Below are 144,179 nucleotides of genomic sequence, written 5' to 3'. Positions count from 1 at the left end.
TAGGTGGAAATTCGTATGTGATCACTAAGCAATGGCAACCATGTTCCTTTCATCTTAACACTAGTCATGTAATAACCTCTCGGATTGCTTCACTGTAACATATTCAGTGGCTATGCAAAGCCGAAAAGTGAAAGTGTTTATGGTAATGTTCACACTAAACAGTCTTTGTAAGCTCGACGATTGTGATAAACAAAAATTACAAACTGAGGAGCAACTTTAGTGTAAGTATTATCTGCTATTGTATTGCAGAAGTAGTCTAGGTACTCAGTATATAATTGATGATTGTTCAGATATTTAAATTGTTCACTACCATTATTTTCTAAAACGGGTTCAGTCAGCACTTTGCCTTTCTGACTCCAATCATTCCACGTCCCTTTTGATGAGCTGAGGTGATTTGATCAAGTGTGAAACGCTTTATCTAGAAACAATTGATCCGTGATTGCGATACGTATTTGGAAACCTTTAACACTCAACTTAATTATCATCCCAATTATTATTATTATTTTTTACAAATGCAAAAGATGCACTTACTGCATGGTGTACCGGACACCCCCGCAGCCCCTGGAAGGTGGGGGCCACGAGCTTTTGGGGGCCCTTACGCCTGTCATCGATATCAATTTTAAAAAATGTAATAAATACTTTTTATTATATTTCCGTATGTACTAGGATACTAAGTGTTTGTTTCTTGGGCTTCAGGAATGTGACTGAAAATGTGCCCCAGGTCTTGAAAAATAACTGTATGTACACTGTATGTACAAACTGTAGCATCCAGGACAAGCATTAGGGGGTATCAGCAAACAAATGCCATGGTCAAGCCTACGACAGCACCAGTGCAATGAGTGGAGCTTACTCAGGTGTCCAAAAAAGCTCATGTCAGGCGAGAGCCTAATGGTTCTTAGGTAGTTCTTTATGAGTTTTAGGTTTAGAAAATGATCTCTCCGCAGAAGCGACAGTTACAAGGATGGTAAAAACAGCTTGATTGCTGTGGAAACATCAGGGAAACTGGACAGAAAGGAATGGTGCTTTCTGGTCACATTTCATTTGTCACATGCGCCGATACAACCGGTGTAGACCTTACAGTGAAACGCTTTACTCACAAGCCCTTAAACAACAATGTGGTTTTAAGAAAATACTAACAACAAAAAAGTAAGAGATAAGCATAACAAAACAATTGGAAGAGCAGCAGTAAATAACAGTAGCAGGGCTATATACAGGGGGTACTGGTACAGAGTCAATGTGTTAATGTGCGGGGGCACCGGTTTCGAGGTAATTGAGGTAATTATGTACATGTAGGTAGAGTTATTAAAGTGGCTATGCATAGATAATAACAGAGAGTAGCAGCAGCGTGGGGGGGGGGGCAATGCAAATAGTCTAGGTAGCCATTTGATTAGCTGTTCGGGTGTCTTATGGCTTGGGGGTAGAACCTGTTTAGAAGCCTATTGGACCTAGACTTGGCGCTCCGGTACCGCTTGTCGTGCGGTAACAGAAAGAACAGTCTATGACTAGGGTGGCTGGAGTCTTTGACAATTTTCCGGGCCTTCTTCTGACACTGCCTGGTATAGAGGTCCTGGATGGCAGGAAGATGTACTTGGCCGTACGCACTACCCTCTGTAGTGCCTTGTGGTTGGAGGCCGAGCAGTTGCCATACCAGGCAGTGATGCAACCCGTCAGGATGCTCTCGATGGTGCAGCTGTAAAACATTTTGACGATCTGAGGACCCATGACAAATCTTTTCAGTCTCCCGAGGGGGAATAGGTTTTGTCGTGCCCTCTTCACGACTATCTTGGTGTGCTTGTACCATGTTAGTTTGTTGGTGATGTGGACTCCAATGAACTTGAAGCTCTCAACCCGCTCCACCTCAGCCCCGTTGATAAGAATGGGGACGTGCTCGGTCCTCCTTTTCCTGTAGTCCACAATCATCTCATTTGTCTTGATCATGTTGAGGGAGAGGTTGTTTTCCTTGCACCACACGGTTAGGTCTCTGACCTCCACCGTATAGGCTGTCTCATCATTGTCGGTGATCAGGCCTACCACTGTTGTCATAAGCAAACTTAATGATGGTGTTGGAGTTGTGCCTGGCCGTGCAGTCATGAGTGAACAGGAGGCGACTGAGCATGCACCCCTGAGGGGCCCCTGTGTTGAGGATCAGCGTTGATTATGTGTTGTTACCTACCCTTACCACCTGGGGGGCGGCCCGTTAGGAAGTCCAGGATCCAGTCGCAGAGGGAGGTGTTTAGTCCCAGGGTCCTTAGCTTAGTGATGAGCTTTGAGGGCACTATGGTGTTGAGCGGTAGTCAATGAATAGCATTCTGACATACAGTAGGTGTTCCTTTTGTCCAGGTGGGAAAGGGCAGTGTGGAGTGCAATAGAGATTGCATCATCTGTGGATCTGTTGGTGCGGTATGCAGATTGGAGTTGGTCTAAGGTTTCTGGGATAATGGTGTTGATGTGAAACATGATCAGCCTTTCAAAGCACGTCATGGCTACAGACGTGAGTGCTATGGGTCAGTAGTCATTTAGGCAGGTCACCTTAGTGTTCTTGAGCACAAATGCAGCAGTTCTGCAACATCTTTAATTGAGCCTCTCATTCTCCTTCATTCCCGGCCTCATATACAGATGAACTGTATAGGAAGCTCTGGGACAGGTCGTCTGGACACAGGACAGCCAATAAATTAGAAGAGGCAGGGCTCAAGGGCCTTGAACAACAACAAAAAACAATGTTTTGTTCATCATGGTGAACCGTTTGAGTTGCGTGGTTGCAATATCAACAGTCCCTTATCTCTGGTATATCTTGGCATGCGTCATTCAAGACTAGGTTTAAATTGTGTGCAGCACAATGGGCGTACACTGGGTGCACGAACACCTGCTCTTTCCTTGACATCGACTGACCAGGTGAATCGAGGTGAAAGCTATGATCACTTATTGATGTCACTTGTCAAATCCACTTCAATCAGTGTAGATGAAGGGAAGGAGAAAGGCTGGTTAAAGAAGGATTTTTAAGCCTCGAGACAATTGGGACATGGTTCGTGTATGTGTGCCATTCAGAGGGTGAATGGGCAAGACTAAAGATTTACTGTAAGTGCCTTTGAATGGGGTATGGCAGTAGGTGGCAGGCGCACCTGTTCATGTCCAGAACTGCAACACTGCTGGGTCTTTTCACACACTCCCGTGTGTATCAAGAATAGTCCACCACTCAAAGGACATCCAACCAACTTGACACAACTGTGGGAAGCTTTGGAGTCAACATGGGCCAGCATCCCTGTGGAATGCTTTTGACACCTTGTAGAGTCCATGCCCCAACGAATTGAGGCTGTTCTGAGGGCAAACGGTGTGTGTGTGGGGTGGGGGGGGGGGGGGGGGGGGTGCGCAACTCAATATTAGGAAGGGGTTCGTAATGTTTTGTACACTCAGTGTATATTGCACTATGTCTCAGGAAAGACTATTTGGGGTGGCAGTACTCAGTATAGAAAACTGTCGGGCCGTAACCTGGACCTACAGGCCGTGGTGAAAGCATGTGCACACAGAAAAGGGGAACTTCAGGAGACCAGGTGAGTCTCTCAAGTTGGATTTCATTTACTTTGAATATTTCAGCCCATTTATGTAGGCTATTAGCCAGATAGTGGCTAAATTTATCCTCTAACCGACTACTTTTTTCCTCATTGCAGCTATAGATAGTACACTGCGTAATGGAACAATTCCTAGTAAGTGAGTGTTTTGAGGGTAAACAATGTACTATTTGGCATTAATAGACCACAACTGGAAGAGAGCAGGATGACGGCTCAGTTTATGCAGGTTCAGGTACCCTAGAAAGGACAGCTGTATATTTAAAATAATCTATTGGTAGCTGATTAGTATTCTGTTGTATCTAAAAATGTATTTGACAAATCTGCAATGTTTGAATTTCCAACTTTAATTACTGAAAGAGTAACATTGTTTCCACTGGCCAGCAGTCTAAAATGGCAGCATTGCGACACCGTGTATATCTTTGTGAAATGTTAGGCTTAACCTTGAGAAAATGATGACCAAAATAGGCCTACCATTAAACATTTATCCATTAGCTAAAGCAAAGGTGTGCCCTGGCTCCATAGAAAGCCTATCATCGATTCGACAAGCATGCAGCCGCGTAGACATGTTGCAATTTCAGCACCGTGGACAGCGATCGGTAGTCTACTTTGTGGCTGTCTGGCTGACACATTTGATTATTATAACGCAAACCTTACAGGGGGGCCCAGAGAAACTGCGTTACATCAGTGACTTACTGTTAGCGGTTTTATCATGTATTTCTACAGAGTTTTTTTTGTGTAACACAGCTTCGAGACAACATTCTTTTTGTGTAACACAGCTTCGAGACAACATTTTTTTTGTGTAACACAGCTTCGAGACAACATTTTTTTTGTGTAACACAGCTTCGAGACAACATTGTTTTTGTGTAACACAGCTTCGAGACAACATTTTTTTTGTGTAACACAGCTTCGAGACAACATTTTTTTTGTGTAACACAGCTTCGAGACAACATTGTTTTTGTGTAACACAGCTTCGAGACAACATTTTTTTTGTGTAACACAGCTTCTAGACAACATTTATTTTGTGTAACACAGCTTCGAGACAACATTTTTTTTGTGTTCCCTCCTGGGTGTCCATTAGCTCCGGAAGTGTCGTTGTTCAGGTACTGTAAATGTGCATCGCAAAATACCTCTGTGTAAGTTGTAAATTGTTTTGGGATGATAATTAAGTGGAGTGTTAAAGATTTCCAAAACCACATCACAAGGGTCAGGGCTCTTAACATATTTCCCCCGCACGACAGATAGGTTTGTGAATGGACTGTAAGGCACTAGCATTGCTGTACATAAATGGGAAAAGTTTTGATTAGAAGGGAGAGTATACCTCAAAATGTTATGGCTAGTAAAGAATTGTGTATATTCACTAATGAATCAGCTAGCACACAGGGTCAGACCACAAACCAAAATCCAAATAACCAAGCCTTCCGAACGTTACAGAAGCAATAGTCCACAGAGGAAAAATGTATTGGAAATCAATACAATATCCCCTAAACAAGTCTTTGTGAATGTTCTCACTTATATGGAGTTGAGAAAACTCGTCTTTTAAACTACAAAGAGTTTCTTGGTTACGAACATTTCTGACCACAACATTACAGTCAAGATGGCTTCCTTCTGACACACCCATTCAAACCAGGAAGTGACTATGGGTGTGGCCAGGTAGTGACCGGGCGGAGCCCACAGCCTATACACATCTCAAGGAACCATGGAACCTTGCAGGTTACAATGTTACTGTAGTTGTTTTGTTCCCCTGAATTCCTGGCTTGGTTATTTCTTGAGATAAATCCACATCTCAGGGCCACCTGTTTTTGTGGATCCAGCTATATGCCACAATCGAAAATGAATGGAAAAGATAAGCACCATATAATATCCAGATTTGCTCTGCTTATCTTTTAATATATAATAATAATATATGCCATTTAGCAGACGCTTTTATCCAAAGCGACTTACAGTCATGTGTGCATACATTCTACGTATTTCATTTGGGGTTGAGTAATATAGCTGGATCTAAACAGCCAATGGCATGTGGACTCGTCGTCACATTAGACTACCTTTCAGGTCAGAAAACAACTGCCAAACTTTGAATTCAAACTCTAATACCTTTAAGTGCCCTTCCTTTACCTCTGCAAGTTATTCATTTATCTTCTTCAACGACTTCCTTGATGTAATACAATACCATCATTTCAAATAATGCTCGGTCAGTAGATTTTATGTCTTTAACGATTAACTTAGTGTACCTTATCAAGCATATTTACTTCCACTCTGCAAGAGGCCTGCTCCTCGACTTGTTTTCTGTAATTCCCTTTAACCTTACCAGCACTGACCTCGTCATGACTGCCCACCACTGCTGTTACGTTTGAACTACTTTACCACCGAGATCTCCACACCATCTCCCAGTAGCATCTGATGTACAGGAATCCTCTAGTGCTTATTGATACTGCAGCAATTAACATTTCCCAAGACTGACCCGCTCGTCCTAATCCTCTGCTGGGGATACTGAGGCTCATTACTGTTGCTGCGGCTTGGTCCTTTGATCTGGAACCTCCCGGTCCTCTATTAGTCTCTTAGTTTCTGATTACATCCCGCGTTCTGGCACCTCCCCTGTACGATGCCGCATGAACGTCTTCAGGGAAGAGGAGGGTGGTACAGTATAGCCTGGTTAACCCAGACTGAACACTGGACTCACTCATTGTGAACTGAAACAATGGTAGAGTGCTCTTCACAGAACCTGATATTCCCACAATGTTGAATATGGGGAAGCTTTTTTTTGTTTCTCCCCATCAACATGAGTTGCTGTCTCTACCACTTGGCAACATTTTCCATTTTCCCTGCCACGTGCAACGTCTTGTTGATTTCCTTTATCAACAGCCTCAAGACATCCTTCTTCTGTCACTCACCGTTTCCTGTAATAGCCTACTTTAGATGCACCCACATGCCAACTCGAGAGGCGGCGAATGAGAATGAGTCTGCCTGATTGTTTGACACATTCCCGTTCAAACCAGTTTCTGTACCTTTTGCCCCATTTCAGTACATGAATCAAATCTGTCCTTCTGTTAAAAAATGGTTGTGGCTTCTTAAAGTGAATATGTCATTTAAAAGACATGTGCTGCCATCTACCAGTGGAAGATGATGGTGCAATGAACTAGGTCTTATTTGGATCCCTTCCCTGGATGCTTCAGACTTCACACAGTTGCTTATGACGTGACCATAGCTGAAAATGTTGTATTCCATGCTTGCTCAACCAGGACTCAGGGGAAGACGTAACATTGTAAACGTAAATCTGTCTCCCTCCATTTAGTATGATACAGTGGGGCAAAAAAGTATTTAGTCAGCAACCAATTGTGCAAGTTCTCCCACTTAAAAAGATGAGAGAGGCCTGTAATTTTCATCATAGGTACACTTCAACTATGACAGACAAAATTAGAAAAACAAATCCAGAAAATGACATTGTAGGATTTTTAATGAATTTATTTGCAAATTATGGTGGAAAATAAGTATTAGGCGTTAGGCTTAAGGTTTAAAGTTAGGGCTACTGTTAGGAGTTAGGTTAAAGGGTTTGGGGAAAGGTTAGTTAACATGCTAAGTTGTTGCAAAGTAGCTAAAAAGTAGTAAGTAGTTGCAAAGTTGCTATTTGCAAAGTTGAGTTTTCAACAAGCAACCTTTGGATTTCTAGACATTTGCGTTCTATGCCAATCCTTCCACCCCTCCCTCCTTTCGTTTTTGCCTTAAGTAACTTTCTGTCTTATGTAACCATACCAAACGTAACATATCATACCAAAAGTTACCACGATGTTACGTATAGTTTATGAGACCAAGCTGTGCTGCTAGAACCAAACACAATCATCTAACTGCATGCATGTGCTCTAAAATATCTAGGAAGTCACCTGGCCCAAGTTTGATATTTCGGTCTAATATAATTTTCCATGACACGGACCACATGTATTCATTGGCCTTATCATCACTGGTGGTGTGAACGGTCCCCACCCAAGGTGTCCCTCTAAGGAGGATCTCAGCACTTTCTCAACTTTCTGTTTCCCCGCCATCAGATTATGCTGTCTCATGATGTGCACTCACTTTCCTTTTTATGCAAAATGCTTTATACTACCGTGTGTCAGCACAAACTCACTGCCCCCTTGCATCAGTCTCAGCTATCCTAGCACATTCAAATGTTAAAGATGGGATCAGTTCGAAGCCCTTCATAGATTACCTCAAGTGTGCCTTGACAATGTATTATACACTGAGTATACCAAACACCTTCCTTTTACCCTGAGAACAGCCTCAATTCATTGGGGCATGGACTCTACAATGTGTCATGCGTTCTACAGGGATGCTGGCCAAAGTTGACAATGCTTCCCACAGTTGTTTCAAGTTGGCTGGATGTCCTTTGGGTGGTGGACTATTGTTGATACACTCAGGAAACTGTTGAGCGTTTAAAAAAAAAAAAACAGCAGCGTTGCAGTTCTTGACACAAACTGGTTCGCCTGACACCTACTACCATACCCCGTTCAAAGGCACTTAAATCTTTTTGTCTTGCCCATTCACCATTTGAAAGGCACTCACACACAATCCATGTCTCAAGGCTTAAAAAATCCTTCTTTAACCCGTCTCCTCCCCTTCATCTACACTGATTTGAAGTGGATTTTAACAAGTGACATCAACAAGGGATCATTCGCTTTCACTTGGATTCACCTGGCCGGTCAATGTCAAGGAAATAGTGTACTGCTGTGTCTACTCAATGTCAATAGACTCTATGATAAGGCAAACCAATGTTATCATAAATCATTACTTGCATGTCAATATATGAGAGGAACTGTGTGAACCTTTATTTATTATTTGAAACAAGCTGACTACTACTGTATGTATTATGAAGACAAAAGTGGCAGACAAATCAGATTCTGTGAGTTTTATGCATAGTGTGCTATAATGCCTAACATGATGTGGCGTCTTGTCCAGGCTATCCAACGCCCAGGGAATCAGTATCCAGATCGTAGGGACCACAACTGTCCTGATGATCTCCAACGTAACAGAGGAGGACTATGGAAACTACACATGTGTTGCAACCAACAAACTCGGGATCCAAAATGCTAGTCTCTTCCTCTATAGTAAGTGACTTTGGAATAGTATGCAGTCCCCCAAAATCTCTTAGTTAAATGTCTCTGAAATTAGACACTTTAGACAATGTTACAAATTCTAGGCCCTATTCCGTTAAGGTGTGGGCCAAGAAAATGATGTGTTACATGGTCTGACCACCAGATGTCACTCACGGCACACAAATGAATTCCTGTAGTGTCATAGCAACAGTACCGATACTCAGACAGGGACCTGTTAGGCATAACAGTTTATACATTTACACATTATTACATCACATAGAACTGACATATATTAAATTAAACATCAACAAAACTAATATGTTGATCTTTAACCTCTCTTTTTCTCCCTCCCTCCCTCCCTCCCCAGGACCTGGTACGGGCCGAGACATCAACGGCTCCGCCTGCCTTTCCCAGTCACTGTGGCTCCTCCTGGCCTCCATCACCTGCCTTCTCTTCAAGTGTTAATCACACCACCAACCTACCATTGTTATTACCTACCCAGTTATTACATTGAGACTGTTTGCGTAATGTAACACAAATCCTGATGTGCTCCGATGCACCAAACTAGATAATAAGAAGATAGAATGGGCTTATCAATAAGTTTTAGTAACAAAAAAAATATGAAATGGAGACAATGGAACAAACACTGCTTTTTCTAAGAAACATTTATTGCCATTTTAACATGCTGAAGTCTTGCTTTTCCGCTGTCATTACTCTTGTTTCAGTTGGGGTGGGGTTCATTGTATTTCGTCCAAATGAATACGTAAGTCTAAACCTCCAAGTGGCAGGGATTTCAGGTCAAGTACAACAATCATGGATATCTGCGAGAAGCACTGAGACATTCAAGTTACTGTTCCTTTCCTAATGGCATTTTACTGTATTGTTAAACGAAAAGGTCATTGTAACCAGTGCATTATCAGACATTATGAACTGGGTGATTCGAGCCCTGAATCCTGATTGGCCCGGCAGCCGTGGTATAACAGACCATATACCACAAAACATGTATTTTTACTTCTCTAATTACATTGGTAACCAGTTTATAATAGCAATAAGGCACCTCGGGGGTTTGTGGTATATGGCCTCCGCTTTGCGTCATACATAAGAACAGCCCTTAGCCGTGGTATATTGGCCATATACCACACCCCCTCGTGCCTTGTTGCTTAAATAATATGCCAATATCTGTCCAAAAATCGAAATTAAATAAATATAAAACAAAACAATCGATTTTAAACAGTTTATAATACACATTGTGTCAAAGCCAACACACTCCAGTCAACATTACAGAATAACAGTAGAACATCCAATGTTATACTTGGTATACTTCATTTCAATAGTGAAGTGATCATAACCGGGAGCAAATTGCCTCAGTTAGATACATGGCTTGCTGCCTCTAAATGAACTGCCTCATTTTTGGATGCATCAAAGGATGAGGATGCTCAATAACTGTGGACTAGCATGAGGTATGCTTTGGTGAACTACTCTTTGCAAAACCCTCATAGAAACGCTTAAAATGTGTGTTCATTCTTTATGTCGAAAAAGAAGACCTACTTTCAGGACCTTCTTCAAACAAAACATAGGTAATATTGATGCGTTACTGTAAATAATAAAAAATCAATTTAAAAAAAGTATTTCTGTATATGATAAAAAAATTAACTTGTTCCACCACTGTAACAAGACAAATAGTCATTATTGTTGCAGTGTATGTTGTTTGTATGATTACAAGCCACCTATATGCTGTTCAGTTTCTCTATGGCAAACTGTATTTAGCTTCAGAAATGGCCTGCCATATTAGCTTTTAGCCATCGTTCTCCATTTCATTTTGAGCTACAACAGTTATACTGCTGGAATTTGGACACAAATGACGTGCTTTTCTTTTCTGTGTGTGTGTGTGTGTGTGTCTTTTCATAATGACACGGAAATTCATAATTTATGGATTTATTTTCAGTCATTTCCGTTAATGGTGTATATACTTGAATCCAATGTCCTTATATATAAAGACAAATTGAATATGTCCATGTTTCTAAATAGGTCTGTAATTTGTTGATAATTAACTTGTAGTGTTCCAATGGAAGCAGCCCTTTGCACCATGCAAGTAAAGTCCACTAGAGATCAATGTTTTTAAAAGGGTTTAATCAGGTCAAGTTAGTACATTTATTGTACCTTTCCAACTAAATTGTCATTTTTTTGTTGTCTTTGATTGAGTAGGGCACGTAGATGTATTTGGTTTCTAGAATGAAAGCTCATTGGAGAGTGACCGCGAGCGGAATGACAAAATTACAACAAAGGCCAACAAAACAGCTAGGTCTCTTGATGACAGTGTCTACTGCTATTTGTCAAGTCAGTGTGTTCACAAAAACCAACCTGTAATGTAAGCAATGCTCTCTGAAATCTCATCATCGTTAAAAAAAACTCCACTGAATTCATACTGCTTTGGAACCGTGACTGTAAAGTAGTTGTCCATCTAAGCAGTCAGAGTTCTTTGCTCGAAAACAGACTCGCTGTATGTTAGCCTTAGTGCTATCCTGAGAATCTAACTGTGTGTCATCTCTGTAGTATCAATTACCCATAAAACAATGGACGCTAGGCCTACTGTACATCCTGCCTCTGGACGATAGTTTATTAACAAAATAATCTGATTAAGAAATGAATAATCTGTCTGTTCACTTCAATAAAGGGGTATGTATTATAATTTGATGGGAAGAGTTTTTACATGTCTGAATGGAAAGGCTTGTGGACTAGAATACGGTGCTGTACCTGTCTGCCTGGCAAAGCTAAAGCACTGGGGAAAGCAGTGGGCCGGTCTTGCACTGATTGACAGTCTCCCCAGCCAGTGAGCCATCAGACGTTCAGCTGAAGTCTTTCCCAAGAGGAGGGGTCTCACCTGACTGCACTGTACCCTGCCTGTATATACAGTCCCTGATCCCTTATGACTAAGACCTTGGGACTGATGTGTCTATCTAGATTCTTACTAATAATGAACATTGCATCCCATCGCTGTATAAAATTGGCTTGTGTGTGTGTGTGTGTGTGTGTGTGTGTGTGTGTGTGTGTGTGTGTGTGTGTGTGTGTGTGTGTGTGTGTGTGTGTGTGTGTGTGTGTGTGTGTGTGTGTGTGTGTGTGTGTGTGTGTGTGTGTGCACGCCCTGTTGAGTTACTTTGGCTTGTTTTAAGCCATTGAAAGAGATTCATGCGCCATGGATCACCAGTCATGTACGTTGGCCACACGTCTATCCATCCCACCAAGCTATGGTTACATGTGTAACCCACCATCTTATGATTTACCTCACCTGTATATAAACTGTTTTTAGAATATATTTAAGCTGAGTCTATCCCTAAATTCACTTTGTTGATAATTACCCACTGTAGGACACAGAGGAATGTCACATTTGTACTTCCCTTTGTCATAAGAATGGAATTCCTAGACAATTATACAATCATTACACAGCAATGTCCTGTTTTTCTATTTCCTTTGATTTATGGTAACGTTTGTTTGCGATTGGTTTCTAAAAATGGTATGTAAAAGGTATACGAGAAAAAATTTCAACACAAAATACATTTGTTTGAATTCAGTGTTCTGTATTTGAATGTGGATTGAGATGTCGACGAGTAAATCTTTTTGGAGAACGCTTGAGACACAGTATCTTCCTGGTACAATTGTGTTTATCACCATGTAACATGCAAATAAAATAATATACGTATTGTTAATTCTCATTGGGAGATTTGTGTCCAATACTATACATTTCTGGAGTGCTTGAAAAACTATAAATCTGTTTTGGAAAAGGAGAGTGGTTTCTATGACGCTTTCTAGCCAGTTAACTCTGGACATAGGAAATGACACTAACAAAGCGATCTGAACAGTGAGATCCCAGTCATTTGCATTGTCTCACGGAAATTATAGCCTTTATAGAAGGAAAGGGGACGTTATATGTGGACACTGATGAATGGATGGAGTCAATTCATTTTCTATTAACCTTTTGCGTTTTTATCTAACTTTTAAACCTCGAGGCCCCATTTGAGGGAAAGACTCGAGGGAAAGACGACTCAGGAGGAGAGGGTGGGGGCGTTACATTGACCCAAAGTTGCAAAGTAGCTTTTAAAGTGTAGTGATAGGATTGTAGCCAAATTTGAAATTCAATTCTTGAATTCACTCATGAAGTCGAGAATTAGCATTGAATTAAATTCGTATTGTAAAAACATTTAATCTTTGGAATTGAACTGGAATCGTATATTTACCAGTTAATGGTATGTTTTAAGATTTATTTTTAATAATTCCAACCTGTATTCCAGTATAGCTAGGCTGTCTGAACAGTGATATAATCAGCCTGAGGGAATAGAAGCTATAACTCTAAAACTCTGCAATAAGGATATAATCGAGACCCAAAAGTATAGCATTTGTTACTAATAAGCTAATTGCTGGGTAATGTTTCATACCAGGGATTCGATTCAATATATAGTACTGAAGAGCTGCTATACAACGTAATAGAAATGTAAAGCCCGAGTTAGTGGACTGCTTTCACAGTAAACACTGCATTGGTAAACACGATAGTGCTGTACTTCAGCAATACGGATTGAATCGAGACCCAAGCCCTAAGCTGCAGGAGCTATTACACTCCACTAGATGTCTCTAGATCTCATGAATAATAATACTATTATACTCTAATTTCATGGTTTATGTGAAAGTGGCTAATCATTAGCCTTCATTAGCAAATGTTTTGTTTGGCAGGTGAAATATATTCCACAACTTATGATGGTAATTGGCACATTGCTTTATTTTGAAAACAGACATTGAAACCATTTTTTTTAATTTTTTCACAAGTTAACTCCTCAGATTCAAACTGGACATTGCACTCACTGGGACATAGGAAAAGTGTTTTAGTTTTGTTTGTTTGATTTTCTTTTTAACATCAGTGCAAGAGTAATTCCAATTTATATCAAACTGTCATAACAACACCAAGGACATCAAAAAGAAGCCACATTTTATTTTGTATTGTGACTGTGAAAAGTTCCTCTCAGTGGAAGAGTTCCCATGCAACTTGTTAGATGGTTCATGCCAATCATGTACTTTGGAAGGGGGATTTTAGTTGTGGGGCCAACAACATTCATTTCATAGTATTCATCATTTTCTGTAAAGTCCTCAAAATCCCCTCAGACCTGTTAGTTGTATAAGTGAGGAAGGGGAAGTACCGACTACTCAAAGAACGTAAACCAAGCTTGATCAACTCAAGCAGAATATGAAAATGTCCTGTCCAGCTTTGTAGGGTTTTGAAACTCAGTTCAAAACATGGATACGTCCAACCATCGATTCAATCATGTAAGATACGGAACATACCCAAATCATAGCACGTATAGCTTGAACCAAAAAAGGCATGTTGGAAACTCCCCCAACGTAAGGAAAATCATCGCCACACAAAAACATGACAAACAAATAAAAACGGACTGTCTTCACATTCAGAAGGAGAAGAGTTACCCTTTAAATTCATTTGTAATCATAGTAATTATTTTCTCTATGTTAAACTTTCTCTTGGCCCTCCTTGGACTCCTGGTCTGCCTCTGCTGGGGCCTCAGCTGGTTGGGATTCTTCGGCAGCATCTGAAAGAAAGGAGAGAGAGCGAGAGAGAGAGAAAAAAAAAATCGTGTGAGAAAATATTATTGATCAGTAAGCGGTGAGGTGGAGACCTGTTTATTCTCAGTGGACTGTGTGAAATACAGTGATCAAGAGGCTACAGAGACCCATCATAAAGAGCTCTGTATATGCTTATATTTCACTTAATACTTAACATACTTACAAAAATACTTGTTTTGATGTTCCTTCCTCTCAGAACCTGCTAGGTGGGATTCCCAAGTCCAAAACTAAATCTAAAGAAATCCACCCTGTTTTTAGTACAGCTGGCCAACATCGATGATTCCCTGTGAGACTTAAGCATAGATCTAAATCAGATTTTTTTTTTACCCTTCAGAAATACTTGTAATAGGCATCTGATTATGAAAATAATCTGTTTTTGGAATTTGAAGTTTGTAGAAATTTTGGGGGGTAAACATTGCAAAAGTGCAACATTGGGCTTCAATGGAAGCAAAAATGTGTTGTAAGAAAACTGGAATTATATTAAAATCACATCAAAACGGATCCAAAACATTTACATGTGATGGAAAATATTGTTTAATGGTATATTAAACAAAGTCCTATTTTGTTTGAAATAGGAAATTGATCGACTTGACCAGTTCAAATTATTGTATTTAACTATTTAAGCATTTAACTATGTACAGTATGGATAACATATTTGGTTGTCCTTTCTGGGTTGTTTTGGAGAGATTACTCATCTTTCTTCTTTATCATAAAATGAATGGTCATCAATGGCAGTGTTCTCTTAATATATATATTCTTTTGATGTGTAGAAGGGACATCAAAGTTACTCCTGAAGTATTTGGTTGTCCTTATTATTTGCAGATAGATCTTGGCAGGGAAACAGTATTTGTTCTGGCAACCCTTCAAGCCTAATGTTGCATTTTTGCAGCACTTACAAAATTACATCTAGCTCAGAATGTTTTTTTTCTACATAATCACTACATCTTAAAGAATACAGGAAATATATTAAGTCGTGTACTTGCATGGATGGCTACAACATACTGCTTGTGCAGGTGACCAGTGTGGTCTCAGACGAGTGGACAGTTTATAATGTTTCAGAGGCTACTGCCACAATAATCATACCAACACACAAAAAAATACTACTAAGAGATGCACTGTGTTGTGTTTGGCATAATTGTTTAGAACCTGTATAAGATGCAATTTAGGGAAAATATTTTTGGGCAAAATTGGGTCTCACAGGTTTAAGATTTATTTTCACTATGATTATCTTCACGATGAGTTGTATGACCTTTAGAAGTTGTTTTCAATCAAAGCTATTGTCCTCTTTTCATGGAGGTAGTGATGTCATCCCGACTGCATTGACTTTAATCATCAGCATGACATCATCTTCGCTGGTCATCCTCTGGGAATCAGAGATGGAGCTAGACTTGTGTATGTGACTCATGATAGATGACTCACACAGCACTTAGTATTCTCCGGCACTCAATGGGCAGGTTTCAGGTAAGGGAGTGGTAAACCATGCAATCACTGTGAAAATATATACATTTCAACCCATCCTAGAAGATGAGCTCATTTATTATTTATTCCAATTTCTCTCTCTGGGGATCAATAAAGTTGATACCGTCATTCATTAACTCTTCATTAAAGTCTCCATCAATAATATTTCTGCGAAAGGTCTTGTTTCATTGTGTATAGACCCTGAACATTCCAGACAGATAATATAAACACCTCCACTGCTACATATTGAATACTAAAATATTTTGTTTTTCTCATTATTGTTGAGCACCCCTCCTTTCCTTTGTTTTTGCTGAAGCACAAAGGACCATCTGGACTCCACTAAAATATTGAATTTCATTTGCACTATATCCTTTCATTGGTCTTTATGACCTACATGTGTCTAGTGCTTCATATGATGGTTAGCCATTCAGGTCTTGCTTGTCTTCACGGTCTGCTGGTTTCAGTCTTAATTGACCAGTCTAAGTCATTTATCATTCACCAGTTTAAGTAATTTATCATTCGGTAAGCCTAATAACCATGGCCAGATATTCCACGTCTACACCAGAACGTGTAACTATGACAACCTGCAGACAGTGTAGCCTCTATGACCTAGTTTCTCCCAGTCCTGTCTAAGATTGTGTCCCAAATGGCAGCATGTACCCTATAAAGTGCACTACTTTTGACCAGGGCCCATGGGGTTCCGGTCAAAAGCAGTGCACTACATAGGGAATAGGGTGCCATTCAGAACTCAAAACATTGATCCTCCTGTAGAGGATTCTGCACATATTCCATTAGGTAGGCTACATCATACAGTCTGGGAGTTCTTGGACTGGAACAAGATAACCTACTGAGCCTTTCCCCTTTTCTGTCATACTGTTTAGTCTAAACTAATATAACCAATCAAAGATCATGTAAAGAGATTATGAGTAACATCTTGACATGATGTCATTTTGTACATTTGGCTCCCGGACAATTGTATTATTAATAATAAATGTATTATTCAAGCTATTGTGTAAACTATTTGGTTTGTGTTGTATTTGTAGCCTATTTCTAAGCTCATCTACATGGATGGGCATCTCAGAGACTGGGTTACAATAAGGCCTACCTTTTTTGTCTTGTGTTTGGTGAGGCTCCTCCTTATCAGCCGTCTCACTGACAGGAGCAGCAGGCACGTCGGCTTGTTTGGACTCCTCCTGGACAGCACCACCCTCCACGCTCTTTTCAGCACAATCAGTGGAGGGGATTTGGGCAGAAACCGGAGCTTCACTGCTGTCCACCTCTTTGGGCTTCTCCTTGGTGTTGCTGGGCTCTGCCTTGGCTTCCTCTTTGGGAGGCTCTGAAGGCGCCGCCGCTGCAGTGGGAGAGGCTGCTGCTGCCACAGGCGAGGTGGCTGCGGCTACGGGAGAGGTGGCGACAGGGGCAGGAGAGTTTGCTGGCTTTTCTGAGATGGGGCTTTTGGCTTGGCTTGTCTCATCCTCTTTAACATCAGTGGGGGTTTTTTCCTCGGCAGCCTGCTCAGTCGCAGGGGGGATGTCTTCCTTCTTCTCCTCCTCTCCGTCTGCCGCCTCCTTCGCTGCCTCCTCTGGGACAGCTGGACTGGCCTCCTCATCCTCCTCTCCATCTTTCATTTTTTTCCGGAGTATGTGTCCACGAAAGCTGGCCTGGATTTTGGTGGCCGCCTTGTGGGCTTTGTCCTCTGGTTTCTTCTCATCCTGCTTGATTTCCTGGTCAGCCTCTTCATTCTTCTCAACCTTGGGAAAAGAGACAGGACGTCAAGAAGTGATGAGCATATCTAACTAACAAGAATGTCAATTGCCTCTTCAAAGAACCAAACAGGTACCCTTCCGGTGACCTACTGAATCCTTAGAAAGCTGTTGAATCCCATCCTCATGGCTGAATGCGAAAGGTCTCCAGTGAAGTGATATCAGAGGCCCATACTCAACGGGCCTGCCAAATAGTGAGTGACAGTAACTATTGTATAGCCCTTCTCTATCAACGTCCAACCAATAGCTCCTCTTATCGTGGCAGATGAACAGGTCGCATTCCACTGTGGCGAACGGCCATTGGATGTCGTTCACGTACAATCCCAATGCTTCTGAAGAAGAACACTTCCAAAAGGCATCTCCAACAACACATCCCACCAACATACCCACCAACATACCCACCAACATACCCACCAACATACCCACCAACATACCCACCAACATACCCACCAACATACCCACCAACATACCCACCCACAATAGACACTAGGTTATGTGTAGAATTAAGGGAATTGAAGGTCGAATAAAAGGAGGATTGTTCAAGGCAGAAGGAGGTACAGTCCGAGCAGGCGGTGAGAGTGGGATGTAGATCTGAGCGGGGTTGTTCAGGTTTGGGTTGTAAAGAAGTTGGTGGTTATGACTGGAGCAGAGTTTAGGATAAGATGAGGAATAGGAGTGGGATAGGTGTTGAAGCCTGTACAGAGCGCCAAGATGTTACCTTTTATACAGTATCTGGGTCCATAGCTGGAGTGGTCCATCAAATAGAGGGCTGTGTTATGATTCTTATAAATCTAATGAAAAAGAAATGAAGTGAAAATAAGGGAAATGAACAATGTTGAAATTGACAAAGGGGGAAAAATAATGATCATTACATTCAAAATGAATGAATAAATAAACAGATCGTATTGATTTGAATTACGCATTTGTCTCACAACAGACAAATTATGTTAATCTGAAAATAATAGCGGGAACTAATGTAAGGCGAACATAACAGGCAGTGTGGCCTGAACCAAATCAAAGAGACTGGGACTCTAAATCCATGATGTGGCATTACATGTCTTTCACGATGTTACCCAATGTGATGATTTCACGAGGGGTCCTTGCTTCCTGTTATACAAACACATTTGTGGGTCTCGTTGCGTAATAAAGCAAAAAGTGCTGCATGTGGATCAGTTATGTTTTGATGATTCATCTCATTTCCAATTAGCCTTTGTTTTGCTGTTTTTAGATACTGCCATCAGTTACTATCATTATGTTGAATGCCACTTGAAATATCATAGTCACAATAAACATTTTGTTATTATTAATATGATATTCCAAATGACGTACATCGTTGTTTAATTACTAGATTCCTGGAGGCTGTGTTGTGGATCCATCTTTGGTTGCTACCTCGTCAAGATGCACCGCCATCCTCCCGTGAACGATCAAACGTTACCTTGACAACCAGAGTGCTACGTGTAAGTCATCTGCTGTTTTTGGCCAGTGGTTCCAAACCAGGAGTACGAGGACCCGTGCGGGTACTTGGCCTGTCCACTGGGGGTACTTGAGAAGACTCATGAGACCATAGGCTTACTGGTAAAATGCACATGAGGGGTTATACAGTAACCCGAAAAAGGTTGAAAACTACTGGTTTAGGCTATGAAAGACTATATGTCACCATGATTGACATTGCACCTGACCCCTTGGGAAAGCAGCCAATAGGAAACCATAAATCAGGCAGGGGCTGGCGGTTCCACCGGTGTGTGTGTGTGTGTGTGTGTGTGTGTGTGTGTGTGTGTGTGTGTGTGTGTGTGTGTGTGTGTGTGTGTGTGTGTGTGTGTGTGTGTGTGTGTGTGTGTGTGTGTGTGTGTGTGTGTGTGTGTGTGTGTGTGTTGTTTAGGAGGAGAAGATGTTTTAAATCACCTGCTACCAATAAATATATAACGTTTTTAAAGCCATGAAACTATATTATTTTTTAATAATTGAGTGAACTGAAGAGCTTTTATAGCTAATGGAGTAGTGAGATGTGATAGACTGTTCGTGTCTGGCACACCCTCACAGCCGTAATGGTACATTTAATATGAATGATCTCATAGGTGCTCACAATTGCCAAATTTTGGCTTAAGCACTTACTCAAACAGAAGGACTTATGGAGATTAAGAAGGGCAGCAGGTAACCTAGCGGTTAAGAGCGTTGGGCCAGTAACCAAAAGGTAGCTGGTTTGAATCCCTGAGCTGACTAGGTGAACAATCTGCCAATGTGCCCCTGAGCAAGGCACTTTCTGGAAAAGAGCATATACGAAAAATGTTTAGGGTCCCATGTGGTTCAGTTGGCGCTTGCAACACCAGGGCTGTAGGTTCAATTCCCACAGGGGGCCAGTGTGAAAAATGTATGCACTCACACTACTGTAAGTCACTCTGGATAAGAGCATCTAATAAACTGTAATTGTAAACTGTTTTGGGAATATGAGAGATTACATCATTTTGATATTGATGGGAAGATACTGTATTTCATTGTCCATTTGGGGATTTTAAATGAGTTTTTGTTTGTTCAGTCGGGTAAATGTATTGAGATCACCTATACTTTTTTGAATAAGATCATAGAACTCATTATATTGATTTTACAACAATTTTACCACAATCAATTGTCGCCTATTGACAGTAATATTGTCCATTCAACCCACAAAACAGTAAAGTCTACCTGCCATGTTATTAAGGTGGCTCCCCAAACTCGTGATGCAGACAAGTAATATGAATGGTAGGATGTCCAAGGCGATATATTTGCATATTTATGTCTGTTGTTTACCAATGAACCGACAGAAATGTAGAACATTCTTTTGAGAGACATATCAAAATGATATAATCGGAGTTCAGGAAATGTCTTCCAACCAGATGTCTGGGGAGACAAGCCTATATCCCTTTTAAACCTCAATCACTGAAGACCTAAAAAGAACAGATGTTACAAAGCATTGACATGTCAATTGAAACCCAGACTCCTGAGACGACTTCAGACAACCGTATTTAAACAACAGTCTGATTCCATTATGTCACTCGGTGCGTGATCTTTCCATTCATAGAATGAGCATGTCTCAAAACGGTCTGGCAGGAACACGAGTTGCATTTGCCCTTTTTCGATAGCCGACTGCCTGTATATGATACACCACCAAGAAAAGTCAGGCTACAGCATCTGAAAGACAAATGTGTACATCTCGGCCCCCCAGCCACTGTCCTTGGGTCAGCAACCCCGTGTGAACCACACCCCACGGTGGGTTTATGGATGGATCTTTCAAACGGTAGCCAGCCACCCCCCCCCACGTCAGACCGTTGTCTCAGTTTGGAAACATTTGGAGACTTTGCCACAGGATGGGAATGAGACCGCTGCTCGCACAAATGCACACAGTCGGTAGGTGTCCTCTTTTTGTTCTTATTCACTCAAGCAGACGCTCCCTAGCTCCTCCACATCGATGAATGCAGAGTGCTGACGCAAGGACAGAAGTATGTTGACATGCAAATGGTGTAGGCTTACATTGCTCTTATCTCAGTAAACCAACACTAACATCTGTGTGTGTGTGTTTCAATTGAGCCAGTCGATGTATTAAAAAGATAGCTTGGCTCTTACACGCCAACACTGAAACCAGACAGGGAGAGGGTCAAAAGGAAAGTCGGCCAAGAAATATATTGTCTGTCGACAGTATGTCGAGTAAATGTATATCCTTCAGTAAATCCCAGCATGATAAATGTCTGGTTTTCTAGTGGATGGGGACGAGAAAGACTACAGAGGCAGGCAGGCAGGCAGGCAGGCAGGCAGGCAGACAGACAGGCAGGGTTGAAGTCTGCAGCTGAATCTCCCCCATTCTCCCTGAGCTGCTACTACCCACTCACACAGCACCACACCCTTTCAACCAGCTGTCTCCTCTCCTCTCTCTCCTCCTGCAGGAGGGGGGGGGTTCAGGTGGAGGAGAATACATTCACCTATCCGCACAGCCCCATGCCTCTCCGACGCACGCCTTATTCCCAGGACGGTGAATTGATGAGTGTTGTACATGTTTTCGATGGCCCCAAGAGTGATGTTTGCAACCAGATAATACTCAATCATAATAGCCACCCTCATTTAATTAAATTAGTCTGCTCTCTCTCCCTTGAACAAAGGCTCCACAATCACGGCTGCTCTGACAGTGAGGGCTGGTGGCGCCCGTTGAAAAAGCCGGGTTGAGAGCAATCTCTCGTTGCACCATTTATATGCTTTCTGTTCATCTGTCTAAATCCCGGAGACTTCATTCATTCATTATCTAGTCCTCAAAAGCAGAAAGCAGAGAAAGGGCTGGATGCTGCATGGGAGGCGGTTTTCCCTGTGGCGAGCGTAGCGTACGATTCAGATAGCAGCATTGTGTGGAGATTGGGCTTAATGCAGTATTAAAGCTGTGTGTGTGTGTGTGTGTGTGAGAGAGAGAGAGAGAGAGTACAGAGAGAGAGAGAGAGAGAGAGAGAGAGAGAGAGAGAGAGAGAGAGAGAGAGAGAGAGAGAGAGAGAGAGAGAGATAGAGAGAGAGATACAGAGAGAGAGAGAGAGAGAGAGAGATACACAGAGAGAGAGAGAGATACAGAGAGAGAGAGAGAGAGAGAGAGAGAGATACACAGAGAGAGAGAGAGAGAGAGAGAGAGAGAGAGAGAGAGAGAGAGAGAGAGAGAGAGAGAGAGAGAGAGAGAGAGAGAGAGAGAGAGAGAGAGAGAGAGAGAGAGAGAGAGAGAGAGAGAGAGAGGGTTGCCTCACCCACTTCAGTTTAATGTGCAGTCTGGCTGAGCTAAAATGACTCATACATGCTGACATTTAAGCAAGCAGCAATCAGGTGTTGATGGAATCCAGTGCTTTATTAAGAAGCCAATAAAATCCCGACTACTCTAGATAGCTTCTGTAGATAGATAGCTCTGTGCTAATGAAAAATACCTTCTGAGAGCTACTTACATCAAGGTACTATCTCATACTGTACACCTCCAAGACTCACCCGTAGATTCACAACACCTTCCTTTTCTGAGAAAGGAGCTCTCTGGTATGTATTCATCTGTTTTTTTCCCCCCTCACAACTATGCACCCATAAAAATGTGTAGACCTAATTGACACCATACACTTTTAACCCCAGAACTGTGCTAATCCCTTTAAGGTCCTCATTTATTCCCACGAGACACGGTAGCCAGAGGAGTTGAGTCTTAAGTCAGTGGATCCTTACCCCACCCTTTTTCCTCAAACATGCCTCTCTATCCTCCTGTTTCTTAGAGATAACAACGAAATAGGATATTTTTTATTTTTTTTGCGGCCAATTAGTGCATCAACTAAAAGCAGCCGTAAGGGAATAAGACAGTATTGTGCTCAATGGAGGTGGTATCCTCATTCTTCATGTATCCCCTGATTACAGTACAAAGCAGCCAAGGCAATCATAGAAGGCAGCAAACAGGTGCATCAAGTGTCTATCAATACGTCTTTCAGTGTTTAAAGTAGTGGAATCGATAATAGTATAAAAGAGCACAGCATCATGTTACAGGCTCATCTTACTGCTAGTACAGTGTGAGGTCTGGCAGCATCGTGGCTACACTCATTCAAACATAATCACATTAACAAGGCGTGTCCGTTTTGCATCCGAGACATCACTGAAGTCCCAGTGAGCCAAGAAGACAAAAAAAAATAGACAAGCATATCCTCAGATCAGTTACGGATGTAATTAGTCCAAAAGTGGAACATTTTAGCCACATTTTTGAAAATGACAGCTATGAATGAGAGAATCTGTAAAGAAAGCAGTTACCGGTTTTGTTCTTCTTATGCAGCACAGCATACTTGTAATATCCTTTCTCTTTTCCCTTCTTTCTTTCCTTTTTGCCTTACACTTCTCTCTCACTCCCTCGCGCTCTTGCACACGCTCACTGGCTGTACCAACAGCTGAGTCGCCTAATGCTTTTACTCATCACAATTTGCACACACACTCACTGTCTGCCTGCTCGCGCCTCTCTCTGACTTGCTGGCTAACAATGACTACAAGCCCACCCTTTAAAACCCCTCCTTCCCTTCCCCTCCCTCTGTTCACGCCGACACCCCCTCCTTCTCTCTCTGTGATGAACCTATCCCCCTCTTCTCCCTCCCCCTCTCTCCTCCACAGGCGACCGGCATGCAGCCTTGCACTGGCGAGAGCTACAACCCCACCCTATACATGTCTCCTAGTGTGAATGACTGAATACATCCAATCTGTCAACAGACCATTCCCATTCTTCTGCTTTTCTCTCTTTTTTGAATTCCCTCCATACACTGGGGCGGTGGCCCTGTTGAATAGCTTTTATATTAAAGAGGGTATTTCCTGCTTAAATCCCACTCAGTCAGTGCTGTTGGTAAAGATCAATAAATAAGCCAAGCTCCAGTCTAAATTACCTATGCCAATTCCCTGTTCTGGCAGAGACACCGGCATGTTGCTGCCAATGAGGATGTGTGAAACAGAGTGATACTGCTCACACACCTCAATTTCTCTTCAGTGCTCTGTTCACATGGAAACACTACAAGCTCTCACAGTGGCGTGGCTATGGAGGAGAGGAGGAAGGCCGGGTGTGGCAGCAGCCAGGCTCCATTCCCTCCTCTCTGCCCAAATTTGCGCAGAATCTTCTGTGATGACCAGGCACAAAGCATGCTGTGGTGAGAGCCCCCACCCCCTCTTTGACCAGAGAGAGGGGGAGAGAGGAGGTGGAGAGAGGGAGGGGGGCAGATTCCAGACACACGAAGACAGGATCCAAGGGGCTCTGCTCTGTCTTCACATGTGCTGCAGGATTATGCCACATCTCCTCCTCACAGAGAAATCATTACAATATTCTACTGAGACGTCCATCTGGCTGGCTGGCCTGCATGCCAGCCAGCCAGCCACTCAAATCTATTATTATGAACTGTGTCAATCAATCATTCAAACGTATTTATAAAGCTCTTTTTACATCAGCAGATGTCACAAAGTGCTCATACAGAAACCCAGCCTTAAACCCCAAACAGAAATCAATGCAAATGTAGAAGCACTGTGGCTTTGAAAAACTCCCTAAAAAGCCAGGAACCTAGGAAGAACCCTAGAGAGGAACCAGGCTCTGAGGGGTGGCCAGTCCTCTTTTGGCTGTGCCAGGTGGAGATTATAAGAGGACATAGCCATTAAGGCCAGACTGTTCTTCAAGATGTTCAAACTGTAATATGGTTACGCTCAATAGCATAAACCAGTGGTCCTTCTAGATTTATATGAATCACTGAATCGAACACAAATGTGTTGCCATGGTAGAAATAATTATTTCACCTAAATAATTTAGGATGAAACGACAAAAACCAATTGGACTGAGGAATGAATCTGACAAGCTATTTATTTTATAAAATTAAAATATTCTAAATTAGTCTCATGACTAATTTATTGGACTGCTCTAGGTTATTATGCTGAACAAAAATATAAATGCAACATGCAACCATGTCAATTGAAATAAATTCATCAAGCCCTAATCAATGGATTTCACATGACTGGGAATACAAATATGCATCTGTTGATCACAGATTCCTTAAAAGAAAATTGAGCTCACAATGGGCCTCAGGATCTCATCACGGTACTTTTGTGCATTCCGATCTCCCATCGATAAAATGCAATTGTGTTCGTTGACATCAGCAAACCACTCGCCCACACGAAGCCATTACAAGTGGTCTGCGGTTGTGAGGCCGGTTGGACGTACTGCCAAATCCTCTAAACGACATTGAAGGTCGTGGTAGATAAATTAACATGGCAACAGCGCTGGTGGACATTCCTGCAGTCAGCATGCCAATTGCACGCTCCCACAAAACTTGAGACATCTGTGGCATTGTATTGTGTGATAAAACTGCACATTTTAGAGTGGCCCTTTACTGTCCCCAGCACAAGATGCATCTGTGTAATGATCATGCTGATTAATCAGCTTCTTGGTAATCCATCCACCTGACAGGTGTGGCATATCTTGGCAAAGGAGTAATGTTCACTAACAGGGATATAAACATATTTGTGCACAAAAGTTGTGAGAAATAAGGTTTTTGTGCGTATGGAACATTTCTGGGACCGTTTATTTCAACTCCAACTCATTAAACATGGGACCAACATTTTACATGTTGCGTTTATATTTTACTTCAGTGTAGTTTACACCAGCAACATGGATGGGGATTTCAAACAGTGTGGGTGCCAGTCCGATAAGGTTTAAAGACCGACACTATTGAAAATGTACTGTAGTTCAACTTACATGGGAAATGGACAAACCATTTTACCAACGGACAAGAACATTTATGTATTTTATTAAGCATAATTTCCCAATCATTTGCACATACATACATTCAACAACATTCACTACACTGTACATCCAACATGTAAATCAAATCCTGTAACTTCATTCAACATCTAAATCAGAAGTCATAGTTGGTCCACTCCTGAATGTAGTTATACCAACGGGTTCAAATGTAACACAAACTCTGAAACATATGTTTCAAATAATATTAATTGGACTCAATGAAGCAGATGTAGCCACAGGTAAAGACTGTCTACAATTCTAGCAATAGATTCCATAAGGTCCAATAGTTCAACAAAAACTCTCACAATAGCTGTACAAAAACAATGATTCTACATTACAAAAGTGATAAAGCAGACAATAACTTAGTAATATACGCATCTCCTTCATAATAAGAAAATCTATCCAGAAATGTTTATAGTATAGTGCAAAACGTATGTGTGTGTCCATGTGTCAGGCAGTGTCTATCCCACCAGTAGAGTCAGCTGTTGACAAGCCATGAGAGAAGGGAGGAGTGTGAGTGGATACTGATGTGTGAGACAGAACTAAGTCCAGGAATCTTGGCATTTTAAACAAACAGTATAAGTGAGAATTCTGGCCAACCACTCCCATTGGCAAGGCATGGAGGGGGCCTCTGTCCTTACAGAGCACCGCCACCAGGGGTCTCTAGCACTGAGACACGGCCATGGTCTCTCCCTGAGCCAGAGGCCTCTCTTTGTGGATGTAGTAATCCTCATAGTCGGAATCCTAGGGACAGGAAGTGGGGTAACAGATAAATATTTCATGGACGTCTCATATTGTCAGACGTAGACTACATGTAAAATTTAAGAGTATGTCATTGATCGGGCGAGACATGTGCCCCTAAGTAATTCATGAGCAAAAAAAAAAAAAAAGCCATACCAGAAAATATAGGTCACAACATGTCATGTTTTTCTCCTTGCGGTTGATCTGCTTAAAGCCAGGCTCATCTCTGTCAAAAAGATGATAGAGTTCAAATTGGTCAAATCACAAAACGGTCAGCATTAGTAATTTTCTATATTGGCAAAAGTCAGTTTTTCAATGAATATGATGAATTTCCTTGATTCTCGCATCCTCTCTGCTCAGCTCCTTCTCAAATCGTATTGAAGGAGAAGGTCCACTGCCCCTCCCCTTGGACCCTCTTCTCCAACACATTTTGAGATGGAAGGAGAGAAGACACAAGGAATCAAGGAAAGATTCATTGAGAAAAAGCCATGTCCATTCAGCAAGTCAGGGTTGGGGTCTCCCTTCACCAGAAACCATATCACTTCTTTAAAACCATATGTCTAGGATGTCCTGAAGAACTGGTGCACTGATTGAGGAGTAAATCCACTCACTCGGGTGTGACCTCAATAGGGGAGTGGTAACCCTGGGTCTGGCTCTTGTCCCTCGGAGGGCAGCACATGCGTCCCAGCAGAGCCAGCGTGATGATGGCGGAAGGAAGCAGAATGAAGGCTAGAAGCACCGCCACGTCCGTGAAACGAACCGCGAGCACTGTGGAGAGGAGAGGGTTCATCATAACCACATTTACACTCAGTGTCAGCGCAAAGTGGAGACGCTAACGATTTTCTGATCTCTTTAGGTACGAGATCCGACTCATTACCTATGACCCCAGCACAGCCGTGCTAAAAAAAAGTTGTTTAGCACGCCCTCTCGTGTACAACTGCTTTAAGAAACCCCTAAACGCTTCTTAAAAGAGGGATTGTTTAAGCTTTGTGGAAAATATGACTCAATCTGTAGCACATACGTGCCTAAATCTACCGTAGAAGTCTTTGAAAAGGTGCCAATAAATATGCGCCCAACCATACCAGTATTGAACACGAGGTAGTAGGTTTTACTGCCCAATATATCTCCCCAGTGCCACAATTCCCATAGAGTCATGTTCTACACGTCATCATTCCTAAGGTCAATAGTGTGAACCCACAAATCACCTTTATTAACAAATCCTAAACTTCTGCCTCTCAATTAAGAGCCAAATCCTGACTCGAGATGCACATTTTCTCAGGCGTCCCATTGACATCCATGCATTTTCCCTAAACATACATTTTTCAAAGTAATTGCCTCACCTTTGTGCGTCACGGTGAGGACGGTCTGTGAGGTGGGGGATCCGTGTACGTCAGGGGGGTTCCTGACTGAGCAGGTGTAGGTGCCGTTGTCGCTGAGGGAGGCGTTGAGGAGCTGGATGGAGGCCTCGCCCCGGGCCGGGCTGCCCAGCCACTTCACGCGCCCGTGAAACTGGCCTTCCTGCGGAGGGAACGCCAGAGAGGAGAAGTGGAAGAACTGGGGAACAAAGAGAAGAGGAGAGATTGTCACAGCTCTGGGCAGGACAGTGTTACTCAGACCGTAGCAACTACAGAGCCACTTTACAAGACACAGACAACAGAAACACTGCGTCAATCACACTAACCATCACCGTGTTTTCAAAAAGTAGGGGGACAATAAGAAGTGTCAAAGAGACACATTGGAGAAAACAAACTACACATAGGGAATAAACATCACAGGAAAATATACACAAAGACGAACACACGGCAGGCAGGCCTGTTAACAATCAATGGTGCTCAACAGTTATATTGTTTTATAGCTCTGTATGGGCTGGGCTCTCCAGGAGGCACTTCAGTTCAGACGGCCATAGAGCCGAGAGGGCTGATACAGACAGCATACTAAATCTAATCACTGCACTCAGTCAACCCAGACAAACACTCAAGCCTACCTCAGACAGGTTACGCCTAGCCAAATGGAGATTATACACAGCCAAGTGCCTCTGAAACATTCAGAGCCGGACCCAGATTAAAGCTTGTCCTGGACTAAAACTCACTTTCAATGGAGATTCTCCACTGAGAATGATTTTCAAGCCTAGAATAATCTGGGTTCGGGAAACCGGCACTCAGGGTGCAATGTTAGGGCCTGTGGTTAAAAGCTTTGCTGTTACCGTAACGGTACCGACTCACTGAATAAAAACCTGATGGATCATGGGCAATTGAATTTAAATGAACATTGAATTGATTTGATCATGTCTTATACAAGACAATGATTGACTGGAGTTGTTCATTCAGTGTCATTCAGAGGAACTGAATCACAAGTCCTCCATCACTGTCTGTTGCTAGAGCTGCCTTTTCAGTCCTGGAAATGAATTCTCATCAAGATATTGATAATTATGCAGGGAGACTGAAGCACACCACCAATTCATAGTTCTCAAGCCTTGGCTGGTAAATTATATTTTTTTCAAATGCTTATTCACAGTGCCTTTTGATATACGATTGTGTCAATAAAAGTGTCTGAATCCACTAATGAAATTGGATGGAAACAAACGTGCCACGAGAGACAAATTCACTTTCTAGCTCCGTTGTGTTGGCTAGCTCTGTGGGGCTATGCGGCGAAATGTTCTACACATTTCACTATCTGTCTGTAGTTGCACAGAACAAACTTGTTCCAAGTAAATAAAGAAATGAAACCAAGGATGTTGTTGGATTCTGGTATACCCTGGTGTCCACCAACCCAGCTACGCTTATACAGGATTCGGGACAAGCAGACACACCCCTAGGATAAAGAGTTTGTGTCAGTGACGTGAGAACCCACTCTATCTGCAAACACTGACACAGCAGTAGGCCTGACTACTACATCTTAATGACTAAACCAACAGCTTCTATTACCCCATCGAGGGAGCCACAGCACATTAGCCATCACTTAACGCTCCTATAGGATATGATATCCCAACAACTACATAGCGTATACATTATCGGCCCCTCCAAATGGAATTAAAAACTTACGCGGTCAGCCGCTCAGAGTATCGACAAGGAAATTGGATCTAGGGGAGCTTTGGTGTCGGAGCCGTGACTCGCAACTTCCAGCTCGAGGCATACATTTAACACATCACCAAGATGTGGAAGAGTGATCCTGATTCCTGCCACTAACTGCCTGGGGTTTCTGAGTCATATTCCCAGGGGTTAAGGGTTTCAGAGAAATAGAATTACTAGAAAGGGCATCACAATTAAAGTCAACGTATCAGCAGCCATATTCAGTGTACCCATGCCAGGACATAAAAGCACAAGAGTTCTTCTTCAAATGTGTGCTTTATTAACAAGTCAACTCAATATACTGATTCACTTTCTATGGTGCGTACTTACTGCCTGCGGAGGGCCTCCGGTCTGGGGCCTGTAGGACCAGTCCACTGACATACGGCTGGTGGCTCGGCTGGTAGAGGTGAAGGTGCAAGGCAGGGTGACGGCATTGCCCCTCACAGAATGGACCTCTGCAGGGGAGCTCACTGTCATGGCTGACACAGGGCACAGCACTGAGAGAGGCAGCAGGGCAGGGAGGTGGTCAGATGAGGAAGATAGATTAAGGAGGAGGAAGGGCAGACGATTGCACAGAATTTTAAGTGAAATCCAGTTGGGAACAAAATATATTGTAGAAGTCCAAAGATGAATCATTTCAGAGCAAGGTAGTTCACATAAACAAAACGCAAATAAACAGAATAAAGCTAAAGTTCTCATTTGACAATTGTGTATAATCACAATGTCAAAGGTCAAAGGTAACCCCAAAGGCCCACATTGTTGACCCAGTATTAACCCAGTACCCAGATGGCAACATCAAACCTTCTGTACACTGCCTGGCATTAATTGGAAAAAACACAATCTAATGAACTTTCCATGGGAAACATTGTTTTCTTGGCATCATCTGACAACAAGACTACTAGTTGTAGCAGTAATAGTGTCATAGTTTTTTTCTCTCTCTCTGTCTACCCCCCATTGGACAATGAGAGCATACAGACATATTAACCACAAGTAATGAAACAAAATCTCAACCATTTATTAGCCGAGGTATTAAATCTACTTTCTCTATGCAATGCACGGTCTGCCTAGAATGTGCTTACAAAACTAATTCTGCACAGCCCATTGTATAATGTGTAGAAACTGAGGAGTAACTGATTTTCTAATAGTTTGCATAACAAGTTGTGTACGTGTTAAAGTGGCACACGGAAAATGATCCTGGATTGGCAGACGAACAACAACAGCTGTTGATCTTTCCATCAACGTTCAGCAAACATGGCAATAACGACACAGCCTACAGTAGAAGTTGTAATTCCTTGTGATGAGCGTTGCCAATGCAGACATTGTGCAATGCAAAAGAAATACTAAACATTTACATAATGTGTGTTATATTTCAAAACAGGCCCAAACCCATAGATTCAATGCTGTATTTTCCATGTGAACTCCAACCCACACAGGGAAATCAAATCAAATGTATTTATATAGCCCTTCGTACATCAGCTGATATCTCAAAGTGCTGTACAGAAACCCAGCCTAAAACCCCAAACAGCAAGCAATGCAGGTAAACGTATCATTTAACATACAGCATACTGTAGGCCTGCATGTGGTTCAGAGATTCAGATTTCAACAGTACATTACAATTATTCTACCTTGGACAAGTGAAGGACACATATTCAAAGGAATGTTTTTTTAAAAGAAGAAAACAAGAACTCTCTCTAAGGACAAAGAGACAGTCCGAGTACTGCGAACTACAAATATTTGAGTGATCTAAAATACATCGTACAGAGCAGAATCAGAGGGCTAATAGGGTATGCAGATATCCTGCACTATTTCAAAACACCTTAGAGTAAAGTGGACCGAGAATGAACAAGCTAATCTCATAACCAAGGAAGCAATCGTGTTGAACAAAGTATTTCAAGCAGTAGATGCTTGATAGCGGTTGACATTCTAATTGTTGATGAGAAAATTGGCAACCCTTTGAGCCCATTGCAAGTACTATACGTCTCAAAAATACAGGAAACGACTCCTCCTACTGTCCAACCAATAGTTATATAAATATGATCAATGTCAGTAGACCTCACCCAAAAGTCATATTCTCAGTTCTAGATAATGTCTGCTTGGAATTACTTTAAACTCAATAACAAAACGTGAGTGAAATTGAAAACAAGGGAAAAAGCCATGAGTCCTATGAATTTTACATGACATGATACTGCATTCCTGTTGTAAGGAACCTAGCCTCAGGCGCAATTTGGTTTGTTGTGAACATGCAGTATAATTATTTGGTAGTGGCTATACACAAATGGATACATAGTAGCCTATTCAAAATGTTGTAGGTTGTATAAATACATAGTAATATATTATGTTAACTATGAAGGTAAACACGTGGCTTATTATAATAATTCTAACAATAATTCATAAAGAATTTGTATGTAAGCTTCTTTTTTTTTGAAGTAGGCCTAGACAATTATACAAGGTACAAAATCAGGATTCTATAAAAACACCCACAATCCAAATGCTTGTGTAAAGGTAGTCTAGTCTCGCAAATTCGTTGATCTGTGACATTGAAAACGAGCTTGACAAATGAGAGGGTTGTACTCACCAAAACAAACCATTAAATACAGCAACACGACAATGTTCAGACATATAATCCTGTGTTGAAGCCAAACCATTTTAGTAAAATGATGTAGGGCTTTAGAAAAAGTTAGAATAAATTGTCAAGTCTTGTCAAATTTTGCGTTTCAGATACTCGTCGTCCATTTTTTTTGTGTGACTCAGTTTCTCCGCTGTGCCTACCCAGTGTGCACTACCTGACAAACAGGTGTTTCAGGAAGTATTGCTGACACTCCTCGCCCTGACCAAAGAGGGAAAAGGAAGCGAGTGACCCCACACGCAGTTTCTTCAGCCGTTTTTTTTTTCTGGTTAAGTGGAAGTCAATAAACTACGGAGACCAGGCAATACTGTCTATGGGAGACACACCAAGTTAAGTAGAACAGAACTGACCATTTTTTCAATGGTAAACGGCCTGAGTGAAGTATCTTTATTTATTAACCATCGTTGGCCTGGCATCACATATTCCTGGTGCGTATTTTACATTCAATAAAATAAAATAAAATATTATTAGTATCATGTGCCTAATACAGCAGGTGTAGACCTTACAGTGAAATGCTTACTTACGAACCCCTAACCAACAATGCAGTTAAAAAAATATGGATAAGAATAATAAATAATAGTAATTAAAGAGCAGCAGTAAAATAACAGTAGCGAGACCATATACAGGGGGGAACCGGTACAGAGTCCATGTGCGGGAGCACCGGTTAGTTGAGGGAATATGTACATGTAGGTAGCAGCAGTGGTGTAAAAGAGGGGGGCAAATAGTCTGGGTAGCCATTTGATTAGGTGTTCAGGAGTCTTATGGCTTGGGGGTAGAACTGTTTAGAAGCCTCTTGGACCTAGTGGGCCTTCCTCTGACACCGCCTGGTATAGTCCTGGGTGGCAGGAAGCTTGGCCCGAGTGATGTACTGGGCCGTTCGCACTACCCTCTGTAGTGCCTTGCGGTCGGAGGCTGAGCAGTTGCTATAACAAGTAGTGATGCAACATCAAGATGCTCTCGATGGTGCAGCTGTAGAACCTTTTGAGGATCTGAGGACCCATGCCAAATCTTTTCAGTCTCCTAAGGGGTAATAGGTTTTGTAGTGCCCTCTTCACAACTATCTTGGTGTGCTTGGACCATCTTAGTTTGTTTGTGATATGGACACCAAGGCACTTGACGCTCTCAACCTGCTCCAATGCAGCCCTGTCAATGAGAATGGGGGTTTGCTCGGTCCTCTTTTTCCTGTAGTCCACAATCATCTCCTTTGTCTTGATCACGTTGAGGGAGAGGTTGTTGTTCTGGCACCACACGGCCAGGTCTCTGACCTCCTCCCTATAAGCTGTCTCGTTGTTGTCGGTGATCAGGCCTACCATTGTTGTGTTATCGGCGAACTTAATGATGGTGTTGGAATTGTGCCTGGCCGTGCAGTCATGAGTGAACAGGAAGTAGACAGGGAGGGGACTGAGCACACACCCCTGAGGGGCCCCTGTGTTGAGGATCAGCGTGACGGATGTGTTGTTACCTACCCTTAACACCTGGGGGCGACCAGAAGTCCAGGATCCAGTTGCAGAGGGAGGTGTTTAGTCCCAGGGTCCTTAACTTATTGATGAGCTTCGAGGGCACTTTGGTGTTGAACGCTGTGCTGTAGTCAATGAATAGCATTCTCACATAGGTGTTCCTTTTGTCCAAGTGGGAAAGGGCAGTGTGGAGTGCAATAGGGATTGCAGCATCTGTGGATCTGTTGGGGTGCTATGCAAATTGGAGTGGGTCTAAGGTTTCTGGAATAATGGTGTTGATGTGAGCCATGACCAGCCTTTCAAAGCATTTCATGGCCACAGACGTGAGTGCTACGGACCAGTAGTCATTTAGGCAGGTTACCTTAGTGTTCTAGGGCACAGGCATTATGGTGGTCTGATTCATCCTGGCTACTCCAACCTCGGCCAACAGCTCCCCCCCCCCCCCGCGCAGCTACTCGCCCAAGCCTCTCCAGGTTCTCCTTTACCCAAATCCAGACAGCAGATGTTCTGAAAGAGCTGCAAAACCTGGACCCATACAAATCAGCTGGGCTTGACAATCTGGACCCTCTATTTCTGAAACTATCCGCCGCCATTGTCGCAACCCCTATTACCAGCCTGTTCAACCTCTCTTTCATATCGTCTGAGATCCCCAAGGATTGGAAGGGGGAGACAACAGGGGAGACACCCTGGACCCAAACTGTTACAGAACTATATCCATCCTGCCCTGCCTATCTAAGGTCTTCGAAAGCCAAGTCAACAAACAGGTCACTGACCATCTCGAATCCCACCGTACCTTCTCCGCTGTGCAATCTGGTTTCCGAGCCGGTCACGGGTGCACCTCATCCACGCTCAAGGTACTAAACAATATCATAACAGCCATCGATAAAAGACAGTACTGTGCAGCCATCTTCATCGACTTGGCCAAGGCTTTCGACTCTGTCAATCACCATATTCTTATCGGCAGACTCAGTAGCCTCGGTTTTTCTAACCACTGCCTTGCCTGGTTCACCAACTACTTTGCAGACAGAGTTCAGTGTGTCAAATCGGAGGGCATGTTGTCCGGTCCTCTGGCAGTCTCTATGGGGGTGCCACAGGGTTCAATTCTTGGCCCGACTCTTTTCTTTGTATATATCAATGATGTTGCTCTTGTGCGGGCGATTCCCTGATCCACCTCTACGCAGACGACACCATTCTGTATACTTCCGGCCCTTCCTTGGACACTGTGCTATCTAACCTCCAAACGAGCTTCAACGCCATACAACACTCCTTCCGTGGCCTCTAACTGCTCGTAAACGCTAGTAAAACCAAATGCATGCTTCTCAACCGTTCGCTACCTGCACCCGCACACCCGACTAGCATCACCACCCTGGATGGTTCCAACCTAGAATATGTGGACATCTATAGGTGTACCTAGGTGTCTGGCTAGACTGTAAACTCTCCTTCCAGACTCATATCAAACATCTCCAATCTAAAATCAAATCTAGTCGGCTTTCTATTCCGCAACAAAGCCTCCTTCACTCACGCCGCCAAACTTACCCTACTAAAACCGACTATCCTACCGATCCTCGACTTCGGCGATGTCATCTACAAAATAGCTTCCAATACTCTACTCAGCAAACTGGATGCAGTTTATCACAGTGCCATCCGTTTTGTCACTAAAGCACCTTATACCACCCACCACTGCGACCTGTATGCTCTAGTCGGCTGGCCATCGCTACATATTCGTCGCCAGACCCACTGGCTCCAGGTCATCTACAAGTCCATGCTAGGTAAAGCTCTGCCTTATCTCAGTTCACTGGTCACGATAGCAACACCTACCCGTAGCACGCGCTCCAGCAGGTGTATCTCACTGATCATCCCTAAAGCCAACACCTCATTTGGCCTCCTTTCGTTCCAGTTCTCTGCTGCCTGTGACTGGAACGAATTGGAAAAATCGCTGAAGTTGGAGACTTTTATCTCCCTCACCAACTTCAAACATCTGCTATCTGAGCAGCTAACCGATTGCTGCAGCTGTACACAGCTGTACATAGTCTATCGGTAAATAGCCCACCCAATTTACCTACCTCATCCCCATACTGTTTATATTTATTTACTTTTCTGCTCTTTTGCACACCAGTATCTCTACCTGTACATGACCATCTGATCATGTATCACTCCAGTGTTAATCTGCAAAATTGTAATTATCCGCCTACCTCCTCATGCCTTTTGCACACAATGTATATAGACTCTCTTTTTTTCTTTCTTTTTTTTCTACTGTGTTATTGACTTGTTAATTGTTTACTCCATGTGTAACTCTGTGTTGTCTGTTCACACTGCTATGCTTTATCTTGGCCAGGTCGCAGTTGTAAATGAGAACTTGTTCTCAACTAGCCTACCTGGTTAAATAAAGGTGAAATAAAAAAACATGTTGTATTACAGACTCGGACAGGGAGAGTTTGAAAATGTCAGTGAAGACACTTGCCAGTTGGTCAGCGCATGCTCGCAGTACACGTCCTGGTAATCCGTCTGGCCCTGCGGCCTTGCGAATGTTGACCTGTTTAATGATCTTACTCACATCGGCTGTGGAAAGATTAGTCTTCACTGAACACCTGGTGCTCTCATGCATGTTTCAGTGTTATTTGCCTCGAAACGAGCATAGAAGTAGTATAGCTCGTCTGGTAGGCTCGTGTCACTGGGCAGCTCTCGGCTGTGCTTCCCTTTGTAGTCAGTAATGGTTTGCAAGCCCTGCCACATCCGACGAGCGTCAGAGCCGGTGTAGTACGATTCGATCTTAGTCTTGTATTGACGCTTTGCCTGTTTGATGGTTCGTCGAGTAATGCACTTCTGTAGAACTGCCAAGAATGAGGAGGAGCATCTTGAGCTGTCAAAATAATAGTCTCATCATCTTTTGCACTTACCTGAGTAGGCCTTCATGATTTTTACATTGGCAATATGCCAATATGCCGTTATGTCTTTTTAGTAGCAACATCACCCTTTTGTAAAGCATTGGAGGTTGAATATGACAAATAAATGTTTTCACTCCTAAACCTCTTTCAATGCCACTCATCACCTTATGTGACCTTGTGTGTCTACTCCTCCTCTCTTATCAGCCTTCTCTGTAAACTTCTGGCTACCCTGTGGGAGCGGCCAGCTATTCCTAGAGTACAATACCCCTGTCCCAGAGCCCTAGTCTTTAACTTTGTAATTATCCTTAATGGGTGAGACATTTATTTATTTGTCTAGCACTACCACAGTTTACCCTTGTGTATGCTTACGTTAGAGAGCCCTTTGAAGTTATGTCTTCATTTAATTCTGATACCATTACATCTGTAGGGAACAACTTTCAATCCCAGGGGCATTTACTTCCTACACCGACAAGAGAATTACATCCCATAATCAGATTTCTACATGGACAGAATTTCAAGGATGTCCTTTTAGTTGCGAACGTGAAGGATTCTGGGTATTACCTGAGTGTGTTTCCAACAGTGCTGCTTTGTGTTTGTGTAATGTGTAATCTTAGAGAGGCCTCTGTTTAGTACAGTGGTGTGCATTTCAGTTCTACCTTCCCAGTGAGAATGAATGGACCCTCACTTATCACTGTCTCCATGGGGGCAGCAACAGAGGGCTGATTCTTCAGATGTCAACATGTGGGAAACTAATAAAAGGGGTTTAGCTACAAGGTCCAACGAACAGACTGTGCATCTGATTATCCAGGTGTATGTAGATGTGCAGTGATGTAAAGTACCATGGCCCTCCTCTCATCTTTTGGTAAAGGATATTATCTCTTCATGTGTACAGAAATCTGAGAGGTATACATACAAACATGAGTGTAGCTGTCAAAATTGTCAAAGAAATGGATGGCAGGCTCAAAAATCATCTGTACGGAAATCATACTGTGGACAATACACCCAGGAACATAACATTAAGAACAGCTTCATAATATTGAGTTGCACCCCCCCCCCATCCCCTTTGCCCTCAGAACAGCCTCAATTCGTCGGAGCATGGACTCTACAAGGTGTCGAAAGCGTTCCACAGGGATGCTGGCCCAAGTTGACTCCAATGCTTCCCACAGTTGTGTCAAATTGGCTGGATGTCCTTTGGGTTGTGGACCATTATTGATACATATGAGAAACTGTTGAGCGTGAATAACCCAGCAGCGCTGCAGTTTTTGACACAATCAAACCAGTGCACCTGGTGTTCAAACGCACTTAAATCTTTTGTCTTGCCCATTTACCCTATGAATTGGCAGACATACACAATCCATGTCTCAATGCATAAAAATGTGTCTTTAACCAGTCTCCTCCCCTTCATCTACACTGATTAAAGTGGACTTATCAAGTGAAATCAATAAGGGATCATAGCTTTCACCTGGTCAGTCTATCTCATGTCTAATGTTTTGTACACTCATTGTATTGTTGCCTCTCCCCTTGACTATTTTCTTCATTATTTCTCATTATTTTACTTCTCAGCATAACGTAGATAGATTGCACAGTCTCGCCAGGGGACGCTGTAAGTCGACAGTCGAGTCTTCAGTCTTCAAGTCACCTTCCCATGGTGTAGTGTGTATTGTTGCTGCTGTTAATACATGCCCAGACCAGCCCATTTGTGAGGACCTGGGGCTGGGACAAAGTGCACCAATAGGGTGATGTTTTTACGTAATGCTGAGGTTTACCCCCTCGTCACTGTCTGTGCCTGGTACAACCCATCATTGGGTGTGGAATGAGATGATGACTGTTTGTTTGTCTGTCCAGCTTTTGGCTCCAAGGAAAAGGCTTAGGCCTACCAACATTCCTTTCATTTATTTTAACCAAGCCGTGTTATGCTTGTCATCTCTTGTGTAGTTCAGTAGGTGTGAAGGAGGAATAAAGGACAGATCTTAATCCCAAATCTAGGTTTACATTCTTATACACTTCAACAGAAATATTGACCAAAATCCCATTAATTTTGTATTTATTGTATTTATGTAATTACATAGTAACTGATATGACAGCCAAAAGCTCATCTAGTTGCTATGTTTATCTGAGCAATAAAATGTTTGACATATCAAAGTAGTTACTCAGTTATTACAAGACAGACAAGTAGTGTTACCCAAACAATGTATTGGTTGGCATAATAATAATCGTTGTAACAGAGAATTGCAGTAATCATACCATGACATTGAATCAATCTAACATAATCATTGAATAGTCTTTTGGCCCAAGTTCAAATCAAATGTTATTTGTCACATGCGCCTAATACAACAGCTATAGAGACAGTGAAATGCTTACTTACACACCCTTAACCAACAATTCAGTTAAGAAAATAGTTACTAAATAAACTAAAGTTAAAAAATATATAATAATATAAATAATGAGGCTATATACTGGGGGTACCGGTACCGGTACCGAGTCAATGTGTGGGAGTACAGGTTAGTCGAGGTAAGTTGTACATGTAGGTAGGGGATAAAGTGTCTATGCAGAGATAATAAACAGCGAGTAGCATCAGTGTAAAAACAAATATTCTGGGTGGCCCTTTGATTAATTGTTCAGCGGTCTTATGGTTTGGGGGTAGAAGCTGTTAAGAAGCCTTTTGGACCTAGACTTGGCGCTCCGGTACCGCTTGCCATGCGGTAGCAGAGAGAACAGTCTATGACTTGGGTGACTGGAGTCTTTGACAATTTTGGGGCCTTCATCTGACACTGCCTAGTATATAGGTGTCTGGATGGGAGCGAGGCCCCAGTGATGTACTGGGCCGTACACACTACCCTCTGTATTAAACCTTTTATTTAACTAGGCAAGTACATTCTTATTTTCAATGACTGCCTAGGAACTGTGGGTTAACTGCCTTGTTCAGGGGCAGAACGACAGATTTTCAGGTTGTCAGCTCAGGAGTTCCAATCTTGCACCGCACAGTTAACTAGTCCAACGCTCTGCTCTAACCATTGCACTCCACGAGTAATCTGCCTGTTACGCAAATGAAGTAGAAGCCAAGGTAAATTGCTAGCTAGCATTAAACTTATCTTATAAAAAACAATCAATCATCACTAGTTATAACTACTAATCCAGTTTAGCAGGCAATATTAACCAGGTAAAATTGTGTCATTTCTCTTGAGCTGCCTGGCTCATTGCGATCTAATTTGCCAGAATTTTACGTAATTATGACATACATTGAAGGTTGTGCAATGTAACAATAATATTTAGACGCCACCCGTTAGATAAAATACCGAACAGTTCCGTATTTCACTGAAATAATAAACGTTTTGTTTTCGAAATGATAGTTTCGGATTCGATCATTATTAATGACCAAAGACTCGTATTTCTTTGTGTTATTATGTTATAATAATACGTCTGATTTGATAGAGCAGTCTGACTGAGCAGCAGCAGGCCCATAATCATTAATTTAAACAGTACTTTTGTGCGTTTTTCCAGCAGCTCTTCGCAAGCACAGCGCTGTTTATGACTTCAAGCCTATCAGCCTAATGGCTGGTGTAACCAATGTGAAATGGCTAGCTAGTTACCTGGGTGTGTGCTAATACTGTTTCAAACGTGACTCGCTTTTAGATTTGGAGTAGTTATTCCCCTTACGCTGCATGGGCCGCGGCTTTTGTGGAGCGATGGGTAACGATGCTTCGAGTGTGGCTGTTGTCGATGTGTTCCTGGTTTGAGCCCCGGTTGGGGCGAGGAGGGGACGGAAGCTATACTGTTACACTGGCAATAGTAAAGTGCCTATAAGAACATCCAATAGTCAAAGGTATATGAAATACAAATGGTATAGAGAGAAATAGTCCTATAAATACTATATTAACTAGAACCTAAAACCTCTTACCTTGGAATATTGAAGTTTCATGTTAAAAGGAAACACCAACTTTCATATGTTCTCATGACCTGAGCAAGGAACTTAAACGTTAGCTTTTTTACATGGCACATACTACTTTCTTCTCCAACACTTTGTTTTTGCATTATTTAAACCAAATTGAACATGTTTCATTATTTATTTGAGGCTAAATTGATTTTATTTATGTTTTATATTAAGTTCAAATAAGTGTTAATTCAATATTGCTGTAATTGTCATTATTACGAATGTAAAAATAAATGTAAAAAATCGGTATCGGCTTTTTTGGTCCTTCAATAATCGGTATCGGTATCGGTGTTGAAAAATCATAATCGGTTGACCTCTAGTTTGGACCATGATAGTTTGTTGGTGACACCAAGGAACTTGAAACTCTCGAGGGAGAGGTTGTTGTCATGGCACCACACTGCCAGGTCTCTGACCTCTTCCCTATAGGCTCATCGTTGTCGGTGATCAGGCCTATCAGGCCTACCACCGTTGTGTCGTCAGCAAACTTAATGATGGTGTTTGGAGTCGTGCCTGGCCATGCAGTCGTGGGTGAACAGGGAGTACAGGAGGGGACTAAGCACGCACCCCTGAGGGGTCCCGTGTTGAGGATCAGCGTGGCAGATGTGTTATTGCCTACCCTTACCACCTGGGGGCGGCCCGTCAGGAAGTCCAGGATCCAGTTGCAGAGGGAGGTGTTTAGTACCAGGGTCCTTAGCTTAGTGATGAGTTTTCAGGGCACAATGGTGTTGAACGCTGAGCTGTAGGTATAGGTATATAAAACATAGGTGTTCGTTTTGTCCAGGTGTGTGCGGGCATTCTGTAGTGTGATTGAGATTGCGTCATCTGTGGATCTTTTGGGGCGGTATGCGAATTGCAGTGGGTGTAGTGTTTCCAGGATGATGGTGTTGATGTGAGGTCTGCTTGAAACATGTAGGTATTACAGACTCGGTCAGGGAGAGGTTGAAAATGTCAGTGAAGACACTTGCCCGTTGGTCCACGCATGTTCTGAGTACACATCCTGGTAATCCATCTGTCCCCACGTCCTTGTGAATGTTGACCTGTTTAAAGGTCTTGCTCACATCGGCTACGAAGAGTGTGATCACACAGACGTCCGGAACAGCTGGTGCTCTCATGCATGCTTCAGTGTTGCTTGCCTCAAAGCGAACATTAAAGATATTTATCTCGTCTGGTAGGCTCGCGTCACTGGGCAGCTCGTCGCTGGGTTTCTCTTTGTAGTCCATAATAGTTTGCAAGCCCTGCCACATCCGACGAGTGTCCGAACCGCTGTAGTAGGACTCAATCTTAGTCCTGTATTGACGCTTTTCCCGTTTGATGGTTTGTCTGAGGGCATAGGTGGATTTCTTATAAGCGTCTGGATTAGTGTCCCGTTCCTTGAAAGCGGCAGCTCTAGCCTTTAGCTCGTTGCAGATGTAATCCATAGTTTCTGGTTGGGGTATGTACGTACGGTCACTGTGGGGACGATGTCGTTGATGCACTTATTGATGAAGCCGGTGACTGAGGTGGTATACTCCTCAATGCAATTGGATGAATCCTGGAATATTTTCCAGTCTGTGCTAGCAAAACAGTCCTGTAGCGTTGCATCCGCGTCATCTGACCACTTCCGTATTGAACGAGTCACTGGTACTCCCTGCTTTAGTTTTTGCTTGTAAGCAAGAATCAGGAGGATAGAATTGGAGGGCGAGGGAGAGCTTTGTACACGTCTGTGTGGATAAAAGGTGGTCTAAAAAATGTTTTCCTCTGGCTGCACATGTGACATGCTGGTAGAAATGAGCTAAAACAGATTTGAGTTTGCCTGCATGAAAGTCCCCAGCCACTAGGAGCACCTCTTCTGGATGATAAATTTGTCTTGCTTGTTTATGGCCTTCTACAGCTCGTTGAGTGCGGTCTTAGTGCCAGCGTCGGTTTGTGGTGGTAAATAAACAGCAATGAAAAATATAGATAGTGTGATCTACAGCTTATCATGAGGTACTCTACCTCAGGTGAGCAATACCTCGAGACTACCTTAATATTAAAAATCGTGTACCTTAATATTAGACATCGCGCACCAGCTGTTATTGACAAATAGATACACACCCCCACCCCTCGTCTTACTGGACGTAGCTGTTCTGTTCTGCCAATGCACAGAAAACTCAGACAATGGTATATTATCTTTGTCCAGTTTGAAGTGAGTAATTGCTATTCTGATATCCAGAAGCTCTTTTCGGTCATAAGAGATGGTAGCATCAACATTATGTACAAAATAAGTTACAATTATTTTTTTTTAAACACACTAAATAGCACAATTGGTTAGGAGGCCATAACACGCCAGCCATCCACTCCGGTGCCATTCTTCCATCATTTTGTTCTCCAAGACTTTTTGAGGGGATAACCTGTTTATAGCTTTGAGTGGATAATCACCTGAAGCCTGGTGATGCTGGAGAGAGCCCAGATTACAGAGCTGCCATTCTTAACTACAGAATGTAACAGATCCAATTATCTTGGATCGTTAGACTCCCTTCTAGAGTATTATCCCCCAAATCCCTCCCTCCTCTCCCTGCTATGTCAGTCAGTAACCAAAGCCGCACCAGAGTGGATAGACTTTGATCACCACACACACACACGCAAGCAATCTCATCCAACAAACAAGCACACACAAACGCAACTTGCAGACGCATGGAGAAACGTACTTCATGAATACAGCTCAAACAATGCATTGCAATCAGGCAACAGTTACAGCTAAGGGCACATCCATCACATATAAACATCAGTTGATAGACCACTAGAGACAACAAATGATAGATAACGATGCATAATAGATGCAATAAAACATGCTATTTGTTTAGCTACTATGTACTGTATGTGATGTCAGCAATCATCAGTTTAACAGATATATTTGCTGAGGCTCGAATTTCAGCAGAGACGCATCATCAAGCTTCAAGACCAGCAATAATTCAGTAAAAGGAATTTTATTATAAATCAAACAATAACATTAGCTTGGATTTTTTTAAACAACAGGAGAACATACTTCTTGCGTGTCTAAAATGCAGAGACAAAAAAAAACAAATTTCTCAGTTGTACACAAACAAAATTCTGTAAAAAAGTGGTACGGTAGAATGTGAGTAGGATGCATCCTCCGTTAATAAAATAAAAAGTCTCAAGGAGATTTTTGGAATCAAAGGGTTTTCAGATCTGACTGCATGCGACTCTTCAACTCCCACGCACCCCGGCAAGCACTGAGGACAGTCAATCATCGTTGTAAGACTGCAATACTTAGATAATAGAACAATAATAATACAATGAGAGAACTTAATAGAACACACAACACTAAGGCACAGCACAGCACACCAACATCAAAACCTCAACGGTAAAGTATGGTGGAGGGAGCATCATGGTTTGGGTCTGCCTCAGGGCCTGGACAGCTTGCTATCATCGCCGGAAAAATAAATTCACAAGTTTATCAAGACATTTTGCAGGAGAATGTAAGGTTATCTGTCCGCCAATTGAAGCTCAACAGAAGTTGGGTGATGCAACAGGACAACGACCCAAAACACACAAGTAAATCATCAACAGAATGGCTTCCACAGAAGAAAATATGCCTTCTGGAGTTCTGACCTCGATCCAATTGAGATGCTGTGGCATGACATCAGGAGAGCGGTCCACACCAGACATCCCAAGAATATTGCTGAACTGAAACAGTTTTGTAAAGAGGAAAGGTCCACAATTCCTCCTGACCGTTGTGCAGGTCTGATCCACAACTACAGAAAACGTTTGGTTGAGGTTATGGCTGCCACCCTGCACTGTGAATGTTTACACGGTGTGTTCAATAAAGACATGAAAACGTATAATTGAAAACGTATAATTGTTTGTGGTATTAGTTTAAGCAGACTGTGTTTGTCTATTATTGTGACTTAGATGAAGATCAGATCAAATTGTATGACCAATTTATGCAGAAATCCAGGTCATTCCAAAGGGTTCATGTATTTTTTTCTTGCCACTGATGTCAGTTCCCATTCAAATCAGGACTGGCAGCCAATGCTATTGTACCCATGAGTCTAACAGTCAAATTGCCAGGGTAAGAGTTTATAATACCTTTCTATGGATTGTATGTCTATGGCCACAACGCGACAAGCTGTATATTTGGCGCGCTTGCTGCCTAAATTGCAGCCTTCCCGACTGTAAACATACTAGTAACTGCCAAAATAAAGCAAATACTTGAGTCATGAAAGACACACAAGTATATGTTATGGTGTGGGGTGCATTTTCCTGGCATGATTTAGGTCCACTTGTAGAATCGATGCCTTTTAAGACACTTTATGTTAACTTTATTTTAGGAGTTACCTGTATGGGCTTGTGATAAAACTTCATCCACAGTTCTTTTTTTGAAACTATTGATCCTCTGTGGCTAAATTAGGCTGAGGTATTTTGAACATTGAGAGTGTGCTCCTGTGGTTGGATAAATAATAATATAACTATATCAGTGGAGGCTTCTGAGGGGAGGACGGCTCATGATAATGGCTGGTACGGAACGAATGTAATGGCATAAAACACATGGAAACAATGTGTTTAGTGTATTCAACTTATTCCGCTCCAGTTGAATATATATATATATATTTGTCTCTTGTGTGCTCTACGGGCTTGGGCCAAGGGGCTTCAGTCCCTGTAAGACCCTGCATTAAACCAGCCCTGATGGTTTACTGGCTGGAACGGAGCGAATGGAATGGCATCAAACACATGGAAACCATGGAAATTATGTGTTTGATACCATTCCACCTATTCTGCATCCAGCCACGAGTCCATCCTCCCCAATTAAGGTGCCACCAACCTCCTGTGGTGCCACTGTCCCTATCTCAGTCAGCGTCATCACCTCCGTCGTAGTCAGAGCTCCTGTCGTCTTCCTCAGAGGAACTGAGGTCCTTAGTGCTGGCCTCAGAGATCATACCGTCCGAGCTGTCAACCTCTAGCACGTCATCGTCCATATACAGGTGGATGGCCCTTACAGGGTGGCTAAGACACACACACACACACACACACACACACACACACACACACACACACACACACACACACACACACACACACACACACACACAGAAGACAAGGCCAGGAACAGGGACACACACACAAACACGAACATACGCACACGCAGAGATCAAAATCGGGAAAGGTTGAGCATGAATTAGCCTTTTAGATGAGAGGCAGCCACCTCTTCAATGAATAGGAAAATAACAACTCTTCAAGCGATACCATCTTGGAACACCATGTTTGATCGGGATCAATCAATTGGTCTGGATTTTGTTGTTGTAAAAGAAAAATACTTCCATCGCCAAGTAGTAGAGTTGGCTTTTGTTGGTGAGGCATATGTGGTTACACATGACGTTGTTTAAATTGAAACCTAAAGAAGCACCCAATGCAGAGGGATCTGAAAACCCAACAGAATGAGAGGCAAAGTAGTCCCTTCATCCATACATAGATAAAGAACACTACTAATATATCATTTGATGTGTTCAACTGACCATAATTGCACTGTCTAAAACAGACACAAGGTTTCAACCGTCTAAAGGTGAAAAAACTACAATACGGTGACAGTCGTATTGAAATAGTCAATTATTTGAAATGTTTAATAATTTGAAAATAATGATTTAACAATGTTGATATAATCAACTGTATGTTGATTATAATATTTGAGAAATGTCTGCTTTAAGCAAGTGCCTTAGGTCTTGCAGTGAATATTGACAGCATTTTGAGTATTTCTGCAGTAGTTGAACATTTTCACTGATAAAAAAAACACATCTGTTTAGAAATACAAAATCACTTCAGGACAAAATCAAATATCATTGCTCAGCAGTAAACTAAGACAGAAATGTAAAGACATCTTGTCGCGGACTTGCGGTTGAAATGCATTGAGCCAGATGAGAGAGAGACTGCTGGTACCTATACAACCATGGGCATTGGCTTACTAAGTCCTATGCGATTGGAAAATGATTTGGCAGACGTTAGAGTTTGAAACTGGTAGTAGTAAATCACAATAGAAATACTGTACATTATTTTCCACAACTATCTCATAAAACATCTACACTTAAACAGGAAATGTGTTAAGAAGCCCATTTGATATACAGGAAAATATGAATGCAGGCCTACTGTCTTTCCAGAAGGTGCATGGCGTTAAGATACAGGATCCAGCAGATGGATCATCTACAGTCGTATTCTAAGGCACTTTTAGCATTGAAATCTGCTCTTTGTAAAAACATCTGCCCAGCGATAGATCCAGGTTTTGGTTCCAATGCTAGGTTCGGAGGAGAGTGTCCACGCAGACAGAGCAATTGACTGAGCCCTGTCACAGAGGTAAGCACCACAGAGCCCAGCCAGAGTGAAGACAGGTTGGAGAGATCCCACTCTCTCTCGCTCCTTCTCGCTCTCTCCGTCTTACCACACTGTAGGGTCCTTTCTCTCTCTGCGAGGCAGTTCCTCCACCCACTCCTCCTGTCTCTTCTTGAGACATTGCCTTATTGACATGATGATGACGAGGAGGATGACCATCAGCATGATGGCGCCCCCGATGGCTACAGCCAGAATGACAATCTCAGAGAAGGAGGCTGGAAAGAAAAGAGGGGGAAATAAATAGACTAAATGTTAACTCTCTACTCAAACAGGAATAGATGGCTGGTTCCCAGGGGAGGTACATGATGATGACCTTATGGGATGTTTTAGGATTTTAAAAAAAATGTATCAACAGCAAACATTATCCCATTACAATGTCAGCTCGTACCTACTGTGAGAAGGGAGCTGCTGGATTGAATAAATGACAAATGGGCCAGATTGGTTTTGTAAAGATTGCTGTGAGGTTTTCACAGCCTGAGGCCAAAGATTGGACAGCAGACACGGCTACAGTATATTTTAACCCAGCACCCTTGTACGCTTCACAGTAGACAGACACTAACCTGTGGTGACCACGGTCAGTTTCACCTCCCCCGCGTTGCCGTGGACGTCCGGAGGGTTCTTCACCTGGCAGCTGAACGTCCCGTTGTAGGTGAACTTGACCTCACGCACCACGATGGAGGCGTCCCGCCCCATGATATCACCCGCCCATGTCGCCCGCTTATGGAAACGCCCTTCTGGGGGAGGGTAAGGCCTCTCATGGTAGTAGAACACCTGGCATATATTGGCACAATGCTTAATGAGATCAAATTGCATCTCATTAGAGGGAAGTTAATTGCATCTAATTTACTAGATTGTCACCTCTAATAGAGCTTCTCCAACAATAGCGTTTCCAAAACAAGGTCATTTTTCTAAACGGTTCAGCCAGATTCCTAAATGACGCTGACAAGGAGGTTGATGGTTGACTCAGAGGTCCTTGACAAACAACAGAATGCAGACTATAAACACACACACACACACAGTCTCTGTACTACCCAGTGGGTTCTACAATCAGCCAGGGTGACTCACTGACTCCTCACGGCCAGGTTCGAGGGGGCGGAAGCTCCATGAGACAGTGAGCGTTGCTGGGGTGATGGGCGAGCTGCTCTGGAAGGTACATTTCAGCCGCACATCTGTGCCGTTCACCGCCTCCACCTCCCCCGACGTGTACACTCTCATCCCACTGACCGGTAACACGCCTGAAGCCACAGGAACACAGCACAGCATAGTAGTTATGCAACAGAAACACTAGTAAACATACATCCATAACATACAGTACATACATACAACATCAATACTGTCTGTTATGGATGTTTGTGTACCAACAGACGCTCACACCCACACATTACAGAGAAAATGCTGGAAATTAAAGAGAGAAAAAAATTGGCAGCATTTTCCCTGCTCCAGATAATGGATTGAGTGACACCCACAGAATGGAGTCTGCAGTGTGGTCTACACACAAAAACACACACACACACAGTCCCAGGAAGAGACATTATTAACTATTATTGCGTTTTTTTAAACCTTTTTTTCTCCCCTATCTTTTGGTATCCAATTGGTAGTTACAGTCTTGTCTCATCGCTGCAACTCCCATACGGACTCAGGAGAGGTGAAGGTCGAGAGTCATGCGTCCTCCGAAACACAAACCAACCAAGCCGCACTGCTTCTTGACACAATGCCCACTTAACCCGGAAGCCAGCCACGCCAATGTGTTGGAGGAAACACCGTACACCTGGCGACCGTGTCAGCGTGCACTGCGCCCGGCCCGCCACAGGAGTGGCTAGTGCGCGATGAGACAAGGACATCCCTGCCAGCCAAACCCTCCCCTAACCTAGACAACGCTGGGCCAATTGTGCCCACGGGTCTCCCGGTCGCGGCCGGCTGCGACAGAGCCTGGACTCGAACACAGAATCAGGAAGAGACATTCTTAATCACTCAACAGTTTCTGTTTCACTACAAAACAACATTACATCAGTACTCGGCTGATCATCTCTGTTTTCATCTGATCTTACATTTGTTTTCAATCCCTTTAGTGCAATTTCCATAAGTATGAGACTCACAACTCTTAGTACAAAACTAAAAACAGATAATTGAAATGACAGTTGCTTCAAAACTCTTAGCACATTTTCAATTGACTAACTACCACACCACTAAATCAAATCATACAGTCATTTTTCACCAAACTTAATCAGTGTTTCATCTAGAAATAAATGTTTCACATTGCAATACATGTTCATATAAAGTCATTGCTTTGATCACATTACTTTTGATATGATTGTCTTCTCATTTGTTAAAATGTATTTTACTACAACTTAATACAATTTTATTTGTCACATGCTTCATAGACAATATGTGTAGACTAACAGTGAAACTCTTACTTACGGGTCCTTTCTAATCAATGCAGAGTTAAAGATAAAAAAGAAAACAGAAATAGTGACACGGGGAATAAATACAGTGAATAACTAATAAAAATAACAAGTAAAAATAACATGACTATATATTTTAGTGAGTAGACAATAACATGGCTATATACAGGGAGTACCAGTACCGAGTCGATGTGCTGTGGACGAGGTAGTTGAGGTAGCTATGTACTGTAGATATAGGTAGGTGTAAACTGACTAGGCATCATGATAGATAGACAGTAGCAGCAGTGTATGTGTATGTGTATGTGTCAGTGTGAGGACTGTATGTGTGAGTGTGTGTGTGTGGCATCAGTATGCATATGTGTGCATAGAGTAAGTGCAAAACTGTCCAAAAAAGGCTCAATGCGGGTAGTCCAGGTAGCCATTTGATTAGCTGTTCAGGGTCCTGTTGGTTCCAGACTTGGTGCATAGGTACCTCTTGTTGTGCAGTGGAAGAGAGAACAGTCTATGGCTTGGGTTGGTGGAGTCTTTAAAAAAAAAGTGTAGTAGTGCCTTGCGGTCAGATGCCAAGCAGTTTCCATACCAACCAGCACCCTCCTTCAGGCCATGGATGAGGCATGCAATGACATCAATTCAGACCCATCTGAGGCTTGGATTTGCCATGCAAAAAGGTTTTTCCCCAGGTGCATGAACAATGAGGACATTTACAGGTGTCATGTTCGTTATAATAAGTGGACCCAAGCGCAGCGTGATCTGGGTTCCATATCTTTTTATTTCTTAGTGAAACTCAAAGCAAAGCAAAGCAAAACAAAACAAACGAACAAAACGAAACGTGAAGTTACAAATATGCTCACAGGCAACTATACATAGTCAAGATCCCACAAAGCACAATGGGGAATTGGCTGCCTAAATATGATCCCCAATCAGAGACAACAATAAAAAGCTGCCTCTGATTGGGAACCATACCAGGCCAACATAAATGTATAAATCACCTAGATAACCCACCCTAGTCACAACCCGACCTAACCAACAAAGATAATAAAAAGCTCTCTATGGTCAGGGCGTGACAACAGGGCCATTTTGGGGGGGTTGGGTCTTTCTAGAGGTCGGGGGCCACGTGGCACATGCCCTGGGTGCCCGTTTGGCCCTGGACATTTACTGCAATGTAGATAAGAACCAATGGTCAAATGCTCAAGACAGGCTTGATGAAAACTAGTACCTTCCAATCATGATGTTTTTTCATTAATTTAACTTAGTTTAATTTTATTACAGTACACTTATGTTGTAATTATATCAGTATATTCATATTTTGGATCAATGGTTGTGTGGTGAGACATGTCTACAAACAAAATGAATGCACAATATAAGGTTTAGAATAAGACTAGGCTGCATTACAAGTGTTACCAGTGTGGAGTTTTGTAGTAAGTGTTTAGAAATTTCACATACGTGTTAAATAGCAAAAAAGTAAATGAAAAAAACTGTACTAAATGATCTTGGCCCCAGTTAAATCAGAAGCCCGGCTTATTCTGTTCAGGTGTCGTCCGAGTTAAGATCGCTCTTTGTGTTCTTTCTTTGTGTGTGTGTGTGTGTGCGTGTGTGCCTTCGTGGGTGTTGCCATTACACTTCGGGGTTGTATTCATTAGGGCACACCACAGCAAAACATTTCGCAACATAAAACAAAAATGTGCATATAGGGGAAACACCTAGTCAGTTGTACAACTTAATGCATTCAACTGAAATGTGTTTTCCGCATTTAACCCAACCCCTCTGAATCAGAGAGGTGCATAGGGGTGTCTTAATCGATATCCACATCTTCCCCGTTTGCTATGAAGCCACTAAATAAGAGCTGGTGCAACCAATTACCTTCAGAAGTCACATAATTAGTTAAATAAAGTTCACCTGTGTGCAATCTATGTGTCACATGATCTCAGTATATATACACCTGTTCTGAAAGGCCCCAGAGTCTGCAACACCACTAAGCAAGGGGCACCACCAAGCAAGCGGAACCATGAAGACCAAGGAGCTCTCCAAACAGGTCAAAGTTGTGGCGAAGTACAGATCAGGGTTGGGTTATAAAAAATATTTTAAACTTTGAACATCCCACAGAGCACCATTAAAACATCCCACAGAGCACCATTATTAAAAAACAACAAACCTGCCAAGAGAGGGCATGTGGGAGACTCCCCAAACATATGGTAGAAGGTACTCTGGTCAGATGAGACTAAAATTGAGCTTTTTGGCAATCATGGAAAAAGATATGTCTGATGCAAACCCGACACCTCTCATCACCCCAAGAGCATCATGCCCACAGTGAAGCATGGTGGTGGCAGCATCATGCTGTGGGGATGTTTTTCATCAGCAGGGACTGGGAAACTGGTCCGATTTGAAGGAATGATGGATGGCACTAAATACAGGGAAATTATTGAGGGAAAACTGTTTCAGTCTTCCAGAGATTTGAGACTGGGACGGAGGTTCACCTTCCAGCAGGACAATGACCCTAAGCATACTGCTAAAGCAACACTCAACTGGTTTAAGGGGAAACATTTAAATGTCTCGCAATGGCCTAGTCAAAGCCCAGACCTCAATCCAATTGAGAATCTTTGGTATGATTTAAAGATTGCTGTACACCAGCGGAACCCATCCAACTTGAAGGAGCTGGAGCAGTTTTGCCTTGAAGAACAGGCAAAAAATCCCAGTGGCTAGATGTGCCAAGCTTATAGAGACATACCCCAAGAGATTGTAATTGCTGCAAAAGGTGGCTCTACAAAGTATTGACTTTGGAGGGGTGAATAGTTATGCACGCTCAAGTTTTCTGTTTTTTTTGTTGTCTTATTTCTTGTTTGTTTCACAATAAAAAATATTTTGTATCTTCAAAGTGGTATGCATGTTGTGTAAATGAAATGATACAAACCCTCCAAAAATCTATTTTAATTCCAGCTTGTAAGGCAACAAAATGGCCAAGGGGGTGAATACTTTCGCAAGCCACTGTATATACTAGGCGGTGCAAGAGGAAGGCCCACAAAATTGTCAAAGACTCCAGTCACCCAAGTCATAGACTCTGCTACCGCATGGTAAAGCGGTACCAGAGTGCCAAGTCTAGGACCAAAAGGCTCCTTTAACAGCGTCTACCCCCAAGCCATAAGACTGCTGAACAATTAATCAAATGTCCACCCGGACTGTTTACATTGACCCCCCTTTCTTTTTACACTGCTGCTAGTCGCTGTTTATTATCTATACATAGTCACTTTACAAATGACCTCGACTAACATTGACTCGGTACCGGTACCCCCTGTATATAGCCTCATTATTGTTATGTTATTTTCTTGTGTTACTTTAAAAAATAATATTTTATTAACTTTAGTTTATTTAGTAAATATATTCTTAACTCTATTTCTTGAACTGCATTGTTGGTAAGTAAGCATTTCACGGTAAGGTCTACTACACCTGTTGTATTCAGCGCATTAAATTGGATTTGATTTGATTGGACAATGAATGCATCCCTCCCGTGCTGAGAGGGTTTTTGTTATGGCTATAAGCCTATGGGTCCATAAAGACTGGATGCTTGTTCATCTAATGAGTTCACGCATGTAGCTGGGAAAACAGCTGCTGGGCTCGGCTCCCCAGGAACCTGTATTTTCCTTATCAGCAGCGCAGAGGGCTTCCTGTAGGCCACATTACCAGTAACCAGCCCCACTGTACATTAGACAGAGAGGGCCCTCCTTCATCACCAACACCAGAGGAGCGCACCCAGTTCCCCCTGGCCCTAATGTGTTTTAAATTGCCCAAAATCCTTGAGGGGATGTTGTGGGTGGCGGTGGCGGTTGGTGGCGGCAGGCTGATTGGGCCTGCCTCTGGAAATGGCAAAATTCTCAGGGACGAGAAAAAGGCCTCGATTTAGGAGCTCCGAGCTGGCAAGCTTGGTCTATATCAGTCCCAGTTAATGACCGTGGCTGGCAGAAGGAGGACGAGGAGGAGGCTCAGACCTGGGCCAATCACTTTGTCTGTCCACAGCAGACTCCACACTGGCTTTTGTTGTGAGGGGAATGGGGCTACCGCACATAGCCCAGCGTCACCCTCCTTCCCCAACACATTTATCTTCCACCAGGAAACTGGAGCACGGAGGATGGGGGGGGAGTTGGAGAGCGGAAAGGGAAGGGGAGGTAGACTAAACTGGTTCTCACACAGTACCTATTTACAGTAGGTTCATCCAAACTCAAGTATGTTAGGTAATTATCTTAAAGATTGCACTATGAGATAAATACCATTTGAATGTGTTACATTTGATTTATCATGTGAAAGCAATTGTTGACATTATAAGCTGCCTAGCTAGCATATTTGGTTCCTTGGAAGTTGTGGCAACATATGTTTTTGGTTTGCCATTGGATCTGGGAATGAAGCCATACAATACGTTTGGTAAAACTGAATGTTTTTTACACGTTCTGAGAACAGAAGTGAAAATTTCACCTGTTCTAGGAACTTACATTTCTAGGTTGAAGTGAGGTTCTGACAATTATAGGTTAGTTGAAGGTAATTCAAAACTGTTCTGAGAACACACTGATTGCTTAGTTTGTGTTAACTGTTTTTAACTCCAAGCACAGATAGGTCGCAAGAAAATGTATTTGATTAAGCATTAATCATGCAAACACGTTTCTTTTTTCATGGTGTCACGGCATCAATGAGATTCAAACCTATGATCTTCTGTTCTGTAGCCATGAAAACAGTCCACTGTGCCACCAGGATGGAGCTCGCATGCCATGTATTTAATTTGTCTATTCAAACAGACCCCATTTCAAAGGAAACAAGCACTCACCACGTACCAAGCACTTTGACATGTACCAACAAATGAGCGTGATCATTCTACAATGGTCCCTGCAGCTTACCCTCAAACCGGTGTGATTAGAACACTTATTTAGAACGCCCAGTTTTAACTGACGCAACAGTCAGTTGCCACACTGTTTTTTTTCACAGAAACATTTTGCACAAACACAGTCCTTACAAAGCTTGGTCCTGAATGTGACCAGTTTATTTTTGGACATTCACAGAAGTCGTGACAGCATAACACAATCATCCAAACCAGAAAATGGAGGCTACATTTAGTCCTAGCGCTAACTGAGGAAAGATTGACATAACACAAGCGGTCAGAAACTACAATATGAATTAGCTAATAGAAATTCCTATTTACAATTCATCACATCACGGGTGAGTTCACCATTGATCATTTCGAAGAGGGAAGTTTGTCCGGCTCAGAAAAGCCTCAAACATATATTGTCTGCAACCGTGAAATGGAGTTAATCAAGAGGCAGAACACACTTTCTAAAAAATCGAATGTAATCCGACGATGGGTAGTTTGTGCGCGCCACCATGTTTGTTTTTTGGGGTCAACAAAAGATAACAGGAGACAAGATAAGTTTGGTCTATATGCAGTATGCATGTTGAAAGGGGTGTTTCATCTACGATCATTCACTTCCCTTCATTCACTTCCGGATGTTTACTCAAAAGATGAGTGAACCATTCCGTCACCTCTTTATAATATCTTTGGTCTGACAGACATTTACGTGACACCCACAATGCATTCTATAATGTCAACAAACATGGCGCCACACATAGCTGGCAAATAGCTTAGCATTAGCTCATCATAATCAGTACAACCTTCAAAAAAGTATTTTACACACATCATAGGTATCCATTACAATCTATGCAATAATCAGAATGCATTATTTTTCGCCAGCACTTAAAAACATGTAAATAGAACTGTAAATACATTATGCTCCATACATATATACTGTCTGCTACCGTCACGTTCGTCGTAAGGATCGGACCAAGGCGCAGCGTGGCATGCGTACATTTTTATAACAAAAACTAAACATGACGCTATACAAACGAGTGCTGACAGGAAACTACACATAGACAAGATCCCACAACAGAAAGTGGGAAACAGGGCTGCCTAAATATGATCCCCAATCAGAGACAACGATAAACAGCTGTCTCTGATTGGGAACCATATCAGGGCAACATAGAAATACAAAACCCCTAGAACTACAACAACCCTTGACATACAAAACCCTAGACATACAACACTAGAGTACCCACCCTAGTCACACCCTGACCTAACCAAAATATATATAAAACAGAGATATCTAAGGCACTTACTTTGATAGAAAAGCACACATGTCCAAAGTTATTATTTGTAAGGAAAACAACAATGAAAGCAATGCGAGCGCCAGCCAGAAAATGTGCCGCACATGGAAAAAGTTTGTGCAAGACTACGCAAATGTATGCAAATGTCTGCGGAAACACTCAGGAATGCCTTGGGCTCTCCTCGAACATAGAAGTTTGTCCAGTTCAGTAAAGCCTCAAACATAAATTGTCTGCAACAGTGAAATGGAGTTAATGAAGCGGCGGAACACACCTCAATTCCAACTATTGTTAGAAAATAAAAACTTGAAATTGACAAGTTGAAACATAGCCTATAGATTATTTGCATTCAGCCCAGTTAACTGTCCTGTTGCGTAACAATCACATTTTGGAACATTGAGTGCATTCTGACATCACGTGCATAAAACAACTCATGCTGGGGCTACTGTTGGAGATATTTGGAACTCATGTGTGAAAAGGTTCAGATCAGGTGTGGCCAATTAGTGGGAGCGGCCAACACACCTGAACATACTTAACAAGATAGAGGATAGAGTTTTATTGACGCTGAGAACAGAATGTATATGTTTTTAAATAACATTCTTAGAATGTTGTGGGATGTCCTGAGAACCGTATGTTTCTTAGAGCCTGGTGAGAGCATGGTTGTCCTAAAATTATTTGTCCTATAATTATTTTGTATACAACCTTCCCACAAGGTTCTGGGAAATATGCAGGATACCCAGCTAGTGAATAATATTCTGAGAACCATATGTTTCTTAGGTGGGAAATTCAGTACTTCTGCATAACCTTTCTTTATGGGAATGGTGCAGGATAGTTGCTTGGCTTTGGAACATTCTCAGCACATTTAAGGAACTTCACAAAAAAATGTAATGGTATTTCATTACTTTATCAGAACGTTTCTTAAAAGTTCAAACATTATTACATTTCATTTCAATTTTTGTAATGTTCTATAAATGTTATCCTACTGGTTTGACATTGGGAATGTTCTCAAATAGTAAAGAGGACATTACGAAACAATGTTCTTCTGTTGGAATTTCAGTACTTCAGCATAACGTTTCCTACAGGTTTCCTCATGGTTCTCTTTAAAGTCATGTACTCACATAGTTCCGAGAACATTAAAAACGACTTTCTTCTGTGGGAATTTCAGTACTTCAGCATAATGTTTCCTACAGATTTCCAGATGGTTCTATTTAAAATAATGTTCACACCTTTTTCCGAGAACGCTAAGAAAACTTTCCATTAAAAAAAAAACTATAATTGGTGTTCTCAGAACGTTAATAAAACCTCCCAGGAAAACTTTTAGGAAACCATAGCAAAACTTTGTCAGACCACAATTCGGGGCATTTCATGATGTGGTCATTCCTATTCTCGACACAGATGATTTGTTTACATAGCAGGTTAGGATAATTAACGTGACAAGTTAGATGAATTAATGTGGCAGGTTAAGAGAATGAGGTTAAAGTTAGGAAAATAGTTAGGGTTCGGCTTAGCTACAATGCTACAGTTGTCAACAACTTTTGTCCCGACGTGAAAAAATGGCTAGGTAACAATGGCAAGCATCACTGGATATCAAGGAGCGGTCTGTAATTAAACCCTTCTCGTTTTACTGGTTAGGAAACGTATGGCTTCGTTCCCAGAACCAATGGGACACCAAAAACGTACGTTCCCACAACTTCCAGGGAGCCAATGGTGCAAGCTGGGACACTGTAGGGGAATTCAGTGGGAACAGCCAGAGAGATTGGAGATGATGATATTAAGGGGCTGTTTATTTGTTTGTCCGTCTTTCTGTCCGTTGGGCTCGTTTGCTTGTTTACATTTCAAATTGGGACTTTGACTTCTAGCGTCTACTGACCACACCCATTGTCCAGTGATTTTTTTTATGGCATATCATGAGGATGCCAGTGCAGTAGGCTTGCAGTATGGTCTTGCAGTATGGGCTTGCAGTATGTCGCAGACAAGATAGACAGAAAAAGTAGGAATATCCATGCCAAAAAAGTATGAATAATCCACATTCTGTGAGTCATTTTCATACTTTTGTAGATATAATTTATTACAGCAGTGACATACTTTGGGATGAACATGTTCCTTCAATTGCTCTAAATCTGTTGCTTGAACCTGTCAATATTATCTTCTCCCTGCATATCTTTTAGCCCAAGATCAGTTTATCTTACCTCTCTCTCTCTCGCTCTCTCTCTCTCTCTTTCTCTCACTCTCTCGCTCTCTCGCTCTCTCACTCTCTCGCTCTCTCTCGCTCTCTCTAGTCTATAAGGTCTCCGTGAATAACTGCATACAGTAGCTATTAAATCGGTGTTATGGCTCTATATGTGTTTTTAATCATCAAATAACTTCAATCAATCAATCTGCTGCATTATAGTCATTGATTGATTAATGTGTCAGTCTCCAGTAGAGAGTGCATGTGGATGTTATCAACACAGTACAGAGTACCTTCCTTACCAAAAAGCCTTGAAATGTACCGTAGGTGCAAATCTAACGAGTTGTTGTTACTTAATGTGAATAGAAGGTGGGTTTACATTGGATCTGGAAGAACGATGTAAGGCAACTCAACCGATCGGCACGGCTCTCCCCTCAGACTTGGGAAATTGTGTTCATTACAATATTTCCTACATCGTGTCTATGTTTAGTTTTTCTTCCCCTATTAGGGCCAGACTCCTAGTTCGCCGGACAAAACCTGACTCTCTTACAGCACTTGGGCCGGGTCTCCAACACATAACAACACAAAACCTAAGAAGACTCTCCTCGCTCTTTTGTGGGCAGAGATTTCACAAGCACAGGTTACGTTTACAAGAGCTCTTTCATAGTGGGAGGGAGGAGCTGAGTTCAGGTAACAACCTACATTCACAGGCCAAGCTACATACTCTCACTATCACTCTCACTCTCACTCTCTCTGTCTCTCTCACACACACACACACACGGTGCATGGGTAAAATCACCAGGGAAGCCAATCCAGAAAAGAAAGTCCTATTACAACCTATGTGTTGTCATAATTGAGTTGTTTACTCTATAACCTGTTAGTTCATATGCCTTGACACAGTGATATATAGACCTAAGGCCGAGACAATAAGAAGACACAGTGGCAGAATAAATTCAACCACATTTGTTTGATTACAAAACCGGAGAGCAACAGCTGTCCGTTGAATTCCACAAAACATATAGCAAGTAACAAACAGTTACAGTACATGACCTACAGCATGGTCAATCAAGTTAATGTTTCAGAGATTTTTGGACTACTAAACAACTATTGATTTAAAACCACGGAGAGTTAGCGCAAGTTGCAAAGAAAACAGGAGCAGCCTCCACTATTCAAGCACCCTTTCAACTTCTCTGTCATACTGTACACACTTTTAGTTTGTGTTATCCTAGGCTACCTGGCTAAAATAGTTGCTTGCTAGCCTAACTTCCTTCCTTTCATACACCAGGCCAGCTAGTTAATCTTAGCCGACTACATCTAGCTACATGTTGAACTTCCATCCTCTCAGGCCAGGGGCACAATGTATGAATTTAAGGTTGGAGCAGAATCGCCGTTATAATAAATGTACTTAATTCTCCAGTGTGGAGACTCAAGTAAAACCACAAGTCCAAATCCCTATCTCTATCCATGGCTAATTTAGGAAAGGGACGATTGTAGCTAGCAATCTTTTTTTATTTTTATTTAACCAGGCAAGTCAGTTAAGAACAAATTCTTATTATCAATGACGGCCTAGGAACAGTGGGTTAACTGCCTGTTCAGGGGCAGAACGACAGATTTGTACCTTGTCAGCTGGGGGGTTTGAACTTGCAACCTTCCGGTTACTAGTCCAATGCTCTAACCACTAGGCTACCCTGCCGCCCCATCTAGCCACCGGAGGACAACAACACAACTAAATGCAACAACAACAACAAAAATCTGTCAATAATGACATTTAGGTTGTGATGTGATTGGTCTGAAGCCAAATCCAAACTGGCTTCCCTTGACACTTTTCTTTTGGTGGCCCGGAACATTTACAGCTGAGCTCACTCAGTTTAGGTCAACGCTGATTGGTTATTATTATTTTTAATTATCAAAGGAGGCCAAATGCTCGCTGGCTTCCCTTGCATTCAATGCTACAGGTGGCAACAATTCCCAATCTGGCACTCAAACCATCACAGTCACCTAATAATCCCCAGTTTACAATTGGCTCATCATCCCCCTCCTCTCCCCTGTAACTATTCCCCAGGTCGTTGCTGTAAATGAGAATGTGTTTTCAGTCAACTTACCTGGTAAAATACAGAATTAAAAAATAAACAATGCCATGCTCTTTATGACCAGACAGCATCAGATACACTACACATACTGTCAGAGACAGAGGGGCACTGTTTCACCCGCTCGGATGCTTTCTCCAATGAGATACATTCAGCCTCTGGCGAATTGAAGGAAAAGTATGAAACACAGAGAAACATGATTTAGTAAATTTTTTCTTGGTAAATTTTGGGGGGAAGAATGGCTTCCCTTGGCATCCATGAATACATGCCACTGCACACACACTACACTCAAACTCTCCCTCTCGCTCTTTCCCCACCCCCTTCTCTCTCTCTCTCTCTCTCTCTCTACCTCTACCTCTACCTCCTACCCTCTCTCCCCCTTTTTTCCGAATTCAGGGGTGAACTAACAGACTACAATTAATCTTGTAGTATTGGCCTGGAAAAGTGTTTTTACGATAAGAAAGGATAAAAGTTGAATCCATCAAACCTCCTCTCCCACCTTGGCCTCAACACTGACTCAAGCAGTTCTCCAGAGATTGTTGTTTTGGAGTAAAGTGCATTTTTTAAAGTATTTTAAGTGGGCCTAAGTCCAACGCAACAAATTCACTACCACCCACACCAATAACACTCTAATGCTTGGAAGAAAACCTTTCCACACACCATATTTACAGGTAGTCAGTCATAGAGCCTTAGGGGTGGGGATAACTCTGGAGCAGATATTTTAATGGATCAATGAATTTTAACATGTAATTTTGCCCCAGTGTCATAACATGTCATAATATGACATAACAGCTGACATAACTTGTCATAACTTGTTATAACATGATCATAACACTGTCATGGCCCATATATTTACACCTGTTGTGACATATATTGCGTTATTTTATGGCTGGTTATGACACCTACATAAGAGTGTCAAACTCCACATTTATTGAATTGATCTTTTTGCCCTGCCAAGAAGTCTCCTTTTGTTTAAACGTTTGTTTCTTAAATCCTTTGTTGTTGTTGTAATGAATTCTTTACAGTCCTGTTTTTTTAGATCATATTTTAAATAACTTGTAGAATATACACTTTGACACTGTCAAGAAGCATCATGACCATCATAATCAAAAAGCCAGATAGGCCAATCACGTACATGCCCTTATGTCAGCCACCAATCAAAAAGAGGAGAGTCTTGTCCTGCTCCTGCATTCATCCCAGTCATCAGCAACAGACTATTGGGGTAGGTGCATGTCTGACATCAATGTGTGCGCACTTACAATGATCATTTCATATGGTCAGTTTAAAAATGGTATATAACATAAGCATACTGTTGACATGTAGACTATGGTGTAACGGAATGTTTTGCCTTGTGTGGTAGGTTTGTAGGTGTCGCTTACGTAGGTGTCATAACCAGCCATAAAATAACACAATATATGTCACAACAGGTCTAAATATGTGTCATGGCAGTGTTATGACCATATTGTAACAGGTTATGGCAAGTTGTGTCAGCTGTCAAGTACAGTGTTACCAACATGGTACATTACTTAGCTGTTTCCTGATGAATGAATAAACAACATCAGATGAGCTATCTTAAATGACTGGAACGGGTTTATTTTTTCTGAGGAAACCCACTAGCGTTGACTGGAACTCCTTTTGTTTACATTATTGACAAATAGTTTGGAGAAAAACGGAACTGTCCCCACAACAACTTTGTCGTGCACAGGGAAGTAGATATGAGATCAAATCATTGTTTCAGCTTAGGGCCAATCCCCGTTCTCATGAAGAAAGAAAAAATCATCAGGAGTTTTAAGAGTGGCTTTGCATTGAAAGGCCCAGAAAGCAGTTTCACCCTTTGACTTTATGAGGTTATCTTATAGGGTGGAACTTGAGATAGACCAAGTGACTATCAACTGTGCCCCTGGGAAGCCCATTCACTTTATGCATAAAAAGTGTGTTGACTGTTTAGCATGTCAAAAAACTTTCCTCGGTGATATTGACCCTGAACTAATAACAGTGGCGCAAAACAAGTGGCCCTTCTCTATTATGGCAAATTAGATGTGATTAACTATGTTAAAAGGGCCAACCAAATATCTGGAGGTTACGTAACCAGCACAGGCAATTCATTATTACTCTGAACTCTGTGTGTGTGTGTGTGTGTGTGTGTGTGTGTGTGTGTGTGTGTGTGTGTGTGTGTGTGTGTGTGTGTGTGTGTGTGTGTGTGTGTGTGTGTGTGTGTGTGTGTGTGTGTGTGTGTGTGTGTGTGTGTGTCAAGATGGTAAACAAGGATTGTCAGGACAAGCCGACACATGCATGATTGCGTGTCCACGAGCTCATGAAATAGGCTGGTTGAGACGTAGGAAAGCAAAGAAAGGAAAAGTAGGTATACATTATGAAAGGAAACCCAGTCATGGCAAGAATGAACATTTATCACCAATGGCAGAATATCACGTAATGGTTAAGAGAGTATTGTGATAGTTTCCTGTTGATGTTTTAGCTAAACAGGGAAACAGGGATATTTACAATGTCTAAACAACTTCTCTCTTTGGCCCAGAGTTGTCCTAAACAACCCAGAGTGAATTAATGCACTCCTCTTTACCAAGATTGTTCCTCAACAGCTGTGCATGGTGCTGACACAAGCGTAGTCTCTATAGTGCAGAGGACAGGCATGAGATTGATTATTAACCTAAATGCAAGATATTTGAAAAATACTAAATTATTCCCATAGGGGGAGGGGTATCATGTCTGTGATCAAGAAAATGTACGTGAACATTTGAAGGAGTGAGAGTTTATACAATTGTGTTAGTGATGGTCAAAGGTGTTTGTTGCTCAATATTCCCAGTAAATTGCTCAATATTGTCTATCTTTATTTGCACAATTAGTCAGGCACTCTGTTAATATGAATGAAGTATTGCTTGGCACATGATGTCAATGTAAACCTAAGCAGCTTGCACCTATGCATATAATCCACTTATAACACACAGTTGGACACTTCCAGAGATTATGTCAAGGTTAAATAGGCATACCTCTCTCAATACGCCTAATGTTCTCTACTGTTCTCCAGAGGAATATCAGTGACGCTAACTGCAATTAGTCTAGCTTGCTCAGTTGTATACATGATAACTAAATAGCCTAAAGTTTGACCTATTTTCATTGTAATCTGTTTATTACAGATCCACCGAGGTTCTTTGTGCTTCTGCCAAGATAGTAGCTCATATGAGCCACTAGTGACATCCTTTGACTTGTTCACGGGAAACAGGTGGACCTTCCTACAGGGCAGTCAAAATCTCGGGATCCATTTGCTAGCACGGATATACATTATCAAAAGCAGGAAACGAATTATGTTGCATGAAGCCTCAAGACAATGTGTCTTTGCCTCAATACCGACAAATACGGTAAAGTCATTAAGGGGATAGGCAAGCTGCAGTTTATAATCACGTCGGAATGCTCAGACGACCAACCCTATAAGCCAGCGCATGGACCCAAGTTCCCACTTCACTTAACGCACCAGTATGCGTAAATGTTTTCACCACTTCACTGGTCTAATGCATAGAACAGCTACTCCCAAATATCACCATACCTTCGTAATGATGTGTCGAGTGAGGGATGGAGGAGAATAATTACTAATCAAACATAATCTAACCATGTGATCTAAACTGCTATAACCAGATATTACTAATAACCACAATTACTGTTCTCTTGGACTAGTTTCCATTGTTTGGATTCATTCAATGTTAGTAGAGTAGGCTTATAAATCGAAATAACTTCTCAGTACACTCACCTGAAGTTGCTAGTCCGGAAAAGAGAACGAGGATATAAAACCGTTTTACGCACATTGGAAAAGGTGTCCGGAGTCGACCCAATTGACCAGACCCTTGTGGAGTCCCCACCATCCCCCCGAATAACATCTGAAGGGACTGGACACTTCGATTCTATAAACTCGGTGAACTCTTCTGGACCTGACGTTTAGACTGTCTGTAAACCCCAATCCAACACACACTGACTAGCAGTCTCAGCCGATATGGGACACGTCTCAACTTGCCACTGCCTTCATCGTTTCGAAGCCCTCCCACCGGTGACCTTTTCCAGGCAGAGTCATTTACTCCATTCTTATCAAATTGAGGTTGACAAATCTTCTTGTCCATCCTGTTAAGACACTAAATTATTCGGATTACAACCACTAGGCACACACTAGTTGAATCAACCTTAACGTTGTTTGAACCAAAGTGGAATTAATTATCTCTGCTAAGTGGGCATTTTTACTGTCATTCCATTCCAAGACTGTATTTCTGGTGCGATTAATGGGTTCTGTTCACTGTTGAGTTAATCCTGTAGTACTTCTCCTCATCTCTCCTCTCGTCGATGATATGCTACTTGTTAATGTATTGAGACCAGACTATAGGGGGAAAAAAGGGTTTTTGTTCCACATACAGTGCATTTGGAAAGTATTCAGACCTCTTGACCATTTCCACATTTTGTTACATTACAGCCTAATTCTAAAATGTATTGAATAGTTTTCCCCCCTCATCAATCTAGACACAATACCCCATAAATGACATAGCAAAAACACATGGGGACAAAGATCGTACTTTTTGGGAAATGTCCTCTGGTCTGATGAAACAAAAATAAAACTGTTTGGCCATAATGACCATTGTTATGTTTAATTTTTATTTTTGTTCTTTTTTTATTTAACCTTTATTTAACCAGGTAGGCTAGTTTAGGCTGTTTACAACTGCAACCTGGCCAAGATAAAGCAAAGCAGTGCGACACAAACAACAGCACAGAGTTACACATGGAATAAACAAACATACAGTCAATAATACAATAGAAAAAGTATATATACAGTGTGTGCAAATGAGGTAGGATAAGGGAGGTAAGGCAATAAATAGGCCACAGTGGCGAAATAATTAGAATATTGCAATTAAACACTGGAGTGATAGATGTGCAGAAGATGAGTGCATAAGTAGGGATACTGGGGTGCAAATGAGCTAAATAAATAACAGTATGGGGATGAGGTAGTTGGATGGGCTATTTACAGATGGGCTATGTACAGGTGCAGAGATCTGTGAGCTGCTCTGACAACTGATGCTTGAAGTTAGTGAGGGAGATATGAGTCTCCAGCTTCAGTGATTTTTGCAGTTCGTTCCAGTCATTGGCAGCAGAGAACTGTAAGGAAAGGCGGCAAAATGAGGAATTGATTTTGGGGGCAACCAGTGAAATATACCTGCTGGAGCGTGTGCTACGGGTGGTGCTGCTATGGTGACCAGTGAGCTGAGATAAGGCAGGGCTTTACCTAGAAAATACTTGATGACCTGGAGCCAGTGGGTTTGGCGACGAATATGAAGCGAGGGCCAGCCAACGAGAGCATACAGGTCACAGTGGTGGGTAATATATGGGGTTTTGATGACAAAACGGATGGCACTGTGATAGACTGCATCCAATTTGCTGAGTAGAGTGTTGGAGGCTATTTTGTAGAGGACATCGCCAAAGTCAAGGATCGGTAGGATAGTTACGAGGGTATGTTTGGCAGAATGCGTACATTCTTCTTTATTTAAAGAATGAAACACTAAACAAAATAACAAAATAACAAAACAAACCATGAAGCTATATGAATAATGCAGACAGGCAACTAAACATAAAACAAGATCCCACAAACACCAAAGGGAAATGGCTACCTAAATATGATCCCCAATCAGAGACAACGATAAACAGCTGCCTCTGATTGGGAACCATATCAGGCCACCATAAACATACAAATACCTAGACCTACAAAAACTCTAGACATACAAAAACCCTAGACAATACAAAACCACTAGACAAACAAAAACTTGCGTATCCACCCTAGTTACACCCTGACCTAACCGAAATATAAAGAAAACAGAGATATATCAGGTCAGGGCATGACAGCATGAGTGAAGGCTTTGTTACGAAATAGGAAGCTGATTCTAGATTGAATTTTGGATTGGAGATGCTTAATGTGAGTCTGGAAGGAGAGTTTACAGTCTAACCAGACACCTAGGCATTTGTAGTTGTCCACATATTCTAAGTCAGAACCGTCCAGAGTAGTGATACTCGACGGGCGGGCAGGTGTGGGCAGCGATCGGTTGAAGAGCATGCATTTAGTTTGATTTGCATTTAAGAGCAGTTGAAGGCCACGGAAGGAGAGTTGTATGGCATTGAAGCTCGTCTGGAGGTTAGTTAACACAGTGTCCAAAGAAGGGCCAGAAGTATGCAGAATGGTGTCGTCTGCGTAGAGGTGGATCAGAGAATCACCAGCAGCAAGAGCGACATCATTGATGTATACGGAGAAAAGATTCGGCCCGAGGATTGAACTCTGTGGCACCCCCATAGAGACTGCCAGAGGTCCGGACAGCAGGCCTCCGATTTGACACACTGAACTCTTTCTGAGAAGTAGTTGGTGAACCAGGCAAGGCAAGGCTGTTGAGATGATACAAAAGAGAGGTTGAACAGGCTAGTAATAGGGGTTGCAACAATTTCAGCGGATAATTTTAGAAAGAGAGTGTCCAGATTGTCTGGCTGATTTGTAGAGGTCCAGATTTTGCAGCTCTTTCAGAAAATCAGCTATCTGGATTTGGGTGAAGGAGAAATGGGGAGGCTTGGGCAAGTTGCTGTGGGGGGTGCAGGGCTGTTGGCCGGGGTAGGGGTAGCCAGGTGGAAAGCATGTCCAGCCGTAGAAAAATGCTTATTGAAATTCTCAATTATCACGGATTTATCGGTGGTGACAGTGTTTTCTAGCCTCAGTGCAGTGGGCAGCTGGGAGTAGGTGCTCTCATTCTCCATGGACTTTATAGTGTCCCAGAACTTTTTGGAGTTTGTGCTAGTTTCTGTTTGAAAAAGCTAGCCTTTGCTTTCCTAACTTCCTGTGTATAATTGTTCCTAACTTACCTGAAAAGTTGCATATCGCGGGGGCTGTTCGATGCTAATGCAGTACACCACAGGATGTTTTTGTGCTGGTCAAGTGCAGTCAGGTCTGGAGTGAATCAATGGCTATATCTGATCCTGGTTCCAAATTTTTTGAATGGGGTATGCTTATTTAAGATGATGAGGAAAGCACTTTTAAAGGATAACCAGGCATCCTCTACTCCTTCCAGGATACCTGGGCCTGGTCGATTAGAAAGATCTGCTCACTGAAGTGTTTTAGGGAGAGTTTGACAATGATGAGGGGTGGTAATTTGACAGCAGACCCATTATGGACACAGGCAATGAGGCAGTGATCGTTGAGATCCTGGTTGAAGACAGCAGAGGTGTATTTGGAGGGCAGGTTGGTTAGGATGATATGTTTCGAGGAAAAACGGGAAGGCCTGCAAGCCGAAGAACACCATCCCAACCGTGAAGCACAGGGGTGGCAGCATCATGTTGTGGGGGTGCTTTTCTGCAGGAGGGAGTGGTGAACTTCACAAAATAGATGGCATCATGAGGTAGGAAAATTATGTGGATATATTGAAGCAACATCTCAGACATCAGTCAGGAAGTTAAAGCTCGGTCGCAAATGGGTCTTCCAAATGGACAATGACCCCAAGCATACGTCCAAAGTTTGTGGCAAAATGGCTTAAGGACAACAAAGTCAAGGTATCGGAGTGGCCATCACAAAGCCCCGACCTCAATCCTATAGAAAATTAGTGGGCAGAACTGAAAAAGCGTGTGTGAGCAAGGAGGCCTACAAACCTGATTCAGTTACACCAGCTCTGTCAGGAGGAATGGGCCAGGATTCACCCAACTTGTTGTGAGAAGCTTGTGGAAGCCTACCCAAAACATTTGACTCAAGTTAAACAATTTAAAGGCACTTCTACCAAATACAAATTGAGTGTATGTAATCTTCTGACCCACTGGGAATGTGATGAAAGAAATAAAAGCTGAAATAAATCATTCTCTCTACTATTATTCTGACATTTCACATTCTCAAAATAAAGTGGTAATCCTAACTGACCTTAGACAGGGAATTTTTACTAGGATTACATTTCAGGAATTGTGAAAAACTGAGTTTAAATGTCTTTGGCTAAGGTGTATGTAAACTTCCGATTTCAACTGTAAGTATTCAGACCATTTACTCCGTACATTGTTAAAGTACCTTTGGCAGTGATTACAGCCTTGAGTCTTCTTGGGTTTCACCTGATTTTCTCCCATTCTTCTTTGCAGATCCTCTCAAGCTCTTTCAGGTTGGTTGGGGATCGTCGCTGCACAGGTATTTTCAGGTCTCTCCAGAGATGTTCAATCAGGTTCAAGTCCTGGCTCTGGCTGGGCCACTCAAGGACATACAAAGACTTGTCCCGAAGCCATTCCTGCGTTGTCTTGGCTGTGGGTTGTTGTCCTGTTGGAAGGTGAACCTTTTCCCCAGTCTGAGGTCCTGGGTGCTCTGGAACGGGTTTTCATCAAGGATCTCTCTGTACTTTTCTCCATTCATCTTTCCCTCGATCCTGACTAGTCTCCCAGTCCCTGCCGCTGAAAAACATCCCCACAGCATGATGCTGCCACCACCATGCTTCACCGTAGGGATGGTGCCAGGTTTCCTCCAGATGTGACACTTGGCATTCAGGCCAAATAGTTCAGTCTTGGTTTCATCAGACTCATGGTCTGAAAGTCCTTAGGTGCCTTTTGGCAAACTTCAAGTGGGTTGTCATGTGCCTGTGGAGTGGCTTCCGTCTGGCCACTCTACCATAAAGGCCTGATTGGTGGAGTGCTGCAGAGATGGTTGTCCTTCTGAAAGGTTCTCCCACAGAGAAACTCTGGAGCTCTGTCAGAGTGACCATCAGGTTCTTGGTCACCTCCCTGACCAAGGCCCTTCTCCCCCGATTGCTCAGTTTGGCTGTGCAACCATCTCTAGGAATAGTCTTGGTGGTTCCAAGCTTCTTAGATTTAAGAATGATGGAGGCCACTGTGTTCTTCGGGACCTTCAATGCTGCAGAATGTTTTTGGTACCCTTCCCCAGATCTGTGCCTCGACACAATCCTGTCTCGGAGCTCTATGGACAATTCCTTTGACCTCGGGCTTGGTTTTTGCTCTGACATGCACTGTCAACTGTCAATTTACCACAGGTGGACTCCAAACAATTTGTAGAAACATCTCAAGGATGATCAATGGAAACAGGATGCACCTGAGCTCAATTTCATGTCTCATAGCAAAGGGAACCAGGTAGTTTAAACATTTATTTTATACATTTGCAAACATTTCTAAAAACCTGTTTTCGCTTTGTCATTATGGGGATTTGTGTGTAGATTGATGAGATAATATTTATTAAATATGTTTTTTAGAATAAGGCTGTAAAACGTAACAAAATGTGGAAAAAGTCAAGGGGTCTAAATACTTTCCGAATGCACTGTAGACCCACTATGATGTCTACCTATAGTCTCCACATCCACATCATACCTCCCTATCCCTTTAACTGCCATTCATTGCAAATGTTTGGAAAATAATGCTGACATTTGAAATATAATGAATAGGCCCTATATTTAATGTTTTGATGGCCTCCTGGTACGGTTTACATTGTTACTAGTTATTAACAAATCACCAACCAAGTAACCGACATTTGTGCCCATACAATTCATTTATTTATTTATTTCACACATCAAAGCTAGAGTAACGGAATTGTCAAATAGCAAATAATTAGGAATGTAGCCTACAATAGTTATGAACATCACAGGAAAGTGAGTATTCATTTATTACTGTATATGGCATTTGTCAACCTTTTCATTTACAGTACTGAGTACTCATCATTACAGTAGTTCACTGACTGAATCCAGCAGAGGGCACAACTGTCCTATGGTGTGGCCTTCTCCATAGTAAGTTGCCCTACCCCTGGTCCCAGTTCCTTCTTTATAGTACATAGTGTATTTCTCATTATATATGTATACATATATAAATATATTTTGTCAAAATGTTTGCTATTACTACACAACATAAAAAACACCTTCAAAAACACAATACAGTAAATGCGATTTGAAGTTAGATCAAATAATGAATATGCATTTAGTTAACTACTAAATTACTATATTTCTATATTCAGTGTAAAGCCCACGGAAAGAGGTGTGTAACAGCAGAACAATCAAAACCTCATCTTGAAAAAAATCTCTTCCTGCGAGAGAGAGAGAGAGAGAGAGAGAGAGAGAGAGAGAGAGAGAGAGAGAGAGAGAGAGAGAGAGAGAGAGAGAGAGAGAGAGAGAGAGAGAGAGAGAGAGAGAGAGAGAGAGAGAGAGAGAGAGAGAGAGAGAGAGAGAGAGAGAGAGAGTCAGAGAGAGAGAGAGAGAGAGAGAGTGAGTCAGAGAGAGAGAGAGAGAGAGAGAGAGTGAGTCAGAGAGAGAGAGAGAGAGAGAGAGAGAGAGAGAGAGAGAGAGAGAGAGAGAGAGAGAGAGAGAGAGTCAGAGAGAGAGAGAGAGAGAGAGAGAGAGAGAGAGAGAGAGAAAGAGGCAAAAGAGAGAGCGGGCTTTGAGAGAACGATTGACTTTTCTAAACACAACATTTTCAGACTATATTCACATAAGTACTGTAGATTTCCAGCACTTAAATTCAGACAGAATGCAATAACAAAAGTACACTTGACTTACCTTGAGAGACAGAGAAGACATGAACAGAGTTAACATGAGTGGTGTGCTCATCTTCTTCATGGTCGCCATCACTGCTGTGCAGGGACAAAAATCAGGTTGAGATGGTTTCTATGGCTTCTTTGTTCAAATCAGTTGTCCTATATTTACATGTATTACAATGTAGAGATTGATTGTATTAAACAAAAAATATATGGTTTAGTTATATATTGAAAGTATTTACAGTTCTTCTCAATAGTGTACAAGCAATTCCGGTATCTGTGTTGAAACGTATCCATAGCAGAACATCAATGATCAAATGCTCAAAATAGATTTACAGAACTTCTGAATCGTTTTATTTCCTTAGTACCTGACTTGCATATCTTACACCACCTTTTGCAAAACGTTAAATACAAATGTCATCAGTGAACACAAAACTCACTGTCTAGTGTTCAGTTCAAGAATATTAACACATTGTTTTCATCAGAAGATAAATGTTTCCTGCAATCAGTCATACCATGTACAATATATGGAAAGATCTAGGCAATGGGGACTGTGTAATTGTTATGATTTTTCACAATATCGCAGACAATGAAGTTGGGTTACTTTTACATAACCTTGGGTTACTCCTAAGTCACCATAGCCAACATTGTGTCCTTTCATTATAGAGCTTTGCTTTAATGTGGATTTAGGCCTATACATTCATATCAAGTGTGTTCCTCCATTGTCCTCAACCTTCCATATTTCTATTGTGGATTGTGTTTCAGTGCACCAATGAAATGTCTACAAAAGTATAACCTTTGCATTGAATACATGGAATTGGATTGTGATGGTGCCCATGAACGAATCCTGCACAGAATGTGCATTTAAAAAAAAATCTGGAATAATATTTTGTGTATGAAATCATTTGGAGAAATATGTGTCAAAGGTGAATGGTTCCCCATAATTCTGCACTTTTGGACAGTTGTACTCAAATGTTTTATCATCATGATTAAGTGACTGCAAAGAACATGTATTGATCTACTGGGATTTTTTAAAGACAGACTAACTTTCTGTTTTGTCTGCTTGGAATCAAGAGATATGTATAGTTGTGTCTATCTTTTTGCAGGCAGTCGTGTTTTTTGGATAAATGTATTTGCAATTTTGACGGTATAATGTCGTTTTTATAAATGTACTGTATATGTTTTGAGAAGGCAACTACATTGACTGTTTTCCAACAGGCCACAGAGTTCTGTGTCTTGTGGACTCTGTTTTGAAGATCGACCACATTGTTACAAACAACTGCTTGTACATGATTGAGAAAAACTGTCATGTTGAATGTCTTGTTTGGTGTCAATTCAATAATTCAATGTTAGTTTTTTTTAAAAGTTAGCTGTGAAGTAAATACTTTTTGTTACGCATTAATTAAATAAATGTAAAGACTACATGGTAATGTCAATTGTTGTTTGTTTCAGGGTGTGTATCCTTCTTGAGGAGCATTGTTACTAAGACATGTCCCAGGGGGTGAATTAACGAAAAAAGATAACTCCTCATTTACATTAGATAAGAGTGATAAAAGCAAAATAAATATATACACCCCTTAACTCATCTTCTTCTTCCTTCTTCCCTTCATACACCCATGTTTTAACACAAGTTGTCTACTAACCCTATCTGTATTGTTTTTGGCGTTGCAGTGTGTGAGAACTGTGTTGAGCTGGATGCGACTCTGGTTACCGGGGCTATTTTTGGGGACCTGCTGGTGACAGGAGGGGTCATCTTCATTGTGTATGGCTGGGCTCAGAAGAAGTCTGGACCTGCTGCACCCCAAAAACGTAACGCTGTTACCATCTGATTATCCATCAGCCAACAGTGGCACTTGGTGATAGGGAGCGCTCTCAAATATTTAATTTGACCATACCCAGGACTACTCGACAGCAAAGTATTCACACATCATAAAAATATAAATTCCTCTGTGGCATAGTATTGATCATTTCTTATCGGTACAGCGAATAGTTTATTTATTTACCATCATTTATATTTGGTTTTCACCTTAGAGACGTACCGCTCAGCAGGCCGTGATCCACCAGTGGTGCCAAGTCCTGACTATGAGGTAGGCTGTCGACCACCACCTCTTGTCCATCTCTCCATCTGTATGTTGTGCTTTTATTCCATCCGTATCTCCTACCTATTCTTCATTCCACATCTCATGGTTAGCCAATGTCTGTCAGCATGTTAGGGAGATGGTCTAGGCTAGCTATTCACAATACTTCTGGTGAAGATGCATAAAAAAAGAGTGTTGTTGCAATGGAAACTGATCTGTGAATCTGACTTCAATTGATCTGTGAATCTGACTTCAACTGATCTGTGAATCTGACTTCAACTGACCTGTGAATCTGACTTCAACTGACCTGTGAATCTGACTTCAACTGACCTGTGAATCTGACTTAAACTGACCTGTGAATCTGACTTCAACTGACCTGTGAATCTGACTTAAACTGACCTGTGAATCTGACTTCAACTAATATGTGAATCTGACTTAATTAACAACAACAAATAGCTACAGCAGTCACCTAAAGACTTTATTTTCCCCCTGACAGCCCCTTAGCGTGGCAACCTGCAGCAGAGATATCTACACTACCCACAGGACTGGGTAGACTATCCTCTCACCAGACCACACCTGTTCTCTAGGACCCCTCTGATGCCCTGGACCAGCAGGCCTCAGCTCACCCTGCCACCAAAGAGGAGGGGAGAAGGCTCTGTAGTTCTTAGCTTAGACTTAAAGAGCTTCTTATTTGAGCTTGATGTGTAAAAAATTTGATATCATGATTTAGTTCAAACTATAGTTCAGAATTACTGCAACTAGCGATAATAGTGATCAACATAGTGTTGCTCTGGAAAATAGAGACACAAAGGGAGGAAGATCTTTGTAACGACTTTTAGATGTTTGCTGTACTGAAAAACAACTTGTACATATCTGTGTAGATCAACTGTTGTAAAATGGTATCAATGATTGCAGATGCCAAGTTCTTCCTCCTCACAATGTTAATGTTGCCTGTATATACACTGAGTGTACAAAACACCATCCTAATATTGAGTTGAACCCCCTTTTGCACTTAGAACAGCCTCAATTCATTGGGTTATGGACTACAAGGTGTCGAAAGCGTTCCACAGGGATGCTGGCCGATGTAGACTCCAAGGCTTGCCACAGTAGTGTCAAGTTGGCTGGATGTTCTGTGGTGTTGGACCATTCTTGATACACACAGGACACTGTTGTCTTGCCCATTCACCCTCTGAAGGGCACACACACAATCCATGTCTCAATCCATGTTAAAGCTTAAAAATCCTTCTTTAACCTGTCTCCCTTCAACTACAATGATTGAAGAGGATTTAACAAGTGAAGTCAATAAGGGATCACAGCATTCACCTGGATTCACCTGGTCAGTCTATGACATGGAAAGAGCAGGTGTTCTTAATGTTTTTTGCAGCTAGCGTATTAGCACATATACAGTGGGGCAAAAAAGTATTTAGTCAGCCACCAATTGTGCAAGTTCTCCCACTTAAAAAGATGAGAGAGGCCTGTCATTTTCATCATAGGTACACTTCAACTAAAAAACAATCCAGAAAATCACATTGTAGGATTTTTTATGAATTTATATGCAAATTATGGTGGAAAATAAGTATTTGGTCACCTACAAACAAGCAAGATTTCTGGCTCTCACAGACCTGTAACTTCTTCTTTAAGAGGCTCCTCTCTCCTCCACTCGTTACCTGTATTAATGGCACCTGTTTGAACTTGTTATCAGTATAAAAGACACCTGTCCACAACCTCAAACAGTCACACTCCAAACTCCACTTTGGCCAAAACCAAAGAGCTGTCAAAGGACACCAGAAACAAAATTGTAGACCTGCACCAGGCTGGGAAGACTGAACCTACAATAGGTAAGCAGCTTGGTTTGAAGAAATCAACTGTGGGAGCAATTATTAGGAAATGGAAGACATACAAGACCACTGATAATCTCCCTCGATCTGGGGCTCCACGCAAGATCTCACTCCGTGGGGTCAAAATGATCACAAGAACGGTGAGCAAAAATCCCAGAACCACACGGGGGGACCTAGTGAATGACCTGCAGAGAGCTGGGACCAAAGTAACAATGCCTACCATCAGTAACACACTACGCCGCCAGGGACTCAAATCCTGCAGTGCCAGACGTGTCCACCTGCTTAAGCCAGTACATGTCCAGGCCCGTCTGAAGTTTGCTAGAGAGCATTTGGATGATCCAGAAGAAGATTGGGAGAATTTCATATGGTCAGATGAAACCAAAATAGAACTACTTAATTGTGAGCCACTATGACACAAAGGAAATGTTTGTTTTATGAAGTGTAGTGTCATGCGATTAAAGAGTCTAGCTAGTTTGCGGTTCTTTATCTTCAGTCGGCTGTCATGCCTTAAGCCGCAGATGCCTGCACCCCTTACGCTTACTGGAAATGATGGTGGATGATTGGCCAGGTCTCTCTGTTGCTAATCATGAAGATCTCATCGGAAACACGTCACATGTGAGTGTAGGCAGACTTTACTTACCCGCATCAGTGGAAAGAAAACATATTTTTTTTTGCCTTACACTAACTTTGTGTTGCAAGAATGTAGTGAAAATAATGTCTACTGGATGTATTTAAAAAAAATATATATTTTGACAAGAATAAAGACCTTCTTACGACATTCAAGTGTAGGTGTCTATAGTCGCTTCCTACCGTTTTGTATCATTGAGTGACTGGATAGATCAATCAAGCCCTGCACTTGCACAGCTGATGAATCTAATTATGGTCCAGAGTGAAGACCGAGAACATGGAACGTGCACACCTGGAACTCCGGAGTGAATGATATCTGTTGAATCTGATCAACAGTGGTTCATTTGGAGAATTTGAGTGTTGTGTTAAATGTGTCTGTTTGCAAGTGTGGTTGATTTGTGTGCGTGTGTAGGTCTGTGTGTTTATCTGTGTGTCTGTCTATGTGTAGGTCTGTGTGTGTGTGTGATGTGAACATGGATATGTGGGTGTTGTTTGTGTACGCTGTGAGCTCTGTGTTGTTTGAGCTCTTTCCGTTTGATCTCCTCTCTAAGCTCCGTTAGGAAACCGCACTTTGTAGACTAGCAGAAGTAAACCCCCATAACCACACTCGAAAAGCATCTCATATATCGTGTGCTCCGTTCCATTAGAATATCTGACACATTCAGGCTTCCTGTAGAGCAAACCCTCCACTAAAGCTGCTCTCTGTGTGGTAGTAAATAAGTGGAATAGACAGATCGAAAATAATTACCGACTCACTTAAAGATCTCATAAAAAGTAGGATGAAACCAGAAATAACAAGTCACAATCAGTGAACATGTATTTTGTGACCAACTTTCCATTTAATCATTTATGTTATTTGTATTCTTTTCACCAGGTTAGTCTCGTTGAGATTAAAAAACTATTTTCCAAGAGAGGCCTGGCCAAAATAGAAGCACACACACACACACACACTTTATTGTCCACCATAGATTTGACCCTAGCCTTAAACTAATTCAAGGATACGAGCTCCTGCAATTTAATGTCCTTTTGTATCTTGTTCCAAGTGGAAGAGCAAGAAAACTGGAATGCTTTAAAAAAAAAAATCTACCAAACTCTGTATGGGGACAGTCAACAAGATTACAGTCCTGTGAGCGTAGGCAATTGTTGTCATTTGTCTGCTGGACAATGTAGGTACACAGGTAAAAAGGGAGCTGTCTCAGTATGGCCTGATCAACGAAGACGTAACCAATGACTATGTCTCCGAAGAGCTAAGGAAGGCCAGCCCATTCTCATATAGAGGGTACAGTGATGAGTGAGAGCTTTGGAATTCATAACAAACCTCCTTTTCCCATGGTACACCTGAGTTCATAACAAACCTCCTTTTCCCATGGTACACCTGAGTTCATAACAAACCTCCTTTTCCCATGGTACACCTGAGTTCATAACAAACCTCCTTTTCCCATGGTACTCCTGAGTTCATAACACACCTCCTTTTCCCATGGTACTCCTGAGTTCATAACAAACCTCCGTCCCCATGGTACTCCTGAGTTCATAACAAACCTCCTTTTCCCATGGTACTCCTGAGTTCATAACAAACCTCCTTTTCCCATGGTACTCCTGAGTTCATAACAAACTTCCTTTTCCCATGGTACTCCTGAGTTCATAACAAACCTCCTTTTCCCATGGTACTCCTGAGTTCATAACAAACCTCCTTTTCCCATGGTACTCCTGAGTTCATAACAAACTTCCTTTTCCCATGGTACTCCTGAGTTCATAACAAACCTCCTTTTCCCATGGTACTCCTTCCTGAGTTCATAACAAACCTCCGTCCCCATGGTACTCCTGAGTTCATAACAAACCTCCGTCCCCATGGTACACCTGAGTTCATAACAAACCTCTGCTCCCCATGGTACACCTGAATTCATAACAAACCTCCGTCCCCATGGTTACACCTGAGTTCATAACAAACCTCTGCTCCCCATGGTACACCTGAATTCATAACAAACCTCTGCTCCCCATGGTTACACCTGAGTTCATAACAAGCCTCCTTCCCCATGGTACACCTGAATTCATAACAAACCTCTGCTCCCCATGGTACACCTGAGTTCATAACAAACCTCTGCTCCCCATGGTACAGCTGAATTCATAACAAACCTCTGCTCCCCATGGTACACCTGAATTCACAACAAAAATCTGCTCCCCATGGTACACCTGAATTCATAACAAACCTCTGCTCACCATGGTACACCTGAATTCACAACAAACCTCTGCTCCCCATGGTACACCTGAATTCATAACAAACCTCTGCTCCCCATGGTTACACCTGAATTCACAACAAACCTCTGCTCCCCATGGTACACCTGAATTCATAACAAACCTCTGCTCCCCATGGTTACACCTGAATTCACAACAAACCTCTGCTCCCCATGGTTACACCTGAATTCACAACAAACCTCTGCTCCCCATGGTTACACCTGAATTCACAACAAACCTCTGCTCCCCATGGTACACCTGAATTTATAACAAACCTCTGCTCCCCATGGTTACACCTGAATTCATAACAAACCTCCGCTCCCCAAGGTACACCTGAGTTCATAACAAGCCTCCTTCCCCATGGTACACCTGAATTCATAACAAACCTCTGCTCCCCAAGGTACACCTGAAATCATAACAAACCTCTGCTCCCCATGGTACACCTGAGTTCATAACAAACCTCCTTCCCCATGGTACACCTGAATTCGTCAAACATTTTCTGTACACAGGTTGAAAAAAGGTATCAGCTAGGACTATAAAAGCAAATAACAAATTATGTTACGTCATGGAATGACAAAACAGCCTAAATGAAAACAAATATAAATACAAGGAAAATGTATATGTCTATATACAGTAATATTAACCTTATGAGGCATCATGCCAAACAAATTCTCAATATAAAAATTGGGGAAATCAACAAACATGTGTGAAGTTGGACAAATACAATTTATGGTACCAGAAGGAAATCTTAGCTCGTGCAAAGCAGTAGATCAAAGTAGACAAAAGCAACAGAGCAAACAGTCAATGACTCTGTACATCAAATGGACAGTTGAGGGACTTGTCATGGATTTCTGCCTTCACTCAATGCATTACAACAATTCTTTTGTGGTTTGTAAAAGTAATGTAGCACTGAGCACATTTTATTTGTAGACAAATGTGTGGTCATACGCACAACCTTAAAAAAACATAGGTGCCGGGCTGATAAATAATACTAGTAAAGAAGAAGATGGCCCGCACAACATTAAAGCTCCCAATTCACCTCTTTATTCACTATGTTTCAATCCGAAACGGATCTTCGAACGGAGCTTAAAGAGTGCGCTCTACATTTTATTTTTCTCTTTATCTCCTTTCTGGCAGAGTGCTGTACTCAGATCTGTCCATGCGCCTTTTATTCAGGGGCTGTGAGAGAGAGAAAGAAAGAAAGAAAGAAAGAAAGAAAGAAAGAAAGAAAGAAAGAAAGAAAGAAAGAAAGAAAGAAAGAAAGAAAGAAAGAAAGAAAGAAAGAAAGAAAGAAAGAAAGAAAGAAAGAAAGAAAGAAAGAAAGAAAGAAAGAAAGAAAGAAAGAAAGAAAGACAGAGTCAGACAGAGTCAGACAGAAACAAATGGATAAACCCATCGCTATAACTTAATGACTTTGACTCGTTATTTTGTTCATGTCAAGATCGTGGCTCAAAGAAGCCAGGAAACACCTACCTGATAGTTGCCAATGGGGTCTTCGTTTGCACTCGCCTCATTGTTGATGAGCCCCATTTTGCTAGATGCTAGGGGTGAAAGACAGAAATGAAATATTGCATTACATTATTGATTATGGTTTATTATTTTTGAATGTTTACTGTAAAACATTTCATTTTTAAGAATATCTCAATCAGAAGTTTTCTCCATTCTATGCCTAACGTTCAAAGTAAGGGCTCGTCAGGTATCATTCAAATTTCAAGTTCACATATCCTATGTTTCTCCCCTTTGTGTGGTCACTCACTTTTCTTGCCCGTGATCAGTGTTGCTTTGGGCTGTGAGGCGATGCTGTAGACAGCTACTCCAATCAGGACAGTGGCCACCAGGTCTCCCACAACCATCCCTACAGCCGCAGTTGTATCCAGCTCAATGCAGTTATCACAGGCTGGGAACACACACACACACACACAAGCACGCCACACATACACTTACGTTATAATGATGTGTGTTAACATGGCATACACACAAAACAAAACATTCACTTCTATTATTGTGAGGTATAATTATATGTTGAGGGAAATGGCAGTACTGTACTTACTCCGAAATTTCACATAGATTTTGACCTGGTCTTCTGAGACAGGATTTTTGACTTTCTCGCATACATACTCATTTGTGTTCTCATCCTTGTATTCCAGTGTTCGATCAGTCTCATTAGTATTTTGAAAATGCAAACCATCAGGACATGATAATTTGATCTTGTCCGAGGAGGATTCTTCCACTTTTATTTTAAGTTCTAAATAAATAAACACACCAGCATTAGATAAGATAGATTGATAAGCCCTTTCGGGATATTCGTGTTTCTCTCCATCTACTTTTTCCTCATGCTCTGTTTCTGTTATTTAAGCAAATGCATATTAGGTAGACATACAGTCAGGTCTATAATTATTGGCACCCTTGATAAAGATCAACAAAAAAAGACTGTACGAAATAAATAATACAAATACTGAGCTTTACTGTATGCTCAAATATTTATGATTATTTAATACTAATACAATTGCTCAGAGAAAGAGATTTTGTTTAACAAGTAATACAAAAAAATATTAAAAAGATAAGGGTCAAGATTCTTGGCACTCCCTTTTTCAATAATCTAGCACCCTCCCCTTGCGAGGATAATTACAAAGCCTTTTTGTAAAATGTTTTATGAGATTGGAAAACAGATCAGAGACCTGACAGTGTGGTGCCAGGACAACAATCTCCCTTAACATCAGCAAGAAAAAATTAGCTGATTCTGAACTATAGGAAACAGAGGGCCAAGCAAGCCCTCATCCAAATAGATGGGGGTATAGTGGAGCAGGTCGAGAGCTTCAAATTCCTTGGTGTCACTAAGGAATTATCATGGTCCACACACACCAACAGAGTCGTGAAGAGGGCACGACAACACCTTTTCCCCCTCTGAAAAGATTTGGCATGGGCCCTCAGATCCTAAAAAAAGTTTGATCATTGAGAACATCTTGACTGGCTGCATCACGGCTTGGTATGGCAACTGCTTGCATCTGACCACAAAGCTCTACACAGGGTAGTATGTACAGCCCAGTACATCACTGGGGCCGAGCTCCCTGCCATCCGGGACCTCTGTACCAGGCGGTTTCTCCTTTGCCAAGATAATACATCCACCTGACAGGTGTGGCATATCAAGAAGCCGATTCAACAGCATGATCATAACACAGGTGCACCTTTTTTGGGGGGCAGTAAAAGGCCACTCTAAAATGTGACGTTTTGTCACACAACACAATGCCACAGATATTTCAAGTTTTGAGGGAGCGAGCAATTGGCATGCTGACCACCAGAGCTGTTGCCAGAGAATTTAATGTTTATTTCTCTACCATAAGCCACCTCCAACAATGTTTTAGAGAATTTGTCAGTATGTTGAACCAGCCTCACAACCGCAGACCAACGTCTATGGTGTCGTGTGGGTGAGCAGTTTGCTGATGGCAACATTTTGAACAGAGTGCCCCATGGTGGCGGTGGAGTTATGGTATGGGCAGACATAAGCTTCGGACTAACAGGGATGTGCACAACATTTGAGATAAATAAGCTTGCATTTTATCAATGACAATTTGAATGTACAGAGATTCCATGACTAGATCCTGAGGCCCATTGTCTTGGCATTCATCTGCCACCATCACCTCATGTTTCAGCATGATAATGCACGGCCCCATGTCGCAAGGATCTTCAACAATTCCTGGAAGCTGAAAACGTCCCAGTTCTTCCATGGCCTGCATATTCCAGACATGTCACCCATTGAAGTAATTTGGGATCCACACCTTTGACTCAACACATGCGCTGCTGTTACTGTTTATTATCTATCCTCTTGCTAGAAGATCCTGGCAGAAGACACCAGGTTTTTGTCTACAATGTCCTGGTACTTCATGCTTTTGACCTTAACAAGGGCCCCAGGACCAGTAGAAGCAAAATAGCCCCATAACATCAAAAAAATCCACCACCATATTTTACAGTAGGTATGAGATACTTTTCTGCATATGCTTCTGTTTTTCAACACCAAACCCACCACTGATGTCCGTGGCCGAAGAGCTCAATTTTCATGCAATCTGACCACAGCACCGGTTCCAATCCAAGTGCCAACGTCATGTATCAAACTCCAGGTGGTGCTACGGTCAGATGACAAAATCATGTTTTTTTTCTGAGCAATTGCATTAGTATAAAATAATATAACTTGCCCATATTTTTTTTGCATTTAATATAGCTCAGTTTTTGTATTTCTTTTATACAGTATTTTCTGCTCATCTCTATCAAGGATGCCAATACTTATGGTGGGTTTTAGTCAGTTCGGTTAGATAGTTTTGAATATTAAATTAAACGAGGAGAAAATCTGATCTATGCCCAGATAATGCCCTAAGATTCACAGTTAGATCGAAACAGGACCTGGATTAAATCTGGTCACTTACTTGGGACTGTATCTTCAGCTACTGTAAAAAGAATGGGGGAAGCATCAGTTAGGGTCACAGTAAAAAGATCCGAAAGTGACCTTGGCATCATTGATGTTGTACTTTTTAAATGTCATCCATCTGATTAATCAAGTCAGGAATAATAATAAAAAGTGATCAGAAAAAAAACTGGTGTGTTGAATCATTTCTGACATTTTTTTTAGTGCAGTCTGTCAATGTATTTTTTTTCATCATAGATATTCTCCCAAAACGTACCAGTCATGGTCCAAATCACCAACAGATGAGCCAAGAGTATGGTCCACTTCATTCTACTTACTCTTCTCTCGATTCTCCTGGGGAAATTAAACTGGTGTATCATTTCATACACTGCCGTTGTAGGAGACACCATCTGTCCCTAGTCTGTCCCATTTTAATTTTACTCAAACTTCTATTTTGTATCATCATAGAAAGACACATATGTCTCAATTCAGTAAATAAAGATGTATCACAAAAAAACACCTTTACACAATTATATTGGTTTATTATTGTTTTGTGTCATTTTACACATCCTTGGGCTCCAACAAACCTTTTAAATTGTAAACCTTTCTAATGCCAGTGATGCCAACTCTTTAAGCGTCTCTATCAACTCTTCAGAATAGGAGTTCAAAAATAAAAACATACCTTAATATGGAATCCTTTCCCCTGTATGTTTCCAAAATGTCTTCAAAATGTCACCGTCTCAGTAGGTCTGTCTGTCTCTATGTCTATGAGGAGGAAGTGTGTATGATTGGTTTATCTTCCGTTAAACCGGGGGCTGTCTCTATCTGGTACCTCTGTCATTTCTCTGGGTTGAGTTATGAGTGAGGCCACAGCCCAAAATATCTTCAACATGCTGCTTTAGCAAGTATTGTCACTTTGATACAACTATGTCCCAATGTGTAATACCATATTATAAAAGGGTAAGAAGAATTACATATGGGCCTACGGTAAATTGCAAAAAATCACTTGAGAGTCTAATGGTTTTTAGTATGGAATATGATTTTACGATGTAGTAAAACATGATTATGATCATACTCACATTTCTTTAAGAAAGTTATGTGCCAATGATTCTGTAGAACCTAAAATCCCTACTGCTCTGCAAAAGGAGCCGTGTGAGGAAGACAGAGAGAGGATCCCACAAAGCAGCTTCCTGCTTGGCTACGGTAGACCACAACACCCTGTAACCTACAACTGGCACCTGGAACACAGTCACACTCTCACCCAGTCACTAAGACACAATGGCTCAAACACTACCCACCCCTACATCAAAAAACAACAACAATGCACTAACCAAAGGTAAGACAGAAAACACATTTCTTAGAAGAATTGCAGTAGACAAAATGTTGCTTTTGGGGGTCATAACATCGTCTTTCTGTTCAAATCTACACACAATCACATCTTGCCAGTCAGCAGTATCACTTCTCTCTCAGCAGTATCCAAAGAACACAATCTGGGATATATAATTGTCATATGTAAATATCATTACAATTTCCATCAGAGTAAAGGCTGCATTTCCTCCCACTGGCTCAGCACACTGAAATGGGCCAACACAAGTCTCTGGGCTCCATTACAGCAGAACCAGCCCTGCACTGTCCCCCGACGATACCCTGACCTTCAAAGCCCTGATGACCTCTGGTGACAACATTATTATGACAAGCCAGACAGAGCAACTTATGTAAATCAATAGACAGTTGGATCCGTCAGTCTCCATCTTAACTACGGTAAAGATTAGCGCCCCCTGCTGGCTAAATAAAAAGCAAAAAGCAGAATTTACCATACATAATCAAATCCATAGTCATATTCATCTTTATTAGATTTATTTTATACACATATACATATGAATACAAATATACATATACACATATTTTATACTTGTAGATGAATATCTATTGTTTATGTATATAGCCATAGAAATATGTCAGTTCACATACAAAGAACATGAAGCATTCCTTAATCCAACAGGAGTTCATGGTTATGGTACGTGATCAGACTGTAGCATATGGAGGAGTGGTAGGTGTCAGTCAGTGTAAACCATCTAAAACACGGGTACAGTATACTTTCCACACTGAGTATCGGTTTAGGTGTTTGGAGCCATCTAAATGTATTCACTTGATATCACAACTGCACCCTTCTGGTCCCAGATCTGTTTGTGACATATAGTCACACCAAACAGACAGACAGCACAAACAGATATAGGACCAGGCTACAGACTAAGCTGTCAGCTTGAATTACACTAACCAATCAACATAGGACCTGATATTCTGAGTTTCTGATTTTCACGGAATCAAGTTGGAATGTGATTACCTGCTGTAATAGGTTCATCTGGACAACCCCAGAGTGAGTTCGCTAACTACAGTATTTTCCTAACAGGTTCCTCTTGCTGGTCTGCGCCTGTAATCATCTCAGCATCTCTATTGGTCCTTGTTGAAGATGGGATCGGCTGATTGGTTGACTGGCAGTCGTTCCACAGGTTCCTTTTGGCCCCATTGCACTGTGGTTTGACCACCCAGTGGTGGAACTGGGGCATAGTAGTCAGAGCCAGATCTCATCACTGCTCTTGCTGTTCACCTTATAGATGTAGCCCACCATGGGGTACAGGGCGAAGCCTGGAGGGGGTGTCAACAACAACCTTTAGAACAATGTACGGACATATGTGGTGCACAGTATATACACAAACAAACGAGAATTATAGGCTCACACACATCCAATAGTATATATAAACACATCCACACGCTCCGTAACACGCCTGAAACTATGTTACACATTATATTAGTGTGGAAAGTATAGACTGGGCCAACTCATTTCCATTCAACAGGCAAGCTGACCTTAAACATCTGAACCCTGTCTTACCCCTGGCAGCGTAGGCAGCAGACAGATCCTCCTCTTCCTCTCTCATCTTGTCCCCAAGGTGGTGTTTGGCGGTCTCGAGTGCTACAGAGAGACAGCATGGGGATGAGGAAGTAGAGTAACAGATGGGACAGAGTCATAGAGAAGACCACAGGGACAGATGCCAGTGCCCAGGGCACCAAAATGGCCACTCTGTTTCCTCTTCTGTAATTGCTTTGCACCATTGATGAGACTTCTGCCTCGGTTCTAATGAGGCATCGGTCTCTCAGCAGTAGTGTCTTACCTTTATGCAGGGTGCTGAGGTCGTTGAGTTGCATGTTGGAAGGTAGAGACATGTTCTCTCTGGGTAGGGATATCTTGTCTACCTTCACACTAGACGATTCCATACTGAAACAAGAGTCATGGCGTGTATTTATTAGTGCACACCGTAGCAAAACGTTTCTTATTGGATAAGTTCAGGTATGCCCATCCCCGTTTTGGCCTGTTTGCGTCTTGTTTGTTTCCTAGTGAATACACCCATGTAAAGTATATTATTATACAGACAATTGCCTTGTGTACTGTAAATACTTAAAGAGGAGCATGAATACAATACATAGGAAACAGTGGCAACCCGTCATTCTGGGCAGGTGGGGCAGAGGGGCTTGCCTGTTTTGCATGTTATTTTGGCATTAATACAGGTCAGATATCAGTTTTCAAACAATGTAAAAAAGTATGCATATCTTTGAGTTAATAAAGCTGCATACAAACATGGTCTCTTTTTTGCTTTCTTGAGTAAGGCAGCTCCAAAATGCAGGTGTTTCAGCCAAGCTCAGTGCTTTCTGTGGCGGTGGGGCTTGCCAGCGGAACATACAGAGTGTTGCTCAGTGTTCTGTCACTCGTTGAGACACTACGTCACTGCCAAGTGTAAGAGGAGACCTTGAAAATTCTAGCACTTTGGGTGCTGCCATAGTCACATTATAAGAGTGTCCATCCAAGAAGGCTCAAGGTCATTGGCCACAGATAAAATGACGCCGAATCACGTTACATGTACAGTAGCTTTGACTGGACTGATCACGTCAACGTCATACTTTCAAAATCTGAGCTAGCAGTCATCATCATGAATCAAGTCGACAATCTACTGACAAAACCTTTTTAATCCTTGCCATATGAAGAGAAATTATGGGTAAAACGTATCGGTGCTCATCGGCTATTGGACATAAATATTACACAACAACAAGTTGGAAATCACAGATTCAACAAGTGGTTTGGAAGGAATCAGTGACCGTGGCTGTGTGGTCCCAAATATGGCATTAAGGGGCTCTTTTCCAAGTTTAAAATGATAAACGTTCAACATTGGCCATGCTGTCAATGAAGCATGATTTGGGTCATGCTCAAAACAACAACTCGGAACTGCGAAAACTTGACTTTGGTGAGTTCAAGACAACCGGGAAGTCGGGAATAAACGAGCTCCGACTGGGAAAATACGTTTTGAACGGTCATCCAACTTGTTTTGAAAGAACCATAAATCCAGAGAATGACAGAATTTGATGACAAAATTTGCCCACGAAGGACCACCTCTCCACCTTCCTGTTCAAGTGAGCACAGCACAACAAGGTGAGTCCAAAAATGTATTGTATGCTGCTGCATAAATTATGTAATATGCCAGGGAGATATGTTACTGTACCTAAGAAAGTAATATTAAGTGTATGTTGTGTAGTAAGATTTTAGTAGGCCATATGCCTCACCCTAATAATTTGGCCCATTTACCCTTCTTAATTTTGCCTACTGTTCTGACTGCTCTACTGTAGCCTATAACCTGTTTAAGTGAAATGTAATCATTGAATATTGTAAAAGCTTTCATTGTCTGCCCCCTTCTTTGTCCTACAGTTCTGACTTGGTGTACAGGGAGAACACTGTAAGAACGGCCCCTATTCTGAATTCTGTCGCAGTACATTACCAAAATGCTAAACAAATAATTATATTGACTAACGGTTATGTACGTCCTAGCTCGCTCATTAATGTCTTAATCGAAGTTAAGGATTTCCTTTCATCTGCTTTTCGTCCCCTTATGCCATAGTTTCTCCATCTCAATTGTTAGTAGAAACCATATTTGTTTAAGCAAGTCAGCCATATCAGCTATGTTTATTTAAAAGGTAGTAAACGAGGCTCCGCTGATAGCCAGGTGTAGCAGTGGTAAGATGTTGGGACTGCTGTTCGGACAGCTTTACGTAGGCCTTAACAGTTTGTGGGCACCGTATGTCACCATTACAGTGCAATTAATGTATTGTTTAGTGTTGTGCTGTGTAGTGGCTTTGCTGGCAGGCATCACACTTTTATTTATTTCTTTCCCCACCAAGACCTAGTACATGCTAATATCGCCACTGATAGGTATTACGTTTTAGCAGACACTCTTTTCCCAAGTGACTTACCGTAGAAAGGCACATTTAAACACATACCTATGCTGACAACTGACACAAACAACAGACCGACTAACTAAATAAATGTACGTTACCATTTTTTCGCCATTATAATCTCGACTGGCTCATCTGAAAGAGAACAGACATTCTTCAGAGACTTAAAGCACTTCATTCACTGTACCATCAAAATACAACAGTCCCTCCCACCCTCCTTGCTCCCCTGTCTCACCGATGATGGCCTTGCCCTTGTTCTTGTGCAGAAGGCAGAGCACCAGAAGGCTGAGGATGAGGAAGGTAACGAAGCCCACAGCGCCCCCTGTCAGGATGCCCAGCACCGGCACCTCCACCCTGGACTGGAGGAACTCTGGAGAATACAGAAACAGGGGGGGGGGGCTATGATCTGGGCTGTAGTGGAAAAAAGGGCTATTCACACTACTGAACCGAGCTGGGCCAAATCAAGCTAAACTCAGATGGCCTGGTTACGCATCCACCCTTCACTGAAAAGACAATATGCAAGACAGTTTGTTCGTGTCGGCGGCAATGATAGTAAGAAAAGGGTCAAAGTGACATTGACCTGTCAGACCTGCCAGAGCTAGGTTGCTCTGAGCTGCACCGACACTGTTGCTGGCGTTTACGGAGACGTTCCCTGATAGGCTGCTCGGGGCGACCTGCAGCGTGTGATTGGTCAGCCAGGGGTAGCTCCGCGAGTCCAGGATGAGGAAGTCCGAAGTGTTGGCCACCCGCTGACCGGACTGGTCCACCCAGGTGATGTGGGCAGGGGGGTTTGACCGTACCAAGGCAAAGAGGACCAAGGAGAGGCCAGGGTCGGAGGTTTCAGTGTAGTGAGCGTTCACACGCAGAATCTCTGGCTGGACTGTGATAGAAAAGGGGAACAGAATGAAGAGAGGGAAACTGAGCATCACATCAGTTCAATGTCCTACTGGGTTTAAATAACCTACAGTGGTGGGACCATATTGGATATTGATATTAGCACTGCGGCCAATGATAATATCTGAGTAAGCAGAAGGACTGAGGTTAATACTGCCTTTGGATATGTAACCTTAATTCAAGAAGTAAGTGAAACCTTAACAGCCACAAAAGATAATCATATTAACACATTCCCCACACAACATCAGCAGATCATTCAACAAGCCTCCTCACACTGCACATTGAGGGTGACGGTGGCGTTGTAGCTCTCTCCACTGTGAGGGCTGGAGGCGGCACATACTAGCTCTCTATCCCACTTCCTGGCTCTCAGAGAGAAGGTGCTGTTGTGCTTGGAGTCCGGTGTCAGCAGCCCAGACTCCTCCCGTGATGTCACCACCAGGCGCCCAGGTGTCCGCTTGTCCAACGGCGGTCTCTGTCGCTCCCCGTTAAGGTACCACGTCAGCAGGGGCGGGGCATGAGGATTCCAACCCTCTGATTGGCAGTTGAACTTGTGGGTGACATTCTCTTTCAGTGTTAGTGCAGCTCGATGCCGTCCATCAATCTTGGGCGCATGTTCGATGGCACCTGGACAGAGAAGTTGATGTAAAAATAAATAAAAAGATGTGCCCTTGAAACTCAGTGTCTATTTCAATGTCCTTTTCATTGGTATCTCATCAGAATCTTTATCAATATACTGTAACTCATAAAGAACCGAGTAATATACTCTGTGAGGTGGTATATTTTCCATCTCTTAGTTTTTGTGATCCAGTCTTGTTACTGACCTGTCCATGCCCAGGCCAAGGTGTTTAGCAGCAGGACAGTGGTGCCCGGCACCTGCCTCAGACACACACACTCCATGCTCATCCACAGGACCACCAACACACACCTGCTATCTGCCATGATGTGCACTCGCAAGCACACACACACACACACACACACACACACAGGGATAGAGAGACTGGCAGTAAGTGATTGCTCTCCAGTGACTGAATAGAGGGTTTACACAGACAAGAGGATGAAAAGCAAAACAGAGGTGGACAACGAAACAGACAGAAACAAGACAGGGAAAAAGGACAGTGTGTCAGATATGGAGAGAAAGAACATGGACATAAGAATAGCATTAGCTCTAGAAAAAACAAACAAGAAAACACTGACAGAAAGAAAGAGACTGGGACAATAAAAACACAGGAATAAAGAGGACAGATCCCTAAGAGAGACAAAGAGAATGCGGTGAACACAGATAAACAACTAGTGTGAACAGACAACGTCAACAGAAGAGCAGTAGCTTCCTGGACAATCCATGAAAAGACACAGGAATAGCCAATCAGAAAGGACACAACAGTACGAAAGACAAAGAAATAGCCAAACTGCGACGGGATATAGAGACACAACGAACAGTGAGGACGAGAGGTAAGAGTAAGAGTTGATTATGCTCTTCACAAATAGACCCTGAATCCACAGAGTATTGAATCATTTGCTGGCTGTCTAACTTTGATTTGTAAGGAGCTGCAGTGCAATACGCTGATATAAACGCCATCTGAGTAAATCTCTAGCAGTAGATTAAAAACACAGGCCTGTTTTAAAGGAGAAGTCCGTGATTTCACAAGACATACGTGCAAACCAAACGTGTGAAAAAGCACCAGAAATGACCAACGCCTGATACTATCAATCCCGGATTATCATGGTCACATGATCAATGTGTCAGCGCCTTCCAGTAAAGCGGGCATGCAAGCACGACATCAACACATAAAGCTGACAGCATGAGAATAGCGTTCCATAGTATTCCCCAAATAAACAATGGCGCAATCAGTCCAGTAAAGAGATGGCTGGAAGCTTGTTATCATAACAAGCACAGGCACGATGGATGGAAGAGAGTAATGGACAAGAGGAGTGAGAGCTAGAGTGCTAGACTCTGCGCAACACACTAAATCTACTGTGCAGGGATGCATGCAGTGTCCTCAAAACGCACACATACCCACATATACACAGCAATGCACACAGCACTGTCTTTCAAACTCAGATAAACCAACACACATAACAGTCCGAACCTTTCTTCCCCCATTCTTTATTTTTCTCTCTCTCACACACACAAATCCATGTTAGTGTGTTACCTTGGCACAGTCTGCAGATGGTGGTGGGATGATTCAGCCTGTCGGTCCTCCATACATGCTGGGTAGGGTAGCAGAGGAGAAGAGAGGCAGCACCCCCTGGCTTACTCAACTACACACACACACACACACACACACGATCCTCTGACTGCAGCAAGCAGCATTTAGTGGCTGACGCAGGCAGTCATGCTGTCGCCACACAGACAACAAGGGGAGAGAGGAAAGAGGAGAGGGGGAGCGAGAGGAAAACGGGACAAGCTACGCAATGCATCCGTCATTCAGTGAGCCAGTAGCCACGTATTACAAGGTGTGAGAGAGAGAAAAATTAGGGGATGGCTGGAAGGAGAGTCATGGGGGAGAGGGGGGTCATTCTACTAAGACACAGGGGACTAGCTGTTATCCACTTATCTTGCACTTCTTCCAATCGCAGCCCCACAGCATCCCTGCCTGCCCCTCCTCCATTAAATCCTATAGGGCTCCTTAGATCTGTGCTCAGCTACCATTGCCTGAAAAGCCACTGCAGTGCAGCTATAGACAGACAGACCAAAGACGCTGATCCCCGAGCACTGCAGCCTTGAGGTAGAGGAGGGATGTAGTAAATCAATAGCTTACCAAATGTTCCCCATTCATCCCGACAGTGCTCCTGTGTCAGGGAGGTCCTTTCCTTAACACTCACAAATTCAACTAGAGGAGTTCTTCTTACCCAGGATGATTTCAGGTTTGTGCCTTATCTATCACAGCCTGTGAAATCTGGAGTATATGGCAGGGTTGATCACTTTTTAAATTCAGTCAACTGAGGAAGGACACTGAAAATCCAATTCTAGTGGGAATTTCAGTTTCCTTCCTGAATTGACTAAATTGGAATGGAACACAACCCTGCTGTAGTGCATGAAGATGTTCGTACATGTTTCACAACCATTAACTCTGCTCCTCAACGACAAGCAACTGCTCGTAGTTGAGGACAATCAGTATGGCATTCAGACTGACAAAAAAACAAGCAGTATGGCATTCAGACTGACAAAAAAACAAGCAGTATGGCATTCAGACTGACAAAAAACAAGCAGTGTGACATTCAGACTGACAAAAAAACAAGCAGTGTGACATTCAGACTGACAAAAAAACAAGCAGTGTGACATTCAGACTGACAAAAAAACAAGCAGTATGGCATTCAGACTGACAAAAAAACAAGCAGTGTGACATTCAGACTGACAAAAAAACAAGCAGTGTGACATTCAGACTGACAAAAAACAAGCAGTATGGCATTCAGACTGACAAAAAACAAACAGTGTGACATTCAGACTGACAAAAAAACAAGCAGTGTGACATTCAGACTGACAAAAAACAAGCAGTGTGACATTCAGACTGACAAAAAAACAAGCAGTGTGACATTCAGACTGACAAAAAACAAACAGTGTGACATTCAGACTGACAAAAAAACAAGCAGTGTGACATTCACTGACAAAAAACAAGCAGTGTGACATTCAGACTGACAAAAAACAAGCAGTGTGACATTCAGACTGACAAAAAACAAGCAGTGTGACATTCAGACTGACAAAAAAACAAGCAGTGTGACATTCAGACTGACAAAAAACAAACAGTGTGACATTCAGACTGACAAAAAAACAAGCAGTGTGACATTCACTGACAAAAAACAAGCAGTGTGACATTCAGACTGACAAAAAAAACAAGCATAAATTCCCAGGTGGTATACAGATTCCTTAAATCTATTGATCACCCAAACACATTGTCTTTTTAAATTATTTATTTATATATATTTATTTAATTCATCTCAGTTTGGTTGGTAATTCTATTTAATCATCGTTGTTGCACTTTAGTATTTTTGTACTCCCAAAAACAAAATAAACAATAGAAAGAGAAAACATAGGATACAGGTGCCGAGCAAAGAGCTGGTTTACAGATGATGAGAGGGAAGTCAGACAGAAACAGACAAGGAAGAAGACAACGAGGTGCTCACTCATCAGCAACACACTCAGTCCCTTGCTGGACCATGATGCACTGGGAGTCCTGCTGACAAGGTGGGGATAGGGAGGCGGATCATTCTCCAACCCCCTCTGCCCACTATCTGAACTGTACATACTGCGCTGGGGTCAAACTGAAGCAACCGGCCTGTCTCTGGTCAGTTCCTCATTTCTCTCCCTCTGAAGAGATGAAGGACTGAATTCAGTATTGGGGCTGGAGTAGGTCTCACTTGATGATCATGTGACGAAGGGAGGGAACGATATAGAGCGAGAACGAGATAGAAAAGGGAGGCAGCACATGTGCAGAGTAGTAGTCTCCTCCTTGGAAGTGGCCAGAGCTGGGCCAGAGTCGGGAGAAGAGGCAATGTCCAGTGTGTGTTGGCCAATAAGGGAGCGATGAGGTCCGAGACGGAGGGTACCACTGCAGATTGGGGGAGCGAGTGGAGAAGGGGTCTGTCCATCTCCGCCTCTAAAAATGTCTTACGATGATGATGGTGATGATATGTCAGCTATATTACAGTTCCCCTCCGTTTCAATGACTGTATTCCCAGCACCGAACCACCCCACAGCCTGCCAAATCTACCCCCCAAAAAAACTGAAAACGATAACAACAACGACGAGACCAATGATTGAAATGATAAAAAGTAACAAATAACCACTCTCCTCTTCAAGTGTCTCGATAATAAAACAATAAGAACAATCTTTTTTTTATGACAACGGAGGATTTTCTCCCTGTACTATTTTGGCTAAAAATCTCAATATTCAAAAAAAAAAAAAAAAAAAAGAAGATATCTGAAGACATCCAAAAATACAAATAATAACAATAACAATATAAAAATACCTCCCCAACACCCCCCACCCCCAAGAAAAATGGGATACAGCAATTGTGGTCTATACATGGTGTCGCTGTACAGGGGAGGAAGGGGAAGCATGTCTGTTAAAACTACACACAATGCCACACTGTCACAAAAGGTGGCAGGGGAGTGATGGGGAGTGGAAAAAGAGGGAGAGAGTAGGATGGAATGAAGAACGGGGGGCAGAGAAGGGCATAAAACAAGAGAGAACAAGGGAGTGACAAAAGGAGAAGGCAGTATGGGAGGGTAAACAGGGAGAAGAATTAAAGACAGCTTGAACCGAAAGTGCAGAATTTCTTAAGTAATCAAAACTAAAATGTTGTCTTCCTTGCAACACAGGACAGTTTTTTTTTCCTTTAATAATAGTTCTCATTATAATCATAATAACAATAAAACCTATTTTACAGAAAACAGTCATAACAATAATGATCATAACTTCTAGATGAACATTAGCCCGTAAAAATGAATTTGAAAAACAATTAATAAAAAGAACAGAACAGGAAAACAAAATAAAAAATGAGAGCTGGTTGTGCTGTGCGATCCTCGATGTCACTGAGCTGGTTTTTTTTGCGCCTCTGAGCCTGACCCAATCCCACCCCTGTAAGCCCAATGGAATGGGTCACTCATAGGCTCTGAGATCACAGCCCGCTCCGGAATGGTCCACTGGAATACAGTGGAGGGGAGAGGGAGGAGCGGACAGAACCTCACAGGAATCCCTGCGCACAGACTTGGTGTGAATACTTTGGGTTTGTGGCTGAGTGTGTGCATGTGTAAGTTTATGTTATCTATACGTTTTGCCTGTATGAATGTCTGGGACATTGAGGCGCATGAGTATGTTGCTATGGCAACAGTTAGGAGGAGGAGGGGGGGTAAGGGGGCAGGAGAGCGGGACCGCAAGGGGGTAGGAAGGAAGAAGTGATAGGGGGAAGCAGAGCCCAATCTATCCAATCGGACGGAAGAGCAGAAATGGAGAGAGCCAATGATGGCAATGCTTGCTAGATGGCTGTGCAGAACAGAATGCTGGCATTGAACCCACTCCCCTCGCCCAGCCAATCCCCCCCACCCACCCCGGGCTGCAGCCTGCAGGCTGCCTGCCCTCCCCAAGCCCCATGACTGACGGACTGCGCCCCCTCCAGACAGACAATGGCGGTTTGGCGTGATGCTGCTCAACACAGGTGGCTGATGTGGACCTTTATACACAGAAGACGCTCCTAGGAGAGAGAGAACACAGAGGGACAGAGTTAACACTAGGGGTGAATTTCAATTGTCTTTCTTTGGTTCCTTGTGCCCTCTCTCTTTGCCTCCATCTCAAAAAGCATATCTGAGGATCCCCTCCAGTCCTTCTCTTCCAATGAGCTTAGAGAAGGAAGTAAGGAGAGAGGTGAGGAATCAAGGTAATACCATTGAGATTCCCTCTGGATTTCCCCTAGCTAGGAGCACTAACACTTCTAGTCCTGTTCACCTCTTGACCAACCAAGTCAGTACTGTGAATGAGAATCGTATCCTAAATGACCTGCCGGGCTAAATGAAAGTTTAATTAAATGACAACTGATCTAAGAACAGCAATAACATTTTGGGGCGGCAGGTAGCCAAGTGGTTAGAGCGTTGGGCCAGTAACCGAAAGGTTGCTGGATCGAATCCCCGAGCTGACATGGTAAAAATCTGTGCCCCTGAACAAGGCAGTTAACCCACTGTTCTCCGGTAGCAGTGGCAACAGTGGCAACAACCACTGACTGTGTAGACTGAGTTCGGGCAACAGAGTCATACTGTGAGGTTGGTCCAAAATGGCTCCCGATTCCCCAAATATAGTGCACTACTGGTCAAAAGTAGGGAATAGGGTACCATTTGAGATGCAGACTAAGTGCCTGTGCGTACCTGTGTTAGACCCCGGCCTGCTCCATGCTGTACTGCAGGTCTGGGGGTTTGTAGCTGTGAAGGATGTTGCTGGTGCAGGACGACGGGTAGCAGGCTCCAGCGTGGAGCTCTCCCTCCACGTCACATACTGCCAGGAGAAAACACACACAGAATGAAGAACTCCTCCATGTTCAGGGCAGGTGGGTGTTGTGAGTGCATGGGCATGGTCCTCCATGGCTCCGTTGGGAGGCAGCTAGCCTAGCGGTTAGAGCGTTGGGCCAGTAACCGAAAGGTCGCTGGTTCGAATACCCGAGGCGTCAAGGTGAAAATCTGCCGATGCGCTATTAAGCAAGGCACTTAACCCTAATTTGTTCCAGGGGCGCCTTTACTACTCTAACCGCTAGGCTAGCTGCCGCCCAACGGAGCCACGGAGGACCATGAACTCACAACACCCAGCTGCCCTGTAAAACAACACGTCACTGCACCTATCCGGTGTATTTCACAATAATATATCTATTTATAAGGCAGTATTATGGGTTAAATTCCCTTTGGGACAACCAATAGAAAATGCATGCAAGTGTCTGCTAAAACGGCATATATTCTTATACTATATCGTCCTGTGACAGAGATTATTTTAGAGTTCACATTTTACTCAGACCAGACTGAGTCTGCCACGTTTCACTCACTTTACCTCGTTTGGTGTGTGTGTAGGTGACACTGACCTGACTCTTCCCGCTGGTGGAGCTGCTGGCTTCCTGTCAGAGATGATTGGCTGAGGATGTCAGACATGCGGGCGGAGCTCAGAGCCTTGCCGGCCAACAGGCTCATCCCAGACATGGGCTCGGCCTGGTCCTGAGGCGGTACAGAAAGACACGTTAAGTACATAAACGCACGCACACAGACAATTCCAAATTGACCCCGAGTCCCTACACCTAGGCATGCCACACAAAAGGTACGTATGAGCAACAAGGTCCATCGTGCCCTCTGATAGTTTACCTAAGACCTATCCATTGAAACTATCCAGTCCTTTGAGAGCTACACAAGACGCTAAGAGATTCTGTAGATTCTACTTCTGTGTGTCCCAAACGGAGCACATTATGGCACCGTGAGAGACTCACATAGGCGTCGTCGCAGGTTTGGATGGTGTGGTGGCGCTGTAGCTGGCCCCGGGGCCGATAGCCGTCCCCCTGGGGGCCCCTGGTGGAGTAGCCCACTCCGTTACGGTCAGGCACGCCCTGCTCCATAACCTGCTGCCCCTGGGTCGTGCAGTCAACATGCTCATTGTCTGGAAGGGGGAAGAGAGGGAGGGAGGGATTACTGAATTTGCTAAGTTAACAATGTAGATTGTAGCTTGTGTGACCAAAGCAGGAATGTGTAAAAAGCATGTGAGTATCAGCATACAGGGATGTGACAGCTGTTTGACACCATAGAAATAGAATGTACAGAATCTAAATAGTCCTTCTATTTCTACGGTTGAGCCTGCTTGACCCTTACCTCTGGTTGTGGTGGTGCTCCTGATGTAGCCGTGTCTGTGTGTGGGGGAGTTGTAGGGAGGAGTCCCTCCCTGGGGGGGGCCCAGCAGGTCATGGCCGTCCCCACAGCCTTGGGCCTTGGCCAGGAGGCCCTCATGGTAGCCGGGTGGCAGGTCATCCTCCTCCATGCTCTCTGAGTGGGGCAGGCTGGGGGGCTGGACATCTGGGGGCCTGATCTGGAGGAGGTGGTGGTAGGGGCTTCCCGGCTCCAGAGACTCCCCTTGGCCGAGCTGGCGCAGCAGCAGCATTTCCGTGTAGTCCTGGGGCACGTTGGGGGAAGTGGGGGGTGCCGGCCGAGGGCTCTGCCTCTTCAGCAGGGAGGCCAGGTCCTGGGGGGGCAGGCGGGGGTCGGCGTGGCCCGTCAGGGAGTGGCGGGGAGAGAGGAGACCCTGTAGGGTGGGGGTGACATGCTGCTGGGGCCGGTACTCCAGGGGGTGGGGGAGAGGAGAGCCTGCTGCAGGGCAGAGGGGCTCCCGTAGCCCCCGCCTCCAGTGCCACCGACCACCCCACCCTGGTAGCCCTCCATCCCTGGCACCTTGAGGGAGGTCCCCTGGAGGTAGGGGTTGTAGCCCCCCACTACCCCCGATGGTCGAGACCCCTCGCCGAACAGATGAGGGTTGAAGGCGGCCTGGTCGTAAGTGTTGAACCGTCCGAGGCTGCGACTGGGGAGGGAGGGACCAGGGAAGAGAGGGGAATAGTTAGCTTATATGCCTCTTGCAACAAAATGTACCATCCAATGCAAATACTTCTGAGAGGGAAAAAATAAATACACCATTGAGATGAAGTATTTTGGATTAAGGAAGTATACAATAAATAAATGGCAGTTATTATTAGTATTAGTATAAAAATTAAATGAGTTATTATGAACAGTATGAGTGGTGAGAGAAGTATGACAAAAATACAACACACAGACTGTTGGGTGAATATGTGTTTAGGTCCTACAGTGTTACTACCAGCTGGGGTGGAGGAGAAATACAACACACAGACTGTTGGGTATAGGAATTCCTAGTTCCTACCAGCTGGAAGGGACACTCCTACCACGAGCAGTCATCCCACCACCTACGCCCATTTAGTCAGCCAATCTCAGCGGGGGAATCAGCGGGCGGTGGGACGTCTCCTTATTCAGCCAAGTAGGTTTTTTGGTTTATCAAAACACTTTGGTCACAGTGGTATTTCTCAATGTAAAAACCCACAAGATTTTGTCTGAAATCCACTAACCTATCAGGTGTAAGACCCTGTTGTCCCTGAATAGCAGGGGCGTAAACAACTCATTTCGCCCCGCAGGTCGCATTCGGTCTTCACAGAGGTCCCGAGGGCCGCACTTAATATTGATTGACATTTCCTCGCAGTCAAAAAGTGCAAAAGATAACATAACCGCTATGGATTTTCTTAATGCTCCCTGACTGTCTAGCTTTCGTTTTCGAACGGGCCAGATTGAATGGGCTCCCTGGGTCCATTTGCTTGACACCCCTGCTATATAGAGTACTTTTGACCAGGGTACGTGGTCTACAGGAGTTCAGGATGTAGGGGAACTGGCTACCATTTAGGATGCCTCCCATGGTGCCTCTAAATCCCACCTCCCAATAATACAAGCCCAAATGTATTTACACCACGGGCAACACTGTTTATTCAACGGAATTATGAGTGAGTTTTGGGCTTCAGGAACATGGCTTCCTACGGTTGACTGAGGTATGAGGGACTGAAATCTACAATAACTGAAGGAGGGGGGGGTAGATGAAATGGAGGTTTTTACAGTGTGAGGACATACGAGAAAGTCCAAAACACAGAGTTGAAGAACATGAAAGTTTAAGAAAAGTGATGGAGGGAAAACAAAAAGTAAAATCAAAAAGTGCAAAGGGGAACAGCCATGACGGGTCAGCCACACAGGCAGCGTGAGGGTCACCTGTGGGTCTCGGCATTGTCTGCGCTCAGCTGCTTCCCCAGGACCCGGTGGGAGCACGGCGTGGAAAGGAAAGCCTGCTGCTGGCGCTGCAGGGCCCCGCCCCCTCCCAGCTCCACCTCTTGCACCTGGATAGTCACCTGCTGCTGGGGCATGGGGACACCCCCCCCACGGGAAGAGGAGCAGGGCTGCTGCTGCTGGGGGGGCAGTGCGACGGGGCGAAGGCCGCAAGGGGGGGGACTCCCGCTGGAGGGCTGGTAGAGGGCGGGGGCGTGCTGGTACTGCACCGCTGATGGTACACCTGGGGGGTAGGAGGGAGAGATCAGTCAGTCAGGAGAGAGCTAATACACCTACAAACAGGTTATTTCAACCATCACTTAGTCTTAATAAGGGATCATTAACAATTTTGTCATATTGACTGATCATTCAGTCCTTTAGTCCAATAAAAAGACAAGTAGGAATAAGGGGTGGAGTTAAAACTCACCGTGCCCCTGCATCATCGCTGTTGGAGGGGGACTCTGATTGGGCTGTCTTAAAAGGTGGTTGCTGGGATGTGTAGGCGGTGGGCTGGAGGGCTGGATATGCAACCTGAGGGAAGGGAGAGAACAGACAGGGATGTAAATAACACTTCAAATCAATAGAGCGAAACAAAAGCCTGGCTTGTTGGTGGAGCTTCTCTGAGCTGCACGACATTTGTTTAGCAGACTATTGCCATAGAGCGTGTTCCTTTGAACCTGTGCGCATAAAAATAAATGTTTGTTTTTAGACACTAATGGGTATCATCAGTCTCTTGCTCAGAGTGTGCAGGTGTTGACAACTCAGGGTGTGTGTGTGTGTGGTGTTTTCACCTCTGGAGCTGGTGGGTAAGGTGACTGGGCTGGCAGTCTCCGTGTCCCAAAGACAGGGCCTGCAGAATGGAGAGAAAGATTTAGCTAATGGGGAAACTATTTAGGAACGCATAATGGAATGTGTTTACAGTGTTTGTGTCACATCGACCTGCATTTCCCAGTGTGTGAGTGTCTTTCACAGATGGGGACAGAAATGTCCCAGGCTCAAAGTGACTTGCATCTGCTGGTGTAGAAAACACTGCTCCAGCTGATACAAACCACTCAGTGTGTGTGTGTGTGTCTGTGTCTTTCTCTGTGTGTGTGTGTGTCTGTGTCTTTCTCTGTGTGTCTCTGTGTATGTGTGTCTGTGTCTGTGTCTTTCTCTGTGTGTCTCTGTGTGTGTGTCTGTGTCGTTCTCTGTGTATGTGTGTCTCTGTGTATGTGTGTCTCTGTGTGTGTGTGTCTGTCTTTCTCTGTGTATCTCTGTGTGTGTGTCTGTGTCTTTCTCTGTGTGTCTGTGTCGTTCTCTGTGTATGTGTGTCTGTCTTTCTCTGTGTGTCTCTGTGTATGTGTGTCTTTCTCTGTGTGTCTCTATGTGTGTGTCTGTGTCTTTCTCTGTGTGTGTATGTGTGTCTGTGTCTTTCTCTGTGTGTCTCTGTGTGTGTGTCTGTGTCATTCTCTGTGTATGTGTGTCTCTGTGTATGTGTGTCTTTCTCTGTGTGTCTCTATGTGTGTGTGTCTGTCTTTCTCTGTGTATGTGTGTCTTTCTCTGTGTGTCTCTGTGTATGTGTGTCTTTCTCTGTGTGTCTCTGTGTATGTGTGTCTTTCTCTGTGTGTCTCTGTGTGTGTGTGTGTGTGTGTGCCTGTGTCGGTGTGTGTCACAGTGACCTGTATCTGCTGGTGTAGAATCTGCTGCTCCTGCTGGTACAGGAAATGCTGTTGTTGTGTGTGCTCAAGCAGCCGCTCGTCCTGGGGGCAAGCGTACATCTTCTGCAGCTGCTCACACTCCTGGTACACATACGCGCACAAACACACAACAAACATATTGTTGTTAGAGACCACACAAAGAAAGACAGTGGAACCTGAAATATAATGAATAGCATTACTTGCGGTCACTTTCACGCAGAATACCCCATCCGACGATAATATAGAACGCAACAATAAAAGAGATTCAAATCAATTCTTTGTCGCATGTCAAAAAGGCCATTTCCTTCTTATGTATTTTGGATGGGCAATAAAGCTTTTTGATTTAAATTGAATCCATTTCAGGGTCTATGAGGTTTGTATGTAAGGCATGTGGTCCTTCCTTACACTTCTAAAATGGCTGTTAACTCTATAATACAGACCGGTTCTGAAGTCATCAATATAGAATTTTCCCTATTGCCCTGTTGTGTACTGTTACAACGACCTTGGAGATCCCTCAGCCACCTCTCTAGCGCTAGTCTCTCATCACAGCCTTGACATTAAACTGTTAAATCGATTAGCTGATATCTAGCCTGGTCCCAGCCCTGTTTGTGCTATCATTTTGGCATGACAAAGAGTTGACATGATAGCACAAACAGATCTGGGACAAGGCTAGCGGACTTGATTCTGGGTCACGTAATGACTTTAGCTTTGACCGAGGGCAGAAGTTCTGGCGACATCAATGGCAGCTTGTTTTGTATTAACGCTAACCCCCGTGACCCAAACAGCCTAGTGTTTACTCTCACCATAACACCATCCCAAACTTGAGTCTGTGGGATTACCCCTTAATTACCACCCCAGTGACATCAGCACCCTTAGGCCAATCCCAATATCCTCAAACCTGCTGAATCTCTTGATGCCCCCCACCTTGGATCTGTGCCTATTACACACAGAGTTGATTGCTAAAGCAGTTCAGTGTTTCAGTCCAACACTGCACAATCTGTCCTTGTGTATGGAATCAGACTAATTGAAGGTTAAGTGGGAGTAAGTGGATTACATCAAGTGCCTGCACACTGAGGTACAGAAGGAAGATAGAGTGAAACAGAAGCGTATGGGGTAAGGCAGGACAATGCTTAGGAGCTGCAGTGCTTACCCAAAGAAGTATTGTAGACTGCAGAGCAATGCAAAAAACAAAAAAAAAGTTTGTTTTTGGTAAGTCTTTACATATTGCAATATAGTTGAACGCCAGCCTCGGCGCTGTGTAGAGGTGCAGGTGACAGAAGGTCGAAAAAAAGATGGATGGAAAGAAAAAAAAAGATGAAAAAAAAGTACATCGATGACTTGTTCTTTACATGGCAACACATTGAATGAAAAGCCGAAATTTAAAAATGTCCTTGGTTTCGGAGAATGGTAGAATGGTATGGTTTCTGGAAAAAAAGATGGATGGGGGGGAGGGGTCTTTAAGTATACAGACTATAAACAAGAAGAAACCTGTGTCTTGGTGTCTCTACACTGGTCGATACAATGGAGCAGGTAGGTGCGGGTTAAGGCAGGACCAGCAGGAGCAGGTGGGCAGGGGGAAATAAGGACCAGCGGGTTTGAGAGAATGAGAATTTACAAGAGGCCTTTCAACTGATGGGACCTCAATGGAGAGCCAGTTCCTGTGTTTCATACCACCTGGAACATCCAGAGGCAAAAGTAGAGCACTTGACAAGCTATTTAGCTATGTGCGTATGCAAGTGATTCTATTGTGACAAAGGCATTAATTGAATCACGGTAAGACACGCTCTTTTCCCCGGATGCGTTAACAAAATACTTTCCAGTGAGGCCAGACAGTTTAGTATGACGATAGACGACATCAGGGAGTCCGTCATTAAGACACCGGGACAGTACAAAGTGGAGACGTACACACTGACTCTACACTGAATCTTCTCTAAAGAGGCTCAGTATCTAAATCTGTCCTTTCACTGTGTAGGAAAACAAGTGGATGACGTCAAGAGAGGCTTGTGTGGTATTCACACTTGCGCCCCAGGGGTTGTGGGCAGTCTGGGCACCTATGTAGGAGCAGCAGGTAGATACATTGGAGCAGGTACGGGGTAAGGCAGGACTATGTAGGAGCAGCAGGTAGATACATTGGAGCAGGTACGGGGTAAGGCAGGACTATGCTCAAGAGCAGCAGGTACAGTGGGGCAAAAAAGTATTTAGTCAGCCACCAATTGTGCAAGTTATCCCACTTAAAAAGATGAGGCCTGTAATTTTCATCTTAGGTACACTTCAACTATGACAGACAAAATGAGAAAAAAATTACAGAAAATCACATTGTAGGATTTTTAATGAATTTATTTGCAATTTATGGTGGAAAATAAGTATTTGGTCATCTCAATACTTTGTTATATACCCTTTGTTGGCAATGACAGAGGTCAAACGTTTTCTGTATGTCTTCACAAGGTTTTCACACACTGTTGCTGGTATTTTGGCCCATTCCTCCATGCAGATCTCCTCTAGAGCAGTGATGTTTTGGGGCTGAGATTTGGAGACTGGCTAGGCCACTCCAGGACCTTGAAATGCTTCTTACGAAGCCACTCCTTCGTTGCCCAGGCGGTGTGTTTGGGATCATTGTCATGCTGAAAGACCCAGCCACGTTTCATCTTCAATGCCCTTGCTGATGGAAGGAGGTTCTCACTCAAAATCTCACGATACATGGCCCCATTCATTCTTTCCTTTACACGGATCAGTCGTCCTGGTCCCTTTGCAGAAAAACAGCTCCAAAGCATGATGTTTCCACCCTCATGCTTCATAGTAGGTAAGGTGTTCTTTGGATGCAACTCAGCATTCTTTGTCCTCCAAACACGACGAGTTGAGTTTTTACCAAAAAGTTATATTTTGGTTTCATCTGACCATATGACATTTCTCCCAATCTTCTTCTGGATCATCCAAATGCTCTCTAGCAAACTTCAGACGGGCCTGGACATGTACTGGCTTAAGCAGGGGGACACGTCTGGCACTTCAGGATTTGAGTCCCTGGCGGCGTAGTGTGTTACTGATGGTAGGCTGTGTTACTTTGATCCTAGCTCTCTGCAGGTCATTCACTAGGTCCCCCCGTGTGGTTCTGGGATTTTTGCTCACCGTTCTTGTGATCATTTTGACCCCATGGGGTGAGATCTTGCATGGAGCCCCAGATCGAGGGAGATTATCAGTGGTCTTGTATGTCTTCCATTTCCTAATAATTGCTCCCACAGTTGATTTCTTCAAACCAAGCTGCTTACCTATTGTAGGTTCAGTCTTCCCAGCCTGGTGCAGGTCTACAATTTTGTTTCTGGTGTCCTTTGATACCTCTTTGGTCTTTGCCATAGTGGAGTTTGGAGTGTGACTGTTTGAGGTTGTGGACAGGTGTCTTTTATACTGATAACAAGTTCAAACAGGTGCCATTAATACAGGTAACGAGTGGAGGACAGAGGAGCCTCTTAAAGAAAAAGTTACAGGTCTGTGAGAGCCAGAAATCTTACTTGTTTGTAGGTGACCAAATACTTATTTTCCTCCATAATTTGCAAATAAATTCATTAAAAATCCTACAATGTGATTTTCTGTCATTTTTTTCTCATTTTGTCTGTCATAGTTGAAGTGAACCTAAGATGACAATTACAGGCCTCATCTTTTTAAATGGGAGAACTTGCACAATTGGGGGCTGACTAAATACTTTTTTTGCCCCACTGTAGATACATTGGAGCGGGTACTGGGTAAGGCAGGACTATGCTCAGGAGCTGCAGGTAGGGGTAAATCAGGACGAGTCTCTCGTGAAAGAAGAAAACATTCAAATGCTTTGTCTTTCGGGAGGCTGTGAGATACAGTGCTTTGAGAAAGTAAAAAAAATGGAAATATCACATTTACATAAGTATTCAGACCCTTTATTTAGTACTTTGTTGAAGAACCTTTGGAAGCGATTACAGTCTCGAGTCTTCTTGGGTATGACGCAACAAGCTTGGCACATCTGTATTTGGGCACGTTCTCCCATTCTTCTCTGCAGATCCTCTCAAGCGCTTTCAGGTTGGATGGGGAGCGTTGCTGCACAGCTATTTTCAGGTCTCTCCAGGGATGTTTGATCGGGTTCAATTCAGGGCTCTTTGCTGGGTCCCTCAAGAACATTCAGAGACTTGTCCCGAAAGACTTTAAACTTGATATCATCAGACCAGGGAATATTGTTTCACATGGTCTGAGTACTTTAGGTGCCTTTTGGCAAACTCCAAGCAGGCTCTCATATGCCTTACTGAGGAGTGCCTTCCATCTGGCCACTCTACCATAAAGGCCTGATTGGTGGAGTGCTGCAGAGATGGTTGACATTCTGGAAGGTTCTCCCATCTCCACAGAGGAACAATGGATCTTTGTCAGAATGACTATCAGGTTCTTGGTCACCTCCCTGACCAAGGCAATTCTCCCCTGATTGCTCAGTTTGGCTGGGCGGCCAGCTTTAGGAAGAGTCTTGGTGGTTCCAAACCTCTTCCATTTAAGAATGATGGAGGCCACTGTGTTCTTGGGGATCTTCAATGGTGCAGACATTTTTGGTTACCCTTCCCCAGATCTATGCCTTGACACAGTCCTGTCTCTGAGCTCTACGGACAATTCCTTCGACCTCATGGCTTGGTTTTTGCTCTGACATGCACTGTCAACTTTGGACCTTATATAGACAGGTGTGTGCCTTTCCAAATCAAGTCCAATCAATTGTATTTACCACAGGTGGACCCCAATCAAGTTGTAGAAACATCTCAAGGATGATCAAAGTAAACAGGATGCACCTGAGCTCAATTTCAAGTCTTATAGCAAAGGGACTGAATACTTACGTAAATAAGGTATCTGTTTTCTATTTTTCATAAATATGTAAAGATATGTGAAAACGTGTTTTTGCTTTGTCATTATGAGGTATAGTGTGTAGATTAACGATTTGTGTTTATTTAATCAATTTTTAGAATAAGGCTGTAACATAAAATGTGGGAAAAGTCAAGGGGTCTGAATACTTCCCAAATGCACTGTATGTACCAGGTGGGGGTGTACAGAACCAGGTGGGGGTGCACAGAACCAGGTGGGGGTGTACAGTACCTGTTTGAGCTGCCTGATGAGGCTGCTGTTCTCCAGGTGGATCTTAAAGGCCTGGATGGTGGTGGCCCCATCGGAGAAGCGCCTCACGGGGGAGAAGCGCTCCATGGGCAAGTGCAGGGTGTTACAGTCCTTGTAGATGGACCTGGGGAGAAGCGCAGAGCCGCAAACAAACAGACACATAGACAGGAGCCAGACATACATAGAAATGGATACAGAGGTGAAGTCGCATACAGACAGAAAAATGAAAAATCACATTTACATGAGCTCCTCTGGTCTCTCTGCATCATCATAATGTCACTGTAAACAAACAGCTGATCCTAGATCCGTGAGCAGAGGATCCACAGCAACACACAGCAGGACTGCATCGCGGTGTCGTCATACCCAGTCCAAACCAAGACCTGATTGACAAGGTCATTTGGAGAATCCAATACCTGAAGCGTCCTTCAGTTGCAGTCAAACAAGCAAAAAAAAAGTCTATACCGAGAATAGCTAGCTTAGAGAAATCAGAGAATAACGAGGCTGACTCAAACTGGCTGTAGAACGAACGGCTTGGAATAATTACAATAAAGATGCTTCTCCTAAACTGAGCTGAGCGTGTTCAATCACTATCAGAAGACCAGCCGCATGTATCAAACTTCTCAGAGTGCTGATTTAGGATCAGTTTTGCCCGGGTAAGATCCCAATGAACGAGATTAGATGGGGAGCTGATCCTAGATCAGCAGTCCTACTCTAAGACGCTCGATAATATCTGTCCTCAGCCAATGAGATGGCAACTTCCCCTCAACCCAGACTGTCCAACGGCTGACCTGCAGCTCAGGAGAACTCGGAGCAAGGCTCTGACAACTGGTTCTGTTACCTAACCTACCCCTGGATCACTAGAAGTCCTCATGTCGTATGCTTCAAGCTGGTGACTGTGATAGTGTAACCTGCATGGTGCAATAGGGTCCAGGTTCCTGCTCCTGTGTGCTGGCTGGAGCCCATTCATGCCCCCCCCCCCGGTATGGACTTCCAGCTCATTATTGCGTGAGAATATGTGTCTCTGTGAATGTCTCCTAAGTTCCTGTGCCCCTTTCCCTGCCTCGCTGAATGCTGGCGCCCATGCACCCCCGTGAGGACCTTTGGCTCAGTGAAGGGGGTGTATGTGTGTATTTAGTGCTTGTGTCCCTATCTCTAGATACTGTCCCTGCTCCCTCGTTGCTGTGGGTCGGGGCCCATGCATGCCCCCCCTGGCCTGGGGCGGGGTGTCTGTCAGCCTCAGTGTGGGGCCCCTCACCGGCAGTGCTGCTCCGGGGCCCACCCCCTCTGTCGGGAGCCCTGGGGCCTCTGCGAGTCTGCCAGCGGCTCACCGCCGTGCGCCGTGCTCATGAGCGCGTGCGTCGTGTGCCGCTTGGAGCGGTTCGCCAAGTACCTGGGCCGCGGGGAGGGAGACAGGAAGCAGCACTGGTCAGCTCTCCGTCCTCATTGGGGGAGGGGGAAAAAAGCCATCCTCCCCCTTCCTTCAGGCAGGGCGAATCACACATCAGATAACGCCCACAACCCCCCGTTCCAATTTGAGGATTGGATTGTTTGAGCAAGCTTAGTGTAAGCGAAGCCGTGGCGGGATAATTTGGCGGCATAATTTGAAATGAGAGAGAGAGATATTTTAAGAGGAGATTTAGAGAGGTAGATTTGGTAGAAGTTGGAGAGGAGTTGATTGATCGCCTTATGAAAGCCAGTTGCGTGAGAGGGGCGCACCGGAACAATAGTGGCCAGGTCCCCCGGTGGCAGAAAGCAGTGCTGCAGCCTACTTGCATCTCAACTCCCAGTAACCCAGGAACACCAGCGCTTCTACGGTCACGCTCCAAAGCCCCCCTGTCCCCGTCACCCTCCCAGGCTTACCTCTGCACCGCCTCCTGGTCGGGCTCCCCGTCAGAGCCCTCCTCATCCACCGGAGCCACAGCCGGGATGGGGTGCTGCAAGAGAGAGGGAGAACGGGACAAGGAGAGAGAGAACATGAGGTAAAACCATGTTGGACAGTGACACTCTGAAAACAGGTGGGGGGTGTATAAAACCACTGTCACCTCAGTAGACAGAGCAGGTACATAGGCACTGACAGAGCAGGTACATAGGCACTGACAGAGCAGGTACATAGGCATTGACAGAGCAGGTACATAGGCACTGACAGAGCAGGTACATAGGCATTGACAGAGCAGGTAAATAGGCACTGACAGAGCAGGTACATAGGCATTGACAGAGCAGGTACATAGGCACTGACAGAGCTGGTACATAGGCACTGACAGAGCAGGTACATAGGCACTGACAGAGCAGGTACATAGGCATTGACAGAGCAGGTACATAGGCACTGACAGAGCAGGTACATAGGCACTGACAGAGCAGGTACATAGGCATTGACAGAGCAGGTACATAGGCACTGACAGAGCAGGTACATAGGCACTGACAGAGCAGGTACATAGGCACTGACAGAGCAGGTACATAGGCACTGACAGAGCAGGTACATTGGCACTGACAGAGCAGGTACATAGGCACTGACAGAGCAGGTACATTGGCACTGACAGGGCACATGGCATAGTAGACTGGACTAGACAAACACTATACTCTTTAGTGACCTGGGTTTAAATAGTATTTAGGCTAACTTTCAAAGACATTTGAAAGTACACTTTAAAAAAAAAACATATATATATATATATATATATATATGTAGTTGAATACTGGTTGAATACAAGTAGTTGAATACTGGGATGTATTTGGAAATACACTGGGAAAGTACTGGCATGTATTTGAAAATACTCAAATACACAGTGTATTTTCAAATACAAATAAATACTCCCATGCATTTGAACCCAGTATTTAAAATAATGGATTTGTAAATAAGTATTTGAAAATATTTTCAAGCAGTTGGTATTTTAAAAAAAATGTATTTTTACCCCCTTTTTTCATGGTATCCAATTGTTAGTAGCTACTATCTTGTCTCATCGCTACAACTCCCGTACGGGATCAGGAGAGACGAAGGTCGAGAGCCATGCGTCCACCGAAACACAACCCAACCAACCAAGCCAAGCCGCACTGCTTCTTAACACAGCGCGCATTATACACAGAAAATAAGTATTTAAATAACAAATACACATGCATTGGAATCCAGTTCTGGCTCTTAAACACACACACACACACACACACACACTAACATTGGGAGGGCAGGGACTCACAGGGTTGGCGACCAGAGGAGACTGTCCCCGTGGCCTCTTCAGTAGCTGGGCGTGCAACTGGATGTTGGCCCCACCATCCGAGGCCCTGCGGCCCAGGGGCCCCATGCCATTCAGCAGCTGCAGGGTGGGCGGCTGCAGCAGGGACTGCTCCTGGAGGGACAGAGAGCGGGAGGAACATCAGTTTGGCCCATACATATATAAATATACATGGACTATGTATACTCTGTCATACCACACACACACACACTTTCTGATCCCTCACCTTGTATTCCAGCTGCTGTGTGGGCTGCAGGTGTGGGTTCTGGGTGGGCATCAGTGTGTGCATGTGGCCCATGGTGGGGGGCATGGGGAAGGGGGGCTGGGGGGCCACACGGGGGAACCCAGGGGGCAGCTTCTGCAGGTCCTCCTGCATCTCCGTCCTGATAGAGAACACAGTCAGCAAGGAGATGAAAGCAAACATGTACACACACACACAGACGTAAGTACACACACGTACGTACACACACACACGTAAGTACACACACACGGGTACACACACACGGGTACACACACACACGGGTACACACACACACGGGTACACACACACACACACACACACACACACACACACACACTGATAAAAGACGGCCAGACAAACGGCCAGACAGACAGGAGAGACAAGGTGAATACAGTACCTGGGGTCTGGGACGCCCACAGTGTGACGCCTCATGGACAGGTAGCGAGCCATGGCCTCTGGAGACGGCTCCTCCGCGTCATCACTGTCCAGGGCCATGTTTCCGTCCGGCTACACAGCAAAGGACAAACAATATCTGTATGTGTAACAATGCATTCATTTGTGTATGTTGTATGCCAGTGTGTATCTGAGTAATTCAGAGTTGGATTTATGTGAATCGCAGGGTTATATTAGTGTAGGATCCCACAAAACAACAAAATTGCTGTGCAGTCTAGATAACAAGTTCTTAAATTCCTACTTAAAAAGGCCAGTGCAATTTGATATATTTCCTCACTACGAGGCTGGAATAATACTGTGAAATTGTGTAAATGATGATGATGTCCTTTTAGTGTAAGAGCTGTTTGAAAAGACCGCCTGAAATCTCTGCCTGTTTAGGTGGGATGGAGTTCTGGCCTGCCTGGTAAATTAGCTAATAGAACAATAAGATAGAGAGTCCCAAACGTCACTGCCAACAACAGCTAGTTTAGACTACAGTCCAAGCAAAATTCTTGCTTGAGAAATTGCTCTTTGCTAAAAAAAAGCTATTTGTTTCTTTTTGACCGTTTAATTGAAACAAATCGCAGTACGGTACTTAAATTGTTACCCAGAAATGATTTTGTATCGAGATAAAAAAAATAAAAAAACGTCTTGGACTTTAAAGAAGTGTATAATAATCTTACAGCGACCATAGCAAACAGGCCACCGTGTCAGTGTCACTAGAGCAGCTGCATCGCAGGATTGTGAAATGGATGTGGGTGGACTCACTAACCTCAACGATCTGGTTCTCTGGGTTGATCAGCTGGACGTGAGGGACATTCATGCTAACGGGATTACCCTGCTGATCCGTCTGCAGGAAAAAGACACGCGCACACACAAACACGTACACACACACAGCTAAGGTCACTCCATGATCAAACCTGATTGGCTAGCAATCTGCTCTGGCCTGCTGATAGGGGGATGTGGGTCGCTCTGTTCACCTCAACATAACGGATGGTGTGAGCATGGTGAAGTTAATTACACTTTGGATGGTGCATCAATACACCTGGTCACTACAAAGATACAGGCGTCCTTCCGAACTCAGTTGTCGGAGAGGAAGGAAACCTCTCAGGGATTTCACTGTGATGCCAATGGTGACTTTAAAACAGTTAGAGTTTAATGGCTGTGATAGGAGAAAACTGAGGATGGATCAACAACATTGTAGTTACTCCAAAATACTAACCTAACTGACAGAGTGAAAAGAAGGAAGCCTGTACAGAATAGCATGTATCGTATTTGCAACAAGGCACTAAAGTAATACTGCAAAACATGTGGCAAAGCAATTCACCTTTTGTCTTGATTACAAAGTGTTATGTTTAGGGCAAATCCAATACAACACATTACTGAGTATCACTCTTCATATTTTCATGCATAGGGTTGGCTGCATCATGTTATGGGCATGCTTGTATTCGTAAAGAACTGGGAATAAAAAATGTTTTTTGAAAGAAATAAAAAATAAAAAAAGAATGGAGCTAAGCACAGGCAAAAATCCTAGAGTAAAACCTGGTTCAGTCTGCTTTCTACCAGACACTAAGAATTTACCTTCAGGCAGGATAATAACCTAAAACACAAGGCCAAATATACACTGCTAAATGGCATATTACTTACTTACTTACTTACACTGGAGTTGCTTACCAAGAAGACAGTGAATGTTCCTGAGTGGCCGAGTTACAGTTTTGACTGATCTACTTGAAAACCTATGGTAAGACCTAAAAATGGTTGTCTAGCCATGATCATTAGCCAATGTGACAGAGCTTGAGGATTTTTTTTAAAATAATAATTTGGCAAATGTTGCACTATCCAGGTGTCAGGTGTGGAAAGCTCTTAATGATTTACCCAGAAAGACTCACAACTGCCAAAGGTCCTTCCAACATGTATTGACTCAGGGGGATTGAATAGTTTTTTTCCCAATATACACTGCTCAAAAAAATAAAGGGAACACTAAAATAACACATCCTAGATCTGAATTAATGAAATATTCTTATTAAATACTTTTTTCTTTACACAGTTGAATGTGCTGACAACAAAATCACACAAAAATGGAAATCTAATTTATCAACCCATGGAGGTCTGGATTTGGAGTCACGCTCAAAATTAAAGTGGAAAACCACACTACAGGCTGATCCAACTTTGATGTAAATGTCCTTAAAACAAGTCAAAATTAGGCTCAGTAGTGTGTGTGGCCTCCACGTGCCTGTATGACCTTTGATTTCACAGAAGTGTGATTGACTTGGAGCTTCATTGTGTTGTTTAAGTGTTCCCTTTATTTTTTTGAGCAGTGTATTTAACTAGGCAAGTCAGTTAAGAACAAATTATTATTTACAATGACGTCCTAGGAACAGTGGGTTAACGGCTTTGTTCAGGTGCAGAACATCAGATTTTTACCTATATAATCAAGATACATTAGTGTTTGTTATTTATGATTATTGTATTTATTTTTACCAATGTTAGAATTTTGTGTAAATCATTGACAAAAAATTACAATTACATCCATTTGAATTTCACTTTGTAACAACAAAATGTGGAAAAAGTCAAGGGGTGTGAATACTTTCTGAATACATATACAGTGCCGTGCGAAAGTATTCGGCCCTCTTGAACTTTGCGACCTTTTGCCACATTTCAGGCTTCAAACATAAAGATATAAAACTGTATTTTTTTGTGAAGAATCAACAACAAGTGGAACGAAATTTATTGGATATTTCAAACTTTTTTAACAAATCAAAAACAGAAAAATTGGGCGTGCAAAATTATTCAGTCCCCTTAAGTTAATACTTTGTAGCGCCGCCTTTTTCTGCGATTACAGCTGTAAGTCGCTTGGGGTATGTCTATCAGTTTTGCACATCGAGAGACTGACATTTTTTCCCATTCCTCCTTGCAAAACAGCTCGAGCTCAGTGAGGTTGGATGGAGAGCATTTGTGAACAGCAGTTTTCAGTTCTTTCCACAGATTCTCGATTGGATTCAGGTCTGGACTTTGACTTGGCCATTCTAACACCTGGATATGTTTATTTTTGAACCATTTCATTGTAGATTTTGCTTTATGTTTTGGATCATTGTCTTGTTGGAAGACAAATCTCCGTCCCAGTCTCAGGTCTTTTGCAGACTCCATCAGGTTTTCTTCCAGAATGGTCCTGTATTTGGCTCCATCCATCTTCCCATCAATTTTAACCATCTTCCCTGTCCCTGCTGAAGAAAAGCAGGCCCAAACCATGATGCTGCCACCACCATGTTTGACAGTGGGGATGTGTGTTCAGGGTGATGAGCTGCGTTGCTTTTACGCCAAACATAACGTTTTGCATTGTTGCCAAAAAGTTACATTTTGGTTTCATCTGACCAGAGCACCTTCTTCCACATGTTTGGTGTGTCTCCCAGGTGGCTTTTGGCAAACTTTAAACAACACTTTTTATGGATATCTTTAATGGCTTTCTTCTTGCCACTCTTCCATAAAGGCCAGATTTGTGCAATATACGACTGATTGTTGTCCTATGGACAGAGTCTCCCACCTCAGCTGTAGATCTCTGCAGTTCATCCAGAGTGATCATGGGCCTCTTGGCTGCATCTCTGATCAGTCTTCTCCTTGTATGAGCTGAAAGTTTAGAGGGACGGCCAGGTCTTGGTAGATTTGCAGTGGTCTGATACTCCTTCCATTTCAATATTATCGCTTGCACAGTGCTCCTTGGGATGTTTAAAGCTTGGGAAATCTTGCCTGGTGTGTTCCTTGTTCTTCATGATGCTCTCTGCGCTTTTAACAGACCTCTGAGACTATCACAGTGCAGGTGCATTTATACGGAGACTTGATTACACACAGGTGGATTGTATTTATCATCATTAGTCATTTAGGTCAACATTGGATCATTCAGAGATCCTCACTGAACTTCTGGAGAGAGTTTGCTGCACTGAAAGTAAAGGGGCTGAATAATTTTGCACGCCCAATTTTTCAGTTTTTGATTTGTTAAAAAAGTTTGAAATATCCAATAAATGTCGTTCCACTTCATGATTGTGTCCCACTTGTTGTTGATTCTTCACAAAAAAATACAGTTTTATATCTTTATGTTTGAAGCCTGAAATGTGGCAAAAGGTCGCAAAGTTCAAGGGGGCCGAAAACTTTCACAAGGCACTGTATTTTACGTACGGGTGGTCCCAGGAATCAAACCCACTATACTGGTGTTGCAACTGCCATGATCTACCAACTGAGCTACAGAGGACCACTAAAGTACTAAAGTCCCTCTAGGATTGCAATTATAATTTTTTAAATTCAACAATGGCCCGCATATTATGCGAGGGCTTGCACACTTTACCAATCACCGCACTATTTCCACATAAAACTGACCCATCACCGCAGTACAAAGAGGGCTTGCAATTTAAACCAATCACCGCAGTACAAAAAGAGGGCTTGCAATTTAAACCAATCACCGCAGTACAAAGAGGGCTTGCAATTTAAACCAATCACTGCATAATATGGTTCAATCAGGCTACACGTCAAACTTTTCCTCATCAAATCGGACAAAATCATTGCATGTTGCCATCCAAAATGTCAGAATTGGCGTCGCAAAATCAAGCATTTTTGCCTGCAAATATCACAAAAACAAATATCTTGTTACTGTAAAGCACTAATCTCTAAACGACTAAATTAATAAACTATTAACCTCTTCCATAGACTAAACAAGTGTGAGCTCTGAACTCAGTGTACTAAGTAGTCACATTCGGTTCTGTCTTTTAAAGATTGATACGGGAGTGAAAATTCAATCCTGTCAAGTCTTGTACATTTTTCCCTGTACTGTTCTGATCCCGCAACAATTCTATAACCCCGGAACTTTCCTGCCCTGATAAAAATCACACATTTTTACGTGCAGAAATAGCTTCCGTTAGCTGCTCGTCTGTCTCCCCACCGCTCTGAGTGTGAGTAGCCATAATAACTTCTCTGTTTGACTGGTGCTCAGCGCTCAAGAGACAGTTGCCTCCACAAACAGCTGATAATAACAACCACATTATGAGATGTTGGCAATGAAGGCAGCCCTTCTACTTACCCAGAGTCGGTTTCATTCACGGATATGGACTTTGGGCCTCGATTTCAAAACCTTTTCCCTAAACCAGATTAAATGGCCGGAGGTCTTTGGCGCCCTATCGTAGTACCGGCAATCCTCCTCTTCACCTCAGATGGAACAGGTTTAGTTAAATAGGCAAACAATTGGGCTTGACCGGTAAAGTTGTCGGTAGTAAAGCAGCTAATGCCGCTTGTTCCGTTCTCCGGTTGGCATTTGATTAAACTGCAGTATTTTTTTTTTTTACCTTTAACTAGGCAAGTCAGTTAAAAACGTATTAACAATGATGCCTACATGGGCCAAACCCGGACGAGGCTGGGCCAATTGTGCGCTGCCCTATGGGACTCCCAATCACGGCCGGTTGTGATACAGCCGGTACTAGTGCTGCAAGGTACTAGTGCTGCAGTGACGCCTCAAGCACTGAGATGCAGTGCCTTAGACCGCCGCGCCAATTTGGGAGCCCAAGCCTTCTATTTAGTTCCTTCGATGTCAAAGACATCAATCAAATTTCACTAAAACATCGCTCTTTCCTTTGAATGGCTCTGATGTTAGTGAGTACAAAGGGATCTGAGGTAAAGTAGTGACTACCGGAGAAATGCACGAGAGTGAACCGACGGAAGGGGGAGGGGAGAAATACAAAAATACTATTTATCTTTTTCTAAAGTGAACTACATTAGGCCAGTTTGCTCCACAAGTTATATACCTCTAACCCCCAAAAATACACCTAATTGTATAACTAAACCATGATATGGTATCCGTTCCATATAATCTTAGTAACCAATCATCAGATCCGAGGGGCAAAGGTTACCTGTACAGCGTTGAGAGGGTAGCCAATGGGGCGGGATGTGGGCGGGGCCACGCGCAGTGTCTTGTGTTTCTTCAGGCGGTCAGAGAGCAGGCTGTAGATGGCGCTGTAGTGATCGTATGCATCAGTGTGCAGAGACTGGAGAGAACGCGCGAGAGAGGGGTGAAACAAGACAACCGTTAGCCAATGACATTTCATATGCACAACAGCGTTTGTCTTCTGCAACAATCTTGTGTCTAGTGTGTGTGTGAGTGTGTGTGAGTGTGAGTGTGGTCCCACTTGGAGTGTGCGCTCGCGGTCCAGTCCCATCTCAGACATGGCCATCAGCACCTGCTCGTTGATGAGCTCAGTCTCCCGCTCAGACTTCACCTGCTCACATTCCACTATCAACTGAGAGAGAGAGAGAGAAAAACAGAAATTCCATTAAAACGTTGGGTCCATCCTTCATTGAAATCAAAGACAATGGGTCAGAGCAGTCTTGCCAGATCATCCAAAAGCAGCTCGATGGACCCAGAGTTCGGGAACTCACCCTCTCAAACTCTGGGTCGGGGTCTCCCTGCTTCATCCACTTGTTCTTACAGATCTGCTCCATGGAGAGGCGCCTACTGGGCTCCAGCACCAGCATGTGTCGGATCAGGTACTCACAGTCTGTCAGAGAGAACACGCCGTCAGAAGAGCAACACAACTCGCAGCAGCCAGTCAGACCCCGTAGAAGACACCATTGTTTCAACTTGCAAGGTACTAGTGCTGGCATCGGGTCTCACCTGTGGACATGAAGAAGGGGATGCGGAACTTCCCGCTCAGCACCCGGGCCCTCAGGTTCTGGAGGGTGCTGCCGTCAAACGGCAAAGCACCACACACCAGAACATATAGCACCACGCCCAAACTCTACACACACAGAGAGAGAGAGAATGAGAGAGAGAATGAGAGAGAGAAAGAGAAAGAGAAAGAGAAAGAGAAAGAGAAAGAGAAAGAGAAAGAGAAAGAGAAAGAGAAAGAGAAGAGAGAGAGAGAGAGAGAAAGAGAGAGAGAGAGAGAGAGAAAGAGAAAGAGAGAAAGAGAAACCGGGAAGTGTGAACTGGGATGTAGCCATGGTCCAGTGTAGGCTATGAGGAGTAGCTGTGGTCGTTTCTTATAGGAACTAGGATTACTAAGACTATGACACTGACCCAGATGTCCACTTTGGGTCCGTCGTACTCCTTCCCTTCAAAGAGCTCTGGGGCAGCATAGGGAGGACTCCCACACCAGGTCTTTAGTAGCTGGCCTCTGGAGAACAGGTTACTGAAGCCAAAGTCTTCCATGGACAGAGGAGGGAAGTTCAAAAAAAGAGAGGAGGGAAAAAAAGAGAGGAGATAAGCGAGGGGGGGTCAACCTTCTCTTCCCGTGATCAACCCCAACACACTCCTAGAAATCAAATGAAAAACTATACCGGCAATCTTGATGTTGAGATTGTGGTCCAGGAGCAGGTTTTCGGCCTTCAGGTCTCGGTGGACGATGTTGCGGCAGTGGCAGAAGTGGACGGCCGCCACGATCTGCTTGAACTTCCGCCGCGCGTCCTTCTCCGCCATCCTGCCGTGGGCCACCAGGTGGTCTGAACACAGACAGGCGAGAGGCCAAAGTTCAAATTCAGTTAATTTGCCTTTTACAGGGGTTTTGCTTTGCATTTCCCCGAGATCCACCACTTCACATCACATTGAAACAATGACGACGTCAAACGCAGGATCACAGACAAACAGATCGTCACTAGTCAGAGCCATTGACATAGGTAGTAAACCATACAATTGTGCACAAGTGGAGCATACAAAAAGACAATGGCTCACTACAAAAGACAAACTTACCAAAAATCTCCCCGCCACTGGCATATTCTGTTACCAGGTAGATCATCCTCTCGGTCTCCATTACCTGATGAGAGAGACAGACATTTGCATTGACAATATAACCGCTTCAGTCAACATCACGAAACATACGGCATCAGCAGTGTGGATCCGGTTTAGGGTGAAGTTGCCTGTAGACACTGATCTTGGGTCAGATTAGCATTCTCCATGCAAACGGTTAAGGTTATGGTTGTGGGAAGGGATCCTAGATCTGTACTTAGAGCAAACTCCACCCCAGAGCTGTGATCTACTGACCTGGTAGAGACGAATGATGTGAGGGTGCCTCAGCATCTTCATGATCTGCACCTCCCTGAAGATCTTCTTCAGGTTCTCATCGTCCAGCTGGGTCTTGTCCACTATTTTGATGGCCACCTGAACAGAGACAGAAAGGCAATGGAGTGGGAGTTAGTACAAGATATCTATTGAACCATTTCAAGCGAACCAAAACCATTTGAGCAAAATGACTCATCAATGAGTGACCATACCCGACTCATCAACAGGAGGTCAAAGTCAGAGCACTGATCAGGGACACAGTGGCACCCTATTCCCTATTGACTGCACTAAAGGTAGTGCACTGTATAGGTAGTAGGATGCCATTTGGAACTCAGCCCAGGCTAGCTTTATCAAGCAGAAATTTGCTTCCTGCAACACAAAACCCCCAAAAATTCTGGGACTGTAAAGTCCATGGAGAATAAGAACACCTCCTCCCAGCTGCCCACTGCACTGAGGATAGGAAACTCTGTCACCACCGACAAATCCACTATAATTGAGAATTTCAATAAGCATTTTTCAACGGCTGGCCATGCTTTCCACCTGGCTACCCCTACCCCGGTCAACAGCCCTGTACCCCCAACAGCAACTCACCCAAGCCTTCCCCATTTCTCCTTCTCCCAAATCCAGTCAGCTGATGTTCTGAAAGAGCTGCAAAATCTGAACCCCTATAAATCAGCCGGGCTAGACAATCTGGACCTTTTCTTTCTAAAAAATTATCTGCCGAAATTGTTGCAACCCCTATTACTAGCCTGTTCAACCTCTTTTGTGTCGTCTGAGATGCCCAAAGATTGGAAAGCAGCTGCGGTCATCCCCCTCTTCAAAGGGGGGGACACTCTTGACCCAAACTGCTACGGACCTATATCTATCCTACCCTGCCTTTCTAAGGTCTTCGAAAGCCAAGTCAACAAACAGATTACCGACCATTTCGAATCACAACGCCCCTTCTCCGCTATGCAATCTGGTTTCAGAGCTGGTCATGGGTGCACCTCAGCCATGCCCAAGGTCCTAAACAATATCTTAACCGCCATCGATAAGAAACAATACTGTGCAGCCGTATTCATCGACCTGGCCAAGGCTTTCGACTCTGTCAATCACCACATCCTCATCGGCAGACTCGATAGCCTTGGTTTCTCAAATGATTGCCTCGCCTGGTTCACAAACTACTTCTCTGATAGAGTTCAGTGTGTTAAATCGGAGGGCCTGTTGCCCGGGGCTCTGGCAGTCTCTATGGGGGTGCCAGAGGGTTCAAATCTTGGGCCAACTCTCTTCTCTGTATACATCAATGATGTCGTTCTTGCTGCTGGTGAGTCTCTGATCCACCTCTAAGCAAATGACATGCTGTATACTTCTGGCCCTTCTTTGGACACTGTGTTAACAACCCTCCAGATGAGCTTCAATGCCATACAACTCTCCTTCCGTGGCCTCCAACTGTTCTTAAATACAAGTAAAACCAAATGCATGCTCTTCAACCGATCGCTGCCTGCACCTGCCCGCCTTTCCAGCATCACTACTCTGGACGGTTCTGACTTCGAATATGTGGACAACTATAAATACCTAGGTGTCTGGTTAGACTGTAAACTCTCCTTCCAGACTCACATTAAACATCTCCAATCCAAAGTTAAATCTAGAATTGTCTTCCTATTTCGCAACAAAGCATCCTTCACGCATGCTGCCAAACATACCATCGTAAAACCACTAGGCTACCCTGCCGCCTCATCTTGGCCAGGTCGCAATTGCAAATGAGAACTCGTTCTCAATTTGCCTACCTGGTTAAATAAAGGTGAATTAAAAATAAATCTAATTAATTCATATCAGATAATCAGACACTTCCTTTGGCTTAGATAAAGAACCACAGAAACACCAACACGGAGACAAAGAAAGCAAATATTCCCACCTCTCTCATCTCACACCATCCGCAAAAGCCAGGGAATTTGCCTTATAGGTTTGAGGAATTAGCCTATCATGTTCATCATATAATAAATAAGACATGGATTTTATAAATAGCCTAGCGCCTGTCAAAGACCCAACGAGGGGCGCACACCTACAACTAAGCTGAGCCCCCCCCCCAGCTAACCTGACATTGACAGAGACCTTAGGGGAGGGGTTAACTAACATAATGGTACTGAAATAACAGGTCAGCATATACAATCCAGGGGTGTCAAACTCAATTCCTTGAGGGCTACAGCACCTTCAGAAAGTATTCACGTCACTCGACTTTTTCCACATTTTGTTTTGTTACAGCCTGAATTTAAATTGACTTAAATACCCCACAATGTCAAAGTGGAATTATGTTTTTCAAAATTAATAAAAAAATGATAATGTCTTAAGTCAATAAGTATTGCACCACTTTGTTCTGGCAAGCCTGAATAAGTGCAGGAATAATAATGTCCTTAGCGACGCACATAATAAGTTGCATGGACTCACTCTTTGTGCAACATGATTTTTTAATGACTACCTCATCTCTGTATCCCACACATACAGATAATTGTACGGTCCCTCAGGCGAGCAGTGGATTTCAAACACAGATTCAACCACAAAGACCAGGGAGGTTTTCCAACGCCTCACAAAGAATGGCACCTAATTGGTAGATGGGTTAAAAAAAAGAATAATAATCTTGAAAGCAGACATTGAATATCCCTTTGAGCATGGTGAAGTTATTAATTACACTTTCAATGTTGTACCAATACACCCAGTTACCACAAAGATACAGGCATCCTTCCCAAATCAGTTGCCGGAGAGGATTTCAGGGATTTCACCATGAGGTCAATGGTGACTTTCAAACAGTTTGAGTTGAACGGCTGTGATAGAAGAAAACTGACGATGGATCAACGACATTGTAGTTAGTCCACAATACGAACCTAAATGGGAGTGAAAAGAAAGAAGCCTGTACAGAATAACAAATATTCCAAAACATGCGTCCTGTTTGCAGTTAGGCATATGAGGGTGCAGTCAGATACCCAGTGGGTTGGGCGATTCGTTTCTCATCAATCATTTTGAAAAAAATGTATACCTAACTGGAAATCAACCAATTCCCCATCGTTAACACAATGGAAAGGTCAAATGCTTTATTATCTAAATGTTGAAAGTGCACGTGGGCAACAGAGAGAAACAACATGGTGCAGTTTGAGGCCATGTGGCAGAGAGTGTTACTGGCACTGGAGATGGTGCTGTGATCAGGTGGTTCTGGGCAGAGTTGATGTTGTGGATGTTTGTGTGCATCTGTATGTTGTCGTTTGTATGTTTTGTATTGTTACTTTTTTCTTAAAAACACACACGTAATACTGCGGGGCGGCAGGGTAGCTTAGTGGTTAGAGCGTTGGACTAGTAATCGGAAGGTTGCAAGTTCAAACCCCCGAGCTGACAAGGTACAAATCTGTCGTTCTGCCCCTGAACAGGCAGTTAACCCACTGTTCCTAGGCCGTCATTGAAAATAAGAATTTGTTCTTAACTGACTTGCCTAGTTAAATAAAGGTAAATAAATAAAAACTGCAAAAAAAAACATTTCACAACAATTAGATTTTTGGCCTGAATACAAAGCATGATGTTTGGGGCAAATCCAATACAACACATTACTGAGTACCACTCTCCATATTTTCAAGCATAGTGGTGGCTGCGTCATGTTATGGGTATGCTTGTAATCGTTAAGAACGGCAGAGTTTTTCAGGATAAAAAATAAATAGATGGAGCTAAGCACAGGACAAATCCTACCTGGCTCAGACTGCTTTCCACCAGACAATGGGAACACAAGGCCACATCTACAACAGAGTTGCTTACCAAGATGACAGTGAATGTTTGTCTAGGAATGATCAATAATCAACTTGACAGAGCTTGAATAATTTTGAAAAGAATAACAGATAAATATTGTAGAATCCAGGTGTGCAAAGCTCTTGGACTTACCAAGAAAGACTCAGCTGTAATCGCTGTGTATTGTCTCAGGAGTGTGAATACTAATGTAAATGTATTTCATTTTCAATACATTTGAAAACAATTCTAAAAACATATTTTCCCTTTGTAATTAAAGGGTATTGTGTGTAGATGTGTGAGAATGTTTTGATCCATTTTGAATTCAGGCTGTAACACAACAAAATGTGGAATAAGTCAAGGGGTATGAATACTTTTTGAAGGCACTGTGTGTTTTGTGTCTAATGAAGACCTAGACAACCAGGTGAGGGGTTCCTAACTAATCAATTACCTTAAATGTATCGATCAAGTACAAGGGAGGTGGGAAACCTCGCAAACACACGACCCTCCCGCAATTGAGTTTGACACCTTGCCGATCTACTCAATCCTGACGGTGCTATCTTTTACCACTAACTGTGACGTGTCAGCTCGACGTCAGGTTTTAGGCTAATGAATAAATGAATAAATTAGCCTAACAGTGTAATGCGGTGGTCTGTCGAGAATGAGACGAAAACCTGCTCTCTAAACATCCTTGTGAGCTGGCTTCACATTCTGGGAATAGTGGTAATATCTGATGCTACTCTTCCCCCTCTCTGTTCTTGGCCGAGATAATAGAATGGGGCCATCTGAGAGCAAGCTGCGGGCCCATTTCCGGCTAGCGGACAGGAAAAGGAAGAGCCAGGCACATGGTGTTCTAGCACCCCTCCACCCCATTGTGGGTACGAGGCCCAGCATCTGGAGCAGGGACACACTTGAAAAACACACACACAATACACACATTGAACACAACACCACACACAGAATGACCACCACACTACACACACAGTGAACACCACACACACAATGACCACACACACACACACACACACACACACACACACATAAATACACACAGGGAGAGAATGAACACCACACTACACACAGAATGAACACCACACACACACACACACACACACACAGAGAGAATGAACACCACACACACACACACACACAGAGAGAGAATGAACACCACACACACAAACTGGTATTACACAGTAAAAACAGAAAAGCCCAAATGAGGGAGAAAGGTCACGGGGCATTGAGTTCACACTCCCGGTCTCACGCAGCAAACCCAAATACTTTGGGAACATCAAGTCCCTCTCCATGCAAATGGACTCAAAATAAGGAAATCGGGCCGAAATCAAAACTGGAAGAGAGAGCTACGCTGGCCTATAAAATCTGGCGCCTGCAGGATGTTTGAGAGAACATCATTTGGCCTGATAAGCTGAGCACCAATAGAGGAGTTTGGACACACTATCATAATGACTAGCGCAACTCATTTCCTCACACACGCAATTCAGTTCAATAGCCAGTTGTAGTTGGAACTACTGGCTGGTTTATAATGTACAGTTATAGTTACAGTAATCTACTTGGGAGGGGTGACGTGTCTGGCCTGCTTTACTTTGGGAATTTTCCATTGAAAGATATGGATACAGAAGAGAGCCGGTTAAGCTGAAGTGTCACATAGCCCCCGCGATCACAAGACTGTTGACCTAACCATAGCACCACGCCACTGCTGAGACGTAGCAACCAGGAACAAAATGAACAGGAGAAAGAAATAGGTTTACAACGCCAGCAGATTATTTAGGGCAAGGCGCTCTAAACAACACGACTGTGCTGCTGACAATTACACCAACGGAATGTGGACAAGAGGACTTTTCAAGTTTCATATACAAACGACGACTGTCATCATGAAATTCCTTCCAGGCTTTATATAACAGCGGATGACCGTGGAGAGCTCACGAGAGTCGAATATGAAAAACAAAAAATGTCAATCTGGATATCGAAGACGGATTACAAATTATGTTTAAAAAAGATACAATAGAACAAGGAGGTTAACACAAACTAAATGAAACAGACTGGTTTTGTGGATTTAGCCTGGCCTAGACTGATATCATGTGGGATACACGTCACATATCAGTTTGCAAACAACGCAAAGAAATATACACTACCGTTCAAAAGTTCTGGGTCATTTAGAAATGTCCTTGTTTTCCAGGAAAACATACATGAAATGAGTTGCAAAATGAATAGAAATATAGTCAAGACGTTGACAAGGTTATAAATAATTATTTTTAATTGAAATAATAATTGTGTCCTTCAAACTTTGCTTTTGTCAAATAATCCTCCATTTGTAGCAATTACAGCCTTGCAGACCTTTGGCATTCTAGTTGTCAATTAGTTGAGGTAATCTGAAGAGATTTCACCCCATGCTTCCTGAAGCACCTTCTACAAGTTGGATTGGCTTGATGGGCACTTCTTGCATACATACGGTCAAGCTGCTCCCACAACAGCTCAATAGGGTTGAGATCCAGTGACTGTGCTGGCCACTCCATTATAGACAGAATACCAGCTCAATAGGGTTGAGATCCGGTGACTGTGCTGACCACTCCATTATAGACAGAATACCAGCTCAATAGGGTTGAGATCCGGTGACTGTGCTGGCCACTCCATTATAGACAGAATACCAGCTCAATAGGGTTGAGATCCGGTGACTGTGCTGACCACTCCATTATAGACAGAATACCAGCTCAATAGGGTTGAGATCCGGTGACTGTGCTGACCACTCCATTATAGACAGAATACCAGCTCAATGGGGTTGAGATCCGGTGACTGTGCTGGCCACTCCATTATAGACAGAATACCAGCTCAATAGGGTTGAGATCCGGTGACTGTGCTGACCACTCCATTATAGACAGAATACCAGCTCAATAGGGTTGAGATCCGGTGACTGTGCTGACCACTCCATTATAGACAGAATACCAGCTCAATAGGGTTGAGAACCGGTGACTGTGCTGACCACTCCATTATAGACAGAATACCAGCTCAATAGGGTTGAGATCCGGTGACTGTGCTGACCACTCCATTATAGACAGAATACCAGCTCAATGGGGTTGAGATCCGGTGACTGTGCTGACCACTCCATTATAGACAGAATACCAGCTCAATAGGGTTGAGATCCGGTGGCTGTGTTGGCCACTCCATTATAGACAGAATACCAGCTCAATAGGGTTGAGATCCGGTGACTGTGCTGACCACTCCATTATAGACAGAATACCAGCTCAATAGGGTTGAGATCCGGTGACTGTGCTGACCACTCCATTATAGACAGAATACCAGCTCAATAGGGTTGAGATCCGGTGACTGTGCTGACCACTCCATTATAGACAGAATACCAGCTCAATAGGGTTGAGATCCGGTGACTGTGCTGACCACTCCATTATAGACAGAATACCAGCTCAATAGGGTTGAGATCCGGTGACTGTGCTGACCACTCCATTATAGACAGAATACCAGCTCAATAGGGTTGAGATCCGGTGACTGTGCTGACCACTCCATTATAGACAGAATACCAGCTCAATAGGGTTGAGATCCGGTAACTGTGCTGACCACTCCATTATAGACAGAATACCAGCTCAATAGGGTTGAGATCCGGTGACTGTGCTGACCACTCCATTATAGACAGAATACCAGCTCAATAGGGTTGAGATCCGGTGGCTGTGTTGGCCACTCCATTATAGACAGAATACCAGCTCAATAGGGTTGAGATCCGGTGACTGTGCTGACCACTCCATTATAGACAGAATACCAGCTCAATAGGGTTGAGATCCGGTGACTGTGCTGACCACTCCATTATAGACAGAATACCAGCTCAATGGGGTTGAGATCCGGTGACTGTGCTGACCACTCCATTATAGACAGAATACCAGCTCAATAGGGTTGAGATCCGGTGACTGTGCTGACCACTCCATTATAGACAGAATACCAGCTCAATAGGGTTGAGATCCGGTGACTCTGCTGGCCACTCCATTATAGACATACCATCTGACTGCTTCTTCCCTAAATAGTTGTTGCATAGTTTGGAGCTGTGCTTTGGGTTATTGTTTTGTTGGAGGAGGAAATTGGCTCCAATTAAGTGCCATCCACAGGGTATGGCATGGTGTTGCAAAATGGAGTGATGACTTTCCTTCAAGATCCCTTTTACCCTGTACAAATCTCCCACTTTACCACCACCCCTAGACCATCACATTGCCTCCACCATGCTTGACAGATGGCGTCAAGCACTCCCGAGGCCAGCATCCCAGAGTCGCCTCTTCTCTGTTGACGTTGAGACTGCTGTTTTTCAGGTACTATTTAATGAAGCTGCCAGTTGAGGACTTGTGAAGCGTCTGTTTCTCAAACTAGACACACTAATGTACTTGTCCTCTTGCTCAGTTGTGCACCGGGGCCTCCAACTCCTCATTCTATTCTGGTTAGGGCCAGTTTGCGCTGTTCTGTGAAGGGAGTAGTACACAGCATTGTATGAGATCTTCAGTTTCTTGGCAATTTCTCGCATGGAATAGCCTTAACTTCTCTGAACAAGAATAGACTGACGAGTTTCAGAAGAAAAGTCTTTGTTTCTGGCCCTTTTGAGCCTGTATTCGAATCCACAAGTGCTGATGCACCAGATACTCAACTAGTCTAAAGAAGGCCGGTTAAATTGCTTCTTTAATTAGCACAACAGTTTTCAGGGTTATCTAATTATCAATTAGCCTTTTAAAATGACACTTGGATTAGCTAACACAACGTGCCATTGGAACACAGGAGTGATATGTTGCTGATAATGGGCCTCTGTACGCCTACGTAGATATTCCATTAAAAATCAGCGGTTTCCAGCTACAATTGTAATTTACAACATTAACAATGTCGACACTGTATTTCTGATCAATGTTATTTTAATGGACAAAAACAAGTAAATTTCTAAGTGAGCCCAAACTTTTGAACGGTTGTGTATATATATAATTGAGTTAATAAAGCCGCATGCAAACAGGCAGCTCCAAAATGCAGGCGTTTCAGCCTAGCTCAGTGTTTTCTGTGGTTGTGGGGCAGGCTAGCTGAAAATAGGAGCATTGCACCATGATTGGCTCAACATTGCACCGTGATTGGCCAGGGACACTACGTCACCCACCTTTAAGGGTAGACATCAAGAATTTGAGCCCTTTGGGTTCTGCTATAGACTTAGATTATTAGTGCCCATCCAAGAAGGCTCAAGGTCATTGGCCACAGATAAAATTACATCAAATCACATTTATCTACAGTAGCTTTGATTGGACTGATCATGTCAACATCTACCTTTCAAAGTCTTAGCGAGCAGTCATCATCAGTTGTCATCAAGTCGACAATCTACTGGCAAATCCTTTTAAATCCTTGTCAAATTAAGAGAAATAACGAGGATAAATTACAAATAAAACATATCGGTGCTCATTGGCCATGAAGAATACCCAACAAGTTGGAAATCGCAAATTCAACAATGAGTCGTTTGGAAGGAATATGCAAGCGTTGCAAAGAAACCACTAACATTAGCCTGCTATTCAATGGAATGGCTGTGATCTTCTTTTCCAAGAGTTCCCACCATAAATTCAGAGAATGCCAGACTTTGATGATTGAAGTTTGATGACAAAATTTGCCAACAAAGGACCGCTGTGCCACCTTCACAAGGTGAGTCCAAAAATGTATTGTATGCTGCTGCATAAAGGATGTAATATGCCAGGGAGATATGTTACTGTAGCTAAGAAAGTAATACTAAGTGTATGTTGTGTAGTAAGCCGTAAGTAGCCCATGTGCCTCATCCTAATCATTTGGTCTATTTTCACCAACGCGGTATTGTAAACACATACGTGGCCTGGCGTGTACTTGTTTGGCTACTGTATTGTACAGCTTTGACAGTGCTACTGATAGTAGGTGGTAGAGGTCGACCGATTATGTTTTTTTTTTTTTTCAACGCCGATACCGATTATATCGGCCGATTCTTTTTATTTATTTATTTGTAATAATGACAACAATACTGAATGAACACTTCTATTTTAACTTAATATAATACATCAATAAAATCAATTTAGCCTCAAATAAATAATGAAACAAGTTCAATTTGGTTTAAATAATGCAAAAACAAAGTGTTGGAGAAGAAAGCAAAAGTGCAATATGTGCCATGTAAAAAAGCTAAAGTTTATGTTCCTTGCTCAGGAAATAAGAACATATGAAAGCTGGTGGTTCCTTTTAACATGATTCTTCAATATCCCCAGGCAAGAAGTTTTAGGTTGTAGTTATTATAGGAATTATAGGACTATTTCTCTCTATACCATTTGTATTTCATATACCTTTGACTATTGGATGTTCTTATAGGCACTTTAGTATTGCCAATGTAACAGTATAGCTTCCGTCCACCTCCTCGCCCCTAAAAGGGCTCGAACTAGGAACACATCGAAAATAGCCACCCTCGAAGCATCGTTATCCATCGCTCCACAAATTCCACGGCCCTTGCAGAGCAAGGGGAACAACTACTTCAAGGTCTCAGAGCGAGTGCCGTCCCCGATTGAAACACTATTAGCGCGCACCCCGCTAACTAGCTGGTTACACCAGCCTAATCTCGGGAGTTGATAGGCTTGAAGTCATAAACAGGTCAATGCTTGAAGCACACGAAAGTGCTTTTTGAATGAATGCTTAAGAGCCTGCTGCTGCCTACCACTGCTCAGTCAGACTGCTCTATCAAATCATAGACTTATTTATAACATAATAACACACAGAAATATGAGCCTTAGGTCATTAATATGGTCAAATCCGGAAACTATAATTTCGAGAAAAAAATAATTTATTCCTTCAGTGAAATGCGGAACCGTTACGTATTTTATCTAACGGGTGGCATCCCTATGTCTAAATATTGCTGTTACATTGTACAACCTTCAATGTTGTCATAATTATGTACAATTCTGGCAAATTAATTACGGTCTTTGTTAGGAATAAATGGTCTTCACACAGTTCGCCAAGGCGGCCCAAACTGCTGCATCTACCCTGACTGCTTGCACGGAAAGCAAGAGAAGTGACACAATTTCCCTAGTTATAAGAAAGTCGTGTTAGCAGGCAATATTAACTAAATATGCAGGTTTAAAAATATATGCTTGTGTATTGATTTTAAAGAAAGGCATTGATGTTTATAGTTAGGTACATTGGTGCAACGACGGTGCTTTTTTCGCAAATGTGCTTGTTAAATCATCACCCGTTTGGAGAAGTAGGCTGTGATTCGATGAGAAATTAACAGGCACCGCATCAATTATAAGCAACGCAGGACACGCTAGATAAACTACTAATATCATCAACCATGTGTAGTTAACTAGTGATTATGTTAAGGTTGATTGTTTTTTATAAGATAAGTTTAATGCCAGCAACTTACCTTGGCTTCTTGTTGCACTCGCATAACAGGTAGTCAGCCTTGTGGAGGGCAGGTGGTTAGAGCGTTGGACTAGAAAGCGGAAGGTTGCAGGATCGAATCCCCGAGCTGACAAGGTAAAAATCTGTCGTTCTGCCCCTGAACAAGGCAGTTAACCTCCCCACCTAGGTCGTCATTGAAAATAAGAATGTGTTCTTAACTGACTTGCTTAGCTAAATAAAGGTTCAAATTTAAAGACGGCCACAATCGGTGTTACCGATTGTTATGAAAAATCGGCCCTAATTAAATCGGCCAGTCCGAATAATCAGTCGGCCTCTAGTAGGTGGTTGTGCTTGGCTTGCACATGCAAATTCAGCACACACAATATTCTATAATAGAAGTGTCGGGACTCTGCGGTCGGGACTCTGCGGTCGGGATAGCTTTATGTAGATCCCTAACAGTTTGTGGGCATTGTTTGTCACCGTTACAGTGCAATTAATGTATTGTTTGGTGGCTTTGCTGGAATGCATCCAACATTTTTTTCTTGCCCCACCAAGATTTACATGCTAAAAATCGCCACTGGAGATACCAATAAGTAGGGTAACAGCAATGTTCAGCAGTACTGTATCATTTTAATCATTTTAGTCAATAAGATTCTTGCTACGTAAGCTTAACTTTCTGAACATTCGAGACGTGTAGTCCACTTGTCATTCCAATCTCCTTGCATTAGCGTAGCCTCTTCTGTAGCCTGTCAACTATGTGTCTGTCTATCCCTGTTATCTCCTCTCTGCACAGACCATACAAACGCTCCACACCGCGTGGCCGCGGTCACCCTAATCTGGTGGTCCCAGCGCGCACGACCCACGTGGAGTTCCAGGTCTCCGGTAGCCTCTGGAACTGCCGATCTGCGGCCAACAAGGCAGAGTTCATCTCAGCCTATGCCTCCCTCCAGTCCCTCGACTTCTTGGCACTGACGGAAACATGGATCACCACAGATAACACTGCTACTCCTACTGCTCTCTTCGTCCGCCCACGTGTTCTCGCACACCCCGAGAGCTTCTGGTCAGCGGGGTGGTGGCACCGGGATCCTCATCTCTCCCAAGTGGTCATTCTCTCTTTCTCCCCTTACCCATCTGTCTATCGCCTCCTTTGAATTTCATGCTGTCACAGTTACCAGCCCTTTCAAGCTTAACATCCTTATCATTTATCGCCCCCAGGTCCCCTCGGAGAGTTCATCAATGAGCTTGATGTCTTGATAAGCTCCTTTCCTGAGGACGGCTCACCTCTCACAGTTCTGGGCGACTTTAACCTCCCCACGTCTACCTTTGAATCATTCCTCTCTGCCTCCTTCTTTCCACTCCTTTCCTCTTTGACCTCACCCTCTCACCTTCCCCCCTACTCACAAGGCAGGCAATACGCTCGACCTCATCTTTACTAGATGCTGTTCTTCCACTAACCTCATTGCAACTCCCCTCCAAGTCTCCGACCACTACCTTGTATCCTTTTCCCTCTCGCTCTCATCCAACACTTCCCACACTGCCCCTACTCGGATGGTATCGCGCCGTCCCAACCTTCGCTCTCTCTCCCCGCTACGCTCTCCTCTTCCCTCCTATCATCTCTTCCCTCTGCTCAAACCTTCTCCAACCTATCTCCTGATTCTGCCTCCTCAACCCTCCTCTCTTCCCTTTCTGCATCCTTTGACTCTCTATGTCCCCTATCTTCCAGGCCGGCTCGGTCCCCCTCCCGCTCCGTGGCTCGACGACTCATTGCGAGCTCACAGAACAGGGCTCCGGGCAGCCGAGCGGAAATGGAGGAAAACTCGCCTCCCCTGCGGACCTGGCATCCTTTCGCTCCCTCCTCTCTACATTTTCCTCCTCTGTCTCTGCTGCTAAAGCCACTTTCTACCACTCTAAATTCCAAGCATCTGCCTCTAACCCTAGGAAGCTCTTTGCCACCTTCTCCTCCCTCCTGAATCCTCCTCCCCCTCCCCCCTCCTCCCTCTCTGCACATGACTTCGTCAACCATTTTGAAAAGAAGGTCGACGACATCCGATCCTCGTTTGCTAAGTCAAACGACACCGCTGGTTCTGCTCACACTGCCCTACCCTGTGCTCTGACCTCTTTCTCCCCTCTCTCTCCAGATGAAATCTCGCGTCTTGTGACGGCCGGCCGCCCAACAACCTGCCCGCTCGACCCTATCCCCTCCTCTCTTCTCCAGACCATTTCCGGAGACCTTCTCCCTTACCTCACCTCGCTCATCAACTCATCCCTGACCGCTGGCTACGTCCCTTCCGTCTTCAAGAGAGCGAGAGTTGCACCCCTTCTGAAAAAACCTACACTCGATCCCTCCGATGTCAACAACTACAGACCAGTATCCCTTCTTTCTTTTCTCTCCAAAACTCTTGAACGTGCCGTCCTTGGCCAGCTCTCCCGCTATCTCTCTCAGAATGACCTTCTTGATCCAAATCAGTCAGGTTTCAAGACTAGTCATTCAACTGAGACTGCTCTTCTCTGTATCACGGAGGCGCTCCGCACTGCTAAAGCTAACTCTCTCTCCTCTGCTCTCATCCTTCTAGACCTATCGGCTGCCTTCGATACTGTGAACCATCAGATCCTCCTCTCCACCCTCTCCGAGTTGGGCATCTCCGGCGCGGCCCACGCTTGGATTGCGTCCTATCTGACAGGTCGCTCCTACCAGGTGGCGTGGCGAGAATCTGTCTCCTCACCACGCGCTCTCACCACTGGTGTCCCCCAGGGCTCTGTTCTAGGCCCTCTCCTATTCTCGCTATACACCAAGTCACTTGGCTCTGTCATAACCTCACATGGTCTCTCCTATCATTGCTATGCAGACGACACACAATTAATCTTCTCCTTTCCCCTTCTGATGACCAGGTGGCGAATCGCATCTCTGCATGTCTGGCAGACATATCAGTGTGGATGACGGATCACCACCTCAAGCTGAACCTCGGCAAGACGGAGCTGCTCTTCCTCCCGGGGAAGGACTGCCCGTTCCATGATCTCGCCATCACGGTTGACAACTCCATTGTGTCCTCCTCCCAGAGCGCTAAGAACCTTGGCGTGATCCTGGACAACACCCTGTCGTTCTCAACTAACATCAAGGCGGTGGCCCGTTCCTGTAGGTTCATGCTCTACAACATCCGCAGAGTACGACCCTGCCTCACACAGGAAGCGGCGCAGGTCCTAATCCAGGCACTTGTCATCTCCCGTCTGGATTACTGCAACTCGCTGTTGGCTGGGCTCCCTGCCTGTGCCATTAAACCCCTACAACTCATCCAGAACGCCGCAGCCCGTCTGGTGTTCAACCTTCCCAAGTTCTCTCACGTCACCCCGCTCCTCCGCTCTCTCCACTGGCTTCCAGTTGAAGCTGCATCCGCTACAAGACCATGGTGCTTGCCTGGGAGCTGTGAGGGGAACGGCACCTCAGTACCTCCAGGCTCTGATCAGGCCCTACACCCAAACAATGGCACTGCGTTCATCCACCTCTGGCCTGCTCGCCTCCCTACCACTGAGGAAGTACAGTTCCCGCTCAGCCCAGTCAAAACTGTTCGCTGCTCTGGCTCCCCAATGGTGGAACACACTCCCTCACGACGCCAGGACAGCGGAGTCAATCACCACCTTCCGGAGACACCTGAAACCCCACCTCTTTAAGGAATACCTAGGATAGGATAAAGTAATCCTTCTCACCCCCCCTTAAAAGATTTAGATGCACTATTGTAAAGTGGCTGTTCCACTGGATGTCATAACGTGAATGCACCAATTTGTAAGTCGCTCTGGATAAGAGCGTCTGCTAAATGACTTAAATGTAATGTAAATGTAAACTGTGCACGTGGCACGTGCAGTAGCCCAAGACTGCCGCCCAGCACCTGGGCAGAAATATCAGCCCACAGAGAGAAGCATGAGTTTGAACTTCACTCAACTTTCTAGAGCAGTGGTCACCAACCGGTCGATCGCAAACATTTCCGTAAAAAAAATCCAACAATAAAGACTTGTGTTCCTGTTTGTTTTATTCGTCTCTGGCAGTTGACGGTAGGTGCATCCGATTCAGGTGCTCTGCGTGCCCGGGAGGTGAACTGTTGCTATTTTCAACCATTTAATGTCTCTGGAGGTACAAAACGCTACCTTCCCGGCGGGCCCAGAGAGCAAATCATGTGCACCATAGGCCTACCGCTGGCCAATCGGGTGGCTCAGATGGCTGTCTGCAGTGATGTGGCAGGTATAAAAGAAAGCTACAGCAAAGTTAAGACAGATTTCAAAACGTTTAAAACCGTGAAGAGAGACTGTCAACAACTACAGCAACGAGATGCTGTTTTTATGACCGAGTTCATGTTTAAGTTCTTACTCAGCACTGTCAACTCTTTGTATTCAACACTTTTATAAGCCATAAAATGAGTATTCTTCCCATTTCCACTCTGCACTACAACAAGACCTGCAGCAGTAATGAATAAGTAGTGTATCTATGGGCTTGTGTTGATGTTATTATTATCTTGGGTATTTTTTAATATCAAAGAATATTTCACTCTCTGTTCATAGGAGTAACAACGAACTTGTGCATGAGGCAGAAATAATGCAGTGCAACCCGAGTTTCGCCATCATATGGAAGACGGTGTTCCTTTTTGGTCAGTGTCAGTGGAGGACAGGTAGAGCGGAGGGATGTTGAGGCGGACCCTCAGTCTGCTGCTCTCCCCATCAGCTGAGACTGACCATCAGATGCGGGCACCATCAGCCCGATAAAATAAAAAGCATATTATTTAAATGTACGCTCACTCAGCTGTGCTTCACAAGTAATAATACAACGGAGCTATAACCTGTGTGATCATATAACCTACCTCAAAATTTGAAAAAAAAAAAATGTCCAGAACAACAATGCATTGGCAGGGCAATTCAAGCAAAGCCAATATGAGGTGATAATGTATTGGACCTATAGCTTACTGCACAAACCTCATTGCTACAGTGGGTAGAATGGCGCCAGAGAGGATGGCTGACGTTTTACGTGCTCCTAACCAACTGTTATTTTGTTCGTTTTTTTCCGCGTTGTTTAACTTACATTTTATCATCGAAGTGGCTGTAGTGGAGCGGGTCGAGAGTTAAGTTCCACATCATCAACAAACTATGATGGTCCAAACACACCAAGACAGTTGTGAAGAGGGCACAACAACACATTTTTAACACTTCAGAAGACTGAAAAGATTTGGCATTGGTCCCCAGATCCTCAAAATGTTTTACAGCTGCACCAGAGAGCATCCTGACCGGTTGCATCACCGCCTGGTATGGCAACTGCTCGGCATATGACCGTAAGGCGCTACAGAGGGTAGTGCGTACGGCCCAGTACATCACTGGGGCCAAGCTTCCTGCCATCAAGGACCTATATAATAGGCAGTGTCAGAGGAAAGCCAAAAAAATGTCAAAGACGCCAATCACCCAAGTCATAGACTGTTCTCTCTGCTACCGCACGGCAAGTGGTGCCGGAGAGCTAAGTCTAGGTCCAAAAGGCTCCTTAACAGCTTCTACCACCAAGCCATAAGACTGCTGAACAATTAATCAAGTGGCCACCGGACTATTTACATTGACTGACCCCCACGCTCGCTGTTTATTATCTATGCATAGACACTTCACCCCTACCTACGTGTACAAATGACCTCGACTAACCTGTCCCCTTGCACATCGACTCGGTAACCCCTGTATATAGCCTTGTTATTGTTATTTTGTGTTTTAATACATTTTAGGTTAAGGCTGTAATGCAACAAAATGTGGAAAAGGTCAAAGGGTCTGAATAAATACAATTGTATTGCATTGACACGGACTACTCAGCCCGTACTCTACACAGATCTGTGCGGCATAAACAATCAGAGCTGCAGTAGCCCTATATGCAAATAGACCCTTGCCATATATGGATCTGTGCCACTTACATTGAACTGGACTGTGCTTACAGCATGGGCGGTCATGAGTAGATGCGCTTGTTTTGAGATGAAAGCGAGAGCTGCATGTAGCCACGTGTGCACATTTTGTTCATACCCTTTGCTAGTTTCTCTTTAATAATGGAATGGGAATAATAATGCCTTTTATTTTGGAGTGGAGTGGATTCTTGCATCAAACACCTCCTTGTCTGAAGGACAAGCAGATAAACAGGTTCATGTCAAGCCCTGCATGTTTTTAGTTGTTTTTTATTCAAAAGTCCCATGGAATGAAGGCCTACATTGAACGTCACACATTGGCTGCAACTGTAGGCTGAATGATAGCTGTTCTATTTCCATGTTAAAATGTTATGGGATGTATTTTCTCCATTGTTTTTGATGGCAGGCCTACGTTATGATCAAATAGCCACAGTCACCAACATGGCCACTGTTAAAACTAACTTAAGGCAAGTACAGCCTCAGTGTTCACAGAACACGCACGCTGGAAGTTGCACAGAATTTTCAATGTTCAAGTTTGCGCTCGGCAGACTAGTGCTGAAAGACATTTGAAGGAACATTGGCTAACAGGTGAGAGCGTTTTAAAAAGACAGCCGTGAACATTCCATCTCAGCTGTCTGCAATGAGAAGTTATTTAATCTTTACTGCAGTCAGTCAGTGAGGCCCAAAGCCGCATGGGCTCAGGAGCAATGCTGACCGACAGAGACCAGCACTGTGTCCTCATCTGAGAGGAGACCAAGACTCCCCTTCCCCCTACACACATAAACATATATTTATTTATTTAACCTTTATTTAACTAGGCAAGTCAGTGAAGAACAAATTCTTATTTACAATGACGGCCTACACCAGCCAAACCCGGACGACGCTGGGCCAATTGTGTGCCGGCCTATGGGACTCCCAATCACGGCTGGTTGTGATACAGCCTGGATATTCAGTGGGGCAAAAAAGTATTTAGTCAGCGACCAATTGTGCAAGTTCTCCCATTTAAAAAGATGAGAGGCCTGTAATTCTCATCATAGGTACACTTCAACTATGACAGACAAAGTGAGGGGGGAAAAAAACAATCCAGAAAATCACATTGTAGGATTTTTAATGAATTTATTTGCAAATTATGGTGGAAAATAAGTATTTGGTCACCTACAAACAAGCAAGATTTCTGGCTTTCACAGACCTGTAACTTCTTCTTTAAGAGGCTCCTCTGTCCCACACTCGTTACCTGTATTAATGGCACCTGTTTGAACTTGTTATCAGTATAAAAGACACCTGTCCACAACCTCAAACAGTCACACTCCAAACTCCACTATGGCCAAGACCAAAGAGCTGTCAAAGGACACCAGAAACAAAATTGTAGACCTGCACCAGGCTGGGAAGACTGAATCTGCAATAGGTAAGCAGCTTGGTTTGAGGAAATCAACTGTGGGAGCAATTATTAGGAAATGGAAGACATACAAGACCACTGATAATCTCCCTCGATCTGGGGCTCCACGCAAGATGTCACCACGTGGGGTCAAAATGATCACAAGAACGGTGTGCAAAAATCCCAGAACCACACGGGGGGACCTAGTGAATGACCTGCAGAGAGCTGGGACCAAAGTAACAAAGCCTACCATCAGCAAGGGCATTGAAGATGAAACGTGGCTGGGTCTTTCAGCATGACAATGATCCCAAACACATCGCCCGGGCATTGAAGGAGTGGCTTCGTAAGAAGCATTTCAAGGTCCTGAAGTGGCCTAGCCAGTCTCCAGATCTCAACCCCATAGAAAATCTTTGGAGGGAGTTGAAAGTCCGAGTTGCCCAGCAACAGCCCCAAAACATCACTGCTCTAGAGGAGATCTGCATGGAGGAATGGGCCAAAATACCAGCAACAGTGTGTGAAAACCTTGTGAAGACTGCCAACAAAGGGTATATAAAAAAGTATTGAGGTAAACTTTTGTTATTGACCAAATACTTATTTTCCACCATCATTTGCAAATAAATTAATTAAAAATCCTACAATGTGATTTTCTGGATTTTTTTTCTCATTTTGTCTGTCATAGTTGAAGTGTACCTATGATGAAAATTACAGGCCTCATCTTTTTAAGTGGGAGAACTTGCACAATTGGTGGCTGACTAAATACTTTTTTGCCCCACTGTATACACAGACACACAGAGACATTCAAAACACACATTCATACAAACATAGCCTACACACACACACACACACACACACACACACACACACACACACACACACACACACACACACACACACACAGTGATTCTTAACATTTGACAATCAGGATGAGTGGGATTGAGGACAGGGTTGGTTTGGGTACACAGAGTGCTACCAAGCGTGTGTATGCGAGTGACTGTGCTGCATGCGAGTGACCGTGTTGCATGCTCGTACTTGTATTCTGCTGTGTGAGAGCAAGAGATGATCAGTTTGACATTGTTCTAGTTTGGGGGGGGGAAATTATCATATTTGCCAATACTGACATCAAAAACATTCACATTTCCGGCTAAAGGTCAGTTGAAATGGCGTTATCACAACCACTTAACAAGAACTGGTTAAGCTATAAACCGGTTATAATAACTTTATTATTTCGATCAGCTTTTCCCGCTGGGTTCCCTGTTGTAGAGGGTTTCCCTTCTATTCAGGTGTGCCATAAGCATCACATGATCACACAAATAAGCCTGCATCATTTATTCAACCCATGTTGTTCGTTGGCTCTGCTTGATCCTTTCAACGGCAACACGACGCAGCGCTGCATGCAGGAGGTCCTCACCCCGCTGCTCAACGTTCTGTCATCATCATGAAGACTGGGCCACCACACAGGGTGAAAGTTCAATTGATCTCCAGACTCGGTGCAAGGTTACCAGTAACGAGAGTCTCAGACTTTAACCTGGGGGGGGGAACCAGTGTGGCGGCTGTGGCCTCGTTGTATCGACACGTGCTAGTTACCAACAAGCGGTCACCCTGCCCTTCAACCGCACAGGGGAGCCACAGGCTTTACGCACACCTCCAGGGAGAGAAAGACTGTTCTGTGTGTGCCACGCATGTGGGTGACTCAGCTCATAAGGTCCAAGTTCAGATATTCCTGCATGCGTCCGTCTGAACTGTAGAGCGTGTGTGTGTGCCAAAGTAACAGCCTACTCATATACATGCGCATCAGGAGTGCAGGTGCTATTTTAACTGTGAATAGGTCTCATTCATCAATGAGGCAGCCAATACCCTAAATGGACAAACTCAGTCTTTCTAAAAAAAAATCAAAGCAAGCGAGCAGATAAGTAAAGAGGCGTAAAACACTAACAGACACAACCCAGAGGATAATCTGGATCAAAAAATGGGTAGTTCCAGTTCTGGATGCTGATTGGCTGAGTCCCAGTTGTGGGTATAATCATGATAGCCTATTCACGATATACCAGTCTCTAGTTCCTTATTGCTTCAATGGCCACGGTCACATTGGCCAAAACCTCAATCTGATTAAACCACCCACTTAAACCTCCATCAGAAAATATGGAACACCTCCATTTAAAAATGAGAAGAGTTTTTCTATAGACAGAGTTTGCATTGGATCTTGAGATCAACCAATGAGTGTGGTACCCTGGTGGCGGCTGAGCTCCATACATGGAGAGGGATCATGACGAGCATCAAGTCTCTGTTGTCCTCCATCTCTATGGATACCAACAAGATTCCAATGGAATTACCTTTCCCGGGGAGCGTGACGTTGATAGCACACTAACGTTAAGTGACTCTAATGTGTACGTCAACGTTGCCAACTGACTCGAGGGGGTGCCGGACTGGCACATGCGGACTATGGGGCTATTAGTCAAGAGGCTAAATATAGCTGATGAGACAGTGTTGTACCGCATGGACCCAGACCATACAGCCAGTAAGACCTGAATGTAGGTGAAAGTCACCATTAAGGGGACTCCTACTAGGAACCTTTCTTTGGTAAAAGGGGGTAAGTTTGGACAATGCTATTGACTCAGTGACTATCAAAAAAGAAAAACCTAATGTTTAATTAAATAGCTGAAGGAATAGTCTACTGCTGGGGTACTTAAGGACTATTTGAGAACGTCCGGTCATACAAACTTCCTAGGTGGCAAAGATCGGGATGATTATTGTCAATTATCGGCGTAATAACAAACCCACACCTTGCAACCCCAAATTGTTCATAGCGCATTTGATAGAGGAAAGACAATTGTGCAGTTTTAAAGCTAACTTCCCACTAATTTCTACACATTTTGCATGGGTCAGGGATTTTTGCTGATTTAAGCTAATTTCCTGCAATTCTACACATTTTCCCATGTCGGGGGTCGAAGGCCGACGTATTTCTATTTACTTTGACCCTGTTCTGGGTCCGGGTCGCCAGTTGAGTATGGCCGGTCTACTGTATATGTGTGAGAATGTTTTTTCACTATAATCTAGCTAGCCTACTACCAACGAGCCTAGTCAGATATGAAGTCACTATAAATGAGTAGTATGAAATTGCCTGTCAAAAACTACTGGTTTTTGGATTTTTAAAAATGACAAATTAGACCTAGGCCAGATTCCACTAGAGCTAGTACTGAACGCACACCAACAAGAACTATGGGACATGAAGGTAGGTAAAGCAGCAACACCACCTTTATTCATAAAAATTAAATCACAGTGTGACACGTGCGTTAGGCCCGTTATCTAACGTTGCCTGGACATCGTGGCTACTGCTCCTCCTCCTCCTCAATGCAAATCTAAACTGAGGAGGAGGCAGTAGGGGAGGAAGTCTGGATAGACACAGTGTAACGTGAGGAGACGGTGCGACGCACCGCAGACAAGCCAGAGCACGCCGGCTGTCATCTTTAACCATACCTGTCTGACTGTAGTGGAGCCAAGAGGAGGTGCCAAGTCTTCTGATAAGGAGGGGGAGGGAGGGAGCTAGGCAGTTGGCAGACATATTTAGGTTTATAAACACTTATTTATTTTTTTATTCAGGGGTGTGTGTGTTTTGTTGTTGACCTCGTCCCGAGCGTGTCAGGTCTGGCCTAGCGGCTCTTGGAGTGTCCCTCTTCCAGAGCTGTGATGCCTTGCTTAGTCTAACACCCCGGCTCAACAATCCCCTTCTCCTTGGCTGATGTTGCAGACCGGAGCACTGAGCTTGAGCTCCGGTCTTTCACACCACTGATTAGGCATGACTAATACTGGCGGAGAAGGTGTGCAGTTAGAAGACTAGTCCAAATACGCTGAAATGGCTCACTTCTACGTAGGCTAACTGACTGCTAGGGAGGGTGTTGTGTCAATGTTTGTGAGCAACATAAATGCTGAATTGTTTGAATTCAGTAGAAATTAGTTGATGTAGCTAGAAGAGGCTCAGGATGTCAGCAGCTCTTCGGTTGCATAACATGCTCTTGTTTGGACTTTGAATTTCATAAACATGACCAGAAATATCAGCATTTGTAACCTTGAGTTGGTGAGAAGGCAGCACCAATGCACTGGTTTCATGTGCTTGGGCATCTATTTTCAAAAACATTAGCTAGTCCCATTTAAATTGTACAAAGAACAAAGGTGAACCTGAAGCATGTTGGCTGTCAAATGTCAAAAATATATCATGCTTCATAAGATGCAATGGGAGGGGTAAAAAACAGGGGACAAAACATGTTTTGGGTGGTGGTACATTCAATGACAAAGCCAAAACAATAATATTTGGACGAGCTACTTCCTCTAAACCTTACATGCAAACCACACTGCCAATGTTGCATGCACGAGCGTAGCAAAATAAATGTACACATACACGTTACTCAATCATTTCATCCACACCATTCTTGCGCATCTGCGTTGCCAAGTGCTAAAATATAACTTGGTTATTTTTTAGACACTCCACAAGCTGCAAGTCTCCCCCTCCTTATCGGATATGAGGAAAATACAAACCCACGTGGATGCTTGAAAGACAAACAAGGAGAGATTAATTAAAGATAACAGGGTTTCCCTTTAAATCTGTGGATTAACTGTTGTAGTAGAAAAACACCTGATTTTATATGACTCCGGGTCAAAATTCTACAAAGAACCACATGCATGTCAGGTAAAATAACAACCCAATGTTCATCACCCAGGAAGAACTAGCTAGCTAGCATTTTCAAATTGCACTAATGCAATCCACTCTACCAATCCAGCAGAATGCAAAATATCAGGGCCTGTGTGGAGTCCCCCTGCGCAAAAGTATCACTCAACAAAAAAACTTGCCCTAATAATCAAGAGATTGTAGTTTTTAGTGGTCAGTGTTTTATCAATGAATTGTTATGTAACTTTAAGGCACTAATATGTGGTTCCCTACAAATACATTTTCACAAGTTCTGTAGATTAGTTAAAGCTGCTTAGGCTATAGCCTAATATGGTTTTGAACATGTTCCATGTCACCATGTGAGTTAATCTATCAGAACAGTCAGCCTCCATCACACAACGCACATAGACGTAGTGACGTTTTCTGTCTTATACACACTTTACAATCGTGATTCCCTTACAGGTAGCCTTCTGTTTATCCCTCTCTAATGACTCTGGCCTCAGTTCGATCCCATGAGCGTGTTGCAGATCCACAGTCTTATTAGCAGGAGTTGGTCACAGGTTTAGTGGCACTGGCACAGGTTTAAAAGCATGGCCAGAGTGGGTAGGCTATCGTTTGCCCTGCTCTACTCCTTGGTCGTTATTGAGAGAAAAAAATAAAACCGCTTCACAATAAGACACCTGGGGGGAAAAAACTGAATGGTAATTTGTGTAAAGGCAAAACGTGGATTTTTTCAAAAGTAGCCTACTGTTCATGCTAAGGTCTCTCAACAATAAGGATGAATGAGATGTAGGTAAAAAAAAAAATTGGGACTACTATGATTGTTTTTTTTGTTTCAATATTGAAGAAAAAAAAGATCTGTAGTCTCCAGTGCCTATCTGCCAGCAATGCATCTGCCTACAGACGCCCACACTATGCAACAGCATACGCACACTCAAAGGGTTATCAATAAGCTATGACATATCTGAGGCAGCCCATAGCCCCTGCCTATACCCAAATGAAAATGCCACATAACCTGGCACAAACTAAAATACCAGTTCTTGAAAACACCCCCTTATATTAAATGAATACACCATGAGAGAATGTTAAACATTCAAACTCTTTCAGTGAGAAAATACATTGTTAAGTCAACACATTTTTAGGGATGAGATCTGGCCAGACAGCAATACGTTAACAGCCTGTCAACCCAGCTTGTTTTTTCAGTTAGTTACCTAGTCAACGATTGCCAAAGGAACATTCACTCCAAAATCTAACATATATATATATATATATATATATATGCTTGCTAATGATACGTAAAAACTACCGATGACATAGATAACACGATTCTTGTGATCCTACCTAGCTAATACATAATGCCAAAAATAGCTGGTCAGCTAGCTAGCTGATTGCAAACCACAAATAGAACAAATGTAACGTTAGTTAACTACCGCAGCCAAATAGCAAACGTTACCCTCGAAGTCCCCCTCTCCTCTTTCATCCCAGCGGTACCCTTCTCTCCGTCGACAAGTGACCCCCGCTGTCCTTGTTACATTAGAACTGATTGTATCATGGTAAAAACTCGTCGGAAAAAACTACAAGGCGAATGGTTGCTTATGATGCCCCATGTTTACACCCCCGCACTGAGCACTGCGACCAAAAGCGGACAAGACGTTGTAACGTTACTCGCTCCCGAGCCCGAAGGCCCAATCTTCAGCCTAGATGAGAGTGACAGCGATAACACAGTCAAATGAGTACAAATCGTTGACAACCTATAATTGATCCCGTTCAAAAACCTTTTATTAATCATCGTACCTTTGCTTTGGTGATGATGTGTGTTGCCAATTTAACAACGGCGAAATTCCCCTTCCCGATGGTCCGCTCGATTTCGTAGTAGCCCACTCGGGCTGGGGGGGGCCTGCTGGCCGAGGGGTGGCCGGGGTTGGTGATGCACCCCGCAGCCGGGGTAGGTCGATTGGAGTGGCTGATCCCAGAGGATGGCTGTGCTCGGTTCTGGGCGCCCATGCCTGCGTGGGCCGGTCGGGTAGAGTGCGTAATCCCGGCCGCAGCGGACCCAGCTGCACCTCCGCTTGACACGGCCGCCATCTTCTCGCCTCTCTGCGGGAACAACAACCAGCCTTGCGCAGCGCGCATCGCGGGCACGCCCCCGCCCTGCGTCATATTACGTAGACAGCCCCTTCGCAGCGCCCTCTCTAGGTTGTAACTATAGCAACTATCAGCGTAACAATGACTTCATCCACGGAAACGGTTGCCTTGGCAACAGAACTGCGCATTATAGCGCTAGCGCAAGTCTGTGTGTGTTTCTTAACCGAGAACTGCCATGCAGTTTCACATGTCTGTTAAGTGTACATCACATGGTTGGATGGATTCAACATCTCTGGTTCAACTCATTCTAAATACTTTATTGCCTGCAAAATGTCACGCATCACCTCGTTCAGACGTTCCATCTGAAAAAAGTACAGTTATTATATTCTGGTCTATTCCATTCTATTCTGTTATTTTACAACTGGCGACCTATACCTACAAACACACACACACACATCCCATTGGAAGTTATTTTTGAATCTGCATTGTTGGGAAGGGCTTGTAACACAAACATTTCACTATAAATTCTACACCTTTGTGTTCGGCCCATGTGACAAATACAATTTGATTTGATGTCATGTCTCATCCATCATCTACAGCAGTATTATCAAATATATTGTGAGGTGTCCAATCCCGCTTGAGTAAAATAATCAAGGGAATTCATTCAATTTACTTTAAAATGACCAAAATGTATAGAAATGATTCACCAACAGTACCAGACCAAGGTTTGGACACACCAACTCATTCAAGGGTTTTTCTTAATTTGTACTATTTTCTACATTGTAGAATAACAGTGAAGACGTCAAAACTATGAAATAACACATGGAATCATGTAGTAACCAAAAAAAGTGTTGAACAAATCTAAATTTATTTTATATTTGAGATTCTTCAAAGTAGCCACCCTTTGCCTTGATGACAGCTTTGTACACTCTTGGCATTCTCTCAACCAGCTTCACCTAGAATGCTTTTCCAACAATCTTGATGGAGTTCCCACCTATGCTGAGCACGTGTTGTCTAATTTTCCTTCACTCTGCGTTGCAACTCATCTCAACCATCTCAATTTGGTTGAGGTTGGGTGATTGTGGGGGCCAGGTCATCTGATGCAGCACTCCATTACTCTCCTTCTTGGTCAAATAGCCCTTTCACAGCCTGGAGGTGTGTTGGGTTATTGTCCTGTTGAAAAATAAATGACAGTCCCACTAAGTGCAAACCAGATGCGATGGCGTATCGTTGCAGAATGCTGTGGTAGCCATGCTGGTTAAGTGTGCCTTGAATTTTAAATAAATCGCCAACAGTGTCACCAGCAAAGTACCCCCACACCATCACACCTCCTCCATGCTTCACGGTGGGAACCACACATGCAGAGATCATCCGTTCACCTATTCTGCGTCCCACAAAGACACAGTGGACTTTTCAGACCAAAGGACAGATTTCCAATGGTCTAATGTCCATTGCTCGTGTTTCTTGGCCCAAGCAAGTCTCTTCTTATTATTGGTGTTATTTTGTAGTGGTTTCTTTGCAGCAAATCAACCATGAAGGCCTGATTCATGCAGTCTATTCTAAACAGTTGATGTTGAGATGTGTCTGTTACTTGAACTCTGTGAAGTATTTATTTTGACTTTTTGAGGCTGGTAACTCTAATGAACTTATCCTCTGCAGCAGAGTTAACTCTGGGTCTTCCTTTCCTGTGGCGGTCCTCATTAGAGTCAGTTTCATCATAGCGCTTGAAGGTTTTTGTGACTTCATTTGAAGAAACGTTAAAAGTTCTTGACATTTTCCACATTGACTGACCTTCATGTCTTAAAGTAATGATGCACTGTCGTTTCTCTTTGCTTATTTCAGCTGTTCTGGACATAACATTTACATTTACATTTAAGTCATTTAGCAGACGCTCTTATCCAGAGCGACATACAAATTGGTGCATTCACCTTATGACATCTTATGACATAACACCTTATGACATAATATGGACATTGTCTTTTACCACAAAGGGCTATCTTCTGTATACCACCCCTACCTTGTCACAGCACAACTGATTGGCTCAAACGCATAAGAAGGAAAGAAATTCCACAAATGAACTTTTAACAACGCAGACCTGTTAATTGAAATGTATTCCAGGTGACTACCTCATTTTTTTTTTTTCACCTTTATTTAACCAGGTAGGCTAGTTGAGAACAAGTTCTCATTTGCAACTGCGACCTGGCCAAGATAAAGCATAGCAGTGTGAACAGACAACACAGAGTTACACATGGAGTAAACAATTAACAAGTCAATAACACAGTAGAAAAAAAGGGGAGTCTATATACAATGTGTGCAAAAGGCATGAGGAGGCAGGCAAATAATTACAATATTGCAGATTAACACTGGAGTGATAAATGATCATGTACAGGTAGAGATATTGGTGTGCAAAAGAGCAGAAAAGTAAATCAATAAAAACTGTGGGGATGAGGTAGGTGAAAATGGGTGGGCTATTTACCAATAGGTTATGTACAGCTGCAGCGATCGGTTAGCTG

The 144,179-nt window shown here is 43.3% G+C and overlaps 8 protein-coding genes across 14 annotated transcripts in view; 2 read left to right on the top strand and 6 right to left on the bottom strand.

Annotated features, from left to right (window-relative positions):
• The window catches only part of LOC118384704 (limbic system-associated membrane protein-like), a 1,031,328-nt gene extending 1,018,971 nt beyond the window's left edge, over positions 1–12,357 (top strand). For all 3 annotated transcript variants that reach the window (XM_035771464.2, XM_035771456.2, XM_035771448.2), the window contains 2 exons: positions 8,511–8,659; positions 9,015–12,357. In XM_035771464.2, coding sequence (XP_035627357.1) covers positions 8,511–8,659; positions 9,015–9,112 — 247 coding nt within the window. In that variant the 3' untranslated portion in view covers positions 9,113–12,357. The remainder of the gene's footprint in view (positions 1–8,510; positions 8,660–9,014) is intronic.
• A 1,040-nt stretch (positions 12,358–13,397) lies between these two features.
• Positions 13,398–23,491, bottom strand: LOC118384724 (neuromodulin-like). The gene is made up of 3 exons (XM_035771477.2): positions 23,263–23,491; positions 16,833–17,478; positions 13,398–14,235 (listed from the first exon to the last, which is right to left on the bottom strand). The coding sequence occupies exons 1-3, from the start codon at positions 23,290–23,292 to the stop codon at positions 14,156–14,158; spliced, it is 756 nt and encodes a 251-aa protein (XP_035627370.1). The 5' UTR covers positions 23,293–23,491; the 3' UTR covers positions 13,398–14,155.
• A 2,271-nt stretch (positions 23,492–25,762) lies between these two features.
• Positions 25,763–32,446, bottom strand: LOC118384698 (myelin protein zero-like protein 3). The gene is made up of 6 exons (XM_035771440.2): positions 32,156–32,446; positions 29,911–30,077; positions 27,853–28,066; positions 27,124–27,280; positions 26,669–26,738; positions 25,763–26,515 (listed from the first exon to the last, which is right to left on the bottom strand). The coding sequence occupies exons 1-6, from the start codon at positions 32,223–32,225 to the stop codon at positions 26,435–26,437; spliced, it is 759 nt and encodes a 252-aa protein (XP_035627333.1). The 5' UTR covers positions 32,226–32,446; the 3' UTR covers positions 25,763–26,434.
• A 13,004-nt stretch (positions 32,447–45,450) lies between these two features.
• On the bottom strand, positions 45,451–63,635 carry LOC118384692 (myelin protein zero-like protein 2). The gene is made up of 4 exons (XM_035771428.2): positions 63,388–63,635; positions 47,902–48,071; positions 47,397–47,607; positions 45,451–47,051 (listed from the first exon to the last, which is right to left on the bottom strand). The coding sequence occupies exons 1-4, from the start codon at positions 63,512–63,514 to the stop codon at positions 46,882–46,884; spliced, it is 678 nt and encodes a 225-aa protein (XP_035627321.1). The 5' UTR covers positions 63,515–63,635; the 3' UTR covers positions 45,451–46,881.
• Positions 63,636–70,000: 6,365 nt separating this feature from the next.
• On the top strand, positions 70,001–74,842 carry LOC118384684 (T-cell surface glycoprotein CD3 epsilon chain-like). Its single transcript, XM_035771418.2, has 4 exons — positions 70,001–70,260; positions 71,815–71,952; positions 72,175–72,230; positions 72,718–74,842. The coding sequence occupies exons 1-4, from the start codon at positions 70,185–70,187 to the stop codon at positions 72,772–72,774; spliced, it is 327 nt and encodes a 108-aa protein (XP_035627311.1). The 5' UTR covers positions 70,001–70,184; the 3' UTR covers positions 72,775–74,842.
• Positions 74,843–77,625: 2,783 nt separating this feature from the next.
• Positions 77,626–82,523, bottom strand: LOC118384676 (T-cell surface glycoprotein CD3 delta chain-like). Its single transcript, XM_035771408.2, has 8 exons — positions 82,394–82,523; positions 81,997–82,079; positions 81,592–81,668; positions 81,337–81,357; positions 78,969–79,163; positions 78,675–78,815; positions 78,392–78,459; positions 77,626–78,097 (listed from the first exon to the last, which is right to left on the bottom strand). The coding sequence occupies exons 3-8, from the start codon at positions 81,641–81,643 to the stop codon at positions 78,038–78,040; spliced, it is 537 nt and encodes a 178-aa protein (XP_035627301.1). The 5' UTR covers positions 81,644–81,668; positions 81,997–82,079; positions 82,394–82,523; the 3' UTR covers positions 77,626–78,037.
• Positions 82,524–83,150: 627 nt separating this feature from the next.
• LOC118384655 (transmembrane protein 25-like) lies at positions 83,151–90,263 on the bottom strand. Of its 5 annotated transcripts, none has more exons than XM_035771393.2 (9): positions 90,245–90,263; positions 88,307–88,417; positions 87,759–88,109; positions 87,172–87,471; positions 86,827–86,961; positions 86,693–86,726; positions 84,485–84,588; positions 84,205–84,285; positions 83,151–83,960 (listed from the first exon to the last, which is right to left on the bottom strand). In XM_035771393.2, exons 2-9 carry the CDS (start codon positions 88,386–88,388, stop codon positions 83,887–83,889), a joined length of 1,161 nt encoding a protein of 386 aa, XP_035627286.1. In that variant the 5' UTR covers positions 88,389–88,417; positions 90,245–90,263; the 3' UTR covers positions 83,151–83,886. The 5 variants fall into 5 exon arrangements, with proteins under 5 accessions (XP_035627286.1, XP_035627269.1, XP_035627276.1 ...); XM_035771376.2 differs by lacking the exon at positions 90,245–90,263 and adding an exon at positions 89,636–90,118; XM_035771383.2 differs by lacking the exon at positions 90,245–90,263 and adding an exon at positions 89,138–89,613.
• Positions 90,264–91,376: 1,113 nt separating this feature from the next.
• LOC118396358 (serine/threonine-protein kinase SIK3 homolog) lies at positions 91,377–141,757 on the bottom strand. Its single transcript, XM_052524259.1, is given in 26 exon segments — positions 91,377–93,676; positions 94,341–94,467; positions 95,042–95,171; positions 95,438–95,604; positions 95,814–96,281; positions 96,284–96,513; positions 97,755–98,052; positions 98,236–98,339; positions 98,600–98,658; positions 99,467–99,586; positions 104,573–104,714; positions 105,846–105,980; positions 106,451–106,524; positions 107,776–107,925; positions 108,038–108,194; positions 108,450–108,559; positions 109,257–109,334; positions 114,373–114,507; positions 114,649–114,759; positions 114,899–115,017; positions 115,134–115,257; positions 115,539–115,663; positions 115,799–115,960; positions 116,208–116,271; positions 116,499–116,615; positions 141,376–141,757. Coding segments are annotated over 25 exon segments (3,867 nt in total). The 5' UTR covers positions 141,742–141,757; the 3' UTR covers positions 91,377–93,676; positions 94,341–94,345.
• Between the last annotated feature and the right edge of the window lie 2,422 nt (positions 141,758–144,179).

Source organism: Oncorhynchus keta, chromosome 1 (assembly GCF_023373465.1).
Source record: "Oncorhynchus keta strain PuntledgeMale-10-30-2019 chromosome 1, Oket_V2, whole genome shotgun sequence".
Classification (NCBI taxonomy): Eukaryota; Metazoa; Chordata; class Actinopteri; order Salmoniformes; family Salmonidae; genus Oncorhynchus; species Oncorhynchus keta.
The sequence above is the reverse complement of the archived record's forward strand: the minus strand, read 5'-3'. Positions and strand labels throughout refer to the sequence as shown.

Coding starts and splice junctions, on each gene's coding strand:
- LOC118384724 (XM_035771477.2), bottom strand. CDS start 23,292: ATGCTGTGCTGCATAAGAAGAACAAAACCG. Junction 17,479..23,262: donor GCATAAGAAGAACAAAACCG/GTAACTGCTTTC, acceptor TCTTTTCCCAAG/GTTGAGAAGAATGAAGAGGC. Junction 14,236..16,832: donor CCAAACACAAGACAAAAAAG/GTAGGCCTTATT, acceptor CCTTTCTTTCAG/ATGCTGCCGAAGAATCCCAA.
- LOC118384698 (XM_035771440.2), bottom strand. CDS start 32,225: ATGGTTTGGCTTCAACACAGGATTATATGTCTGAACATTGTCGTGTTG. Junction 30,078..32,155: donor GTATTTAATGGTTTGTTTTG/GTGAGTACAACC, acceptor TGCCTCTCTCAG/TGCTGTGCCCTGTGTCAGCC. Junction 26,739..27,123: donor CCTATTGAGGTCACACCCGA/GTGAGTGGATTT, acceptor TCTTTTTGACAG/AGATGAGCCTGGCTTTAAGC.
- LOC118384692 (XM_035771428.2), bottom strand. CDS start 63,514: ATGTTATTCGGGGGGATGGTGGGGACTCCACAAGGGTCTGGTCAATTG. Junction 47,608..47,901: donor AACCTGGCCGTGAGGAGTCA/GTGAGTCACCCT, acceptor AATATATGCCAG/GTGTTCTACTACCATGAGAG. Junction 47,052..47,396: donor ACTGACCGTGGTCACCACAG/GTTAGTGTCTGT, acceptor TTTTCTTTCCAG/CCTCCTTCTCTGAGATTGTC.
- LOC118384684 (XM_035771418.2), top strand. CDS start 70,185: ATGAACAGAGTTAACATGAGTGGTGTGCTCATCTTCTTCATGGTCGCC. Junction 70,261..71,814: donor TGTGCAGGGACAAAAATCAG/GTTGAGATGGTT, acceptor TTGGCGTTGCAG/TGTGTGAGAACTGTGTTGAG. Junction 72,231..72,717: donor TGCCAAGTCCTGACTATGAG/GTAGGCTGTCGA, acceptor TCCCCCTGACAG/CCCCTTAGCGTGGCAACCTG.
- LOC118384676 (XM_035771408.2), bottom strand. CDS start 81,643: ATGAAGTGGACCATACTCTTGGCTCATCTGTTGGTGATTTGGACCATG. Junction 81,358..81,591: donor GGTGATTTGGACCATGACTG/GTACGTTTTGGG, acceptor TTCTTTTTACAG/TAGCTGAAGATACAGTCCCA. Junction 78,098..78,391: donor ACCCCATTGGCAACTATCAG/GTAGGTGTTTCC, acceptor TCTCTCTCACAG/CCCCTGAATAAAAGGCGCAT.
- LOC118384655 (XM_035771361.2), bottom strand. CDS start 88,424: ATGGCAGATAGCAGGTGTGTGTTGGTGGTCCTGTGGATGAGCATGGAG. Junction 86,962..87,171: donor AGCTCTGGCAGGTCTGACAG/GTCAATGTCACT, acceptor TGTATTCTCCAG/AGTTCCTCCAGTCCAGGGTG. Junction 84,286..84,484: donor CCTCAGCACCCTGCATAAAG/GTAAGACACTAC, acceptor GTCTCTCTGTAG/CACTCGAGACCGCCAAACAC.